The sequence below is a fragment of the Lepisma saccharinum genome, chromosome 20, assembly GCF_977018435.1.
Source record: "Lepisma saccharinum chromosome 20, izLepSacc3.1, whole genome shotgun sequence".
In the NCBI taxonomy this organism is placed as follows: Eukaryota; Metazoa; Arthropoda; class Insecta; order Zygentoma; family Lepismatidae; genus Lepisma; species Lepisma saccharinum.
Window position 1 is genome coordinate 69600499 of NC_139248.1, and position 116754 is coordinate 69717252.

The window sequence follows — 116754 nt, forward strand, 5'->3', positions numbered from 1 at the left end:
AGTCAGATTTATTTAAGAGTCTAAAAAATCAAACCGTAACTAATGGGGAATTCCACAAAAAGTGGTCCTACTCAATGTTAATAAAAAATAAATTAATATGGAAATTATTATTATTTTTAAATGCATTAAGGTTTACATATTTGATAATGCATATAATTTACATATTTCACCAATAAAAATTTCTTACATGCTTCACAGACAAGTGAGCCAAAATTTGCTACATTTTTAAAACGTTACACATGTAATACACTTTTGTTAATGATTTTCATGCATTCAGCCTATGCCATCGTACTCAAGCTTTTTTTCATTTGTTAGCAGACACCACAGAGTGCTTCATAATCCTATGAAATCACTTCATTATGAATATTTTAATCAAATCTCATTTTTAGAACCTTAAAGTTTGTGTGTAAAATGTCACACATGTAATCCTGGAATGCCCCTAATGTGTTTTTCAATTTGCCCTGTCCCACATTTCATTCCCTCAAACCACAATGTAAACACTATTCTTTTCATGAAGAAAGCAAAATTTCTAAAAAAAAAAAATGGATGATTGTCTTGCTCCGAGTTATGGTCTCATTGTGTTTTACATGTGCATGCTAAGATATGAAGTACATGAACATTGATTTATTTATTTTTTCTTTCAGGCCCAGGAATTAATGAGAAAACTTGGGATAAATGACAGCAAAGAGGTAATTGACTTTCTAGTTGTCTGTGTATGTAAGTGACTTTTAAAGTCATAGAGCATCATTACAGATTTGTTCAATCAATTTAACTGTTTAATGATAGATTAGGGCATTGCCTTGACTTGTTGACACACTACTGTTTTTAACAACATACCAAGTATGCATTGTATGCCTTGCTCTTTTGCCACTAATTTGTTTGGAAATTGTTAGCGATGGAGTTCAACCAAAAATGGATCACATTCATGGGCCTAAGAAGTTTCAAAGAACACGTTTTCTCCAGTATAGCTAAACAAAATCTGAATTGTTGAGTAAGTGTGTGAGTAAAATAATTATATACATACGAGGGCTGGAGCATAAGTCATGACAACTGTATTTCTCCCCAAATGGTACCACAATATGATTGTATGTACCAGAGAGCATGGCACCTGTAATATATGAACATGTCACTAGATGGCAGTGTGTTGGATGGTTATCGTGCAGAGGGCAGTGGCAATCCTTTGTTGAGTCGTGGCCTAGTGTAAACACAGTTTCTGTATGAAAATAGCTGTTCTTAGGGGAAGAAATGCCAGAGATTGCCACAGGGAGCTGGTGGAGAACAGTGTCCTACAGTAGTTTGCGTCTCTTTTGTTCCTGTAATGTTAATGCATGCTTTCTGACATCACATGTGGCATGATGTGCATCGTTCATACATTCCACAGTGCCATACACCAGTGACGTATTTTCCCATTCTGCCTGCAGTTACCGGCGGGAAACCAACTTTTTTCAATACATATAAATTTTTTGGAACATTTAAAGCTGTTGCAACTTCCATTTTTGTTTTACTTGCATGCCTGCATTAACTAATATAGCCTATGATAAATATATGCAATAAATAAGAATTGTTTTGGTAAATCAGGTTTAATTGTCAGAATACGCGACTCCCATACACAAGCCCCTTCCATTTGCATACTTCGGACATGCCAGTTCTGCATTCACATGAAAAAAAAAATTTGCCCAAGCCCTTATATAAATAAGTTGCCCTACCCATTAAGCGCCACTCTTCAGCATGATGTGTTTGTTCATTATAGTTGACAGAGTATGAAATGATGATTGCCAGCCACCTGGTGGATCCTAGCGAAATCACTGTAACTTGGTCGGATATTGCTGGTCTGGAAAAGGTTATCCAAGAACTGAGGGAAACTGTCATCTTGCCTATCCAGAGGAAGGACCTCTTTGTTGATTCCCTTTTGACGCAGCCACCTAAAGGTACCGTTCTCTCTCATTGCTCTATTATTTTAAGCTTTCTTCAACTGAGTTTGCATAATTTACAGTAACATATTTCTTTGAATGTAAGGTGCACTTTGGTGGTGGGTTGGATGTTGAAAATATTAATGCACCTTGGATTTGAATATATGTGTATAAATATAGTATGTATGTTATTTGTGTAATATGGTGTAATGTGCCGTTATTGTTCAAATGTAAATCTGTCTGGAAAATCTGTAAATTAAGTCAGGGAATTTACGAAAGTCAACATTTCTGTAGTAGTGAACTAAGGGCAGGTTTTTTAACAATCAAAGGAAAAAAAGGACATGCAAGAAGTTTTAAATTTGTTGTGGACAAACCGCACTTCAGTTTAATAACTGAGTGTTACCACTAGTTACAGTAGAAATTGTATGTTAAATACTTTAGGAAATGGGTCACATTTTGAAGTATTTTCAAGTAGAAATTTACTACAGGAAGTGGCTATTGGCATTTACTACTTTCTTGTTGCAATTTTTGGGTTGTGTGTAGTTACGTTACTAAAATTTACTATAATTATGTATTATGCTATAGCCTACTTATTATGTTATCAAAACTATTGTTTACCATTAGCTCACCCCCTGATCCCCTACCCAACAGTTACTTTCTGTTCAATTTCCCTTCTGGTTATTACTTTTGACATGTGAAGTGAAATTCTAAAAACTTGGGTAACTTGGATTCTAAATGTGGTGTTTAGCTAAAATATGGTGATCTTGTTACATGCATGTTTAACTTGCTCCAATGACTTGATCTGAAAACTTTTGGTTATTGGTCTGGAAAGTCTGTAAATCTTAATATGTCTTATGAACAGTAAATGTGATGGCACGATATTGTTCCAATAAAGTATTGGTATTATGTACATCTGTGTTCCTTGAATTGGAAGTACATTTTTTTCCCTTAAAAACAAGCATTACATTCGATTGCATCTTGGATTCAAAGAAATATTCTGTAATAGTTTCTCTAATTTGGTATGTACAGGCTGTAATAATGATTAGCATAACCAGTTTAATGGTTGAAATAAATGTGTGGGTAGCTCAGCTTTTTTTTCTTCAGTTAAAGTTGACTTACGTTGGTGCACCGAGACGAGGAAAGCAACGTTTCAAAGTTTACACACCTCCTTTAATAAAGTTGACTTCATCTTGCTGAATGAAGAAAATCAGTTTGTGCTCTGTAGGGAGATTTTACATCGAATTGGCAACATGTGACTTGTTACTCAAGGTTGCTACAATTTTTTGATTTGAAATTCCCTGACATTTCCAGGTTTTCCTGTCCAAAAATAATGATGATTTTTTTCCAGACATATTTATTGTTATGATTTTTGCTTTTCAACCTTGTGTTTTCCAATTAATTATACACATTCGTTTGTTGTTGTGATTATTCATTTTCACCACTTTTTTAAAAGAAAATTTCATTCTAAACATACAAAAACACATGACCATTTGAAGAATAAAGTAAAATGTATATAATACATATTTATATATATTTAAAAATATTAATTACTACTATGTATGTAATAGATAGGGTTGTTTACCTGAAAAAGCCTTTCTATATGTAATTCGATTTAAATTTTTAAAATAAATTCATGATCTTTATCCACCCTGGTTATGTAACATGCTCACCTATTTTGCAGGTGTTCTCTTGCATGGCCCTCCAGGATGCGGGAAGACTTTGATAGCCAAAGCGACGGCTAAGGAAGCTGGAACACGCTTCATTAACCTGGATGTTTCGATCCTGACAGACAAATGGTACGGAGAAAGTCAGAAGCTGGCGGGAGCAGTTTTCACCCTAGCGGTGAAGTTACAGCCATGCATTATCTTCATTGACGAAATAGGTAATTTAGAAATTTTTGTTGTAATCAAAGATTTTTTTTTTTTAAATTGAAAATACTGTATGTCAAAGTATAATCATCGAACAGTGTTTTTACAATGCAAAAATCGCTTTATAACTTTCCATCACAGAATCGTTGCATCTGTGCATCAGATATCAAAACCAATGATAGTGGGCTACAATCTTCGGACAAAGAGGATTACATTTTTAAGTCTATACTTTGCAAGACTAGTAAATTTTCTCAAGTTTAATATTTTTCAGATGGGAAAAAATATTAGCTAAACTGTCAGGAAGAAATTATGTATGTCGATGTGGACTACAATTTTAATGTATATATAATATATATATTCCATGTATCCAGTGTCATAGCGCAGTACCCTGCCCCCCCCCCCTCCCCCCCGCAACTGAATTATTGGGGGAGCCTTTAGAAAAAAATTATCGAAAATACTACAACCTACGTATATATCTCATCGATGACGTCAGAGGGAAACGGGCATCCCCCTCCCCCAACACCACCTTTGAAGTGTTTAACGATTAAAAGAAAATTGAACTACCTTGTCATACTATATCTAAAAGTCGAAAATAATCTGTAACGTGTAACAGGTGTGGGATTTGTCTGAGTTCTTATTTGAATATTAAAAGGCTTTGGTATCCTTTGAAAATATTTTGTGGGAAGTTACATTTTAAATACCACACATAACACTAATATTAGTGGTAAAAGTTCATGAATTACCAAGTTTTATTGTTTGTGAGTCAATGAAAAACAGACTGAATCTTCCTACTGCATTCATAACTGCAGACATACTCTAAAAGATTCCGACAAACGTTACATATATCTATAAAGGTGTGAGATGAGGGATTTTGTTTTCCTATTTTAGGTTATTGTGAGCAAGTAAATTAATACAGCATTTCTGAGGGCCCACAGGTTAAGTTGCTAGGGCCCCTTTGATTGAATCCACTCGACCACCTCCCACATAAAAATAAATAAATAAAACAGTCTTGAAGTTATTTGTGGTGTCCACTAACTCATAAATTGCAGTAACTCTGTTGATACGTATTAACTTCACCTATTAGTTGTTTCTATTTAGTGCTCACCTCAGTGAATTTAGAGTTCAAATTTTGTAATTGTTGACCTACATTTTGTCTATTTCGTATTTTTAAAAAAATAACCAACACTTTGTGTTGAATTTCTGAGATTACTGAAATTATATAAAATTTCAGGAGCGCATAGAAAACATTGCAGGAGCGGCCACTGCATGGCATCATAATCTTGCAACAAAGGCAGTGTAGTAATAAATGATTATTAAGTACCACTGATGTGGTACCTTAAAAAAAAACAGCTTCATCCATTGGTCGCACTTTTCTTTACATAAAAATTTGACACCACAGCTGCGACGATTATGCAGTGAAATGCTTGAAAATTGTAGCAATAAAAGTTGTTCAAAATATTGAATAATATACCATATTTAGTAATGTATAATGCACACTTTTTTCCAAAATTTTTGTCACCAAGAACTGTGCACGGAATAATTTGGACATCCAACATGAAACCGTACATGGTTTCCATGATTTTGTGACACCTGCATTGCTTTTTTGTGTTTACGGAACCCTATCATGTTATATATCGTTGTAAAGTTTAAATTCTGTAGTTTCTGAATATGGTAACAGTTTTCCATTCAAGATGGCTACACTAATGTGCAATGCGGATGAAATGAAGGAACATTCTGATTTTTATGGTACTTTGGATGAACGAAAAGATAAGGAAAAAGAAAATAATAATTAAAATGTATTACTGGCCAAATAATATGACATTTTTGGAGTGTGTAATGCCTTAATGGAAGAAATCTTTTGCTGTTAACTGCTAATTAACAAAAGCAGTTCATTCTGGCGGAATTCATGCATGCACCTCCTACAACTAAGAAAGCCATTTCTTGCACCTGAATTATACTGCGCATTATATACAAGATATAATTGTTTGTCACTTTTCCCTATCAAAAACCAGGGTGCGCATTATACACGCGTAAATACGGTAATATTAGTTGATGTGTATTCCACCCCATTTGTAAGCATCAATTTAGTCTAGTTTTGCTCTAAATATTCAAGAATTACATCTGAACATTAAAATACCTGTTATGTAATCTCAAAGTAGTTATTTTTGCAGACCACGCAAACGATCAAAATGTCACCTTCCATTGCTTCAAAATTGGATTATTGTACATATTACAGACTTGACAGAATTTTATTTCACTTCCCAATGTTGTTTCTCAAAGTAACACTGAAATTTTTCGTGTGCTTTTATTTTTCAGATTCATTCCTACGAAATCGCAATTCCCATGACCACGAGGCGACCGCCATGATGAAAGCTCAGTTCATGTCTCTGTGGGATGGCTTGATCACGGACTCCAGCTGCACGGTGATCGTGATGGGGGCCACCAACAGGCCGCAAGATCTGGACCGTGCCATTCTTCGTCGAATGCCTGCAACGTTCCACGTAGGCTTGCCTGTAAGTTTCTACGCCCAGAGACCATACGAACGTAACACGGTGGTGTGGTAACTTGGAATGGCTACAATATCCAGATGATGAAAGATATGTAGAAAATCCGTACAGTGAAATACAAACATGACGAGTAAAAGAACATGTGGATAGCCCATAAAACGGATAAATGATCAAACTGGATAATGCACACATTCAGATATTTTGGATAATGTGGATATCCGATATCTGAATAATCTGGTTTATCACAATATCTGATATCTGGATTTGGCGATCCCTAGTAGCAACATAAAGACTCAAGTATACACTGAAATTGAGAAATATTGTTATGTGGTTTTGTCAAAGCTAATATGGGCTAATATCAGCTGAATGTTATTTTTATTAAAAGTATAATATAAAAATATTCACTATGAAATACTTACGTTTCGTGAGTATCTGTTTTGAGAAAAAACAACGTTTCTGGATCCTTCTGTTCCCTTCTTCAGGTTTTCGTCTATGCCAGAATGATCATTACATATCAGTTCGACGCATACTTCGTAACAGTGAGCATTGCAGTGTAAAGGTTTTTTTTTTAATGTGTTTCATTTGTAAAAGGGTTTTTTTATGGACTTTTTTTTGATTTGGGGTTTTTGAAATTAGGATTAGAGCATGAAGGTTTTACGTGTTTGGGGTCAGTTGATATTATGTCAAATTTTTATCCTTTTTAACCTGTTTTACCAACCACCTCAATCCTTGCCTTAATTGACACTGCTTTGTAATGATCATTCTGGCATAGACGAAAACAGATACTCACGAAACGTATTTCATAGTGTATATTTTTATATTATACTTTTAATATTCATAACATGAGTAAGTTGCACACGCCTCAAATATGAGTGTTATTTTTACTCATTCACCAAACTTTATTCGCACAATGCATGGGATACTTGTTTTGGTGCTTGCACTTGTAATTTCTCTCTGCAGCGTGGAAGTTAAAATTTGTGTTCAGTAGCAATGATATAGTAATTGGTGTGCTGTTGGCATTGCTTAAGTCCAGCGGTATAAGTAGAGGCATGCATATTTCGTTTTTGACGAAAACACAAAATATGAAATAACACATTCTAATGTTAATTTTTAATGTTTCTGTAAGGTGTGAGGTGCATTTTCCTACCCTGTTCTGTCACGAAATGATGCGAAATGAACTGCAAAATGCGAAATAGGCTCTTAAACACGAAATTTACCGTTTATATACCGACGCGACACTTTCTGAAGTCTGAAGTATCCTATGAGTTATGCAATTCACGGAAAAATTATTAATTCTGCTGCAAACTTTTGAGAAGCAAAAATGGACTCCTTTATACAGGAATAAACTTAATTTTCTGGTAATGATTTAATGTGCTATTAGAAGGGATACATTTATTTTGTGTAATAGTGCAATTTTGAAATCAAATTTGAGATTATATTCACATTTTTAAAACCAAAATGTCATTTTATATGCTGCTTTTTCACTGCTATCACAGCGAAATTTCATGTTATTGACTGCTTTTGAACCCGAAATTGACTGTTTTTGTACCGAAATTTTGCTTTTTTATTTACAAAAAATATGTGCCTCTAGGTATAAGTTAAATAGAATCCAAACCACTATGTGCCTCCACTGGGTATCAAACCCAGGATCCCTTGATTGCATGGTAACAATGTTACCAAGATAGACTAATTGGGAATGGAAATGGTATGTGAAACACTGTGGCATGCACCTCTACCAGAACTCCTTGATTACAACGAGACAGCGTTAATAATTAACGTTTAACTTGGATCAAAATACTTTCATTTTGTACTTTATCATGAACATGGAAGGTTGAGTTTTTGTTGTGTGTTCACATTATACAAATTATTCACTGCTTTTTCATGTTTTCCAATCTCAATCACTTGTGTTACTTGGGTGCCTGTTCACCATTGCACCTGAATTTTTCGATTCAGAGTTCTGTTACAGAAATTCCCATTACATTTTTTTTTAATATCAAGTAAAGTATGTTGTTGTTTTTTTCATTTTTGTGCATTTTCTGTGTGACATGTATCATTAAATCTGAATAATAAACATGCCATCTTAAATTTTTGCACAGTTGCTAGCGGAATTTTAAAATTGCAGCGATATGGTAGAGTCTGCCAGATATTAGTATGTATTGCATAGTTATTTATGCTGTTAGTTATGAGCCTTCTTTAGGAATGCAACTCCAGTGCAAGAATTAATTACTTTTGATTCAATCTTCTATTAATTAATACATTTAATGTTTTCAGATCACATTGCATAGCTTGTCTTTGTTGGATTCATAGCTGTCTTAGCCCATATTTAAAAAAAAAAAAAAAAGCTGGCACCTGAGTTATTTTAAATTCTGTCTACCCCTGCCTTAGAGGAGAATGGAAAAACAAAAGAATAGGAATCTTGCCGGGATAGAGAGGCTGAAAAAAATGGGAAATTTTGAAACTGAGGTGTAAGGAAGAGAATAAATAGTTTTAAGATATTTAATCATGGAAATATAGTACAGAGGATGCCATCATATACAAGAAGACGTCCATTCCTGCAGCCATCGAGGGACATTCTGCATAGCTGGACATGACATGTCCACAGAAATCTGGGCAATTTCCTCACGGATCCTTTCGACTTGACCTGCTACAATAAAGAATCACCAAGATTCCTGTGGACATGTTACATCGGGTTATGTAGGATGTCCCTCAACAACTGCAGAAATGGTCATCATCGTCAAGAGATCAACTTACCAATCTCTTCAGCAGCATGTAATGTGTATAATGGCATCCTCTGTACTATTTATTCTCTTCTCTACACCTCTGTTTCAAAATATCCCATCTTTTTGGAGACACCCTTTATTTTCATGGATGTAGTTTTTGGCTGGAAACGTCCAGTTGCAGGTACTAACGTGCAATATTAAGTGTTTGAAATATTCTTTGCAGAGTGGAAGACAGCGAGAACAAATCCTCAAGCTCATCCTGAACTGTGAACCTGTTGCGGAGGATGTTGATATGAAGAAAATAGGGAACCTCACCGATGGATTTTCCGGCTCCGATCTAAGAGAGCTCTGCCGAAATGCTTCCGTTTACAGGGTCAGGGATTACATGAGGATGGGAGAACCCAAGTCGTAAGTTACTTAACTTCACCTGAATTTTCATTATGACCTTCATTTTTATCCCCCCCAACACACACACACTCACCTTTTTCCATGCTTGTATTGTTGAGACTGTCCTACAACTTGCTTCTAAACATAGGTAGCATATGTCTTGAGCTGCCAGGCCCACCATGTCTAATTTTTCACTTTTTCTATGGTGAACATTTTTATTAGGGCTGAGTGCCTGATACCGATGTACCAGTATCGGCTACTACCAGTGGCATTGGTTGGAATTCATCTTCCGATACTTTTATGGCATAGTGGTCTTTCACAGGGCCAGCAAAAATGTCACGTGATACTTTCGCGGAGTCTAATTTATCCTGGAAATTATGCAAAATTCAAGCTGTCTGTTTATTTTGCACCCATTTTGCACGAAAAACTATATTTTGTGGTTACATAATATCTATTTTAATATCCTGATATAATTCTTAAGTATTCTAAAACAAATTTCTTGGTAAAATGATGTATATAATTGGAGAAGAATATTTACATACCAATATTGATCAATGTTTTGAACAAATTTTAATTTTTCAATTTCCAAGTATCGGTATTGGTGGGAATCGTTAAGAGTATTGGCATCGGCTCAGCCTTAATTTTTATTAAATAAATTGAAAATAAATTACGTTCTTCCCAAGGGTGTTTCCAGTGTATTCTGTATTATGTTTGTTCATAAAATCATAAAGATAATGTATGTAAGAGAGAAAAAAATCTCATGATTGCTCTATCAGTCCCCTTCCCCGTCCTCCTAGGAATGTGTATTGTGACATGACACTCATGCAAATAACTGAATAATTGGTTCTTTTTTGTTAAAGATTATATTTTTGTAATTACTACGAGGGGTGTCCCATAAGTAGTGATCCTAACCTAGAAGGGAACAGGATGGGACCACAATAGCAACCTATTTTTCTACGGTCTTCCTGCAGGCCCACACACTTTTGCCAACGCTTCTGCAGTGCTTTTATTCCGGTCTCATAAAAGCTTTTCTCAAGGCTTGCAAAATAGTCACCCACAGCACTGATAATGCACACCGCCCAAAGCTTTTTCCAGTTAGGGAAGAGATGAAACTCTGATGGAGCAAGATCAATTGAATAAGGGGGATGTTCCAACAATTCGAACGCACAATCATGGATGGTTGCCATCGCAACAAGCGATGTGTGAACACGTGCATTGTCCTTATGCAGAATCACCCCTTTAGAGATCTTTCCCCGTCGCTTAGTCTTAAAAACACCCCGTAATTGCCTCACCAGGGAAGCATAATGCTCCCCTGTCATGGTGTTTCCCTTTCGGAGATGATCGACCAACAAAACACCCTTTAGAGTTCCAGAAGACTGTCGTCCCAGCAGAGGGACCGGACTTTGCCTTCTTTGGGGTGGGGGAGCCAGGATATTTCCACTGTTTTGATGCCTGTTTTGGCTCCGGTACATAGTGATGAGCCCAAGTTTCGTCAACAGTCACAAGTCGTTCAACAAATCCATTTGGATCAGCCTGGAACAGCTCAAGATTTCATTCTGAGATCATTGGTCTTGTCAACTTTTGTTCACTTGTCAGAAGTTTTGGAACCCAACGCGAAGAAACCTTTTTCATCCCCAACTGGTCATCCACAATGAGCTCCACTGTTTATTTGGACATTTTCAGTTTCTCTGCAATATATCGAATAGTCACACGTCTGTCTGCAAGAATAATCTTGTGCACTTTCTCTACAATTTCTTGTGTCACCATCTCCACTGGCCTGCCTGGGCAAGGTTTATCTTCCACACTCACTTTCCCCCGCTTAAATTCGGCTACACATCTCTTCACTGTGGCAAAGGATGGAGCATCCTCTCCTAATGTCACCATATCCTCATGGACTTCCTTGGGACTCAACTTCTTTTTCAACAGATAATTGATCACTGCTCGTATCTCTTCTCTCTTAATTTTTCTGTCGTTGCGCACTTAGCACACTTCTAGCTCCTGCAAAGACAAATAGGATGGTTCGAAGTGGACACCGCTTTGCATATACACTTACAAAGAATTGCTATTTCAAATCCCCAAATTATTTTCAGATTGAACTATGGGAACCCTATCAGGACACCCCTCGTATATAACTTAACGTTTATAAACCAAAAAGCATTCATGCAAAATATTTTTTTTAGTGAATGGTAAAACATGTCTTGAGAAATTGATGCAAGTAACAGTAAATAATCGGTTCTTTTTTTTTATAAATGATGATAATCTTTGTAAATCTTATATGACTGGAATTTATATAAAAAACAAAGGAAATAGTGATTCAAGAAACAAATGTTTATTTTTAATTTTAGTGATTAAAAGAATGGTGGGCATCTAACCCACCCCCCCTGCCTTGTGTAAGTTTCTTGTACAGCAAAGACAAGCTACGGTTAAGGAAAATGTTACTGGTCCTCACATATATGCTGTAGATGTTTTCATATATATCTGCCGGAACATTTTAGTAGGGGGCATTCCATGTGAAACTGCTCCTGAACCTTAATTTTTAAAGTTAAATGAAATGCTGTAACTTTATCCTATCTTGTCAGTGAACAATCTAAAATTGTCATTTGCATAAAAATCCAAGTATTATACATAATTAACTTTTAACGTACAAGGTATTTTACATATTGTTTGTTTATTTTAACTTTTTAATTTACTTGTGTTTTGTATTGTGTCCCACCCATGACACCAAAATGCAATTCATTTCCCCCTCAACTGCACTAGAAAATTCAAAGGTTAATTACCTTATCTCTCTCTGTCTAAAATAATTAATTTTTCATCCTTTGACAATTCACAGAAATTAAAATATATTTCTTATTAAGTGAAGGGGCAGTGTTTCATCTGTCCCACCCGTGACACAAAATTGTTTCATTCATTGCACAGAAACTAAGAAAAATGTTGCTCAACTATCGGAAGAATAGTTACTTTCGTATCAAAAATGTAGTCTGCGTGTCCCACCCATGACAATGGATGCTCTTAAGATTCTTCACTGGATTTCCCCATGTTATTAAATTAATGTCACTATCTTCTTCCTTCCAGAATTAGAGCTAGTACGTCAGATACAGAGGAAATTTTTCACGATGCGCTAAGGCCAATATGTATGGACGACCTAATCATGTCTTTAAATAAAATGAAAGAGTCGAAGGTTCACACTGGGGCACAGAGCTTCCAAAAAGTGGACCTGGATTAATAGTTATTGTGGACTCTAGTTCTTCAGTTGCAAAGGAGAGTAGCTGTATGTTGTCCCAGGAACGTTCAAGGACGAAGTTAGCTAGCGAGTGAGTGTTTGTGGGTGTGCGTGTGACGTCTTCTCCCCAAGCGTAGCTGGAGTGTTGAAAATTTGGAATGTGCTGCTTTTTTATATATGTAACATTATTTCTCAGTTATTTTTCATGTCTAGATATTGTGAGCTTTTTTTACTTGAAAGATCTATTGTGATTTGCAAAAGGAGAGGTGTGTGTAGAAAGCTTTAATAAGTGTAAGGTTCACAGGCTCTGATTATATTCGAAGGACAAGATACACAACATGTTATGAAAGAAATGTGTTAGAAAAATACACATAGGTTATTATTTGTTTTGTAATTTATGACTAACAATTGTGGATGAGTGAAATAGAGAAAATATTTACCTAAACTTAAAGTATAGTTCACACAATGTCTTAGGATAGTAAAAGACTCACCTGGACACATCAGTAAATCCGATATTTTGTCAGGGGTATGAACGAACAAAAAAAACATGGGTGTCATAAGGGTAGTCAAAACTGAATTGTAAAACTGGAAGGAGGAAGCCTGGGTTTGATGCCTGGTTTAGAATCCACTTTAAACTATAGGTCCAGTCTGCTGCGTAGAGTCGCTACCACTTTGAACCGATGCTAGCCGTGTCCAAGAGGTGCAAGACCGTACTTGAAGCTAAAATCTTTTGAATTACATTTCCACTGCAGCACGTAATATGGACACATTGTTTTCCTGTGTTACGTACACCTCTTCCTTCACCACGGAAATCCCATAGCATTTTAAAAAGTTCTTGTATTTACATTTCCACACAACAGAAGAACTACACCCAACAACTGACCCTGAGCTTTGACTTCCATGATTTCAAACAAGCGAATAAGAAACACACGTGTGAAGCAGGGACGACAACCGGTAGTCCCTAGTGATGTGCAGAAGACTCCATTGTCGAATCCTGCGTCCGTTTTGTTTAATTGACGCTTTTGAATTGACGTCACTTCCGACAAGACGGTACTTCAAGCCTGCTTTATGGACCTTTAACACCTACACATTCAAAATATTGATTAATATTAGTGGGCGAGTATTCCACTCCAATTATGAGTATAAATTTACTAGTTTTGTTTTAAAATATGAAAAATTATATTGGAATACAAAAACACCTGTTATGTAATCACAAAATACAGTTCTTACTGTACAAAATCAATGAGTCTAGGATAATTAGACTCAGCGAAAGTGTCGCACTGCATTTTTGCAAACCCCACAGACAATCAAAATGATGCAAAAGTATCAGTCGGTGTTGGTAAATAAAATCCAACCGATGTCATTCGCATCAGAATCGGGTGAGTCCTACCTAAAACTCAAACAAACCATGTAATGTTTTTTTCTCTTCTTTTTTAACCTCCGTGAGGAAGCCAAGTGACACAAAATCTGACATGCCAAGGTGGATCTTTTACCTTTACTGTAGTCACCTGTATTAATTCAGTCTTTTAAATATAAATTCCCATAATTATAGTGTAAGCAATAGTTTCCAGGTAAATTTGTTAACATTTGGCTTTTCACGCCATACAGAAATATTAACATTGTTAAGCAAACCAAAATGTTAAGTTTAATACAGATTTTCATGAACAGCTGGCAGTAAATTTTAAAAAACTTGGTAATTTATGATTACATTGACATATCAGATGCATATTAGCATGTTGTTCGGTTGCTTTTTGTTTTGGACGCTTCAGAGGCCAATGTTCACACGTAAGAAACCTGTAGTATATTTTTGGGGTTAGTGTTGTGTTATGCAATGACTGCTGCAAGGCTAAATACAAACAGAAGAGAACAACAGTGTGATTTCCTATTCTGCAACTTTTGTTTGCACTTGTATCGTAATAATCCTAGTTAATCCTAACCGTAGTTCTGCCCCTCTCAATGTTCACTCTAAAACTGACTAATGACTGCTATCCTCCCAGATATTTATTATGATCGATTTTACTAAACAAATGCAGAGTCAGTTACCTGGGGCCTCTTCCTGGGTTTCACCTGTTTACATGTTTACACTGCTGATGACCAGGAAGAGCTTAGTTAATGTTTGACACCGCATTCCTGATTGTCAATTTCCTCTCTGGAAAATGATAGCCAGTCTCTGGGATTTGGAGCTGTTTTTAATCTAGTTATTTTCGATATTTGAGGATTATTACGATATAGTTTTGGCACTTGTACTTAATTAACATACAGCTAAATTTATGGTAAATTATATTCTGTCTTTGGAATCTATGGAGCGAGGAAATGAAGGCAAGTGACTCGAGATGGCTTGACCAATGAACACGTGCTCCACCCACCTCCTTCCTATCCTTTTTTGCAACTTTGCTCCAGAGGTTACTGGGAAGAGTATATACGTGGAACCCCAATTTTACGTTTCTGGATTTTACATTTTCTTGTCTTGCACATTCAATCTTGATCGTCCCAACATGGCAAAACGTTATAAAATTTCCCTCGATTTTACATTTTCTTGCATTTTAAGTTTTTTTCAGCTTGGTCCCCTAAAAAAACATGATATCGAGGTTCCACTGTATATCCTACTGAATAATTAAAACATCCATTTCTTTAATTTCTATTTAATAGAGGCAATTCTTGTCGCAGCACATTGCAAAGATTGCGGCTTCTGTAAAACTAACTACCACTTCAGTATCAGAATTCTAGAAATATGCTGAAAATTAATTTGAAACGCATCAAGGTGTGGGTTAGTAATTAGTGGGCTAAGTTTTTCTTTGTTCCTTTTTTTTTTAAGGATGCCTTGTGACGGAAATAATCTCAAGTTTTCTGCACACATCACATTGTATGTGACTGCAAGAAAAGGTAGTCTTGAAATGAGCTTTATAATATGAAAATTTTGCTTGTTTTTCATTTGTATTACTATTTCACCTCGTGCCTCTGGTAGCACATGAGCTTGTTGGGAAATGCACCGTGCAAAAGTGTGTTTCTGTAGCTGCTTTCACTTGTCCTAAGATATGGACACTAATACATAGAGGCATGCATATTTTGTTTTTGACAAAAATACGAAATGTGAAACACTGTAATGCTAATTTTTCATGTTTCTGAAAGGTGTGAGGTACATTTTCCTACCCTGTTTTGTCACGAAATGATGCGAAATGAACTGCAAAATGTGAAATAGACTCTTAAACACGAAATTTACCGTTTATATACCGACACGACACTTTCAGAAGTCAGAATTATCGTGTGAGTTATGCAATTCATGGAAAATTGATTAAAAATGGATCCCTTTATACAGGAATATACTTGATATTCTGGTAATAATTTAATGTACTATTAGAAGGGATATGTTTATTTTGTGTAATAGTGCAGTTTTTAAATCAAATTTTGGATTACATTCACATTTTTAAAACCAAAATGTCATTTTATATGTCGCTTTTTCACCGCTATAACAGCGAAATTTCATTTTTTTTTACCACTTTTGAACCCAAAATTGACTGTTTTTGTACCGAAATTTTGCTTTTTTATTTACTAAAAATGTGTGCCTCTACTAATACAGTTCAGAAAAATACGATGTGTTAGAGAAAACATAACAAATTACTATGTCAATGAGCTAATTGTTAAGTGTTATGCACTCTTGTCGCCATATACAGGGTGGTTATAAATTATTGAGCACATTTAAAGGATGAATAAAAAAAAAACTAAGTAAAGTACGTGTAGTTTCTTCATGTTGAATAGTTTAATTTACAACACTTGTGATGAGTCAATTTCCCCAGGCTTGTAAAAGCATCTCTCACTCTATCCACATCTTCGGAGACCGGTCGTCATCTGCCAGCATCTTTCTGTGTTCGACACTTCCTGTATCCTTACATGGAGGATTACCATTGTACTCTAAGCGAAAACGTTTTTGAACAGTTATTGCAGATTTGGTTCCATGAAAACAAAGAATGCATGGTAGCCATCTTGGTACAGAGGTTCCCTACCTTGTCACCATGGCACAACATATGTTCAGTTGATGTGAATACGAATGCTCACTGCTGCTCTGCATCATCATTTGTAGCAAAAGAAACGTTGCTTCAATAGTGTTTTGTTGTTTTTTAATTCATATACCAAATGTGCTCAATAATGTATGACCACCCTATATTAAATATTTTCAAAGGTTGAATACTTTTGCTTCTGTGCTTGGGTGTAAGATAATGATTACTTAATTACTCTTTGATGCAAAATCTTTCTAAAATGGATTTGAGAAAAGGAGTCTGTGAGAAACTTTTTCCTGAATACATGAAAAATAATGGAGAATTACAATGAAAATGTAGAACATGCAACCATTATAGGTTGGAGCAAACTGGGTGGCTTCAAGCAATCAGAAATGCATTTTGTTATCTTTGGCTCTCATTTGTATCGAGGCTGCCATAATGATGCTCTTTTAGTTTTGTTTATATGTGTAGTAGAAGATTTAGACGTTTCTCCACATCATACGCACATAATACATGTAAGATATCATTCATGTAAATGGTGTCTTATGTTACCCCAATATTCTTTCTTTTCTTTCATAAAAATGTGCATGCATTGAAAAATGTCTGTGGTGAAAAATGCTGGATTTTCAAGGGGCACCACGTTCATACAATAAAGGGAAAGCGTTACAGTATATTTTGTACATAGAGGTGTAAATAATATTACTTTTTCATGTAAAAAAAAATGTAGCATGTCACAATATGTCTTCAAAGGGAAAAATATATTTGAAATGCGATGTGTAGTTTTATGAACCACATTATTGTAAAATATATCTTCTGCTCTTAGCATCTTTTTTGTAATAGTGGTGCTTTTTATGTGGTATTTCTTTGCCAAGAGGTTCCGTAGAGTATAAATGTAGTGCTAGATATAATGTGAAGCTTGCCCTGTTGAATGGGAGCAAAGCACGATCATGACACATGCAGAAAAAAATACTCATTTGTGGAAGAGTATTGTAAAAGGGCTGATGTACGAGGGATGCGTATCAATGTGTGTTTTGTCTTACCTCCCTGTGAGACACATGTTAACTAAAAAAGCACCATCAACAGACATAATTGCCTTCATGTCATATCATCGCGTGGTTTTTATGCACTTTGTACTCATTCATAGATTCCTTCTTTTACAACTGTCTGATAATAACCCGTTGTGCAATACATAGGGGTGTGCGGGACAGATTTTTTTGGGTTGGGATGGGAAATTTTTTAAATCCCAACATTCGGGATGAGAAAAATTTGCAATTTCCCGACAAAGTCGGGACAGGAAATGTTTGAAATTTCCCGAACCTCTCGAAATCTCGAATTCTACCTTAAGTGATTGTTCTTGCATTTCTGGTACAATAATTAACAATTTCAGATAAGTTCAAGACATTTACAATGCACAAAACGTCGAGAATTAACGACTTTTTGAAATGACCATTCGGTATTTCCCGACTGCTCAGGATCCTGAAAAATCGGAAAGTCATTTCCCGAAGTTGGGATGGGAATTTTTTTTCCCAGTCCTGGGTTTTTGGGATCCCGCACACCCCTAGCAATAGCTCATGAGGGGCAGGGCCTACGTAGAGACTGCTGGCCTCACTCACACCTGATGGGAGTTCATCCAACCAGTTACGGGGTGACGTGCGGTCAGCACGAAGAATCCCATCGTCGTAGGTTTCCGTGACCGGGTTATGCTCCCTAATTTCCTTACAATGGTGGGTGGCCATCAGTCCCACACCCAGGCCGAAATCTCAGGAGAAAAGTTGTTATGCTTGCCCCAGGAGACTCAAAGCATGATGCCTTAGACCAGGGCCACAGTGCCGGATGCAGGAATCAAAATATTAATGAAAAATAAGTGTTCAAAACTAATGAATATTACAGCTACAATAGACATTCGGTGCCCTTATAATCTGAGTAAAAATCCGTGATTAGCAAAATATAGATTTCTTCCTATTTATTTCTGGTGACAGCTAGTGTTATAAGTATGTTGCCTCTCTCTCTCACTCACTCACTCACAGCCTAGTAAGGGGTTTTCAGATAAGTAGTTAAGGAGGCAAGAGACAAACATTTAAAAGATCATGCATGCACAATCTATGTGAGGATTCAACAGGAGAATAGTGGTTTACAATATTAAATAATAGCTTGGAAAGAAGGAATATTGGGCAAATCTGGAATCGAAGAGTTAAGTTGTGTAGTTTGCAAGACATCTTGGATCATGTATAAAGGAACTTATATTAACATGTTATTGTAAAACATTCACCATAATATAGAAGTAGTAGAAGAAAATGTACTAATTCGTGTGGTCGCCATTTCCTCCATAATCAAGATAAAGTGAATGAGGGAATACCAGTCACCCTCTACTTCAACTAATCACATGCTCGGGAATAACATTAACCATTGAGTTCTTAGTCTCTCTAGGACAAGTGGGAGGTTTTTTTTTTGCAGTCAATAAAATATTGACTGTTTTAGAATCATAGTTTAATTGTGCAGTTTTTTATTTCTTTAGTGTATTGAATTGAAACATGAAAATTCTTTGCTATTGACAATCTTTCATCTTTCGTGCATTTTTTTATCCTCCTGCAAGGCAAAAAAAAAGTTATTTACATAAACCACCAGTGATGTATTTTCGGAAGGCTGTTTGTGTTGGTGCTTCCCTTTCATTCCTAGCCACTCCCTGCATTCCAAACTGTGTCATAGTGACAGTTCCACTGGCTGTGGTGAACAAGGTGTGATGATTTAGAATTTAAGTTTAAAAATGTTTGAGCAATTCTGCTGCTTGCATTTGTTGGAAGAAAATAAAGTTATTGCAAAAAGTATTCATGTGAGTTTGTTTATGGTTACTAAAGAAATACATTTCTATTGAATGTAATCTGAATTTCTATTAGGGATGGGACCGATTAATAGGTACTCTATTGGTATCAGCCAATATAGGCATATCAATATATCGGTAAAATTACCAATTATTTTACCAATCCCATATATCTATAAATATTTTATAATTTACTTAAAAATTCTGTCAATTTTTATGGATAATGTCCATGCCATACTTTTTAAAAAAGTAAATGTCTGAATATGAATCATCTTTTGCACTGCAGTCAACTCGAAACACTTAAGGAGGTCAATGAACCATTCAGGTTCTTGAAGGACCATTTGGAATTTTATATCAGATTGGTAGAATATCAGTTATCGGTATTGCAAAATTTTGTATTGGTACTTTATCGGTATCTGCCAAAATTTCATATCTACCCATCCCTAATGTTTATGCAGTTTCTCCATGGTAAAAAATAATAAAAGTAGTTCCGTAGAAAGCACAATGTCATGAAAGTTCATGCTCGGAAATAGTGCAGGCACCATGATGTCCCACTGGCCACGGTGGTTCAGTCTGTAACGCGTCTGACTACCATGCTAAAGGTCTCGGGTTCGATCCCCGGCCGGTTCAAATCCGGGAACTTTTCTAACAGAAGTGGCCCCAGCACCCACCCAGCGTTGAATAACATGGGTACCTGGGGGAAACCCTGGGGGGGGGGGGGTGAAGGCAGTCAGGGGCGTGATGCTGATCACATCACCCCCCACTCACGACCGGATCAAGGAAATGTGGGGCGTTACCCCCACACCCCCTATACGCCTTCATGGCGTGGTGCTAAGCACTTTACCTTTACCATGATGTCCCCTACCCTTTCACAGTCACCTCCAGGAACCCATTGATGAGGGGCTGGTTCAACTGGCAAGTAGAATGTGTATGAAAAAAATCCCATCCAAGATTACACACCCTGGTTGTCTGGCAGGTGCCCACCTACTAAACAAAGTTGACTTTCACTGCTGGGCTAAATATTTTCTCAACAGTTTGTCCCAGATACTACACACAAATATCTGCATGCTTTAAAACGAGGAAGATTTCGGAAACAGCCGAATTTGTGAACCATAGATATATCCAGATAGTATGGATATCAGACTAATACGGTTTTTCTTGATACCTGAGTATTCACATCTCTATTTACTTTTTTCAATTCAGCAAGTTATTTGGTAAGAATGGTGTCTGAAATCAAGGATTGGGATACTAAACTGAAAAAATGTTATATTCTTTTTTTTTTACGGCAGAAAAGTTTGGGCATTTATAGTGAACTTTGTAATGCAGACATCTGTTTTCGGCCAAAAAAAAGTAAACATTTAAAAAATATGTGGAGGATCTGTAAAATGGATAAACAGACGGATTGGATGAAGGATTTGTTGAGTATGTACAGGGAGGTCACAAAGTGGGTGTATCCCCCCTTTATTTTCGATAACTATGATGGTTATGGTTGAATGCTTGATATGAAAACACACCTGATGGTTTAAGTGTCCGGAACATCAGTATGAAGACAGTCTGGCCAAACTATGCAAGTGTGAATAAGACCTTTTTCCAGGCGGTGACGTTCCTCCCAGTACATTCTGAAGGGTCTCCAAGAAGTCCCAGAGGTGGTTAATCAATGACACAGGTATGTGTTCATATCAATTAATCAGACTATTAACATCGTAGTGTCGAAAATAAAAGGGGGTATGCCCACTTTGTGACCACCCTGTACAGTAGAAATACAAACATGATGAATAAAAGGAAATGCAGAGTGCCAGTAAAAATGGATGAATGATAAAACTACCTAGATAATGGTATTCAGGTATTTTGAATAACCCAGATAATCTGGATAAATTTGATATCAAAATATCCAATATCTAGATAAAATCTTATCTGGATTTTGCCATCTCTATTACAAACAATGTTACTAAAATGGCGAATGCAGTTTGCCAAGCAGCATCAAATCTCCAATGACTGTTCTGTTGTGGCTAAGTGCATAGAAATAAGAAAAGATAACAAACAGCACACACAAATGGAAAAGAACTTACTTTGAATCCAGAACTTATGAACATGACATCATAAGTGCTCAGCCACCAAGGCAGCACAGACACTTCTATAAATGTTCACACAAAAATGTTGCAGATTTCCTTGCAATGGGTCGTAAGGATAAAATGAACACCACCTGTACTCATTTTTCTGGAGCAAACATTTCATTTTGCATGAATAGAAACACCGAGAACCTGTTCACACCTACTCCAGTGATGAGCATGTGCTTGAATTTTGATGTAATGTAAACAGCACGTTCTCAGAAGTGGAGAACATGCTTATATACACACATGTACATGAACGTGCGATTACGCCAGATCATAAAAATGATAGTGTGGGGCAGAATTAGGTGAAAACTTGGGATGCTATAAGTTTTTTACAAATGATCTTAAAGACATGCTCTTTGTTTAGTGATGAACAATAACTCAATTCTTTTTGTTTCTGTTAAGGTAAGCACGAAAACACTTGTTGGAAGACGTCAATTCAAGATGGAGACCAAGTACAAAAGGGAGCATCAGGTGTTCACTGTGAAAAAGTATTTGGAGTGTAAATCACTGCAAAGGGAGTTCTGAAAAAGATTTCCTGGACAGTGTTTTCCCACTAGAAAACCAATTTCTGCACTTGTGAAAAGGTTCCATGAAACGGGAGTGTGAATGAAAAGGCCATGGTGTGAACAGCGGAAGGGAAACACGGGTGCCACGAGAACCATGGTGACTGGTGCAAATGTGGAGCGACAGAGACGAGTGTGGTACAGAGCCTTAAAAATCTACTCAATGGTGATTCACGCAGCTAGGCATTTTTGTAAGATCATTAGGAAGAATCCTTCAACAGGAACTACATATGTTCCCGTGAAGAAATTAGTTTTTCCAGTAATTGTCTAACACAAAGACAAAAAGTCACAAGTTTAATTTTTATTCTGACCTGACAAGTATCACGTTAACATTCATGGAAACCTTTTTTCGAACTCCCTTTGCACATAGATTGGTGATTTACTCTCCAAATACTTTTCCACAATAAACACACAATGTCCCCTTTTGTACTTGGTCACCATCTTGAATTGACATCTTCCCAATAAGTGTTTTCGAGCTTACCTGTGCAGAAAACATCTTTATTTTTTTTAGTTATTGTTCACTACTAAGCAAATGGTATGTCTTTAAGGGCATGCGGGACAGTCTCCACCCGGCTTTTTCCTCCAAGTCAGTGTTGCCAGATTTGGCTCTTTCGTGCACTAGTTTGCCTGTGGACTGGGGTGCCCACCTCCGTGCCTCACTATGATACCATCACATGTTCCGGCCCACATAGACAAACTTTTGCCATGATTATACATTTTGCACGTGACGTGATATTGTTGTATTGGCTGCGTCGCCCCATACCCTCTTATATCCCCAGCTACTTTTTTTATAGCTCCGTGTTGAAAAAAAATTGGCAAAATATTGTTATCAGGGAATCCTTTATTTTCGATTTCGTCCGACCATGAGATGGGTGATGCTTCCAGATCTAGATGGTGAAAACTAAGAATAAATTGTAATCGATTTCGAGTTACCGGTAATAGCCGCAACACACCCCTTTGACGACTAACATTACTCTAGGAAGTATTTCGTAAATCTTGCTCCTTGAAAGTCAGTTTGAACTCCATTTAAGGTGAAATTTAGCTCTCTTATGCGCTCCAGGTTGGGCAACACTGCCAGGAGGCAAGGAGAAATGCATTGGGCATATTTTTTGATTTATCATCTTGGGGATATCAAATTTCGGATGGAATAGAAAATGATATTAACGGGAAGAGGGCAGTTTGAAGAAGTGATTGCCCAGCAGAGAAGTCGAAACTCCCATTTGATTAGCCGTAACTTGATGTTGAAGTTCATTGATTCCCCATAAGGAATACATGGGATTCCGAAAATTCTTATTACTCATATTTTACAGGTCGTATGTAGCTTAATAATCAACTTTGAAAAACGCTTCGACCTGCCACATGTGGAGAAATTCATACTCTCTTGTACTCGCACGTTTTTCTTCAGTAGCATTGCCCATTCCGACGATATTCAAATAAATGCACACATGGTGCGTAACTGTATCTCCTTGCCTTAAGATTGTTTATTAAAAAGTTTGAGCATCCCCAAAGTGTTAACTAATTCTGCTCCACCCTGTAGATCTCGGAGAAGTTAACAATTTGAACCCAATATTTTTATACTGATCTTCCTGAAAATACTGTCAAAGAAAACCTGTTATTTGAAGATTTTTGCACTAACATTTACATCATTGCATTAACTTCAGGTAATTTTTCAGCGTTCATCACAGGGAGGACAATAAAAATAAAAATACTTTTCAAGGGAGAAAAATATTGCTTTCTTTATTGCTAAACACTACAGACAACTTTTTTTAATACTGACTTTCTTCCATTACCTTCCTACTGTTACAATGAACTCTAACTTCTCATTCTATTAGAGGAATCTTTAACATGCGGACCTTGCAGTAAGCACGCAAACAAAAAATCACGAAACAACAAAACTAAAGCTATAACATCTAATGAGTTAAGTAACTTGACACTTCTAGTAACTATTAATAGAAATCTGGGCAGAATTGAATAATACACATCAGTTCATTTTACCTTAATGTTCCAAGTTGATTTTCAACTCTTATAACTGCTCAAACTATTGAAACAGAACACAGGCAATTATCTTTTGACACAACAGATCATACCACATATGGTAAACAACTGAACTAAACAAAAATATATATTTAGCAATTCAATGTAGGGTTGTTAAAGGTCCAGGAACTCATAAATTCTAATGGGTTTCATTGGGTTCCGTAACAAAACCGGAAACATTTTTTCTCGCACAATTTAAATTTGGTCCAATTTACATATTGTTTAGTTTCAATATGGAACTTGGACCGGATTCAAATTCATCCGGAAAAAAGGGTTCTTTATGGTCCAGAACCCATTCACGCTTGCCGATTTCCTCTCCTGGATCTTAATTGACTTTATTTACAATTCCTGAACCGTTAACAACCCTGATTTAATGTCATGCACACGTCCATACATTCTACGAGAAAACCAGTCTATACATACAACTTTATGGTATTACATCAACCTTGTGTTTACAACAGGTGCTTGAAAATGGGGGCAATGCAACTATAGCAGTTACCAGTAACATGTTTGCATTATGTAGACATCTTTCTTCACAGTAAATGAACTATTTACCCTGCTAATGCAATGCCCCATCAAACTCTTTTTCAGTATGAATGCAAACTGCTTAACCTGTATCATCTACTATGAGATCCATTTTGTACTTGTTAGAATTCAATGTTTATATACACAGTACATAGAGGAACGCGTACCTCATCACAAACATATATAACTTTTCCATGATATTCGTTTAGCTACATATTTACAAAGTTTCAAAAATATTTAATGACTTCATTCAATGAAGTTTGCTCCACTATTAAAGGCAGGTAAATAAGATTACCTGTGCTTATACCAGGCACTTAAAAAAATAACAATATATCTCGATATTAAAGGGATTTTTCACAATTGCACGACACTGTGTTGTTTATATTTGACAGCCTCTTATGTTTGTTGCATTTTGCATGCAATATCTATAATTTTCCTTCAAAATTCTGACAGAGAACACCCTGCAAAGTAGCTGATGGAGAAGAGAATCTCAAAGTCAAGCTTTTCACTTAAAGGTGGGCCAAAACAAAATTAGTGAACAGGTATTGATTGACGAAAAGTAACATCCAGTAGGTAGGTTTATGAAAGATATTGAATAGAAACAAGGAACAATTGATATTACTGGGTCATTCATACAGATGGTTACTGGACTTGAAAACAAAAAGAAAAAACTATGGTTGCACACACACACACAGTCAGAAGGAGGAGAGTAGAATGTTGCAGGGAGAGAATTTTGCTCAAGTGCTAAATAGTTCCCTCGGACGTAGACAGTGTACGGAATTGAAAGCTGCTTCGCTCGAGTGAATAATGCTCGAACAGGCAAAATGAGTGGTACACCTATACAGTTGAGGGTGGTAGATTCAAACGAGTACGAGCAAGTGAAAGTGCCATGCAGTACTCTTTAACAGAAAGGCTTATCTTCTATGCTGGCCCAATCAGAGACTGGATATTATGGATGATGATGGAGACAAGAGTAAGATGACGAGAGTAAGAAGGTAGATCTACAAGTTACATGGTCAAGTTCTTCCCCGAAGATAAACCAGGTAGGAACATGCAAAAAGAACCTGTTTGATATCGGTAAAACACATTTCACTCCTTCATTTAGTCATTTTTTACATTCGTACTTACCTATTATGCATTGCAAAACATTCTTTAAGGTGCGATTTTGCTTTTCTCACGAATATAATTTCAATTTCTGACATTAACAGTAATTATTGTTCTTTCTTTTTTCGCTTCCGTAACATACAATATGGCGGACACAGCGTGAGTCGCATCGTGGATCATGTGGGTATGCAGTGTTTCCAACCTTCGTAACAAAAAAATACCTGAATAGCCCCACAAACCATTGGCTGATAGCCCCAAAAACCATTTACGGATAGCCCCACGAACCATTTCCGGGAAGGTTCCATTAGGTTAGGCAAGCATAGTTAAAATTTTGTTTGTAACATAATGCAATACAGCTTTTATATATATATTCCTTCACTTCTTGCAAAACAACGGCATGGTTGGAAACACTGACAGGGGGGTTACGTCATCAAACGTACAGAACATCCAGTCCACGTAGAGGAAGAACCATGTCCATAAGTAGTTTCTCCTGTAAAATTGAAGAAATGCGTTTTCCAGATATCAAATAGTTACCAAAAAAAAGCAAGCAAAGAATTTGTTATCGTTCAAGTATTTACAAACAAAAATTTGGATAATAAACAGAGGAGAAGAATTGAATGAGAAAGCATGAACATGCACTCTTAAGTGGATAACCTGCTTACCTTATGTAAAGGTAAACTAGACAACGGATAACATCTAATTAACACTGCATGTTAATGAGCAACTACTGTCACTTATTCTCATAATCGAACCAGCCTTTTAAGCAATAAATTTCCCATGCATATTCTAACTTATATTGAATTACCCCTTGTATGCTGATATTTGAAAAGGTAGTCCAGAATTACAAAACTCGTTTCATTTGCAACAAAATCTGGTGAAAATTTGCAAACACACTGCACTGATTGACCCACCTGTATACAGAAGTCTTGACTCTTGACATTGGCAACAATGAGCACTGGATTGCAACAGAGAAGTTGCCTGTCTTTGGTTACTTTGGTTTAAAAGTCCAATCCAAAGCACCATGGAAAAGATTAAAGAGGTAAAATAAAACTGACTAATGTATTCAGCAAATAACACGACATATACAAATCCCTTCTTAGCTACAAGAATGCATTCTTGATCTAGCATCAGTTTGTACTTAACTATAAGAGTCAGTCAGTGGAAAACAGCCACCTCATACATCTCGATGCGTAGCTGCTCCACGGAACTCCTGCCATTGGACGAGGGGTTCTGTTGCTGTCTAGTATATGACAGGCGTGTGTGAAGTGCAGACGTGCAGGAACTTGCCGTCTGGCATACATGGAGGCCAGTAAGGAAGAGTAGCGAGCAGTCATGCGTTTCCTGGTGGCGGAAGGTGGTAATACGTGAGACATTCACCATCAAATAACAGCAGTGTACGGGGAACATTATTTACCTCTGTCGTGGGTGGAGTGGAGTCTGAGGTTTCAGGAAGGAAGAACATCACTGCAGGATGATCCACTACTGGCCTCCATGATATGTCAGATGGCAAGTCCCTGCACGCATGCACTTCACATGCCACACACTCGCACTGCTTCACCCAAGCCTGCGATGCAATTGCCATCTACCAGGCAACAACAGAAACTCCCTTCCGGTGGCAGGAGTTCCATGGAGCCGCGGCATCTGCAAGTCGAGATATGAGAGGTGGCCTGTTCTCCACTGACCGACCCTTATAATATAACCACCAGAATCTGAGAAAACAGAGTTGGATAAGTTCAAAAACATTTTCACTGAAATATATAAATGATCTATATATATATATTTTACTAAAGTGTTTCTAAATATAACACCCACGATCCAAAACAGTATTAAATTGTTTGTTAGCAACCTATGATATTCCTTTTCTAAAATCAAAGAACAAACACACATACTGAACACTTAATAAACTTCCTAACTACAAAGTACTAGCTCCATTTTCCAAGCAAGACAAAGCATGTAGAAGGAAAACATATTCTGCAATATATGGCACTTTTGTGCTTCTCCTTGCCTTAAAATCATACAATTTCATGTGTATTATTTAGCTTACACGGTATGAGAATATCAATAGAAGATTCAAGGTGATCTTTCAAAAACACTACACTATTACATAGTTTCTGGTCATGTTATTTGTACACTCCTGATCAGATAAAGTGGCACATACTGCAACTGTCCAACCTTATGAAATGTGCCACTTTATGCGAACAGAGTGTACATTTGTGCTTTGTGGAACAAACACACATAAACAACAATTGCAGGAAATGTGTCGGCAAAAGATAATGAAATAAACTAAGGTTTTTTCAATGAATGGATCCCCATCAATTTACTAATATAAATGGTAATATTGAATGTGCGTTTTCTAAAGGTTCTCATTGCAAAATAAGATTTGGGAAATAATTGAGGTACTGGATAAAAACCTTCCAATTTGGTTCAATTTACACACACTATTTTTCATTTTTTTATATGCGTCTCTAAATAAGTATGTTTTTCACAAAGACCATGCATGTAATACTGTCACATACAAATTATAAGGAAGTAAGTATTTATCATTCATAAGGTATATTTCATGTTGGTACTTAAATTGTAAATCATATTGATACAATAAGTAGTTCTATAATTTTTACATTTGATCTCTTGATCTTGTATTATGGACAAAATATGTGAAAGTGTGGGCAAACAAATCTGCTTAAGTATTTTTAACTTCTTTTACTTAGGGAGATTTCACACCGAAGTGACAGGTGACACATGTTGCTTGAGGATTTCACCAATCAAAGGCAGTCTTGTGCTGCCTGCCACGCCGATATGGTGTGCAACGTTGCTGTTGATTGGCTCATCCCCAATCTGCATATGTTGCTTCGATGTGTAATATCCCTTAGGTAAGTTACAACAAACTTTTGCTAGCAACTGTAAGTGCCTGCCATAAGGGTATATCAATTCAAAGCCTGAATAAACAGTCTATATAGTACAGCAAATACATAAAATTATTCCACAGTCATTCATGTTGATGGCATACTTTAAATGGACAGATGCAAGTTTCAACAAGGTCTTAAGGGATCTTTCAGAATGACGTGACAGATGACATGTGACAGACAAGCAACATGTATTACCTTTCATACTGAATTGACACAACAAGTGTTACTCAGATGAGGCCATTTTCTCATTATACCACCTCAGTCAGTTGGTCATGCATACACAGTGAATGCTTTCTTTAAAGTGAAGGTACCTATGTTGGTTGTCATTTGTCACTTTGGTGTGAATGCCGTATGTCAGATGTCACTTCAGTCTAAAAGCTGTCTTACATTCTGTCCCCTCGAGTAAGAATTAGAGAGATTTTGTCATGAATATCAGTTACTAATTAAAATGACAAACACATGAACTAATTTTGACATTCTACATATTTTTTAACATCATATGTAAGAACTGGATAGTTATGCATATAAAATACCTACAATATGCATGCAAATATGCACTAAAGAAGTGCAACATATGCAAATAAATATGCACTTTAGAAAAATACCTTACCTTTTTAAAATGTTTTCTTTCAGTTACCACAAAAACCTACATGGAAACAGATATTTGTCCCCCTTTCATCTCGTATGATATAACATGTAATATATCTAAAAGTTGCAGTTCTGAATTCTACCACACACTCTTATTTACTTTACTTTAAACTGCTGTTTTATAAATGAAAAAAAAAAAATTCCTTGCAGATCATGATTGTACTTGATTACAACATATCATCTCAAATTTTCAACATTGAAACTCCTCTGATAAGTTCACTTTTCATTTTTCCACAGAAATTTTCTTTGCGATGATTTTTGCCACCTGTCTGGTATGTTCGTACATGCCTGGCAAAGCCACCGACGGGTGGCAAATTCGATCGCGAATAAAATTCGGAAAAATGAAAAGTGAACTTATCAGAGTGAATTACCTTTCTCCGCATAACCGCGAAACAGATATTTTTAGATACAATTGAAACTCCTGTATTCAACTCTTATTTTTCTTTCAAAAAGATTAGTTGTTGAGTGTTCCCACGACAACAACAAAAGAAGTTTTATCTCCTTGTTTTGTAAAAGAAAAGGAGAATAAACAGCAGTGACAGAATCAAGTAGGAAGTTATTTTATTAAGAAGCCCAACGGACAGATGTAAAATACAATTCTAGTAGTGGTTGTTGGCTCTAAAATATGCAAGAATTTTTTGCATATGATTCATATGTGAATTTGCATTCATAAAAAAATGTTTAAAATATGCACATTCAATTTGCAAAATGCATAACTATCCAAGCCCTAATCATACATGTCTCTAGAGATACTGATTATCAACTTGCTGGTCAGACAGAAACACAAATATTTTTTTGTTCTACGCTTATCTTTCTCTACCTGACAGATCCTTATTCTTGACACCATGGAAGTATGTACCAGAGGATCAAACCGTTAGGAAACGAACATAGTTGAGAGATTATGCCATGCAAAATTATTTTTTGCACATTATAGTAGAAGCACAACCACACATCCTTTGTTTTATGAAATTTCATGCAGATGTTTTCAATACCAAAAGAAGCAAAAGCATGCAACCACAGGAAGTCTGAAGTTTTGTGATAGCCCTTCATCTAATGTTCTAAAGACAAGAAGAAAAACATTCACATTCTACTACTGCAGATAAGTTATAGTTATATACTTAAACAGAGGAAAAAAAGCAAAGCCATCTCCTGTGCAATGAAGGATGTGGGGGTAGGGAGGTGGTGGTGTCTGCACCATGCTCCAGCTCAATTAATGGACCTAACCTGAGTGTCATTACCTGGGCCAGTCTGATGCACTATGACTGGACCACCATAGCTACTGTAGTGGTATTATCCCATGTGTCCAATATTTTCTCATCAAAACTTAGCCTGGAAGTTAAATGGGGCTTGTAACAAAAGGAAAGTGTAAACATATGACAAATGACATTGTGTATATTGAGCAGAAAAAATTGTGCTATTTGGTCTTACTTTTCTATCTCTTGTATTAATCACAATGATGACAGCAAATTATGAAATGATGGAACAAATACAGTGATACATTTGTGCCTGTGAAGGTTTGAATCTGGAACCTCTAGCATCATAGCATCCTACATTGACCACGCTACCATGGAGGTCAACATGTTAGGAAAAGTTAATCACCATGTTAGTTTTAGAGTTGACCAAGCTTTCTTCCAGCACGGAACTCGCCTCTCTGGCAGTGACGAGCTGTTGCTGCAGTTTTCTGCAAATAAACTTGCAGTCAAACAGCTGATTAAGCCTACAATTGCCCACCTGTTTGTGCCAGAGGCGGCCCTCATAGCCGAAGCAGCCAGCAACAAAACAGGATTTCGTCAAGATAACAGTTTTGCGCTGCGATTGGGCACCGAAAGATAGCTCAGCCAAGGTATAATATTTTATAGTAGCCTCAAGCAAAGAAACACCCTAGACATACTAAATTTGCTACCAGCACTTAAAGTAAAACAATTATTTTTTCAGAAAAGTTAATAACCAGGGAGAACTAAATTAAAATCTTATTTCAAATGTTGTAATTGCACTTCCTCCATCTAATATGTACCTCAGATCCTCCTACTATATACAAGAGCCTCATGGCACAAAATGGAAAAATCTGAATTATATCACTCACAATTTCATTCCAGTAAATCTTGGAAATAGATTTACTTTAAAAATCAATATCACTTTCACTACAAGGAAAGAAAATAGGATCAATTTAATATACACATATTAGCATTAATGATTAACATTTAAAATGTAACAGGAATGATCACTGATACTTTTGTCATAAAGAAAAAGTTACCAACAGAACATGATCATAACAGAAACAAGAAAAAAAAGATTTAAAAGAAAATATGCAACATGTGTAAATAGTAGATTAATCTAATGCAAATTATCACTGAGTATCACAAACCTTATAACCTACTTCATCTTTTGTTACAAATCCGGAACTTGCTCTAAGAACTTATAAATTCATAAATGTAAATGCAAACCACTAAAATTCATCTGTTTCACTGTTTTTCTAATAGAGACCCTTTAACATAACATCCACCATAAAAACGATGCAACAATTTTGAAGAATTAGTTTCAGGTGCAGACATACTCAAAAAGAAAACTTTTTCAAAGATGTTACAACACAAATGACATTTGCATTAAAAGCCAATGACAAAACTATGATAATCAATGGAGACGAATAACAAGCTCAGATTTGGGATGCAAGGTGCAGTGAGCATGGTTGCCTTGCAACTAGGAATAGCCCAAAACATTCCTAAAGGTCAGTGCCCACGTTGTAATGTACCGTCTGTTCCAGGAATCTGTGGAGTAACGCTGGACATAACAGTAGAGAAAGGGAGAAATCGAGTGGGTGGAACGAAGCAGTATGCACTGCTGCGAACAGCTGGCAGCTGCAGTCACATTTCCCCACTCGATGCAGTCCTTTTCCCTCTCTCGCCTTCATTAGTCGAGTCACTACTTGCACAAAGGACTTGATTTTGTTCCCTTCCTCCGAATACTCGTGGGACAGAGTACAGCCCAATAATAGTGACCCACTGAAAATATCCCTGAGAGCTAAATGTAAGTTAAATAACAATTAAAAATATAAATCTTATTCGAAATTTGTAACCTCCCAGCCCCTACAAAATTGATTTAACACGATTTTACATTTGTTTGTTTTTTAAATTTTTAAAAAAAAGTTCCAAAAATATAACTTCTTGCAGTTATGTATTTGTGTAAATATATTAAGTTTCAAAATATTGCATTACTTGTTACTATTGAACTTGTGGGGATGTTTAATCCCGGTTTCCCAGAACTTTTCCAAGCTTGCACTACCAGGATATAACTTTCTGAAACAGAATGGAACATCACAAAAATAAAAACTACTTTCATAGTAACATTTAGTTGATGATTTTCAAACATCCAACACTGGTTTGCAAACTTAAAAAGAAAACTTAAATACATGAAGCACATTCGAATATAACTAGTTCTTCATTTTGGCTCTAATTTATTTACATTACATTAGTGAAGGACTTATTTATGTTGTTTTATGCTTGTGCATGTAAAGTAACACTGGGAAAACATGCAATAAGAGAACATGTGTGATACTTATGCAAACATTTGCATGTACAATTGTATGAAAAAGTTAGGGTTATCATGTTACATGCTTTGAGTAATTTAACCAATTCTCAGTACCATTTATATGAATTATTTTCATTATCCTATATGTAAAATCCATTCTGGAAGTATCATGCACCATTGATGTTATGCCAATATCCTTTTCTGAAAGCCCACATAGCGTCAATAGATAAAAAGAAATGTGCTTGCTGAAGATTTCTTGTCAGTTGTTGCCAACATTAGAGTTAGTTGTCCCAAACCTAAGTCCTTAATGTAAGTTTGGACCTGTCAATCAACACATTTGCACTTCTGTAGATAGGTGCAAAGTGTTGATTCTTGAACTAATCAAGCACAATGCTAGTGCAAGTTTTATTTTGTTCTATGCCATCCGGCGTAATAGCAGTAGCAGTCTTCAAACTAGTGGAGATATTAGTTTGCGGAACCTCTGTGCTTCTGGACCTCCTTGGCTTGACTAGGTGGGGAAAAGATGGTGTTAAATGGACAAAGGGTCATTAATGACTCTACGTAAAGCATTCCTTTTATTTCTACCCTTACGATGCACATCCTCTAGGCAGAGTTAAAACATGGGTGAATATTTAAAAGCAAAAATTAAGTCATTAATTGGCATAAGGTTAAATGGTAACCTTCCCCTCACTCTTTTAGCATCTAAATAAAGGTGGTCCTCCGTTGGCATCTAAGAGTAAATGATCACCCCTCCCACAATGACAACTAATTTACTGTAAATTAACAGAGTAAATACCAATTGCCCTTTTTCAACCACCCTTAGATGTCTAAAATTAACAATAAATCATCACTTGATGACCTCACCTTAACATCTAAATTTAAGTGATCACCTTCATGGAGACATCTAAAACTAACAAAAATCTTCAATCCTTTTTGTCTAAAATTAAGAGATCATCCTTGGAGTCTATGTATAAAATTTCAATGAATCTAGCAGATTACATATAAAATAGAGATCATTCATCTTAGGAAGCAATTAAGTCCTGCAAATGCACAGTTTAGTATCGAAATCATGCTTGAGGCATGCAGGACCAAAGAAAATATGCTGTAGGTTATATTTTGTGGACTTATCATGATTAGCCAAAAGTGGCACAAAAACGACACTAAATAACATAAATACAAATACAATATTTTGTGAACGAAAATACTTCTTGCAAAGGACATTCAGAAAGATATGCTTCCTGTATACAGAGAGATACGTTCATCACATAACACAAGGCACAACTGGTTGAATACATTCTCTAGAACATTCAAAAGGTACCACAGAAAACGAGCTTGGAAAGTGAAAGAGGTGGGTTGAGCTGACAGCTAAAAACAATAGAATAGACAGTGTAGTCTGTTTTTATGGTTTAGTCTACAGCATAATTCATGAACAGTAAACAGATTTATACATACTACAAAAGTACTACAAAAGTGTAAGATATGTAGGTATTTACCTATTTAACTATTTTAATCAAAGACTAGAAGGTATAGAATAAGGAATGAGGAGATCTGACAGACAGTGGGTGTGGTGAAGCTGCAGAACAGGATAGATCAGGCACAGATGAGATGGTCCAGACACATAAAGAGGATGTTTGCAGAAAGATTACCAGTAAGAGCTTACAATGTACAAGGAGTGGGAATAAGGCCTATGGGGAGACCACGATGTCGGTGGAAAGAGCAGATAGTGGAGAGTGTTAGGAGAAGAGGACAAGATTGGAACACCGTGGAAAGAGAGGAGTGGTGGAAGACCAGGAAAAAATGGAGAGGCTTGACTTCTACGCCGACCCAGCCAGAGGCAGGAAGCGGCGAAGGATGATGATGCTGATGAATGAAAATATGGAATTAAATATGAACTTACAATGGTGAAAAATTGCAATTTCTAATAAGCAAGGTTATCACCTAGCTTAAAGAAGAAGAAAAAATGTGAATTAGGCTTACGTAATGCAAAATTCAAATAAAATGTGCTTTACTTTTTGTTTCAGATTTTTAAATTCCACTTTATGCACAGAAATGCTAATTGGGACTGGACCTAAAGTTTCAAGTGGGATCCAAATGACTGTGTGCCTTCACTATTTTTTGTTACCATAACAATGGATTATTACCAAACTTTCTTTTCTGAAATTGCATAAGGTACTGGGAGTATATTTAAACTATGCAATGGATTTCACTGTGAAAGCTTTAGCTTGCATTCTCTATTGTTGACAGAAAATTAGAGAATACAAAACGAACAGAATACGGTTTGTATTTAACACAAGGTAAAATGTAGTAATAGCATGAATATCGAATATATGTCTGAAAATATGGACATTGTACGTAAAAATAACTATGGAAAATAAAAATAGCATTTTTGGAGCTTACATACCATGCTTCGCAAAAATAATACAAAACATTGATTTTAGCATTACATGAAGATGTGTATTAATAAATAGTTTTCAAGTTTGTACGTTTCAGTTACTTTATATTTGTGACCTGTTTACTGACTTCTCCTTGCATGTCTGTTTTTTTATGTGACTATTTACACTTGTATTTGTATTTTACCTAGTTATTCGGCATTACTTTTCTGCCACTTTTGACTAATTGCAGTGATGATAGATGAAATTGATGAAGGGACACTCAAAAAGAATACCCATGCACTAAACCTAGGTGTTTCAGTGGCAAGAGATTGGACTGATTGACACACTGTTTGTGAGACTAACGTACATCACACACAAGGGATGAGGAACATAAGAGACTGAAAAGCTTCACTTGACCATGACACGAATCTGGGACCCTGACATTCCACGACAGTGCTAAATCAATTTACACCTCTCCTGTTGTATTTATGTACGTTGCTTTACAGCTTACATACTCCTGAGGGACAGATTAATAAGTTGTTGTTTTCTTAGTTATTAAAAATAAACTATATATTTCTTTTTGTGTAAGAAGATATAGGGAGATTTCAAACCGAAGCGACAAGCAATAACAACATGTTTATCTTAAGCATTTCACCAATCAAACGTAGGCTTGTGTGCACTGTCATGCCACTATGATATGAAATGTTGCTGTTGACTGGCTTGTTCTCAAATGACATGTGTTGCATGTCGCTTCATTATGAATCACATACGTTACAGGAAATATAACATTTTGATTTACAAATTAGTCTGAATGAGGCTTGGGTAAAAGTGGAGATGGGCCGATATGAAATTTTGGCCGATACCGATAAAGTACCGATAAATAAGTTACCAATACCGATAACCGATATTCTACCGATCCGATATAAAAATCCTTGAAGAACCTGAATAGTTCATCGACGTCCTTAATAAAGGTTTGTTTCCAGGTGACTGCAATGCAAAAGAAGTTGCGTATTCAGACATTTACTTTCTTAAAAAGTAGGGCATGGAGATAATCCATATAAATTATAGCAAAATGGCAGAATTTAGCACGAAATTATAAGATATTTATAAATGTATCCGATTGGTAAAATAATCGGTAATTTTATCTACATGCCTATATCAGCTGATACCGATAGAGTACCAATTAATCTGTCCCATCCCTAGGTAAAAGTGAGTTTTTTACCTGTTGCTTGGCCTTGAGCAGAAGGTGAAAAGGTCTATCTTCTTCCTCTAAGAAACATTTTTTTATGTTAATTCATATCGCAACATTAATATTATGACCATTAGTTTAATGGTTTTCAGATGATTTAGAAAAATGAAGATCATTGAAATTCTACAAGCCATGGGTGGATTAAAGGGGGAGAGGTGGTCCTGTAGATCCCTAAAACCCTAAAATAAATTATCAATGAAGATGTAAATGCCTACCAGTTCGTTTCTCATTGGTCATCACATCAAGTCTCATCACCTCTGGTTACCTGGACTGAAGTATGTTTGCTGTTTACACGTACCCCCCCCCCCCCTACAATGCCAGGGTTCTAACAGAGGATCCAACCAGTGAACACTAGTACAGAGACGAGAACAGTAACAGATACGCTGTAATCTGATCTAGTGAAATCTTATTCAGACTTCTAACAGTGTCTGGAACAAGGTTCACGAAATCAAATTGAAACATTACCAACATCTCACAAGAAACCATCATACAGACAAGCTCCATACCTCTTTGTAAACGTTACACATCCAACCTAAAGATGGGTTCATAAATAGTGTAGAACACTTTACACTTACAGACAAAAGAATAGCACCAAGAAATAAATAAATTTCAATATTGCATAAAACCATTAGACAGAAAAACACTCATGAGTGCCGCATGCAAAATATCTTAATTTATGTAACTTGCTGCTAGGCACAAGTACAGCTAAAAAATATTCAAATAAATTCATTATGCGTTCCTAATCAGTCAATAATTTCATAACAAAACACACATGTAGCATTCCAAGGGCGGAAAAAAATAAGTTGTTGACGGCAATAGCCAAAACTAAAGCAAATAAACAGGGAATGAATGCAGGCACTATATACACACTGAACTGTTATTCCGAATCGGATGCAGAACCCTGAACAGAAACATCACTGACAGCACGTCTATCCATGAGATGACAACACGCATCACACTACACAGGCTCTATTCCTCTAGTCATGCACACGCATCTAGCCAACAGGCCACTCCCACAGAAATGCATGCTGGAGTATTCATTAGTAACCGAACCAAGGTCACGCAGGCACAACGGTTCACAGTCGTACAGACTAATCGGGAGTTAGGTTCACAAGTATGTTGATTCACCTGGAAGGAACAGATACAAAGCCACAAATCAGGTTGGTTATTGAAAGGAACGGAACAGTAAGCTTCCGACAAAGAAAGAATAGAAATTAACAAAAGAAAATCACAAACTAAAAATTTGCTATGCAATAAAATGCCCAAAAGCAAATTCCATTTGCCACTTTAGTAGAAATAATAATAAAAAAATAACACCCACCATGTTTCGTTTTGTTAATTATAATAATATATATACACATATATACACATCAAATACACATTTATCCTATTTAATCTTTAAAATTTATGTTATGTTGGGAGTAGACATTTAGTAATAAGTTTAGAAGAATAAAAGTCAAAGAAGTTAAGAGAGGATACTGGTTGGTTCATAATTGACTAATTATAGGTACATTAAGTGCAAATCAATTCTCAGTTTTTCCTGTTTAGATTCTTAAGTAGCTTCTAAATTGTCCTCATCTTGCTGGTTCGACACCAAAAATTGGATAAAACATTTGTTATACAGGTTGAAAATGCTGATACAGGCATGCCTTGCTAAAGTGACAGGTTAACATTTAAAAGTGTGTAATTTTTTTGCTTTTTCTTTTCAATGCATCTTATGCCCCTATGGTATATTGCTACTACTTTACATTGTAACAGACCACTCTTCAATACCACAGATCTTCCGTCACCACATTTTGCACCAAAAAAAAGGGGGGGGGGGATGAGAATTTTTCTAACTTGTAATTTCCAGGAAATTTTCAAAATCAGGCGTCTCCCACTTGACCCCTAATTTCTGCACCATGCAAAAAACAGTCTTGTCTTATAGTTTTTGGTTTAAGTCAACTTTATGTACACATAGGCTAATCAGGACTGGACCTACAGTTTAAAATGGGTTCTGAACCACTATTCAACTCCACCGAGTATCTAAAATGGGACCCTCCCTGATCACAAGGAGACGATGTTACCACTACACCATCAGGCAGGCCTCCTGTCTTGTAGTATGTACATTTTTGTCATTATCACAGTTATAAGGAAAACGTATAGGCAAGATATGTTTGCTTGCCCTTTAAAAGGACTTGTGCAACAGTGCCACCAGTCAGAATGTTTGCACCAAACAGACATTTGACAACAACAGTTCACTAATGATGGACCACTTAGAGGCAGAACTGCAATAGGATAATATTTCTAGCCTAAAATGTTACAGAGGTTTTGAATTTTGTATAAAAGGTTTTGACTTTGAAGCTTTCTATTAGATGAAAATCACTGAAGTTAATGTAGCATAGTGCCTTATACAGGGTGTTTCACTTGCTTTCGATCCCTGATTTCTGCTTATAAAATCAAACTATTGGTCATAATCTAATAAAATTTGCTACAGACATAGTTTGGTGTATGAGAAGCCTGGTGACGTCATTGGAGATGGTGCCACAGTCTCTCTAATTCTTGCACGAACATGCACGTATGTTGGGGCGATTCTGCTGTTGTGTCAATCATACGGACGTGTGCTTTCAGTCTGAGTTCTTGAGCCTGCTGTTGTGACATACCTGATAGTGGTTCGCGTTTGTTTGGGTTCGTTTGCAAGTTGGTCCATGATTACAGAAACTGGAAACAACGGGAACATTGTTGGATGTGCACGAAGGAGGATGTCCAAAACTGCCAGAAGAGACTGTGCAGAAAGTGAAAAACAGATTGCTGGCCTCACCAAAGAAGTTGTTGTGTAGACTGTCGCACGAAATGGGAGTATAGCTGTATGCATATCATGTTACTGCTGGTTATTTTCGCCTGACCTTACACCACCGGATTTCTTCCTATGGGGCATGCTGAAAGGAAAGGTCTATCACAAGCCACAGACTATAATGGAACTGCAAGACAACATTCAGCGTGAAATTGATGCTGTGAATCCTGATGCATTGGTGGCTACCTTCTGTAACATGTAGAGGCATATGCAGGCATCCATTGATGCTAATGGCAACAACTTTAAACACTTGCTGTGACATCATCATGCTTCTCATACAGCAAGGTATGTCCGTAACAAATTTCATTACATTATGACAAATAGTTTGATTTTTATTAGCGAAAATCAGGGGCCGAGAGCAAGTGAAACACCCTATACATTTCTACTGCATTTTGTCTGTCTATTCGTGAAGTTTTACAGCATAGAGAAATCTAGGTTCCAATTGTAATCCGTTGTAACAAAAGTGAAGAGTTACAAAAAATGGTAGTTGCCAGAGTAAGGCACTGGCTACAAACTACAGAATGCAAATGTTGGAAGCAAGTAGAGGGTAAGACACAAAGCAACTTTGGTTGATTTGCTCGGTTCAGCCGATATGCTTCACTGGAAACAAAAATACCTTAAGTGGAAGTCAAATATTGACAACAATTAATATAAATACAATTAACCGGTCAAGCTAGGCATGCCTGTTCACATATGTGGAGATGTTCACACCAAAATGACAAGCAACACATGCTACTCGAAAAACAACAAATCAAATGCAAGCTTATGCAACATGTCATGTTGCTGCAGTGCGAAACGTTGGTATTTGTTGGTTCGTTCTGGAGTGATGTGTGTTGTGTGTCACTTGTCCTTGTGGCGTAAAATCTACCTAATATATTTAACTAGAAGCTAAGAAGTGAACTACTATCTAAGAAGGATCGATCTGACACCCAATAGCTTTTTCGGTGTTCAAGCATGACTTGAGGGCAAAACACTGAAGGTGTCTAAGCCATTCTGTGTACACATATTGGGAAAAAAGTTAGCAGTAACTGTTTCACAATCACTTCACAAAAATTATCTGGCTGAATGTAAATAATGCACTATTTCTCCAAAGTTTTTCACAATCATCAATATTACAACATTCAATCGGTAATTCATAGAAATGAAACAAAACACACTACAATAAGGTGTGTTGTTTTCATTTCATTTGTATGAATTGGGCACTACTATCTACTCATAAAATTAAATTGTACAAAGGAACCAGTTACATATATCATCAACGATGTATCCTGGGCATCTGCATGAAGAATTCTTCAAAAAATAATAAAAATAATACATAAACAATACAATTAATATACACTGTGCTGCAAAAATGGGACATAAATGAAAAAAAATGGCATACAATGTTAACCATGACAGAGAAATATGGTGTAAAACTACTGGAAATCTAATAACATGAAAAACACTGACCAAGGCAGTTTATTAAGATTTAAAAACACTTACATGCAACGTTTCTACCCTTTATCAGGATCTTTCTCAGACGAAGTTTAGTTTAGTTCTTTGCCTACCCCGTTAGAGGGTAGAAACATTACATGTAAAGTGTTTTTAAATCTTAATCAACTGCCTTGGTCAGCAACTTTAGTGTTTTTAATATGGAAACAAGTCTTAATTATATTACTAGTAACATGCTTCCAATGTAGGGAAGTATGAAAAGAGTTTCTTAATCTTGATGTCTTGTAATTTCCACATCACTTATTCCCTATGCCCATAATTATTAAACAACTGCCTAGTGTCCATGAGAAATACTGAATTCAAAATTAAAGCAAATCTGGCATGAATTCTCTAAGAGATTGTTTTAATTTGTTCAATGGGCTTGGAAATTTTATTATGTTGCGATCCACTTATGTTGTTATGTTCTAAATGTCTAGCCCCAATGGCGTAGTAGTAACGATGTTGCCTTGTAATCAAGGGGTCCTGGGTTCGATACCCAATGGAGGCACAGTGGTTCGGATCCCACTTTAAACTTTCATTCCCAATTAGCTTATCTGTGCATAATGTGGACTTCAAACAAAAATTCAAACTCAAATTCAAACAAAAAATGTTTGTGGCATAAATACATCAACAAAAGGAAAGTGTGTGCATTACATACCCATGACGTAAAAGAACAAAAATACATACAAAACATCAAAAATTATTATGTTCAATAGGAATTAAACATGAATGAATAAAACAACCTCACAAAATGAAAAACCATGGACTTAATTTCTCACAGGTTTCATGGCCAAATATTAAGAATTATTAACCTTCAGCTTACCATGACTCTTTTTTACCTTGAAAAGGCAATGTCAAATTACATTAAAGAAACATTAATAAGAGTATTAATGGAATTTCATAATATACTCCCTTAACTGAGAAATAAATTTTATTTTTATTATTAACAGTAATATGCCTCTCCCTTGGCCTGTTAATAAAATAAGGGTATTATATAACATCAATTATTCAGGCCGAAACTGACTGCATTATTCCTTCTTATTTATAATGAAGTAAACTGAAATATTCAATTCTTTTTTAATACAACTCAAATGTTGTTATTAACTATTACTCCATGTGGCTCATTCTAATGAGCCTTGGGTTCACTCATGGTGAACCTAAACAAAAGGATTAATAAAAAGATTTTTTTTAAATATAATCAATATAGTATTTCTGAATTTAAAACAATAATTGTTATTGGAAATAATAGTACAACTTCTACATAAAAAATTAGGAAGATTACTGCAATTAGGAAGAATCATATTGAGAATGGAATTCGGGTGGATGATTTTATGTCAAATCCACATTCAAATGGGGATCTCTTCTCTAGATCCATAGTTGTTTCATATGAGGCTAAGCCCCGCGACAGGTTAAGTTTGCAGCAACTTTTCGCATATAATTGACCCAAACGTGCACACAGAATGTAGTCCTGCTCAAATACTGCCGATTTTCTCACTGTCTGTGATATGAACAGCTCGGCAGTTGAGGCAAGACTTGCATGGGAGATGCTGAACACCATTCTCGCATGGTTTAATACATAAAATCTGCTGCAAACTTAACTTGTCGCGGGGCTTAGTACTATTATTACTGAATTAATTAGTATAATAATTAGTGATGTATTACTATTTAAATTACTTACTTACTTTTTTATATAATATTTCTGATTGGCTTTTAATTGTGGTTAATATACTAAGTAAGTTATTTATCTGCCTCATCAATAAATTGAAATATATAGAAATAATCATGCTGCTGCCAATTGTTAGAGTTTTGCTTCCTTACACTTCACCATTATGCCATCTTACAGCATTGAATTGCTTGGATTTGAATCTAAAGTCAAAATAACTACAAACATTTAAACAGTTAGTACCATTCTTTAACTCTCCGTAACCCGCATGGCGGCACTGAGTGCCACCTTTTTTTAAAAATTTTGAATTATTTTCCTTACCAGCGCAATAATGGTCGGGAAAGCACTAGGTAACTTATCTTCACTATTCCCCTAAAAACAGAGGCGTTGGTGCCTTTTTTCTGTCGTTCTTTCAGTTGCTTACACACCTATGAAGTGACCTGTCCCCCTTTGGCGGCACTCAATACAGTGCGCGGGAACATTTCATATCTTAAATCACAGAATGCCAGCCATGAATTTGGGGGAAATAAGAATAATAAAACCAAGGTAAGTTGTTCAGAATGCAAATTACTTGTTTGCAGAAACCACTGCACTTCCCGCGAAATGTCGGGAGTTGTCAAAATAACGACATTGAAAAGTGACAACATTCGGTTCCTTATATTTGAGACAGTATGTCTTATCTTACTGTAAGTTTCTTCGAGGTGTGTTTTCTACATTTGTTTGCTTTTTCTGCGAGTCAGTAAGATTTTGACAGAGTTTTGGAACAAACAGTTCCTTTCTACGCCCATATAAGTTGTACGATTTCAATTCGATTTGAAAAATACATTGAAATTTTTTTTTTAAAAATGCATTGAATTTTTTAAAAAAAATACGTTCAACACTTTTGGAAAATACTTTGATAATTTTGTGAATGGTGAGTTAATTTATTAGTATATGGTAAAGATTTAAATATTTTAGGAATAATATTTTGGTGCATTTGCTTCAAGAGTTTAAGCTTGAAATTCTATGACACACACTCAATTTTTTTTTTTTACTTTTCTTTTAATAGGTGATAAAAATGTCTGAAATGGACATGTTTGCGTTCATGTATATTTCGCCTCATTTGCAGTAAGTGCAGTGTAATTCAAACCTCGATTTGCATCAATAATTCATGTAAATAGCGTTGGTTTCGATGAGGCGGCACTGAGTACCGTGTGCGGGACATTTGTGCTGCAATGAGCATGTGGATGACGGATGGTTAATTTCACTGTATCATGCAATTCCAGTATGTAAGAATGCATGTGATACATCATCTCTTAGAATGAACTTGAGTTTACAATACATCTGATGTGAATTCAGGACAATTACAGCTATTATTTTAAAATATTATTACTACTACTACTACAACTACTACTTTCAAAGTTTCTTTTAAAAAAAAACTTCTGTGTTCATTACCATACCTTTGGATAGTATTTTTACATATTTATTTTTATGCTAATGTAATTGCAGCTCGTAGCCTACGGTTGTTACAAACATAAAAACACAGCTTTTGTTGTTACGTTTCAAGAGAACATATGCTCCCTTCATCAGACATTTATTTTTAGAATGGTCAATTTTTTTTAATAAAAAAGAATCAGGTATGCAATGGATCTTGTCAATGTTACATTGTTGCAACACAGCCTTCAAACAAGCAGTACAAAAGCACCTACAAAAAGTGGTTATGCGAACCTTTAAGAAGAACAAGCAGTCTGCTTTTATTATTTTCTTAGGTGAAGATTTTTCTCACATTTTTTATTATAGATCCCAAATATCATCTGGCAATTCAAAATCATAATCTCTTTTACAGAAATTCTTGATGTCTTCCGTTACATTAAATTTTAAGATGGTGAAAATGTAGACTCTATAACAGGTCTGTTGCCATTTTCATTATTTAATTTCCTTCAGTTCTTCAAATAAAAAGGTAAAAAGTTATTTTTATTCAAAAAATCACTTTTCTTTGTCTACTATGTCTAGAGAACAAAACAAGGGGCATTTTGTTTGGCTAACATAATTTGCATATGTAAATAGATAAGATTCATGCAAATCCATTTAAAAGACCTGTGGTAAGGAAGCAAAATTCCAGTTTAGCAACTCTTGACATCATCGGTAAGCTAAAGGTTAACTACAACAACATTTAGAATAAGACACACTTAAATTCTAAAAAAATAAATTCATCTCTCTTTCAAAGCTACTGAAATATTGCTAAAATAAAGAAAGTGTAAAATTTAATAATTGGATTCACTTCACCTAATTTTCTGTTTCTTTTGTACACTTTTCTTCAGAATTCTCTCTCATTGAAATGAATTTATACTTCATTTAGAATACAACAAAATCCTGTTTTTAATAAAAATTTACAACTATTCTGAAAGGATGTTATTTCCAAAATAAACACTACCTAAATAGTCATTTTTAAAAGGGGGTAACTGTTATGAAATTTGTAATTTATCACATAACTTACATTTGAAACTTGATCCATTCATGACTCAAAACATCACATGTATCTTTCTAATTTGAATAAGACCTACTTTTGGTCAACTTTTTGATAAAGTTGGAACTGCTGAAAGAATAATAAAAAAACACTAAATTTTAAAAAATCACAGAAACTAACGGTTATGTACTTGTATTTATCCTTCCTTTTCCAAGGAGAACAGTGCATGAATACCAACATATCAGTGGCTGATCATAAAACACATTTGTACATCTGCTACTTTCTTGTAAATGGTTCCTCTTTTGCTTCTGCTAGTGTGTACCATAACTTCTGAATCACCCTGTGGAAGCACTAACACTAAGTCTTTGATTTTGAATGCTGATCAAATTAATAAAGTTAACTTAACATCATTCAATGTAAATGAAGAAAAATACAATATACGTAATTTTTTTGCACAAAATATCTCCAATCAAGAAGTTCATTGAAGAAACACAAGAAATGGGTTTTTCAGTCTCTCATCCTATCAGCCTTAAAAACCATCCAGTTTTCTGGCATTTCTAGGTCAGTGGGAACCCTGTAATTTAATTTCAATTTATGAGGTGCACTGCCAACATTGGTCATGTCAGAGGTGTGCCCGACATCAGGCTAACTTATTCAATAAATGCTCAGATGAAAGAAAAAAAGAGTTTAAACTTGTCTTGCAAAAACATTAGTACGATAAATTTCAAATCTTTTGTTTCATCTGGGCATTGATTGTCACACACACCTCCTGCTACCCTCTGACATGACCAATGTTGCCAGTGCACCTTGTAAATTCGAAACAACATACTATTTTATTATGAATATAACTCCACAAACAATCTTTATTGCATAAAATGTGCGAAAATTTATAGTTCTTTTATCAGTTTGATAAAAACCCACACAGACCACCGATACACATAAAAAAAATTTGCAAGTGACTCCACAGCTGTCTCTTATTCATGTTTCTTTTTTACTTTGTACAGAAACCCAAAATTGCTGAATTATATTTTCTAAGACAAAACCTGGTTGAAAAAGAGTTCTCTGGTTCAAGAAAGAAAAACAATTCTTACAGACTACAGAAAGGCAAGAAGTATCCTGGCTGTGGCTCAAGTAGCAACAGATTCATTAGTATTGCAGGCCCCCATGAGAACTTTCAAAATAGATACGTCCACTATTTCCATAATGGGTTAAGAGGATAATACCATTTTTACCCAACACCACATAAAGCTAACATGCATATATAGTCGAGCAGCCAAGTCTATATTTTCCGTGCTAAATCTAAAATTTTGGGGTGCCCAACATTTTCTTTTTTAAAATTCTTGTAGGATAGCATGTCCTATACAAAAATCTAACTGATGCCAACCTGCCATCCTTAGGCAATCACAGTTATATTGGATTCAAGTATGTTGAACAGAAAACTGTACATGCTTGATAAAATCATTACTGTACAACATAGAAACTTTGAATTAATGGCAATTCAAAGATGAAGTTCTAGAGATAACAAATGTGATGTCTTTGTTGGGGCTGTTAACCCACTGTACCCTCTCGAGAATTATGATGATTTTAATCAACAGATTTTGATGTTTTACATAATATAAAATTGGTTCCAGCACGTGGAAAACAAACAACACAGATATTTGATTCCAAAGTATGACCTGCCATTTTGGAGTACTTTCGCCACTTATTAGTAGAGTTGAAAGTGGTTGAAAAAAAAAAGCGTTTTTTTTGGGAGAAAAAAAAACTGAAGTTTTATTCCGCAGAATTTTTTGTTTTGATTTTTCGGCTTTTGCGCGAGTTTCTAAATATAAAATGCAATTTACAATATGAAATTCATAGCTAGACATAAACAGTGTTTCAAAAAAAGGTGGCTTTTTTCAATGGGCGGTTCTTTCCGAGTGTTATCTTCATATTTCGGTAGGCTTATTAAATATATCTATGTAGTATAAGCATATTCACATAACTAGAGTAGTTTAGTGTTTTTAATAGAACCTAATAGTAGTATGATATGATTTTCAATGTTTGAATTTCTTTATACAAACTTGTACATGAAGCAAAAAAAAAAATAAAAAAATACTGCTTTACCTTTTAAAAATCTAGTATCAAATCCCTTTACATTAAATTGTGTGTTCAGTAAAATATATATGTATTCCGGCTTTCCAATTTATCATGTATAATTTGGTTAAATGGCGTCTAAACCTGGTCACAGAGCAACTACAAGTAGTGATGTATTTTGGCTGCTTGTTGCAGTGGTTCTCAACCTCTGGGAGACCACAGTCCAGTAAATTTATTTCTTACAAGTCGATGCCCTAAGTTCAAAAATTTCACTCAAATATTTTTCTGACCTTTAAAGTTTATATGGAAATGAATATGAAACCTTAATTAATATTAATATATCAACTATGGTATAATCATAGTTCAATTATGTATAGAGTTGCTGTCAAATATAAAATTATATTTAACTTAGTCATCAACCCCTGGGTGCAGGCTGTTGAAAAACACTGGCACTAAAATCGAAGCAGAAGCAAATAAGATTGGCTGCAAATGGCAAACAAATCTATTTAGTGAATCTGCTTTGGACCTACAGTTTGAAATTAGATCTGAAGCACTCTGCCTCCACTGAGGATTGAACCTCAGACCTCTTTTTATTACAAGGCAACAGCATTACTTTATTCCACTTCAGAGGCCCATTCATCATTACGAAAGGAGCCTTCTATCAAAAAGCTGGATTTTTTCCAACAACAGTACAGCTGGCAGCCGACGAGAAGAGCGCTGGCAGAAGAGGTGTGACGTACTGCCAGGCAACTCCACTCTTTCGCGTGGGGGAGGTGCTCTTCCGCCAGAACTCTTCTCGTCAGCTTGACAATGACCCGCCAAGAAGAAAACAAGACTTCCTTCTCCCCAACCACCCCTAAATTCTGCAAATGAACCTGACCCTCCCTTTCCCTTTGTGCCCCGTCACCCTTCATTCAGCGATATTCTCGTCGGCTGTACTTGCAATTTGTTCTCTGTGATTTACAGGCTAAATTCAATCTTAATCGCTTATGAAGTAGCAAACAGTCTTGTTAAGTATAGAGAACATCCAGACCGAAGCAATACATGACAGTGGGAGGGGTGTAACATTGAAGTGACAAGGGCCCCTTTAGTCTAAACAAGCTTCCACCACGCATGCACAAACAAGACTGAGGTGACATGTAGCATGCCATTGAAGGAACTTTCAGACTGAAATCACAGATGACAAGTGACACAGTCGCCTTCAGTATAAAGCAAAACATTCACCGCGCATGCAAGAATAACAGAACGAAGCGGCACGATGCAAGCCATTGAGAAAACAGTATAGTCCGAGCAACATGCAAGTGACATGTTTAGCTCGTTTTTGCACTTCAGTTCAAAAGGTTGAATGGATTACTGAGGGACTGTTTCCAAGTGACACATGTTACTTGTTGCTTCGGTCTGAAAGTTCCCTGAGAAAACTGTGTAGGCCAAGTGACAAGTGACACTTGCAGCTTATGTTGCTTCGCTGGTTGCATTTACTTTTAAGGGTTGGTTTCCAAGAGCCACATGTCGCTTTCATGAAATAGGATAGCTGTAATTGGTAAAAAGCCAAAATTTCCATTTTTTCCCCTCAAAAAAGACATTTTTTATCGAAAAAAACCGTCCATTCAAAAAAGCCAGCTTTTTGCAACTCTACTCATTAGTAAATTTATATAAGCCATTTGTATGCACACTCAAATAGCGAAAGGAAGATATCAAAAATAGTTATGTCCCAAACTTAACAATCCTAACTAGTGTTGGGCGATATATCATCCAGACGATATATTGGGATATTGAAAAAATATCATCCTGGCGATATCAACTAGACAATATATCATTATTTATTTATTTATTTATTTATTTACTCAGAGTTTCAGATACAGTCTTATTTGGCCATTTTACACTGAAACAACATAAAGTAGAAACAAAAAATAACAAAAGATAAAAACAATAACAAGATGGGATAGATTTACATGTTCTTCGTCAGTAATATACAAAAATTACGTTCAGGAAGAAATATATCTACATTCAGGGGAAGTTTGTTGTAGATTTCTGGGAGCCTGTAAAACAAGGAGCGTTGTAGAAGGGATAGCCTAGTGGTTGGGTTGTGGAAGAGTTGCAGGTTGCGCGTTAGCTTTTGGGGTACCCTAAGTGAGAATTCACTGACTAGGAGATCTGTTCTGATTTTGCCATTTATTATTTTGTATAAAAATTTCATGTCAGCTAGATCACGACGAAAGGATGGAGTGTGAATATTCAGAGCAGCCATGGTGTCTGATTTGGATACATGTCGAAAGGAAGGTATTCTATGGCGAACAATTGCAAGAAAGAAACTGAGAACAGAATCTATTCTGGTGAGATTAGTTTTTGAGGCCATTGCCCAAATTGGGGAACAGTATTCGAGGATGGGCGAGATGAAAGATTTAAAGAATAAAGCAAGAGATGATGGGTTTTGAATTTCGCTAAATCTGTATAGAAGACCGAGAAGGCGCATGGCTTTTTTAGTGGTAGCAATAATATGATAATTAAAAGTGAGTTTTTCATCCATGATAATACCTAGGTCCTTTTGGGTGGAAACGTTTTGGATTGGATTGTTTTCAATAGAATAAGTAGACACTACTTTGGTCTTTTTTAGGGAATAAGTAAGGAAAGAGCATTTCTGAGGGTTTAGTTCTAAATTCCACTGACGACACCACTTAACAAGTTCTGTGAGAGCGTTTTGAAGAATCATCATGTCATGAATCGATGAGATCTCCTTAAAGAGTTTACAATCATCCGCAAACAAAAGTATATTGATAGGGAGGGAGGACAGTTTTTCAGGGAGGTCATCCATGTACAGAAGGAATAGGAGCGGCCCTAAGACACTTCCCTGGGGAACTCCAGACAAAACGGCAAGAAAGTTAGAAGAGGTACCTGAAAGAACAACACGTTGTTCACGCTCATGGAGGTAGTCCTGGAGTAAAGAGAGAAATTTGCCATGGATGTTAAATCTGGATGATAATTTATGAAGGAGAAATTTATGATTAATTTTGTCAAAGGCTTTCGAAATGTCCAAATATATAGTGTCAAGTTGGGAGTTATTATCAATAGCTCTGGCAGCATGCGAAAGTAAGACGGAAAGATTTGATAGGCAAGAGCTGCCTGGAAGAAATCCATGTTGTGCTGTGTTGATATATGGTGACGTAAACTGAAGTAACCTGTTTTTGATGATTTTTTCACAAATAATTGATAGTGGCGAGAGAAGTGAGATTGGTCTATAGGATTTTACACATTTTTTATCTCCAGTTTTGTGAATGGGCACAATGTTGGCCCGTTTGAAGTTTTTAGGAAACACACCCTTAGAGAAACATTTGTTGAGTAAGGCAGACAGAGGAAGAGCCAAGGAGTCGGCAGTTTTACGTAGGAATATTGTGGGGATTTCATCTGGACCTAGGGACCGGTGGAGGGGCAATGAAGCGAGAAGGTATTTTACTTCCTCGGGGGATGTTTTGATTGAAGATAGTGTGTGAGGACAGACAGCATTATTATGTAATTATGATATTTTGGTGATATATATCATGTCGGTGATATATTGTCCCGATATTTTGGCAATATATATCGTTTCGGTGATATATCGTCACAATATTTGGCGATATATATCGTGGAGATGATATATCGTATATATATCACAATACGGAAAAAATTTTGTATCGCATCATCTGTGGCAATATTTTCTTGACGATATTTCACAATATCAAACATCCAATATTGTTCATCCCTAATCCTAACCTAACGACGTAAAATTATAGCTGCTGTTGTGGAATGTCGTGTTGGGTGCTATACTCACTTCCACAAAGCATTCGGGCTGTTCTACTTCATGGTAAGGTAACATACTTTACTTTGCTTCACAAAAAAAGAGAGAGAGAGAGAGAGATAGCTCTCCCCCTATGTCTCTCTCTTTCTCTCCTTCCTTATTTCTTTCTTACATTCTTGTTCAGAATATGTTGTTCTACACGGACCTGTAAAAAAAACATTGGGCACTGCAAAATTTTAGGTATCCCATATTGGCTGCCACATAGTAGATTAATTACTGAAAATTCATTTTACAAAGCAATACTTTTCAATGCATCAGTTATTTTTACTGCTTCAAGTCCAACAAAACCATTGACTTATATTTTAGGATGGGAGAAAGAAGTTTTTAATTTAAAAAAATAGCTGCATTGCATTCATGGAAGATCTTTCAGAAAGAAAATGCAAGACTGAGATGGAAAAGAGAGTTTTTAATGCCTTTTCTTTCAACACAATACAACATATTTTACAAAGAAAATTAATGCAGCATTGTTGCATACTGACCAACATTTGAGATACTGCAGTGCAAACACTAATATCACATACAAACATATAAAAAAAGTAACGTACACAATTTCATATGTCCCCAACCACACAACAGGCCTCCCAAACCATCATGCTTCCAAGAAGCTGACAATACTTACGTTGACTTATCCTGATTCCTCAGTAAAAATTATCCTCAACAAAAAAGGAAACTCAGATCAGCTAATGACTCCCAACAGCAACAAAATAAGTTTTGTACTTTCAACATGGTGAGTGCATCACTAGCACACAGCTTCACATAGACTGACTCATGTTTCAAACATGTTATGAAATTATGAAAACTAGTGCAAGAGCTAATTCTAGCCTACTAGATGTATTGTCAAAAAAAAAGATACTTCTGAATGCATTACCTAAAGGAGTTATTTGTACAAACAAGTACACAAATTCATCTCTCTCTCTTTTTTTTTGACATATTCAAAATTTAGTAACTATACCTACTAATTATTTACAATACAAACAGTTCTGAAGTTTCACTCATAAAAATATAGTTCTTCACATCACACACCTGTACTGAAAACAACTAATGCACAGCATTTTTTTCTAGTTCAGAATATGTGGAACACAAGTTCTTTCGGACACATTCACACACTACTCTTCGTACACAAATCCAACTCACAACTACCTTGCCCTGTGGTCAGAGCAACCACCAGTTTCAGTCTTTCAAAAGCATGCAAACAGTTAATACAGGAAACGTTGGTGCAAGGAGGCTGCATCAAGTGCACAGTCCTACCCACCCCATGTTCCATCATCATGATTGAAAAACTTGCCCTGATCGTTTGAAGTCAGAATCGGAGAGGAGACGGTATCTCCCTACTTTTCGTTCCGCTGAGTCCACTACGGCCACACAAGGTTTGGAAGAGAGAAGAAAAAAGACAATAGGTATAAGAATGGAACAGAATGTAATCATGTATTCAGAATGTGACAGAAGTGTTAACTTTCACAAGCAATAAGTCAATTAATCAAACATCTTGTCTTACCACAGACACTTACACGAGGGATAGTCCGGAAAAAAAGTTTCCCGTGTGTGTATTTCCAGAAAGCGTGAAGATTTTGGGGGTGGTAATATGTTGTGCTTATAAGGACATCATCCTTCTGTTGTCTGACGCACGAGCTTTCCCCTTACAGAGGGTGCCAGCGTACTGCCGTGTTGAAAACAGGAAGAGTTGAGAAAGATGTGCCCGGCAGGCATGGAGAGCAGAGGTGTGTTGCAATCGTGGACAAAGCAAGTGTGAGCTATTGTTCGCTATGAGTGGGCTCGTGGGATTCTGGTACGGAAATTCATAACCGGCTGGTGGAAGTGTACGAGCCTCATGTAATGTCAAAGCAAATGGTCCAGCGATGATGTCGGCAATTTCGAGATACCCGGGAAAGTGTGATGGATGATGCAAAACCCGGGCAGTCCATAATGACTTCCGCTTTTTCCGTTCCAAAGAAGGCACTGAGAGGGAAGCGTTCCACCATAACAGCAGAAGTGGAAGCTGCCGTACAGATCTTCATCCGTAAACAGGACACACAGTTTTACGAACAGGGTTTCTTGAAACTAGTAAAGTGGTACGACAAGTGCCTGAATGTTGCTGAGGACTATGTGGAAAAATAGTGTAATGATGCCTCTTTCTGCTCATGTCATGTTCTTTCTCCTGAATAAAACTCTCTGCAGATGGCAGACTAGGGAAACTTTTTTTTTCAGACTATCCCTTGTATGTTATAAAAATACCACTGGATTTCAAAGGGAGATTGATACAATCCAGCGTGATCATGACTGCATGGAGTTCCAGGAAGTCCAGCATAAACTAGCACTGTTCTACAGGTCAAAGCAAGGAAAATCCAACATGCATCTGGTAACACAACTTCAGACTTAGGTTGATGGGGAAAACATTGACAGCAGGGGGAATCCAGTTTTTTTAAAAAATGTAATAAATGTGTACGTAACGATATGTATTTCCACATTGCACTTTGTTTTGGTTTTCAGATTAATGTCAAAGGACCACTGCCTTCATTATCATAGGTTAATGCATTTACGTGAAGATGACAGCACAGATGTATTCTGTTGGGTTGATTCATCTGATAGGCTCTTGGTTGGCTGTAGTTCTCATTTAAATCAGCTGGTGGCACTCATGGGTGATAATTGGTAGGCTGTCTGCTGTGCCACCGAATCAACCCAACAAATGACATCAACCAGCATCCACCACCTGGGAACAAAGTTGTGACGTGCTTCCATTTCAATCCTACATGCCGTATCCTATGATAATGGAGGCAGTGGTCCTTCAAACTGGTAAACCAAATACAAACTACAATGCAGAAATATGGATATTTACATATGTAATAATCGAACTGCTTTTACAATGCAAACCATGAATGGTAGGTAATGATGCTGGAATTAAAATTTAAAGAAACTGTAATGTAAGGCACTGTGCACCCACCGTAGAATTTTGATGCGAGAGCCTGCTATGAATCCACTCTTGTACAGTATGCAGCATTGCACAGGCTCTTATTGATGCACACAAACAGGTAAATCTGGCTCCATGAGTGTCCGTGTGAACCCACATACAAGTGCAGGTTTGCAGTGATTTTGCAAATATAATAATGACATTTATAAATCAAAAGTTGGTAACAATATATAAAGCATATATTAAAATACAGGGAGAGGAGAAGGTACTCTGTGACCTACAGTTTCCACAAAACAGTCTGTTACAACCAAACGACAGTGGAGGGCGAGAAATTAGAAAGAGCCACTTGGAGAAAAGCATTCGTTATTGGTACAAACAATTTGGCTAGGATTGTCTGTGAAAAGAGAAATCAAGTGACCGACCATCAGAGTAGAACAAGAGTGTGGACTAGGTCTGCAAAGCCCATACAAATCGATAAATTTGGCAAGTCAAGAGATTCAACTGTTTCGAGAATTGTCTAAAAATGTCTACCAATAAAGCCACGCCACTTGCATATGCTGCATTACTTGAGTCTATCCCAATCTCTTCAGATGCAGTCTTATTGAATTTTGCACTCTTAGTGGTGAAGTATGGAACCGGTGGTCTGTGGAACTATTCAAATAAACACTTGTGGATATCAGGCACAGGTAAACACCCATATAATGACAACATGCTCTGTAAGTTTCCCACAATAAAATCACGAAACCAGGGAGTACCTTCTTTAATAACCCTGTACATATACTCATCTCTAAAATTTAAATAAATCTGAACAGCATGTTCCATGGGTTGCTTATTGGTTTTATCTACCTTGAGATTGCTTGCTTGATGTTTCAAAGTTTAGAATATGTTCCTGCCAACCTAAGACATGTAGAAAGCTGGACACAAGTGCAGTTTATGGAAGGCTTCCCACTTCATCTACAATGAGGGTGAACCACTTCTTGTGGAAAATACAGAAATGTGTGTGTGTAGAGAGAGAGTAGGGGTTATGTAATTAATCGCGCAACAAAGATCTGGAGAATACCATCAATTTTTTCCACAGTTAAAAAGGACACAAACTTTTTTAGCTATAGGAGGATTGAGATCACCACTTTTAATTGCATTCTCAACAGGATAGAATCCCTCACAAAAAATTAGAGAAACTGACACCAGTAACCAATCTTTCCTGAGGAATGAATGACTGTTTGTCAGGCCATCTGCAAGAGACCAATTTTAATGCCCTTTTCTCTGTGTTTATTCATAAAACAACATTCTTTTTCTCAGCATACTTCTTCATAAGTTTCACTTTCACTAAGTAGTCGTCATATCCCACACAATCCAGGAAACTTTAAAAAAATCACCAAGTGCAGCCAAGAAAACAAAAGAATACTGACATTCCTGACCATCTTTCACCCTTGCACTCAACACTTCTGCTTCCTCTACCCTCTTCACTTGTCATTACCCTGTTTTTACCTTGATAACGTTAGCAGGAAGGCAGCAAAACATTCACTACTTCCTTGCTGAATTTATTTAGATAAACCTGGTTCTACATAGGTAAAGAAAATAAAAACCTCCTTTCTTTGATTAAATAAATGGTAAATTTAGGTTTGATCTAGATTCTGCTCTTTAGCTTTTGAGATGCCGAAAACAACATCTAATTTGCCATTTGTGCTTAATGTAATCTCTGTGGTGTAAATTATCTCAAAAGAGGTTGCTAACAGAATTAGAAATATTCACAGCATTTATGACTCAGAGACAAAACACACTTTTGTCCTTTATGTCAGCCTATAGAGTTCTGCAAGGAGAGGATTTTGCTTAAGCACCAAATAGTTTGCACAGACGATGCTAGACAGCATACAGAATTGAGAGCTTCTTCACTCGAGCGAACAGGCAAAATGAGCAATACACGAATAACTGTGATTTGTCTGTGATAGGTGGGCCCTCATGGATCATAAAGCAAGAGATGCAGTGAAATTGTGCACGTAGTCATTATATCATCTTACCAATATACAGTGCAGAGGCATATATTCTAGGCTATCTGCGAAGCCCAGGCTCAGAAGGGCAGAAAATCGATCGGAAAATGTGCATGAAATTGTTCATTTTAACCTTTACTCCCCCGATGATACCTTATGGTATCTTGGTGCTCATTACGAAATGGATGTGCTTTTTGGACCTTCATACTCTTATGCTTGGGTGGACACTCTGACACAGGTCTGGAGCAAGCCTGGAAATTCACATTGATGACCAACCTCCCCCCTCTCCTTCTCCGCAACATATCCATGCCACATTTCCGAACAGACTTTCACATTTTGGCTCATTATTCAACTTATAGGGCACCCAGAAACATGAAACATGTTTCATTCTTCTTGAAAATTTCCATTCTTTGAAAATAATACTAAGGTTTGCGTCTTCCCCCAAAAATAGGGGAAGAAGAAGGGGAAAACTCCACATTTTAATGTTTTTTCCATTGAAATTCGGGGGTCGTGCCTCCCCTAAGCCTCCTTCCTCGGCCCAGCATTCTCAATTGTACACTGTTGCATGCGCTCTTTTAGCTGCAAAACAAAAGTTATCCGAAGTAGATTGCTCCCATAGTGTCCGAGTTACAACAATTTTCCTCCAAATAGTGTTCGAATTTAAAATTCCTGCCGACAAGCCCGGGCTTTCGTAAACCTACTCGGGAGTGTAAAGGTTAATAAGAAGATGATGGCGTTTCAGGAGTTGGCACACTTATTTCATAGAAGTTGATACACTAATTTCTTACAAGTTGGCAATCTTGCCCGCTTTCTTTGAACGTGGAAGGAGTCCTGTGAGTTTAGGATGGCAGTCTTCTAGGAAGGAGTCCCGTGAGTTTAGGATGGCAGACTTCTAGCAGGAATTCTGTCAGTGTTGCGAACCCCCTGTTCCCAGCGTGGAACTTCACAGGAACGGGGAATTTTGGAGCGAGGAAAAGGGAAACTGGTTGCTTGTGACAGAGAAATTTCCACTCTGGGCCAAGCACACCACTTGCAGCCAATTAGGACAAAAGGGAGAGGCCACTGACCTCTTCAAACAGCCAGAGTAGATGCGGGGGTGAGGGGAATTTGGGGAGTTTGTTGGCTGTCCGTTTATGGTTTATGCTTATGACCACACCTAAAAATAACTGAACTGACTGCGAACTGACAAAGGACAGTTGGCAGGTACTCTTGTTCTGTAGTTCAAGTGGAATCGCATTGAGTTCATTTCCTTGGTGCGCGGAACGTTTTCCTTTCAAGGTTGGTCACCGAGTAGTGTGGGGAGTGAGTGTGTGGATATATTTTTGTGAATGATATGTGCTGTGTTGAGTAGTGAACTAAATGAATGACATAATTAACGAGCAATTTACTAGACCTATAGTTTAATGTGGGATCCGAACCACTATGTGCCTCTACCGGGTATCAAACCTGAGACTCCTTTGTTTCAAGGTGACAACGTTGCCACTACACCAACGAGGAGGCTCCAAGCTTCAAATCGTGAAGATATGTAGGACTCAAGACACTCCAAAAGAAATATACAAGGTAAGAAGTTTGTTATATATTTTATTCTTGCGTCTAGCCCTACATAAATATTTCATCTTCTTCTTCTTTTCCCTTATGCCCACTTAGGCGTCGGGTTAAATATTTCATGATATTTCAAAATCCCTAAAAATGAACAAGACACCTCTCCACAATCACATTTTTTGTCTATTCGAACATTGTGATACAATGAGATATTCCGGATTCTGTGCCCAGTATATGCCACTGACAGAGTGATATATGAAAATGGAATAGATGATAGTGGGCTGAAACTACCAAGGTGCATATTTAACATGTATGTGCCTACAATTATTGTCCCATTAAAATGATATTCCACTGCATATGTCCCATGAAATACTCTATCTGGCTACAAACTCTTTTCCTAATTTATTCAGAGATGTTTTACTTAAAACATTTGGAAGAATTCATATACATAATTTCAATCATGTGTTTGCACCACCCTTGCCCTGGGGTGTAATGGCTTACTGAATCATTCAGGTAGACCAGGCTACGCAGGAGTGAGTGTGGAAAAAGTGGATTACAGGATGAGCACTTGCTATGTCACAAGGGGCACACAAACTGAGCATTGGTAAAGTATGAAAAGAGAAATAAAAATAACTTCAAACAATTCTCTTTACAGTAACTACATTACCCTATCCTCTTCTGTTTATAAGTACAGGGTGTGGCAACGTAACTTCCTTTTTTGAAATACGCGCCATGCAGCCTGTAGAGGTCGTAGCAGGGTGGGAGTGGTCTCATTCGACAGGCGCGAGTCTAAAGTTTCGTTTGCATCCCAGTCAGTCACCATCATGAGTTGGAACAGTGAGGAGCGTGCATTTGCCGTCGAGGCCTACTTTACGAACGGATGTTCTGTTATCGCAACCCAGCGCACCTTCCCCGATTTGGCTCCTTTCAATTTTTTTTTGTAGGTTTTTTTGAAATCCCGTGTTTATGTTACCCGTCCAAGGACCCTCCAAGACCTGAAGGCCAACATCCATCAAGAAATTGCCAACATTCCCGCTGATATGCTGGTTCGAGTCATGAAGAACGCCAGAAATTGGCTTCTTCAGTGTATGGACAATGGCAGGGGCGTCACCTCCCTGATATGATTTTCAAAACTGTGTGAAACATAACTTTAGATATGTACCTACAGTGTAACAAACCCATTAAACAATTCTAATTCATCACATGGGTTTTATTGCATTCTGAAATAAGGAAGTTATGTTGCCACACCCTGTAGTAAACCTGATGGCTAGGGCTATTTATTGGGAAATGTGTGGTCAGCACAGAAGTCCCTTCGCTGCTGTTTTCTGGCTTTCGAGACCCCGAGCCCGCTACTTCTTATCAAGTAGCTACCCAACTGTCTTCATGATGCTGGATCAACACTGGGGATGGCAACAAAATCCAGATAACAGATATCCAGATTTCAAATTATACAACATCCATTTTGGATTCAACAGATAATCCAAATATCTGGATAATGTGGATACTCAGATAATCTGAAAATCTGTATAATCTAAATATCCAGATACGTAGCATGGATATCTGGATAATCCAAATATCCACATTTATTTATTTACTTACAAGTTTGTTCACATGGTGAATTTAAGGTATTAATGCCTTCTCTTCCACTTAAACCATTAATTACAGTGATCATCATTTTTCATTTTTGGTCATCATTTTTCCTTACAATTAAAAATGAAAAAATATAAATGAAAAATAAGGTAATAAAAATAAAATACACATAAAATAAAAGTAAATACAGTTTGCATACGAGTTTTAAATGACTCGAGTTTTAAATGACTATCAGATCTCTAAGCCAAATCATCTTTTGTGATAATATGCTGTGGATTATCTATTAATTACAGTGGTCATTATTTCTTACTAATACAATGAAAAAGATAACTGAAGAGAAATTAAAAAAGGAATACCGTTTCTATGTGTGGACACAAACACACAAAACAGTATGGATATCTGGATAATCCAAATATCCAGATAATTCGGATATCCAAATCGTACTCACTTGGTGAAGGATTTGTAGAAAATCTGTACAGTGAAATACGAAAATGGTAAATACAAGAATATGTGGATAGCCCATAAAACAGATTAAATGATAAAACTGTACGGATAATGCACACATTCGGATATCTGGACATTTCGGATAATCTGAATATCCAGATACCAATTATCTGGATAAATTGGGAAAATCTGGATATCAGATATCCATATAATTTGGATATCTGGATATTCTAAATCTGGATAGAAAATTATCCAATATCCAGATTTACCATCCCTAGTCAACATGGGACATTGATCGTAGACACAAGAACCTATGCTAATGAAGGCATTGGACCAGAGCTACAGGGTGAGCCGTAAAGGTAGCGGATGTTATCAGAAAAAAAATCCATATCAATCCACTACTAGAAAAAATCCATCAAAACACCACTCAAAAGAAATGTTTATGTTCACAGCAAAAAAACATGCAAGTACTGTGAGGATGAAGTTATCCACCTCATTCAATTGTGCTGACTTGCATATAATATATTTAAGGCATTTTGCATACACTTCATTTGTAACATGAATTCAGACTGACTATAGTGGTAAAACGTCACTGGGGTATGATATGAAGTGCTTGTGGTAGTAATTCTGGAGCACGTCGTGACATATTAGCAAGTTTATCTGTAAGGCCCGGATATTTATGTAGACAAAACATGCAAACTAAGGCCCGGATATTTATGTAGACAAAACATGCAAACTATGTACATAAATATGTAATACAGATACTCACGTTTTCTGCGAAGCAGTTTTAAGTAATTTTCTATTAATTTCAGTAGCCACTGCCACCATCCTCGTTGGAATTTGTTATGTCGTTACGGAAAACATGAGTACCTGTATTATCTATTACCACGTCTCTCGTTCCCATAGTATGAATAAATATGTAGATAAATCGACAAAATATGCAAGTAACAGGTGCGGCAGTGAAACGGGCGATTTGGCAACCCTGGAAATAGCAAGTTACGTAAGGAATCAGATAACGGGAGTGGTGCCAACTGGACAACAAACCTTTGCCATTGACACTGATATCGGTGTTCAGCCGAGATGGCGTCGTGGACCGGTGAACAACGCGATTTTGCCGTAAAGGCGTTTCACAAAAACGCTGCGCGGCCACGTAGCTGTCGTTGTTTATATTAAAATGTTTAATGTGTGCATAATTTCTCATTTGTGCGCTATTCTTTACGTTCCTGGCAGTAAAATAGTAATTATACTAAATTAATTACTCAATGTTATATTGTAAGAAGTATCTTGAAATAATAAAATTGTAATGTGCTAATTACGTTGGGAAATTTATAATCTGATAAACTGATAATGTGGATGACAACAGTTTTGAGTACCGTGTGGTCAAATATTTTCACCGTGAGAGAGGCATTCAAATTTCTACAATGCTGAAGAACATTATCATTGAATGAACAAAATAGTTTGTTGAGGGAAAAAATAAATTGCACATTTAATGCAACAATACATTACTTCATAAAGAAATAAAAGAGTGCTTCTGCTTCAGTACATGCCATGTTAATGCACAGTAAACCACTAAATACATTTGTAGAGATTCTTTTTTTTATTGTCAGTTTCTGATTTTTTGGAGAAATCCAAATTTGAATGTTTGTACCACAATTATAGCTTCTTACTCAATGAAATATCAAAAAGATGGCCAAAATACTGCATTTTATGTAAAAATATGTAATAAACCTCAAAATATGTAACATGAAATTCACATAAATTGTTCCTAACATCGTAATTCACCAATATTTGTAGTTTTTGCTTGGCTACTTACAAAGGAAAAAATATGCAGTAACATAAAATGCCAAGCCCTAGTTATGAGTCCATCCTGGAGTATAAATCAACAGTGCTAGAAGCTCAGACTCCAGTAAAGTATATCTAACATCTTCGTATCTGGGTGTGTTGCATAACTGAATGCTAGGACAAAAGCGGTAGTGGAAAAATGTTGCTTTAGTGCTGTAGTGAGGGAACACATAGATTACTTGCCTCTATCATGATCGAACGTGATCCTACGGATCCTCGTTAACAGGGACTCAATCCTAAAACATGCAGAAGTCAATAATCAATTTTCTGATGTTTCATTTTGCACTCATCAAAGCATGGCAAGGATGTTAGCAAAATAAATAAGAGAGCAAACACAAATAAATATCTATACCGTACATGCTAACCACTACAGCACTGAGGCAGAATGTTATTTTGTGTGCCTGTCAAAATATTTACATATACAATACATACTGAGAGACAATTTAGCCATGAAGAGATTTGCAAGGTTTTGGTACCTTTGTAGGTACCTGAATCATTATATATACACATTCTACTATGTCTACAATAACCTATTTTCATTAGGGATGGGTTGATATGAAATTCTGGCCACTAGACACCGATTAAAGCATACAATTTACTGACACGGATATGCCTATGGGACTGGACCTTTGAATCATCTGTATTTCTAAGAACTGCGAATGTAAATATCAGCTTCATGTATGTTAATTTCAACAATATTGTGTTTACATTTTATTTTCATTTCTGTTCAACTTTTACTTTTGAATTATAGAAATTTATCGAAATATGTTATCATACATTACCTACCCTACCCCAACCTAACCAAAATCTGACATAACTCCGGATCACACTGACATTTGTACAGTTACTATTGAGTGAAAAAAATGTTTTTCTGTTTTTGAGGAAATGACTACCAACATTATCATTACACCACCCTCAGAAAATATTCCACCTGATATAGGGATGTAATATCTCGTGTGAAAGAGCTCTTCAAGACCTTTCCAACATCACAATTGTATATTTTGCACCCATCTAATTTTCGGAAATAGAAAGGATATGAATCTGCAACTTTGCCTAGGTTCTTATTTTCCTTTCAGTAGACAAATTTCAAATGAATCAAAAAATGTAAGGTTGAGGACCTTGTTGATTTCACATGGAATGACCCTCCTATATTCTGACAGAGTTGCTGCAAATTGTCTCGGCTGACACGAAACATTATACAAAAATTGTCCCGAAATATTATAAAGATTGTAGCACACAAAACAAATAAACAGAGAACGATACGAAACACTTCAAAAGTTTGTCCAAGCTTTCGACTCCATGCAAGTGGCTTTTAACAAGAATGTTGCCGGCACATGGCCTTAAGGCTCAGCTAGACCTTTTGGCTGAAACTATTTTTTTCAAATTTTCCTCTCCTTTTGAAAAACTGTTATGGTATTCAAAAATCTGTTATTGAGTTACTGTTTTAAGTCCACTTTATGCACAGGTAGATTAATCAGGACTGGACCTACTTTAAAGTGGGAACCAAACCACTGTGCAATGTGTCTCCACAGGGAATCTAACCCAGGGCCCTTTGATAACAAGGCAACAACATTATCGCTACCTCTCCTATCGAAAAAGCACTATGATATTCCAAAATCTGAAATATTAGATCAGCTTAGAATTCCTTCTAGAGCATTCACGTGAATTTTCATGTGATTTACTTATTCATGTTGATGCAGGTGTGACTCACGTAGTATAAATTATCAGTACAATATAAAAAAAGATTTTATAAAATACTTAAAAGTTGGCGAGTATGTGATTTACGTGAAACTACGTTTCGGGATATAACTAATCCCTTCATCAAGTGGACATACTATGTCAATTAAATTAGGACATTGGTTGCGTCAGACATGGCGTGGATCAACAGGTATGGTAAAAATAGGTAAAAAGGTTAAAAAATGACTTCACGCTGCTGATACTAAAGTAATAAAAATTAAGGTATCACTTGCGCATCGAGCCATGACATGATAGTAGAAAGGGTTTCTTGGAGGTAGACCAAACTGAAGACAATGTGATCAGCACCACACGCCAGCCACCTATACATATCAACGTTGCCTCCATGTACTCATTGGTCAGGTGCTGGGTAAGCTCCAGAGCTGCTTCGAGTAGCTACATCTTTCTGCAATATCTCATTAACACGGCAACAGCCATAAATCAGTGAAACTTCAATTTTATGTTTCTCAGGGGATCAAGGCGGAAATGCAGGAATATAAAAAAGCCTCGGAAACACATTGCTGTGTAAGGAAAATGAAGGCAGAATGTATTATATGGGAAAATGTTAAATCCAGGTTAAACAGTTCTCATTTACATCATAATGATTCATCATTTCAGTGTGATTGTCGGCGATTTAAAGTAGCGATGAGACACTCACTAATTCTGAAGCCAATCACATTATGTATAAGCATCCAGTGAATAGTGCCATTTGACAAGGACTGAAAACAGTTGATTTGTGATAGTCACTACAGTCCCACCGCTCTCACATCCCGTGCGGGAACTGCCTTTATGGCACTGACCCCTCTGTTGCCGCATTTCCCTACGAAAGAACTCACGGTCAAACAACCAATTAGGCCTAGTGCTTAGGCAAGATCAGACAATGTTAAAAATCTCTCTCTCCAAAGCAGCCAGTAGGGAAATAGAATTTTGTCAAAATAACAGTACTGCGCTGTGAATGGTCACCTGTTCCGACGATGCCCAGACATTAGGGGCATGCATATTTCGTTTTTGACAAAAACACAAATCGTGAAGTAACACATAGTAATATTAATTTTTCATGTTTTTGAAAGGTGTGAGGTGCATTTCGCTACAATGTTTTGTCACAAAATGATGCAAAATAAACTCTTAAACAAGAAAAAATTAGGTTTTTATTCACCATTTTAACACCAAAATGTCATCTTATATAACACCTTGATCCCCAAGATGACGTTTTGTCCCAAAATCTTGATCTATTTTTCACCATAAATATGTGGCAATAGTAGTCACATACTTATGGTGTACAAAAGATCACGTTTCAGTACAAAAACTGGGCACACTTCAGAATCAAGGTGGTATATGATATGGCTTAAGGTGAAATCACACAATTTGAGAGGAAATAGCAAATTATTATGTCTTGATAAGAACTACAAAAATAAGAAGTATGTTCTGTATAAACAGTTATAATTTGAATACCAAGAGATAGATACTGAATAGTTGTTCATACAATTTTCAACTTCATACACAAGGATAATTATTTAAGAACTCTTTCATAGTTTTATAGTTCAAAATGTATCAATTGGATATTTTAAATGAATTTTTTGTAGTTTTGGGTACCTTGTAACTTAATGGATCTTTTTAATACTGCTGTACTAAGGCTGAAAAGCTGTTCTCGGCAGTTATAATAAAAAAATGTTAATAATATGCAGTAAAATGACATTCCAGTGTAAAAATGATGGATATAATTTTATATTTCATTTTATAATTATATTACACAGAATAAAAATTTCCATCTAATAGCATATTTATGTAGTTATCAGAATATTAAGTTTATTCCTGGGTAAAGAAGCCCATTTTTGCGTCTCAATTTTTTTTTTTTTTTTTGGGTAGAATTAATCAATTTTCTGTGATTTTGCAAAATTCACATAATTCAGACTTTAGAAAATGCTGTGTTAGTGATTAAACTCTACATTATGTTTTTCAAGAGTTTAACTTGCATTTTGCATCAATTTGTGGTAAAATGTAGTTGGAAAATGTATCTCACCTTTCAGAAACAAATAAATTAACATTACAGCATGTTATTTCACATATCGTGTTTCCATCAAATGTAATATGCATGCTTCTACACACGCCAGGGCTGATACTCTTCAGTGATTCGCACCAATACCAATGCTTGAAAATTGTAAGAATTCAAAGAAATTCTCAGTATTTACAAATTGTAATGTGGAAGTTGCCCACTGGAACTATGCCAGGGGTAGACGCAGGATGCCTGGTCACCATGGCAAATTTTCACACGGCAACTGAACTTTCAAATTCAGTTCTAAAACATACTTTGTCAAAATTTTGACTTCCCTTATGGAAATGGAAATTTAAATCATTAAATCAGGTTAATAAACATGCCACTATGAAATTTTGCACTGTGGCTAAGCGAATTTTGAAATCTGCAGCAATTAGTAGTCAGCCATTACGTTAAAATGTATTTCATAGTTACTCATACAATTACAGGTAGAGCCATGTATACAGAGTTCTTTAAGAAGGTCACTCCAGTGCAAGAATTAATTACCTTTAATCCAATAAACTAGATGTTTTAAGGACACATTTCAAAATGTGTAGGTTTATCTTAGAAAATTCATGGTTTCCTCAGTTCATACTGTATTTGAAAAAAAATGATGGTTCCTGACAAAAAAAGGGCAGGCTTCTAAATTATTTTTAGTTTCGTCTACCTCCATGCCATATTAATCTAACAATGTTTTCCTTTTAAATATTCACATTTTCACATGAGACAATCAATTAAACACAATCTGTCCCCAATTGAATAATTTCAATTTTCATCAAATCTGAGAACCACATTCATCATTTTTAAATGTGCAATTGTGCACAACCTAGAACAAGGATACATAATCTTTGCTTACGCACTAAAGTTCTCTACAACTTCTAATCTCTTTGAGCTACTCCACCAAACCATACACAACCAAAATAACAAAGAACTACAATTTAACTAAAGTAATTTCAGAAATGGGTATGTGACTTACCTGATTCCCATCCCTCCTCTTCTTCATCTGATGACGAAGACGACGACGAAGAGTCTGAAAAATCAGCATCTGATGACTCGCTACGAGTTTCCTGGTTTGGTGTAGGTGCTGGAACATTCCATTGTGGACCTGGTGGATTCTGAGATACTGATTCTGGACCAGGGTGTGGGAGGAGGAACATGCTCACCTATAAAAAATATGAAATCTCAACTTTAATGCTTGTCCATGAACACAAATTAATTAATAAGTTTGGTATCAATGGTAAAATTCATAGCAGAAAGACAGTTGAAATGGCCATTTTAAAATAAAAAAACATGAATCACATTTTTATTCACCTATAGTTAGGGTCACATATTTCTCAACAAAAAATCAACATTTCAGTAAAAAAAAAACTAAGCACATTTCGGGATCATAAGCATTATGTAAAATGGCATTTCATTAAAAGAGTGAATATAACCCTATTTGATTTAAAAACTACACTTTCTACACAAGTCCCGTATCATGGCCAGTGGTTTAAGGTGGCATTCTTTGGGTTCCATCTATGGGATGCATGTAGGTTCAAGTCTCCTGGGGGAAGCGTAACATCTTTTCTCCTGAGATTTCGGCCAATGCATGGGACCGGTGGACATTCACCATCGTGAAGAAATTGGGGAGCTACGAATAGGTAGCGGCAGGTGGGAGTGAGGCCGGCAGTCAGTAGGTAGGCCCTGGCCCTCACGAGCTGTTGCGCAATGGGGGGAAAACTTACTGCACAAAATAAACATTTCAATTCTAATAGCACATTTATGTAATTTTCAGGGTATTAAAGTTTATTCTTGGGTAAAGGAGTCCATTTCTGCTTCTCAAGCTGCTTTTTCAATCACAGGATAATTCAGCCTTCAGAACGTGTCACGTTTGTAAAGAAACTCTAAATTTTGTGTTTAAGAGTTTATGTCACATTTTGCAGTCCATTTCACATCATTTTGTGACAAAATATGGTAGAAAAATGCACCACATACCTTTTAAAACCATGAAAAATTAATATTGAAGTGTGTGACATTTCATGTTTCCATCAAAAATGAAATCTGCATGCCTATACCTACAGTTTTTGATGGCTCACTACCACCATTTGTAAAATTTGTATTTATTTGTATGATTTTTCCTACTTTATGTCAATTGTCTGTCTGGTTAGGCTAATCACAAGAATGAATTGAATGTTCATTAGATGAAACTGCATATAACTCATTATACTGCTGCCTTCGACTAATCTCGACAATAAGGATGAGTGATGATTAAATTAAGTTGATGAATACACACTTCACGAGACACTACTGTAGTAGTAGGATGGTCCTCTATACCAGTGGTTCTCAACCTTCATGAGGCTGTGGCCTGGTAAATTCATTTTTATAAAAGTCGATGCCCCGATCCCAACCATCTTACTTGTAAATAGCTTTCCATTTTGTTTAACTTTGTACATTAATTTATATGTACCCTTGGAATTTAATATTAAAAAATAGTGGTATAATCATAAGAGGGTTCAACTATGTCTCGGCTTGTTGACAAATATAAAAATTGCTTTAAATTAGTTGACAAGGTCGGAATCTCATGGAATCTTTACTCTCCTCTGGCAAATAGTATTCAGTTTATTTGGTAAGTGCTCATTTTCACTGGCAGTTCCATTTCTGACAACGAAAGGATCGAACTAATCGGAATACACAGTGCCTCCCGTAATTTTACGGACAGATGTCGTAGTGCATTTGCATATTGCATGAATTGGAAGAACTATCCTTCTCCAAATACCCTGAGGTTTTATCTCTTGCTGGTAAGTTTTAACATTGGAGAAGGATCCTCTTAAAAGTTAGGAGTAACACAAGCGACACCACCCTAGGACTCCACATCAGAAATGACCAGAAAACCAAAGGGTTCAACCTTGCAGAGACTTGATTAGGGCTGCAGATAGGGTTTCTAATTTCCTGAAAACTATCATGACCCAAGCCGAAACATGGTGTGTGCAATATGAGCCGTTAACAAAGTGGCAGAGTTCGGTGTGGAAGAGAGAAGGATCCTCAAAAGCCAAGAAAGTTTACCTGCAGAAGTCCCGTAGGTATCAAGACAATGCTTATTACATTCTTGGGCTATATGGATATCATTCATAGAGAATTTGTTCGCAATGGACAGATGGTCACATGGGAGTTCTGACACCTTGAGGTTTTGAAATATCTGTGGGCACAAATTCCCCGGGTATGCCTACAATACCAACAACAGGGCAGGTAGTCTCTTTTGATTGATAATGCACCAATCATCATGGGTCTGTGGTTGACCACCAGTTTAAGGCCTCCAAGGGGATTGTTCTGCTTGATCATCTACCCTATTCTCCTGATCTGTCTCCTCCTGATTACTTTCTTATCCCGAAACTGAATTTGCAACTGAAAGGGACCCAGTTTGATGCTGTTGCAGACATTCAAAGAGCTTTGACCAAGTATCTCAACACTATTCCCATCAAAGACATCCAGAATTGTTTTTTTGACAAGCTGTACGAGCATTGCATTCAGTGTATTGAAGCACAATGAATGTATTTTGAATAATATACACCCAAGTGTGTCATTGCGTATGCGGTTCATGTTTTCTCGTCCTAGTCCAGAAAATTATGGGACACACTTTGTATTTCCACTTCAATTTATTTGGTGGTGTCATCAATGTCCAAATTTGGAGGCGGGAAGCATCGTGGCTCCCAGTTAGATCATCTGACCGCTCACCACCACTGTCGCGAAAGCATTTCCTGTTATCGCAGTCGAACTCAAACCTCGAAAGGTTATCTTTTCAGGTATTTGCCAGCTTGGGCTACAAGTTGCTTCACTCTTCTGGCTCTAACTCAAGAAAGACCCAACAATTAAAATAAAATTTGCAAGACTGCACGAGCGACAGTGGCCTCTCAGCGACTTTGATTTCTCACCAGCACTGGCGAGAAAGAATTTCCTTTTATCATTGGTGAGCCCGGACGAAAAGTCATGAAGTTCATAAGAACCTCTTGTGGCCCAGTATAATCGATGCCAGGGCCCGCTGCCAAGCTGCTGCCAGAGGTTGAGAAATGCTGCTCTATACAAATAAGTTTGGACACCCCTGCTCTAACCAATGAATGCCTGGGAGCAACCCAAGAGGAGGGGGAAGATGGCCACAGCATGGTCCCATCACATCACCTCCATGATGGCTGAGATCAAGAATGTGCAGAGCTCTTACTCCTTTTTTCGAAATGAGAGGAATTTTAGAAAACGGCTTACTTGGCATCATCCAAAAGTCTGCTGCAACCCTAAGTTTACTTTATACACAAGTAGGCCAATCAAGCCTGGACCTACAATTTTTTAAGTGAGATCTAACCACCAAGTGACTCAACCAGAGCAATCTTTACATTTGGCCATGCAGTTAGGATAGTTTTCCTTATTTACGAAGTGTGGCTAGAAAAAAAAAACAGATTGATGTTGCTGTCGACAAACGGCAAGCACGTCAAGGATAAGCGGTGCATGGGTGTATAACGTGATATCTTGCCTATCGGCTGTGTGATTCCCCAAGGTGCGCGGCGCTCAGTTCTTCTGTAGTTTGTGGACAAAGTGAACCGTACATCTGTGCTCCGTCGGAAAAGAAATTAAATGTGAAAGAGGAACAGCGTATCAATCTGAAGTTTCTTATCAAACTTGGAAAATCCGCCACAGAAACGTATGGTTTGTTGAAGGAAGTGTACGGAGATGTGTGTTTATCATGCACTCAAGTATTTGAGTGGTGTCAAAGGTTTAGAGAGGGAAGAGAAGTGATTGCAAAAGACAAGCATCCTGGATGGTCTTGCACGTCACAAACGGAATCAAACATTGCAAATGTTGGTGAATTGATTCGAAATGTGTACCCGAAGGTCAAACTGTTACGATGCTGACGACCCTTCTTGAGCAAGTAAGAAGACGACGACCTGATTTGTGGAAAAGCAGGTCGTGGATTCTTCATCAGGACAATGTTTCTGCCCACACGGCATTGTTAGTCAAGGCTTTATTGGCCAATTGTGGGATCCCAGTGTTGTATACATCCACTCTATTCGCCGGATCTCGCTCCGTGCGACTTTTTTTTATTCCCAAAGGTCAAATCAGCACTGAAAGGAACCAGATTTAAGACCGTAGAATGTGTGAAAACAAAAGCGACGGAGGTCATGAACATGGTTTCGGAAAATTATTTCCAGCACTGTCTCCAGCAATGGAAGATTCGTATGGAGCGGTGTATCGACAGTGCAGGGGGAGTACTTTGAAATGGATAATGTTCATATTGTACAAAATAACCAATAAAAGATCTTGTAGCAATAGTCCGGATTTTTTCTAGCCACACCTTGTATGTACAGCTTACAGATAAAGCTTGAAAAACCATACATACCTTAAAATCAGCACTGTATATTTTATTCTGCTTATCTTTGTGGGCACTGTCCAACACCCACTTGTCCAAAGTGAGTACTAACATTTGTACATCCTGTTCCAAGGACATCAGGGAACTTGTTCGACACCTGAAGAAAAGAAAGGTAAAATGTAACTCAAACAAGTAGGGACATGATGTAAAGCAGCAGTTAAAGCCAAATATATGTATCTATCATCTATGATTTCAAGAAAGTTTGCAATAGAACCAGCTTTCTCTTAAAGCATGCAACTTAGTGTAACTAACTAATCATTGAAACTTAGTGTAACTAACTGATCAATGAGTATATCACAAGCAAAAAAATTGCAAAATCTTCAAACATGAAGGGTTGTAAACAATTTCATTATTCATAAAATGAATGCCATGAAAACACGAACAATTGCTAGAGGCATGTATATTTCATTTTTGATGAAAACACGAAATGTGAAATAAAACATTGTAATGTTAGTTTTTCATGTTTTATGAAACATGATATGCTTATTTTGTGTAGTAAGTGCACTTTTTAAATCAAATTTGGGTTATATTCACATTTTTAAAACCAAAATGTCATTTTATGTACTGCTTTTTCACCGCCATAACAGCAAAATTTTATTTTATTTATCGCTTTTAAACTGGAAAGACTGTTTTTGTACAGAAATTTTGCTTTTATTATTTACCAAAAATATGTGCCTCTAACAGTTGCACATAAATTTTTATACATATTTGCCGGCGTATAAGACATTTTTGTGACAAAAGCTTTATTCCTGAATATAAAATACTTTCAACTAGGGATGGGACGATATGAAATTTTGGCTGATACCGATAAAGTACCGATATAAAATTTACCGTTACAGATAACCGATATTCTACCGATCCGATATAAAATTAGAAATGGTCCTGGAAGAACCTGAAAGATTCATTGACCTCCTTAAAAAATGTGTGTTTCAAAGTGACTGCAGTGCAAGAGAAATTGCATATTTAGACATTTACTTTTTATAAAGGTAGGGCATGGAGATTATCCATAAAAATTACAACAAAATGGCAGAATTTTGCACTAAACTATCAGATATTTATCAATATATCGGATCAGTATAATAATCGGTAATTTTACCGATAAACCGATACACCGATATGCCTATATCGGCCGATACTGATAGAGTACCAATTAATCGGTCCCATCCCTATTTTCAACAAATAACTTATATGATCTAACTAGGAAAGAATAAATTTTAATCTTCTTCATCAAAACCCAGAAAGTAATCTCCAGAGCTAAATGAAAAATCATCACATGTGCATCCATGAGTATAAACTCTACATAACTGGAATGCATCAACACACCACACGGAAGCAAGAAAGAAATCTAACTCAGAACAGAGAAAATTTCCAGACACGAAGAGAATCAAAAACGTGATTTTCAGATCTATTTTTAATTTCTAAAAAAAAATGCATGTTATACGCTGGCAATTATGATAAGAGGATTTCGGTATATTGAAAAACAGGAATAACTCATATCTTGTAATGAAAAATGTAAAAATATGATGAAAACTATTGAACATTAATTAAAAAAGTATAAATGAGGAAAATATTTGGAAAGTTGATATTTCATGCCACAAGTTTTGTCAATACTGCACCCTTAACCACTACACTGTACGGCTATGAAGTACTTACCCAGGCTGTCCTAATGTAAAATCTGATAAGTTTGTGGGTCTCTCTGGACAACTCATGGCCCTGTCAGTTCTTTCAGGGGGAGTAATGTCTCCGTTCTCGTTGCCATTCTCTTGGCTTTCAGGTACTGATACAGTATCACGGACGAAAAACGTATTAAACCAGAAGTGAAAGAGCTTCTCCTACAAAGAAGAATAGGTAAAGTCTTACTACAAATTGATTGATAGACAAAAACAAGAAAACAGGAAATCAAACTTTTAATAGTGGACATTATTTGTTACACAGGCACTTAATATTTTATTTAAAAACAACAAAACTGCAAATATAAAGTTAGTAGTTTACCCTAGAAAAAAATACTTAGAGCAGTGCTTGAAAAATCTTCTTCAGAGCTAGGTGCCAGCTCAGAAAATCAGGCACCAGGAAACCACCTACTAGCAATTGTGGATTCTATAAGAAGCTGAGCCAGCCCCTATGGCGGAGTGGTTAGCACACCGTGCTACGATGCTAGGGGTCCCGGTTTCGAATCCTGGACTGGGCTTGGATGTTTCTGAGTGTTTGTTCATCAATTTCATATCATAATTCATTACCATCTTCGCATATTTGCCAAAAGTGGCAGAAAAAGCGAAGTAAAATAAAGCAAATCAATCAATCTATAAGAAGATGAGCATCATCCTATGCAAAACATCGCTAAATCATGTGAGAAAGTGGGAAGTTGGGGGTTTGGGGACGAAGAGTAAGAAAATAAATTGTTACTGATTCTATGGAATGTTCACAACGTTGATAAAAAAAATCACTTGCTTGCTTACGCTGTACTGTAATTTGAACTTAGAATCTTCAATGTTTCGTCCAGTGAAACATAAAAAATGGCAATAGTACAGCAACAATCACAGTCGCCAAGATGAAATTTTTAGTGGCCATGGCTACCTGGCGAGTGGGATTTTTCGAGCCCTGACTTAGAGGTACCTTTATTTCGGTTAAACCTTACTGCATGAGCGATGGGCATGTACGACTACTGTCCAATAAGACGGGAGACAGGCATAGCCCATCGTTCACTATGACGAGCTATAATCGCACCACGTCTCTTGTGCATTTGTGTTGTAACCACATCTTTACATTACAACATTACATTACAACTGCGAGACGTTTCATTTTCTTTGTTGCTGAACATTACAAATTACATAGCACTTTTGTTTATACTTTTGAAGAATGGCATTGAATAATTTACATGCACATTGGGGAATTTTTTGCAAGGAATCTGCTTCGGATTTCACATTTAGTGATAATTTCAATTCGAATAATGTGGTTTTATTTTTGTTATTCTTCACTAATTATTTCTATATTATGAATTGAAAATATGTTTCAGTAACTTTTATTACAATAATTAGACGTAAGCAAGTTACAAACTTTTTCCACGAAACTTACTTGTAAAGGTTCTATTAATTTCAGTGACCTCTGCTGCCTTAAACCCCAGCAGTGAAGCAACAATTTTCCAAGCAGATGGTTGTAGGGACTACCAAAATTTATAAAACCTTTACAAGTTTGCTTACATCTAATAATTATCAACTGCACCTTTTACTCCACAAACATGAATTTTACTTCAATGTTTAATTCCTTTTACCTTCAAAAAATTGTTACAGAAAATATTCATGAATGTGAGAAAATTTATATAAAATGTTTTATATATCTGTGGAAAGAAGTGTTACAGATTTCAGAAAAAAATGTTAGATAACATCACACTTAGCAACATATTTTCTACGATTTTCTGATAAACAGAAAAAAACTGTCTCCTGGGAAAAACTGTATTTTCAGGCTTGTCCAGAAAGGATTAATTGTCCAGTAGCAGTTCATGTGTTGTTTATCCCATTAATTCCGATATTCTAAAAAATGGATAAAAAGAAACCAAAACCACAAACAAGCGTTAATGTGTAAACTATACTGATCGTGGTTCCAACTGGCAGCTGACGCACTTTTTGCTGCATAGCTCTATCTGTCCAACAATTGCCCTCAAGCCCAGTTGTGAAGTAAAAGATGTAGGGGTAACATCGCTTTCCCATTACAGCATTGCCAAGCGTACATCTGTTCTTGTCAGTTGTTTTTACTACCTTGTTTGTACAGTGTTTAGGTGTGTTTTGTGTACTATTTCTTCATGCTTTGTGTACTATTGTACAAATTTTATCCAGTAACAGCACCCTCCGCCCCAACTTACCGCAAGTTTGGCAACATTTTGTGTATTCGACAATGAACACCATTGGGTGCATTGTGACTCAAAAATGCCTGATGTCAGTTGAAGAAAATTGAATGCATAAGTAGATATGAATGTGTTTTACACGAAAGTGAATAAATTGGAATGCCTTTGCTAGGGCATTTTCTTTGTATTTTTTTACCCTTTTTAGAGTAAAGGTCATTTTTTTAAACTTTTTAAACTGTTTAAGTCATTTTTCGAGCCTTTTAAAAGTCATATTATGCATTTTTCTACATTTTGGTGAAGGAAGGGGCATTTTACATGCAAATGTAACCCTTTGAAGGAGCGAGGTTCCAGACTCTCGTCTCATTGCTTTCAGCGCAGTTCTGAATGACTGTGTTTGAAGAAACAAAGAAATTCTGTGCAGTATTGTTGATACAAGCTGTTGTGTGACAATTCAGCTTCAACAATGTGATTTCTCCCTCTATCAGTAAATATATCGTCGACAGACGAATTATTGTTAAAAAGCAAGGAGTACAAAGTTTTGTGCTCTGTATCGGACATTTTGTCAGGGGAAATAATTTGCACTCCATGGAATTGAAAGTGACTTAACAGCAAGTGATATTGTTCATTTCAAGTACGCTCCTCTTGTGTCGGTGGAAGTCGAGATAAATTTTTCCATGTACAAGGCTCTCGTCCGACAACCATTCACTTTTGAAAATTTGCATATGATTTTCGTTGTGTGCGGCAACTCAGTACTTAAAGTGTTAAAGATGACAAAAGTGAACTTTCTTACTTGTACTACCATACGCAATGAACATGTGATAGATACTGTAACGTTAATTTGTAATTTGAATTTCTCTTGGTACCGGGTGTTTCAACAGAAACGCCGTGATTTCAAATGACCCTAAAAAAATATTTAGTATATTCACAGTAATAATTTGTATATGTTATGATTGACAAAAGTCTAAAATTTAATTTTTGGCAACCTATAATCCACATGAACGAAGGAGACACCTCTGTACGCACAAAAGGTTTTGGTATGGTGGTGTATCGAAACGTGGCTTGATTGGACCTTTCTTTTTTGATGGCTATGTCACATCAGAAAATTCACTGGTCAACATGAAATTTGTTACAAGGAATGTGAATGATGTTGTACGGTAAGTCGATGTTGCTGAATTCGAAAATGAAATCAGTTTTTTCCTATCGGGCTCAGTTTTCTTGTTACACACTAACCTGTACCTAATGCAATTCGTTAAAATTTTGCCTATTGGGCTGTGGCTTGACCTACATTTACTCTACAGATATTGCTGAATAGCAGTCGTTATATGACCATTGAATGACCAGAAGGTTCCTAAGGTCAGGGAGCCTCCCCGATGGCACAGTGGTAGCGTCGTCGCCTTAAAATCAAGGGGTCAAGGATTCAATACCCGGTGGAGGCACATAGTGGTTTGGATTCCACTTTAAACTGTAGGCCCAGTCCCGATTAGCCTTACTGTGCATAAAGTGGACTTAAAACACTAAATCAACCATCCAACCTAAGGCCAGGGACTTTCCTCCAGTTGAAACACACCAAAATCGTGATTAAGAGAGATATACTGTTTGACCTGTGTTACACTTCTGACAAGCTGATTAAAAGGATCACGTCACATGTCGTTTGCTGTTCCCATGGTTTGGAGGGAACCATCAGATCACACAACAGACTGTTATTTCTGCCTGACCAAAATAGCTGGAATCACGTCGAAAACAAGGAACATTGTGCAGTACCCACATTTACTATCAGCCATGAGACCTGTATGTCACAATGAAGAATTGCCGGTACCAAAGCCTCCTGAGAATGTGACTGTGAGCGAAGATGATTGTGGTGACCAACATGGGGAAGAAAGTGTAAGAGCTGAAGAAACGGCCGACCCAACATTTAAAGTGTCCGGTTCATCATTGGAGCCACACTTATTGTCACAAGGGGATCTGAACAATCTTATGGGGATTTACATATGTCTAAGCAACAGTCTGTACTTTTAGTTTCGTGACTGAAAGGTTGGAATCTCCTCGCTTGCGATACGAAAGTGGTCTTTTTTTCTTCCTGACCGCCATACTATTTTCTCTGAATATTTCTCCCACGAAGGAGACATGGTGTTTTGTAATGACATCTCATCCGTTATGGATTGTCTTGGCCATGAATACAGTTCACACGATTGGCATCTTTTTATCGTTTCCATCAAAGTTATTATGAAAGCTGTACTTCTCCATAATGGAAATAAATTCCCATCACTACCAATTGCTCATGCTGTTAACATGAAGGAGACGTATGAACTTGAAACAGCTTCTGACAAATATCCAATATGAGAAATCAAATGGAACATATGCGGAGATCTCAAGGTAATAGCAATTCTGCTTGGCATGCAGCCTGGGTACACAAAGCACTGCTGCTTCTTATGCGAGTGGAACAGCAGAGACAGAAAAAGTCACTATTGTGGGAAAAAAATGCCTCTTCGCAGTGAATTAGTGCCTGGGCAGAAAATGTGGCGAACACAACTCTTGTTGACTACAAATATGTGTATCTCCCTTCTCTGCACATAAAATTGGGACTCATTAAAAACTCTGTGAAAGCCATGGACAGAACTTCACGTGGATTCATGTACTTGCAACAGAAATTCCCAAGAATCAGCGATGCCAAAATTAAAGAAGGGATATGTGTAGGGCCTTAAATAAGGGAATTGATGAATGACGAGAATTACATTCAACAATTAACAATGTTGAAAAATGGCATGCTTGTATTTTACAAGTGTATGCAAAAACTTTCTAGGCAACCATAAAGCAGAGAACTATCGCGATATTGTACATGGACTAATTAGATCATACCAACGTATGGGATGCAACATGTCTCTAAAATTACATTTCTTGAATGATCGCCAGGACTTCTTCCCAACTAAGCTTGGTGCCGTTAGTGACATGAACGGTTTTTACCAAAACATTGCTCTAATGGACAAACGGTATCAAGGCAAATGGAGTGCCGCAATGCTGTCCTACTGCTGTAGGACCTTACGAAGAGATATTCCTGAGGCAAAGTTTTGTAGGAAATCGGGAAGAAAACATTTTTATGTATGTTTATATACTTTCATGTTACTCATTTACTTCATTCCTTCGTACTGACACAGATTTATTACCTGTTGCATTTGTAGCACTTTTGTGAAAGCGAGTCCTTTCGACCAATACATATATGTAGAACATAGGCTGAGGTAGGGAAATACAAAAACCATTTTTACAGGAAACCTGAGCCCGATGGAGAAATTCTGAAATTAGATCTGCATTCAGGTACTCAGTAACTTTTAGAAACAGCTTGTTTTGTTCTTGTAACATTCAAAAATATTTTTTTTGTAGACCAGTGATTTGCAAATGCTGCAGGAATGCTTCATTCCTGGTCTTCGACGGAAAAGTTGTCCAATTCGTCAGCAATGGTTCCAGCAAGACTGAGCTAGGTCGCATACAACTGAACCTGTCCTGACAATTGCTACATACATTTATTTCAAAATGGTTTAGAGTGGCCTCCAACTAGCCCTGATTTAAACCCGTGAGACTATTTCTTGTGGGGTTTCCTAAAGCAGGGAGTTTTCAAACGAGGACTAACATTACTAGATGATTTGAAAGCAAACATCGAACACTGTACTGCACAAGTTAATCGTGCAACCCTTGGTCAGATATTTGACAACATGTGCAACCAGGTGCAAGAAGTGATAAATCGTCAAGGTGGACATTTCGAAAATGTTTTGCATTTTCTCTATCAGACTATATAATTATTTTTTTTAGTAGTTATCATAAATATTTATAAATGCCATTTGAAATCACGGCGTTTCTGTTGAAACACCCGGTAGTTTATAAATTTGTTTTACAAATCTTTCAAAATTTTTAGGTCATTTTTCTAACTTTATAGGGAATTTTCTTGTATGTATTAGGTCATAAATGCATTTATTAAAGGTTATTTTTTTGGCAATCTTAAGGTCATCAAAATCCTAGTGATCAGTCTAACGGCACACAATCCTGACCAATGATACTGAATATGAATACCAGCAAGTAACAGGGATTTGTTAGTTCTGCCTTTAAGTCAGGGGTATCAGTGATTAAAACTGCCTGAACTTACCTTTCTTTTCATCTTGCACTTGTTGAAGAACTCCACTTTCACATCATCACATACAGTAATAGTAGGATTCAACTTAATGTACAGTGATGGCATTCCCTTCTTTAATTCGTATGGGTCTGAAGAAAAGCACTTGGTAGTTCCCTGGGAGATCACAAACTGTAGGGCTAACAGAAAGAACAAAACATGTTAAATGCAATACAATCACCATGCAATACTTATCGGTAGAGGCATGCAAATTTTGTTTTTGACGAAAACACGAAATATGAAATAACATGCTGTAATGTTCTTTTTTCATGTTTCTGAAAGGTCTGAGGTTCATTTTCCTACCCTGTTTTGTCACGAAACAATGCGAAATGAACTGCAAAATGCGAAATAGACTCTTAAACACGAAATTTAATGTTTATATACCGACGCGACACTTTCTGAAGTTTGAATTATCCTGTGAGTTATGCAATTCACGGAAAATTGATTAATTCTGCTGTAAATATTTGAGAAGGAAAAATGGACCCCTTTACACATGAATAAATTTAATACTCTGGTAACTACATAAATGTGTTATTAGAAGGGATAAGTGTATTTTGTGTAATAAGTGCAGTTTTTAAATCAAATTTAGGATTATATTCACAATTTTAAAACCAAAATGTCATTTTATATAGCACTTTTGATGTGATTATTCACCGCTATAACACCGAAATTTTATTTCATTTATCGCTTTTGAACCTGAAATAGACTCTGTTTTTGTACCGAAATTTTGCTTTTATATTTACCAAAAATATGTGCCTCTACTTATCGGATTAAAAATTATAGATACTCTAGTTTGGACTCCAATTAAAAATTAACCAGTACACCTACATAAAAACGAATTACATCAAAAATTAACTTATACGATTCTGCGTTAACAAGCATTGACTCGCATCACCCGCTGGCACTTTCCGTGGTTCAACAGACATTGCTGTGTGCCATGTTGCCACGTACCATGTACAACTTTACTCCGCTGAATAAGAATCTGTATAAAATACGTTTCGCAATGTGAATTGATAATGATAATGCATTTTAAAAACAGATGTAAAGAGCTTCAAAACAAGACCACTATTGTTTGGCAAAATTGCTAAAAATGGTTTTCTGATAAATTTTGAAAATCTAAATATGTGTGTTTAAATACTTGCTGCCTGCAACCTACTAACATTTCATAATGATCGGACAACCCATTTTTCATTTACACAATTTCAGAGAGCAATCGTTGCAAAACTAAGGAAAAAACCGCTAGGGATGGAACGATATGAAATTTTGGCCGATACCGATAAAGTACCAATATAAATTTTACCGATACAGATAACCGATATTCTACCAATCCGATATAAAATTAGAAATGGTCCTGGAAGAAGCTGAAAGATTCATTGACCTCCTTAAAAAATGTGTCTTTCAAAATGACTGCAGTGCAAGAGAAATTGCATATTTAGACATTTACTTTTTAAAAAACTAGGGAATGGAGATTATCCATAAATATTACAACAAAATGGCAGACTTTTTCGCTAAACTATCAGATATTTATCGATATATCGGATCAGTAAAATAATCGGTAATTTTACCGATATGCCTATATCGGCCGATACTGATAGAGTACCAATTAATCGGTCCCATCCCTAAAACCTGCCCTTTTTTTGTTCTCACGACCATAAAAAATAGAATGCATACTCAATAAAAATGGTTAGCATAGATTACAGCAGAATTGAATAAGCTAAATTTTGATGTAACTCGTTTTTATGTAGGTCCACTGGTTAATTATTAATTGGTGTCCAAACTATAATACCTATAATTTTTCATCCGACAGTAGATATACAAATTGAATGCACTGGACATCAGTGTATAACAATTCATGTTTTGAGGAAAGAACAATAACAAATTAATGTACTGAACCGTTTGCTTATTCAACAAAATGTTTCTTTTATGAAGTTCTATTAATATATTCACTATCACTGATTGATTGATTTCATGTTTTAAGTCCACTTTATGCACAATAAGGATAATCGGGACTGGACCTACAGTTTTAAAGTGGGATCCGAACCACTATGTGCCTCCACCGGGAATCAAACCAGAGACCCTTTGATTACATGGCAACGATGCTACCTCATTAACTGTCAAGATGCTCATGCTAAGCTCAAAGTTTCGGTAAGTGCCAGACTGTGGTGCCTACCTTGTGGGCACCAGCATGTATGAAGTTCTATGTGCACTTGATTGATTGATTGATTGAATTGGTATTTTAAGTCTACTTTATGCACAGTAAGGCTAATCGGGACTGGACCTACAGTTTAAAGTGGGATCCGAACCACTACGTGCCTCCACCAGGAAATCAAACCTGGGACCCCTTCATTACAAGGTGACAACGCTACAACTGGGCCATCAGCGAGGCCTTATGTGCACTTGAAGCAGCTGGCCTGGCATTAAAGCAAACCACCATTGATTGGACTCTGAATATGTGTTTTATTTCAGGCATTGCATACAGCTGTTACATTGAGTGATTTTATGAATGTTAATATAAAAATATACATTGCTCTGAAACAACTTCTGAAAATTTTGTAGACTAACTTGTACTTCAAAGGTCGGTCAAAAAGTAACATACAACCCACTGTAGCTTGGGAATGGTAAGGACTAGGGAAATTAAATTGTGTAGATAGAAGCTGTGGTCCATTACCACTTAACCAACACCTAATTCCATGTCGAGAAGAATCCAGTAAATCGGGATATACAAGTTGCATCTCGATAATGCACGACCGCATGCTGCAATTATGACAGTTCAGAAGATTGCCCATCTGGGATGAGGTGCCACAACCCTCATACAGTCCTCACCTACCGCCATCGGATTTCTATCTGTTTGGACAACTGAAGGTTCATCTGCGTGGGAAACAGTTTGGAGATGACAACGAGTGCATTGCATGTGTGAAAGAGTATGAAAAACTGGTGTAAAAACCAACCTCAAGAGTTTTACGAATGTGCATTCGTGTCATGGAAACAAAGATGGCTGCAGTGTAGTGAAGCACGTGGCATTTCCAAAGGACCAATGCTTCTACCTACAAAATTTATTTTCTCTAGTCTTTACCATTCCCGAGCAACAGTAGATTGTGCGTTACTTTTTGACCGACCTTTGTATAAACTTGGACTATTAATTATAACAGTGGGCTAAAATATTTTTGTTATGTGTTTGATAAGTAGAATCTATAAAAAGTATATGTTAATGGTTGTTTCACAATGTCAATAATATCCATGAATACAATGTTGCCAGCTTATGATCAGGCCCCAAGTTTGAATCCCAGCCTGGCCATGAGTGTCCCTTCATCACATTATCCTCACCCTCGCAATTAGCCAAAGTGACAGAAAAGTGATGCTAAATAACAAAAATCAATTAGGCAGGGAAATCTTTTCCACCGCCAAGTTAGCACCGTACAATGTACATTCATACAAATTGTATTCCACAGGGGCCATGGTGCCCAACATCTGAGTGTCATTACAATTTCAAATAGCGTACACATACAGGTCAACCTTAAGGACAACATCACAAATGAATTGTTTATTTCAGAAACCTCCTATCGAGTACTTCTGGCAAAAAAGATACTTGTACAGGGTGTAACAAAAGTCCCATTACCCCCCCCCCCCTTTGAATTGTAGACAAACCTGCAAAATGTTATTTTAACAGCATGCATATGATGAGAGGATGGTATACCATTAAATCAGACCAATGACCACCATTTACTCCAGAGGATCTGTGTGCACACCGCCATTTTCATGGCACAGTTTTATTCGCCTCCAGGTGCGATGTGAAATCCTCTGTAACATAAGATGTCAGATCTGGATTTCAGGTGGCCATTTTAAGAGAATACCACAATGATGTGTTCAATGACAAATGGATTGGACGAGGATCGCCAAATTTACCAGCACCTCTAAAATGGCTACCCCAACGTCCAAATCTGACATCTTGTGATAATGCGCTATGGGGACACATCAAACAGAAAGTCGCCCATAATCGTTATCAGACAACTGGGGAACTTCAAGAAGCTGTTGCAGTATGTTTGCTTCCCTCACGCCAGCCATGGTACGGAGGATTTCAAATCGCACCTGGAGGCGAATAATACTGTGCCATGAAAATGGCGGTGTGCACACAGATGCTCTGGAGTAAATGGTGGTCATTGGTCTGATTTAATGGTATACCATCATCTCATCATACGCATGCTGTTAAAATAACATTTTGCAGGTTTGTCTACAATTCAAAAGGGGGGGGGGGGGTAATGGGACTTTTGGTACACCCTGTACAGTTTCATATAGCCCTTGCCAAGATGCATTGTTTGATGCAGAATCGATCATCTAACCGTGTTATTTGTGATTTGATTTGCTTTATTTTACTTAGCTTTTTGTGCCACTTTTGGCTAATTTGCGAAGATGGTGATGGAATTCATGAATGGACACTCACAAATATCCATGCCCAGACCAGGATTCGAACCTGGGACCCCTGGCATCGTAGCGCACACGTAACCATGTGTCTAGGTGCCTACAGCCAGGATGGTCTAGGATAAGCTGCAGAGACCCTCTGTTGCCGCGTTTACCTACAAAGGAACTCGCAGTAAAAGAACCAATTAGGGCTACTGCTTGTGCAAGAAGAAGCAACAACAAAATACCTCCTCCCCCAATCAGGATTTAGTTGAAATAACCATCTTGCGCTGTTAATGAACATCAGTTGGTACAACGGCCGGAGAATAGATTTCTGAACCAAAAGATGAATCTTGGCAAGGGCTATATGAAACTGTATAAGTATCGTTTTCGCCAGAAGTGGTCTTTCTGAAATAAAGTATTCAAATGTGAAATATTCACATTATTTAGTGAGAACACAATTTCGATCACATCATGCATACACACATACGGAACTAAACGTTGAACTATGTATTCAACTTCGGGTTGGAGGTAAACTCCACCAAATACCCTCTCCCAGTTAAAGTGTTACTTTCGGTAGCCACTAGCACCACTCTCTTGGGAAGTTCTTGTAATGTTGGTTGGTGAGCTTAAGCTTCTACTGTTTTTCATGTTGCAGCATGCCACTAGGTGCAGATGTTGCTCCCTTCACCAAAATTAACGGAACTTCATAAAAGCCAGATTCACAGATAAGTGAGTACTACATTTCCATCCAATATCCATAGATGATTGAATAAAAAATATCACATACATAGAGGCATGCATATTTTGTTTTTGACGAAAACACGAACTAACACATTGAAATTTTAATTATTCATGTTTCCGAAAGGTGTGAGGTGCATTTTCCTACCCTGTTTTGTCATGAAATAATGCGAAATGAACTGCAAAATGTGAAATAGACTCAAACATGAAATTTAGAGTTTATTTACCAACATGATACTTCTGAAGTCGGAATTATCCTGTGAGTGATGCAATTCATGGGAAATTAATTAATTCTGCTGTAAATATTTGAGAAGCAAAAATGGACCCATTTACACAGGAAAAATAATAATATTCTGGTAACGACATACATGTGCTATTAGAAGAGATATGTTTATTTTGTGTATTAAGTGCAGTTTCAATCAAATTTGGGATTACATTCACAATTTTAAAACCAAAATGTGATTTTATATACTGCTTTTTCACCGCTATATCAGTGACATTTTATTTTATTTACCGCTTTTGAACCCAAAATTGACTGTTTTTGTAATGAAATTTTGCTTTTTTATTTACCAAAAATATGTGCCTTTACACATACATTATTCAATGTATCAGATAGATGTAGGGAAGAAGCCACTTCATTATGAGTACTTTTCACAACCATAATGACTACTTTATTGGGTTTACGATATACGACACACTGATATACAAGGTGCATCCAGAAAGTAAGTTCTGAAAGTGCCCCAAGATGGCACGAGTGGTCAAAGCGGGATGTGCTATCGCAATGGTGGAGGAGGAACACGTAGCCATAACATGGTGCAAGCCCAGTTGTGTGGTCAGTGGTGAGAGAACTGTAGTACGGGAAACATGGTTGCATGCATACAGTCTCCCGCCGAGTGCAAGGTATGCGCGGTAATCAGATTTCTCCAGGCTAATAAGCTGTCAGCGTGAGAGATCCCCCGGCAGTTATGCGAAGTGTATGGACAGAATGACAATAGTGAAGAAATTGTCCGAAGATGGTGTAGAAAATTCACAGCAGGCCGCACCAATGTCCACGACGAACCCATCGTGCACACAATGTGGGCAACTGCAGTCGCTGGGTGACGATCTCATGCAGCAGGGAACGGAAGATCTGCGGAAACTGACATGAGAGTTCGGACATTGTGAACCGCTGGTTCTGCAGCTTTGCTTGCTGGCTGCACACTTTCCACCAATTCAGGCATCACCATACCTGCCGGGGGATTTCTGATGCCAACAGGGAGAAACCTGATTACCGCGCGTACCTCGTACTTGGAGGGAGACTGTATGCGCGCAGCCATGTTTCCCGTTCTACAGTTCACTCACCACGGACTACACACAACAGGTTATGGCTACGTGTTCCTCCTCCACTCCTGCACAAGAACGTCCCGCTCTGGCCACTTGTGCCATCTTGGGGCACTTTCGGAACTTCTGGATGCGCCTCATGTTAGTTTATTGGAATAATAATTAATTGTCAGTTTTACCAAGTTGGTGGGTTAAGTCAAACATCACAAGAAACTCCTGTTGTCAAATGCCAATCTAAGATCTGAAGAGACTATGGTATTAAATGAGAGGGAAATTATTGTTGGGACACAACCACAAATAGACACCATCCTCAAGTCTGCAGTCTGGATTAAGACAATATTTGGAAATAAAAAAGGGTCATGCAAAACAGCAGATTGGACTGGAATATTACCAGGAAACCAGGTGGTGTAATCAATGTTCACATATATTCATCAGTTTACAAGTTATTAACATGCTAACTTATTAAATGTTTACAAATAATCCATGTAGCTACATTTATCTTAAGGTAAAATTACAGAAAAGAACTTCCAATTTTTAGCAGCAGTTAATTTCCTTAACATTTTGCATATACAGTTGAACCAGAGTTATACGTATGTCAAGGCGAAGAGAATATAATACATATAACTGACAACTACTTGCAAATCAGATTTAGATAACGTCACATCACTATTAAAATACTGTAATTGCATCTATTTTGAGGTACAACATACAGTATAATACAGTTCATTTCTGTCATAAAGTGGTAAATTAACGAATGTACAAGTTTGGTTCCTAAGTACATTACATTTGCCAATGTAATAGTTTTATGTTGATTAGCATCCACTTACCATATAAATTTTACTTTCTGATCAAGTAACTGGTAACTTTTCCTCTCTCTGTTCTCCCTGGCCGACCAATAACAACTGCAGACTTTCACTGAAGGAAGCCCTGTTCTGTTTATATTATGGAACACAGCAAACCTCAGCTACATGCATCTTTGTCTTTGTAATGTGTGTACATATCCGTCTATCCTGCATCGTATTCGTGTTTTTGTAACAAGAATTTATATTTCAGTGACATTGTTGTAGCTTTGTTAGGTACAAATCAACTGTATTTTATGAAAATTAGTATGTGTAACACAGAATTATGTATAAATGCATTAAGGTTTAATTAACACATTTTTAAATTATATTTTGCCGGGACCTACAGTAATTTACGTATAAAGCAGTCTCAACTGTATATCCTTCTTAAGAGAGAAGAATTCTTAATTAATACTGTGATTAATACTTACAGCCTTGGCCCCCATTAAAAACTGGAAGAGGTTCCAGGCGAATTTCCTTAATAACTAGCTTCACGGACTGATAATCTATCTGTTCTTTCAGTAAGGTTGCATAGTAACCCACATATCTTCTCTGGCTAGGAATTGTCACACCCTGTAAATAAAAGGAAATATTAATTGAGAAGTTATAACGTAACTTTTAAAAGCATTGTAAAATACTAGATTATAATGAAATGACAGATTAGTAGTGCTGCTGAAATGCTGTAAAATATTTCTACTACAAATATCATGACGAACACTAGTGTAATACTAAAATTTTATTTCATCTGTAGCATTTTACAATTACAATTGTAAAATGTAGTTAAAAAATTGAATCTGAGGTTAATTCATTTTATTTATTGATTTACTTAAAGTCTCAGATGCAGTACTGAAAGACCATTTTACACTGAAACTACAACGGAAAAACAACAACGAAACAAGACATAGAAAAATATTATTGTACGTAGGCTATTTGAAAATAAAATTCAGTTTCGCTGGTATGAGCGCATGGGTTACTGCAACGTCCCAATGCATGCGCAGAAGTATGCGGTCATGTCACCCCAAGTGGTCGGATACTGCATTCAGTGCCTGGTGTGCAGCAAGCGGAGGACGATGGCTGGTGTAATTACTCCTCCTGCAAAATACGAGGTTCACGGTGTGATCCGCTGTCTTCAGGCTGAAGGATTCAGATGGGCAATTCAGAACAAGAGGCAAGGCATGATGTCCTGAGGGATTGTTTTAGTTCACGATAATGCCCACCCAGCCACAGCCGCAGTCACACAAGCCTTGCTTCAGAAATTTTGATGGGAGGTGTTTGACAACCCTCACTACATCCCGGACCTCGCACCAGCAACTTTCATTTGTTCACAAAGATAAAAGTGTGATTGGGGTCGCAGAGATGTGAGAGCTGATGGATGGAGTTCGGGAGTGGCTAAGTCCTTGGCGGCAACCTTCTTCGACGATGGCATACAATAGATGATGCCACGCCATGACAATTGCCTGAATTCAGGTGGCAATTATGTTGAAAAATAGCACATGCGTGTGCGCAACTTTTGTGCACAATAAATTTTAGTTGCCTTTATATCCGTTTTATTTTGTGCCTCCCAGAGGTTGATTTTTGAATAGCCCTCGTAGTTACATGCACATTCTTAACAAGAAAAGATCAATATTTGGAGGCAGGTAAATATATAAGCTGGGAAGACTGTACAAAAATAGATCGCTGTAGACGGGAGAGCTTTGTGATGGAGTTGTGATAGAGCTTTATGTTGCACGTTGGCAATGTGGGTACTCATAGATGAAATTCATTTTATTTTATAAGCATATTAGATACCTTTGAAGCCTATTTTCGATGTCAAGGTTTATATTATAGTCAGTTAGCACTCAATTGTATTTGGTATTATGCTGTTACACATTTAATGTGATTAGTTCTATGTCGATGAGAAACTTGGCCCAATAAATTAAGAGTAGTATTTCAAAATAAAATCCTTACAAATATATTTCTACCTAAACGTGAGTGGACAAGGTTACATAATTTAGAACTGCATATTTTGTATTCATGTCCAGACAATATTAGTATAATTCAATCAAGAAGACTTAGGCCACGTGGCACGAATGGGAGGAAAACTGAGTTTACAGGATTCTTGTTGGGAAACCTGGTGGTAAGAGACGTGCAGATCAAGATGGAAAGTTATAACGTTGAGATGAACCTAAAGGAAATCGATAAAGACTGAAAAGATTGGATTGATCTTACCCAGGATAGGAACAGATGGAAGGCTTGTGTTGCTGCAGCCATAAACCTTTGGGTTTAAGAAGGATAGAAAGAGTGTTAAGTTAGTTAGTGCCACGTTGAGTGTACATACTTCTAATGCAGGCAAACTAGGACACACCGTACACTCCATGCCTATGTGCATCTTTGCACAACCGCAAGTAGTTGCATGGAGCACCATTCAGGTTCTATACGGATGCAAGGAAATGCAGTTGCATCAGATCTTGGCCGGTTCAGTAATCAGCAAACAACTCTGAGAATCCAGGTCAAATAGAAAAAGTAGAAAAAACAAGTCCCAGTCCAAAGGGAACGTTGGAGATTGCTATCCTGCCTGCCCATACCAGCTGCATTAACACCATTATCGGTAACAGTGAAATTTATATCAGTCCACCATAATATATGTATACATATATCATGAAATTCTGCCACATCATGAATCAACCCTGGGACCCCTTGGCAACAATGTGTCAGCCATAACCATTCAGCTCTGGGAGAGAAGTAGAAAGGTTAGCATGCAATGTTAATTCGATCTTATCCATTGTAAACTATACCTATTCTAACAATACTTTTCGAGAGAGCACCTCTTCTCTCGTCTTCAAGTGAATGAATTGCGTTTTGCTGGTGATGGAACAGAACTGTGCTTTAATAAAAATCCGCTGCTCCAACTAACTACTCCAGGCACCCACCAGAATTCTGTATCAAGTTTTGCCCCGTTTATGCTACTATTTCTAAGGCCCGCTTTAGACTAAAGCATTTCCATTAACCTTTTTGCTAGCATAAATGGTGTGTAAGTGCTTCCAAAAATCTTATAGCAGGTAGTACTTTACATGGAAGCATTTCACGCAAAATTTTGGTGAGCTTTTCCGATTACAATGTATAATATATACAACACAAAAAGCACATCGAGTTACACCATCTATGGTGAGTTCACATTGTTTACAATGGAAACAACTACAATATTCTTCCATACACGTAGAGAAACATAACGATATAAAGCATGTATTTAAGCAGCCCCATTGATTTGTACCTAAAACCATTTAATAGGAAACCTTGTTCCTCTCGGTTGAATAGTTATCGTTTTAAAGTGATACATTGTTTACATGTCACGAGGCCGCCATTACATCTGCACTCTTATCCTAAAGGTCGCTTCCGATTTGAGATTAAAATTAACCGATATGCCATCTGATGGGACTTTCAGGAACTACTCTAAGTAGGATACGTTGTGTTGAAGTCGTTTAAAGCATGGGGAATATGCGAAAGAGTAAAGTCGGTCTACTGTTCAGGTTCTTTTGTGCTCTAAATCGTTTTATGGGTCAGAACAAATGAAAACTTTTCATGTATTTCCATCCCGTGGAATTAACAAAATTAAATTTGTAAATAAATCAGGGGAAATGTAATTGATTGACAGAAGATTGGCATGGGGAATAAAACTGTAATTCGGCAAGGAAATTACGAAGAATCCACGAGTCTATTCACTTTATTTTTCGAGAGATTGCCATGAAAGTAAAGTTTTAAATTGTACTTTATAAAAAAAAACTTTTTTTCTTTTTCGAAAAGTCATCAAGCATCTTACCCAATGTATTATGTATGTGTGAAATTTGGAACAGGTGCAAGTCTATTAAGAGAGAACGATGAAAATAGTTTGAGAATCAATTAATCTCACATGTAACCAGAAAAAGAAAATGGAAATGCTAATGTTGCTGCTTCCTTCAGTACGATGTCCTTTTTCAGTGAGGATAGCCTGGTCATGAAATCGTGAATATTATCGACAAAGAACTGCAACAATATGTTCGCAATTTTTCGTGCCATCTTTTCAAGTATAGGTCAATTTCAATGTCTTTATTTTCAAATAATTTTCGAGAATCCCAGTTACAACATGAGGTGCAGATGATACAGCACTGATTTGAAGAACCAGTGCGTATACATTAGTTTCGTCTGCGTTTTCCAAGTTATTTTTGCCTATCATAATTAAATGCTTCGTTCTCATCACAGCTTCACCTTCGTTAGAGTTCCTGGAATTCACATCTGTGACGGTTGATATATACTTACATAAATATCATCCCGCCACAGTCACTCTCTTCTCTTTATTTACGAGAGTAAGATATGTCATGCGCCAAAACAATTCATGGATCATTACGTGATGTATCAAGTTGCGCAGTTTTTCGACAGAGGCCGTTTGCTGCCTCGAGTCGTCACTCGCGCATGCGTAATAGACTCGTCGTTTGACCAGCGGTCGGAGCTGGGAGAGCGAACAGTCACGATAGAGATCTCTTACACGCGTTGCCCAGGACAGACCAGGATTACTCGCCAGCCGGAGCGGAGAGACGAACAGGTATATACAGTAGTTCGCGAAACTGGAGCCCGACCTTTTCTTCCCCTTTGTCGCGTTTATGGCATGGCATTGTAGCTAACGTTATACGTTTGAGCAGCCCATTTCGTCCTAGTCATCAGGACTTTTTGCCATTACGTAACGGGGAAGGAAGAAGGTCGATATGGGGCTTTTGTCAAATTCATTGTATTAACATGCATACGCGAATTGTGTAGTAACCGATTAATCCTTCTAAATTGTTGAGCCACTTATTTTTGAATTGGTTATTACAAAGAAATCAAGTAGTATTAAATCATATTTTTTTTGTGTGTCTCTCCACTCCGTAACCGGCTGGAACATTGCGAGTACCCCCTTTTATTTGATAACCTGATCAATGACTTGTTTCGGCAACATCTCGAATACTTTTTCCACAATTGTTGAGACGTACTTCATGACAGGGTGTAGGTATTTATATTTGATTGTTTTAATATTTGATGAAGATTTGGGAAGGGATTGAATACATATATATATATATACAAACTAAATTTTGGGGAGAGATCATTGTTATTTATTGTAAGTTGTTTAAATTGGAACTATAAATAAGAAAGGATAAAGTAGGGAATAAGCGAAGGTGAAAGTAGTACTTGGAGGTTCGTTTAATTCCAATTTGTAAACATTTATAGACTCAGGGAATTTTCATTGAACTGTTACATTTTGCATAATTTAAAATATTAAAAATATTGTTCTGATAAAGTCACTGTTACCCTTTTTACAAAAACTAATCTGTCTATGAATAAAAGTTTGTTTAAATGGAATATTAATTTTGATCAATTCAAAAAATAGACTAAGTGATTATTCTTTTGCAAAAAGGACTAGACGTAGCGTAATGTAGTGGATTGGAGAGAATTTATCTGGGTTGTTTAAGGGCGTACGTAATTTTCTTGAGAAGGGGAACTAGACGATTCCCCCACTTCTCAAGAAGTTTACGTTAACCCAGATTGCATGCATTCGGCGATTTAAGTTGTTTTTGTGTCCTGGAGGAAATCAAAAAACGAATCGATCCACGAAGTTCAGGGTCCTACACTGGGCCGGGCGAATTAACAATTTACAGTAGCAGTTTCTACAACGTTGTACGTTTCAATATTGCCTTTTTGAAAATTTTGGGTATCGGGTAGCCACGGTACGTGCAAAATTGAAGCGTAATTAAATAAATAAATAGTATTCGCCACAAAAAGATGGTAGCAGGCATGGAGAACTTTAAACTGCCGAGTGTTTCTAGATTTTTCTAATTTATCAAAAATTTGTATTTTTTTTTTGAATTCTTTGTTATATATTTTTTTTGGCAACGTGATGGCACATATGTTGGAAACTAGTACCTTTAGTCTTGAATTGCCGACTACTTTGATTTCTTCACGTTTCCGTAGCAAATCATTGGAGACCATACCTCAAAGTCCTGACCCACAAACACCACGTTCTGTACTTAATCCTCCGCAACAAAACGCTTCACCTTTGCAAGCGTCTCCACAGTTATTAAGGGATAATGTAAGCCCCTTTTTGGGATTTCTTAGGAAACCGTTTCCTTCGCCAGATTTATCAGAAGTTCAGTTACAGCTACGTTATAACACTGTTGCATATTTGTTAAAGGATTTGTTAGTCACAGATGGGTCAAATTTTCATCTTTTGTATAAATTTCTATTGATGGTACAACGAGTAATTAAATTACAAATTTTGGACACTGAATCCATTCTTCTGGAATGTATACCAAAGACAAGCGGCCCTTTACGTCTTTGTTGGCTTGATTTTCTACATAATAAGCTTCCCTGGCCAATGTTTAAATGTGCTCTTTGGCAGCGTTTTGTGTCACGCCAAGCTCTTAGTGACTTGATTTCTGCTTATGTCACTCGTAATCAGGAGAAGGCGGAGAGTCTGTACTTTTATTTGCTGGAAATTATTGATGCCTCCAGAGTTTTGGAACTAGCATGGGCTGATAATCGTTTGCTTCGTGAAATATTAAACAATTTATCAATGGATACGCGTATCAGATTAATTGGACAGCATACACCTTCTACCTTACAAGAATTCTTAGATATTTCTAGAAATATTTGGACTATCGAATTACAAGACGGGATTCCATTTCACTCCATAAAGAAGCACCTTGTTTCAAAACGTCGACTAAATCGTCATACAGGGCGTTCCCATCAGACCTCCTTAACTTCACCCTTATGCGTTAATGTTCAGGACATTTCAACGAAGCATATTTCTTCTGGCCCTGCGGTGTTAGAGGATGAAACGAAATTGTCATGTGATACTGTTGTACAACCTGCGATTTCAGATGGGGACACTCAACCTCGCAATACACAAATTTCATATAATTCACCGCTTACTTCAGATCCTTTGATACCCTTTTGTCCCGTACTATTTGCAACTGTGGGCGACCGTTCCGTTCGAACACTTCTCGATACAGGAAGTTCTGTTTCGTTGTTGTCTCGCACGTTATTTAATTCTCTTCGTGATGTATTACCGCCCCCTCAACCTAGTCACATAATTTTAAATGATGTCCACAATAAGACTCTGTCTTTAACGGAAAAAGTCCTAATACCTATCAAACTGGAATTTTTGTCTTGGAAATGGAACGTTTGGGTGGTGGATGATTTACCATTTCCCTTGATATTGGGAAGTGATTTTTTAGTCTCACATAGAGTTACAATATCTTTTCCGGATAATTTAATTTCCTTCCCTTACTGGCCGGAGGGTGTTGCATTATGTACGTCGGAGGTTTCTGAACACGGCATTGAGGATGCAAGTGCTAAGGTGGACGGGTGCATCCTGGATTCCCACGTAGTACAACTGAACAAACTTTTTTCAATGTATGACGATGTTGTAACTGAAAGGGTGGGAAAGTGTCGTCTTGGCCCTTTTAATATCCCCCTTAAGACAGATATTCCGGTTCGTTCTCGCCCTTATCAATTGAATCCAATTCAATTACAGGAAATGCGTGACAATGTGGATAGCCTTATTAAGGACGACATCGTGGAGAAATGCCGTTCGGCCTACTCAAGTCCTTGTTTCCTTGTTGATAAACCTGACGGTTCTAAGCGTCTGGTGTGCAATTACAAATCTATAAATACCTTGATTTCTTATGATGCATTTCCTCTCCCCCGGATTGATTTACTCTTACAGCACTTACAGGGTGCCTCTGTTTTTTCGGTCTTAGATCTCAATAAGTCGTTTCATCAGTTGCCCTTAGATGAACGCAGCAGAGACCTTACAGCCTTTTGTACCCCGTGGGGTCTATATAGATATAAAAGGGTCCCATTCGGGATAAATTTGGGAACGCAATTATTGGGTAGAGCCTTAGAGGAAATACTGGGGGAATTTAAGTACAAGTTTTTAGTCAACTATGCAGACGACGTCCTTATCTTCTCCCCGGATAAGGATACACATTTAAAACACTTACAATTGGTGCTGCAAACGTTCCGAGAGGCGGGTCTCACGGTTAATCCTTCCAAAAGTGTTTGGATGTCTCCCCGTATTAAGTACCTCGGATATATTATTCAAGAAGGACAATTACTTTTGGATCCAGACAGGGTTAACAGTATTCAAAATATCCCTGCTCCAAAGTCACATCTTGGAGTAATGAAGGTTCTTGGCATGCTTGGGTATTATTCCAAATTTTTACCTAATTATTCGGCATTAACTACCTTCCTCACTGATAAACGCAAGAAGGATGTTCCCTTCGTTTGGACTGACGAAGATGAGAAAAAGTTTAAAACCTTAAAGTAAGCATTTATTAATCATACCGTTTTAGCTTTGCCAGACTTTACAAAACAATTTGTTTTACAATGTGATGCTTCTGGGTTAGCTTTAGGCGCTTCTTTGAATCAATTGGAACCAGATGGATCTTTGCGTCCTATTGCATTTGCTTCTAGAAAACGAACTCCGTTGGAGCGTAAGCAATCCATTTATGAAGCCGAATGTAGTGCCATAGTGTTTGGATTTAAAAAATTCGAAACGTATCTAACCTGTAAACCTTTTCTCCTCCAAACAGATAATCAGGCTTTATCTTGGTTGCTTCAGCATCCCGAGCAATATGGAAAATTTGGTCGCTGGATTTTGTATTTATCTCGTTTTTCTTATCATACACAGCATATTACTTCTAAACAAAATCCAGTGGCGGATTGTTTATCTCGGATGTATTCTCCTGTTGATTTTCAATTATCTTCTTCACAGATTCAATCTACTCCCATGGTATGTTTAGCACCCAAATTAGCGTTAATTCCTTTTTCAGCCTCGGATATTCGTCACATACAATTACAGGATAAAACATTACAGGAAATTCGACGTCAAATTCAGACAGGACAACAGGTAAAGCATTATTCCTTGTATAAGGATCTCCTTGTTTGGAAACCACCTAGATCTACTACAACCTGTATTGTTTTACCTAAGATTCTACAAAACATAATATGTAGGTATTATCATGATTTTCCCTTAGGCGGTGCACATTTGGGGATTGCAAAGACACTACGCAAAATCATGTCACTCTTTTGGTGGGAAGGTGCACATAAAGATATCAAAGAATATGTTAAGTCATGTGACTTGTGCCAAAGGGCTAAATTGACTGTGGGGAAGCCACCTGGATTTCTTTCTTCGGAAATCATTCGACATCCGTGGAGACGTCTTTATATTGATTTGGTAGGACCCCTGGTACGCTCTGCAAAAGGAAATGTATATATACTTGTGGTCGTGGACGCATTTTCTAAATGGGTCTCACTGTTTCCCCTTCGAGCAGCCACTTCCTCCCAAATAGTTGATAAACTACGTTCCTTGTTCCTTTCTTTTGGAAGCCCATGTGAGTTGGTGTCAGATAACGCATCATATTTTCGTTCAGCTATTTTTAATACATTCCTTTTTGAAAATTCTGTCAAACATATTTACACTAGTGTACATTATCCTAACCCCTCTCTAGCTGAACGCTTTATTCGTAATTTAAAATCAGCTTTAATATGTTACCATTCAAATGATCATCGTAAATGGGATGTTACCTTACAACAAATTGCCTTCGCCTTCAATAATGCGTATCATGAGGCTACCAAATCATCTCCCGCAAAGATTCTATTTGGTAGAGATCTTCAGGGTCCCTTGGGTTTTTTTTGGGAATTACAGGGTGAACAGGACCTAGGTGCCGATCCTACTCAGGATCGTGCTGTTCTTTGGGGGGAGGTTTTTCAGAATGTAGTAAAAGCATGGAATAAACGTCAGAGCCTATATGATCCGCATCGCCAAGCAGTTAAACTAAAGGCTGGGGATCTAGTACTCTATAAGGTCTTTCCAAAAAGTAATGCTTTGAACCATGTGGCTGCAAAACTAATGGAACGTTGGGCGGGACCTGCAAAAATATTGAAGTTGGTAGGCCCAGTTACCGCTCTTCTGGTTGACCCGGAAACTGAATGCCACCTTCGTAAGATGCATGTTATGCATCTTAAACCTTACCATGTTCGAGATACGTCAGATATTAATATTTTAAATGATCTAGATGATACAGTTTCAGAAGATAACATTGATCTCGGGGCTTGCTTAATTAATCTTCTTGACTCCAGTCAGGAAATTTCTCCATTGGAGCGGAATTTTTCACGCGCTCCTGTAAATGATGAAAGGATGGATTATGAGAATCATAGGTTGATGGCGACAACTTCAAATCAGGTCACAGGCAATATACCTACTTCTAGTGTTTCTAGACTTAATAAACAATGCTATAGATGTTTAAAATGGGGCCATGTTAAGGCTAACTGCCGTGTTAAATTACCGGCCAATGTACGGTCCGGAGGCAAATTTAATCAGAGCATTAATAATGATCGTAGACAATCGGAATATAATGTAAACAACTAATAACTTTATGCATTAGACGTATAATGTCACCTTCTGGTAGAAATGTACATCTGTATATGTTAATCATATGGTATTCTTCTTCTTCTTTCCTATAATTCTTGCTTTTTCCTTCTTTTCTCCTCTTATTAGTAAATTTTGGTTTGTATTTATTTTCATGTTATCATTTCGTGGAGAATTGTACCGTGATGACCTACTACACCTATTGAGCATATCGACATCTTCATCGAAGTGCCCTGCTATCAGATTCTGCCTTTTTGCCTGCAGTCATACGTCACAGTTGTCTATCTGGAGATCTTCGCTTATCAACTGCACTAGAAAAAATGGATTTAAACTTTCTTCTACTCAGATCGTCACCTCTGCATCTCTTTGACCCCTGATGGAAAAGGATTCTAGTACGGATACTTGGGATTAGTACCGATTGACTCTGGTGTTCCTCAGGTATGTTTTGCAGATAGTGTTTTACGACGAAGAAGAAATTACGATATGTAATGTGCACTTTGTGACCAAATTTAAGAAAAATATGCCGCATCGTGACCTTAGTGTATTGCCTTAAAAGACCTCTAGTGATGATACTTCCATTGATGGCCATGTATTGAAGTATGTCTTTTGTTATAAAACGAAATTACCTTGTTCAAGAAGATGGAATGGTTTAAGGATTCCTTGGGATTGAATTATATACACGTCTTGCCTTGTAAATGTATGAACTGTATAGGATGTTCCCGATTACAGGATTAAACATCCCCTTTTCTTATATGGATATTTTCGTCGAGTTTTTTTCTCTTCCTTGTGTAACTTGTGCAGGAAGCATAGGGATTCTTAGAAGATGATTGTAATTATATATGAACATTTATTAGGATTTCTGTCACCAGGAACTTGTATTGTGCGAAATCATACAATATATTGGGTAAAATTTATTTCAACACCATGGACTTAATGGGATTTTATAAACTTGAAATATATTTGTAGTGCAGAAACTTGGTTAAACAAAAAGCAGGACACCTTCTTTAAAATTTCTTTCAGTGATATATGAAATTGTGTGGTGCTATATAGGTGTTCCTCATTGAAATATATAAGTGGGATATATATATGTATGTATAGATATGGGCTCATAATGCCTCTTATTATTACTAGTCTTTCATTATCAGAGTACTATAATATATTTATTTATTGTCATTTATATCTTGGGATACATTCTCCCAATATTTATTCAGATTAACCATATGATATTATTTTAATCTTGTCTTATAGACTTTTAGACATATTTATTAAAATGAGTTACTTGCTATATTTGCGGAGTGGATCTCCTCTAATGCATTGTTGAATGGTTGCCACAAGGATGTGTATATTTCTGTATTATTAGTGGCTTGTATTTAATCATGAATTGGACCTCATTTGTCTATATATATAATTAATTCAATAATTATGGGTATCAAAAAATTTTTCTTGGGTATTGTAATTCATTATGGGAGAAATTGGAGAAAATTTGCAAAAAACAAACAAAAAACAAAAAACAAAAAGAGTATATCCAAATATATAAAAAAAAACTTAATTGCTGCAATTTTAAGAATATGTATTTAGTCATTCTAGGGGTGTAATTTTATGGTTTTCTATTGTTAAATTTATGCCTGTGTGACCTGGATTTTTCGGAGCAGAGGGAGGTTGTGACGGTTGATATATACTTACATAAATATCATCCCGCCACAGTCACTCTCTTCTCTTTATTTACGAGAGTAAGATATGTCATGCGCCAAAACAATTCATGGATCATTACGTGATGTATCAAGTTGCGCAGTTTTTCGACAGAGGCCGTTTGCTGCCTCGAGTCGTCACTCGCGCATGCGTAATAGACTCGTCGTTTGACCAGCGGTCGGGAGCTGGGAGAGCGAACAGTCACGATAGAGATCTCTTACACGCGTTGCCCAGGACAGACCAGGATTACTCGCCAGCCGGAGCGGAGAGACGAACAGGTATATACAGTAGTTCGCGAAACTGGAGCCCGACCTTTTCTTCCCCTTTGTCGCGTTTATGGCATGGCATTGTAGCTAACGTTATACGTTTGAGCAGCCCATTTCGTCCTAGTCATCAGGACTTTTTGCCATTACGTAACGGGGAAGGAAGAAGGTCGATATGGGGCTTTTGTCAAATTCATTGTATTAACATGCATACGCGAATTGTGTAGTAACCGATTAATCCTTCTAAATTGTTGAGCCACTTATTTTTGAATTGGTTATTACAAAGAAATCAAGTAGTATTAAATCATATTTTTTTTGTGTGTCTCTCCACTCCGTAACCGGCTGGAACATTGCGAGTACCCCCTTTTATTTGATAACCTGATCAATGACTTGTTTCGGCAACATCTCGAATACTTTTTCCACAATTGTTGAGACGTACTTCATGACAGGGTGTAGGTATTTATATTTGATTGTTTTAATATTTGATGAAGATTTGGGAAGGGATTGAATGCATATATATATATATACAAACTAAATTTTGGGGAGAGATCATTGTTATTTATTGTAAGTTGTTTAAATTGGAACTATAAATAAGAAAGGATAAAGTAGGGAATAAGCGAAGGTGAAAGTAGTACTTGGAGGTTCGTTTAATTCCAATTTGTAAACATTTATAGACTCAGGGAATTTTCATTGAACTGTTACATTTTGCATAATTTAAAATATTAAAAATATTGTTCTGATAAAGTCACTGTTACCCTTTTTACAAAAACTAATCTGTCTATGAATAAAAGTTTGTTTAAATGGAATATTAATTTTGATCAATTCAAAAAATAGACTAAGTGATTATTCTTTTGCAAAAAGGACTAGACGTAGCGTAATGTAGTGGATTGGAGAGAATTTATCTGGGTTGTTTAAGGGCGTACGTAATTTTCTTGAGAAGGGGAACTAGACGATTCCCCCACTTCTCAAGAAGTTTACGTTAACCCAGATTGCATGCATTCGGCGATTTAAGTTGTTTTTGTGTCCTGGAGGAAATCAAAAAACGAATCGATCCACGAAGTTCAGGGTCCTACACTGGGCCGGGCGAATTAACAATTTACAGTAGCAGTTTCTACAACGTTGTACGTTTCAATATTGCCTTTTTGAAAATTTTGGGTATCGGGTAGCCACGGTACGTGCAAAATTGAAGCGTAATTAAATAAATAAATAGTATTCGCCACACATCGCATTCGCAATATTTAAGAATATCGTGTAATTTAAAGGTTTCTCCTCCATAGCAGCCATGACAACACGCTGCTGTTTCGTACTACTGCTGAATGAATCAAAGAGTTATCCTACTTAGAGCGGCCATATTGGAAGCGACACTAGCGCTCAGGTGGTAATTTTAATCGCGAATTAGCTATGCTACGAAAAATGCTACAGAAATAGAGCCAGTTCTATGCTTGCTTGAGAAATGCAACGAAATATATCATGGCATCTGAAATGCCATAAGATGTTTTACTTTACATGGTAGCATTTTGATCATGGCGTAAATGTTAAGAAAAATGCTTTCATCTAAAGCAGGCTTAATTTCTGAGAAGAAGGGATCATATTTGCTTGAATTCTATACTGGGATGGCCTTAGGGTTTTGGACCATCTTGTACAATTTGCATTGGACTCGGTGAAGCCTTGTGAAACTGGTAAACACAACACGAAAACAATTTATCTACAGTACAGCTTCTAATAACGTTTTTTCTTAATGAACTCAGAAATAACCAAAATGTCAATTAACATATTTTACACCAGAGCCCTTCAATTAATAGATGATTATGGGCTGAAACTACCAGGGCAAATTTTTACACATATATTTCTATGATTATCGTCCTATTGAAATGATATTTGATTCTATATACTCGAGTATCATTCTTGAGTGTGGAAGACTCGAACGAGTATGGTCCCATGCAGGACTGTAGTCACTAACATTTTGCGAATAAGTAGGAAAGAAATAGCTCACATAAACTTACACACTTACCTTTTTATCACGAGTTCTCATTTGGCCATAATAATTTAATGCTTCAGCAGCAGTAGGAAACTGTTGGCTATGCAACAAGTAACAACATACCATAACTCCTGTCCGACCCTGTTGAAAAAAAAAATGAATCTTAATTACAATGGAACGGTCCATTTTAAGAGGTAAGAGCTAATATTGATATAACAGTGACAAACTATTATAGCACATTTCTGGAGTCTTATTATGCAAAATGATTGTTTCTTATTTTCTGACTCAAGGTTTGGTTCTCTTACTTAATAAATGAAAACTAATGCTCTGGTTAACTAAAAACATGAACCTAATTTGATAGGTCTACATAGTTGTAATGTAAAACTTATCCGAGTTAAGTTAACACTTTCACGTGTAGTAACAACAAACATTTATGGAACCACAGCTTCAGTTGATATTATTGGCATAGAACTACATTTTTAGATTTAAAATCAAAGCATGATATTTGTATTAATCTAATAACTAGGATTCATATTTTTATGATGTCACGTCATTTTTCCTAAATCCTGACTCATATCTTAACATGTTTCTAGCTGGTTCATTTGGTGTTTTAAGTCCACTGTATGCACAGTAAGGCTAATCAGGACTGGACCTACAGTTTAAAGTGGGATCCGTACCACTTGTGCCTCCACCGAGTATCGAACCTGGGACCCCTTGATTACAAGGCGAGGACGCTACCACTGCGCCATTAGGGAACATGTTTCTAGCTGATTTTAGTGTTAACCTAAATGTATCACTTTTACCATATTTTCAGATGAAACACTGTATAAAAGCATATTTTGGGCATATATAAGAGTTATTAACACTTTACCATATACTGGGTCAAATGCAAAGAAATTTTGTTTACTTTCAATTATTTTGCATATATGTCAGGATCGAAGTTGTTGCACCCAATTATTAATTAATTATATGTTCGTTTGTCATGATTGTGAAAAGTGTGGGATCAGGGTGGCCACTGTATGAACCATGATAAAATTTCAGTATAATTCCAGGTTTTCAAGGCGAACTTTCCAAAATTCAAGGGTACATAAACACATGTTCTTACATATTAGCACCACTCACCACCCACACACATACACATAAATAATTAACAATATAATAGGTCTGAGATTCCAATGTATCCAAAAATTCTAATTCTATTAAATTAAACTGTATATATAAATATTTAATTTAAGGTGTGGATTTTACATTTGCCATTTCACACACATCGAAACACATCTACGTATATAAACACAAGTCACGAAAGATACGAGACATTGATCTAATTTAATTCTACGAGAATTTTCTTTTATTTTCCTCGCAACTTTCAGTTTCCTTCCCCGATAAAAATAAAAGCTAAACTGAAAAACTTTCCTTGGGACATTTGTAAATGTATGAATTCATTTCGATTAATAAAAGTTGCAATTTGGCATGTCTACGGAGTAAAATTCACGTAGAATTCATGCATAATTCCCGTACTTACCTTTCCTGCTTTACAGTGAACAGCAGCAACATTTCTTGGATCTTTCGTCAACCACTCGTGAACGTCATCACAAAAAGGTCTTATCAGCTCCACTTTGGGTGGATTGTGATCATCAAAAGCATATTTTGCAACCCTCTGGTGGAACTTGTTAGGATCGTATGACCTCTCAGAGCACCTATTGGGGAAAAATGTCGGTTAATAGGCATACCTGTCAAAACATTTTTACTTTTCATTCATTACTGTCCCTATGAAATGCAAGGAGGTTATATATAACACATACTATTGTCGGGACGCGCTAGCAAGCGGCGTGGGACCACCCACTCTGGTAACTACGCGCTGTTGCCGGATTGACCTACTTCAGGATTTTCGCGAGCCCACAGAAACATGAGGAAGGCTGAACTACTGCAGCTCCTTATATTACACAAACCCCAGTTCCCCATATATCGAATAGACAAGCTTGCAGAAGAAGCGGGACATACGGTGGTCCGTCTCCCGCCTTATCATTGTATGTACAATGCAATCGAACTTATTTGGGCACAGGTCAATGGGCTGGTAGCACAGAAGAACACTTTGCCACCTTTTACACCGTCTAAAATTTTGCAATTGTCAGAACAGGCTATCGGGGATGTGACAGCAGATAGGTGGCGTTCGGCTATTGAACACGCAAGGAAGATTATTTCCGAAGCATGGGAAAAGGAGGGAGTTGAAGAGCAGCAAATGGAGGATTTTGTAATTTCACTTGGGCAGAAAGACAACAGTGACAGTAGTAGCTCAGATGAAGATGTTCCTTTACCAACCAACCATGAAGATGATCTTGGGATAGCGCCACTGCAATGGTAGTCAGTAAGCAAAAACAACTGATTCTTTAACTACTATTTCTGTTCTTTCATTCATTTTTTATGTTTTTACATACAGGTAGCTCAAAGCATTAATAACACATGTACCAAATGTATCATTAATGTTAAGGAAATCGAGCAATTGCCAAGCGTTTCGTTGTAATTTATTGAACTCTGTATCCAGAGCCTGTATTCTCATATAGCTCCAAATTATCTCACTTCACGCACCCACATGTGCCTCCCCGATGGCACAGTGGTAGGGTAAGTGTTGTCGCCTTGTAATCAATTAGTCCTGGGTTTGATACCCTGTCGAGGCACATAGTGGTTCGGATCCCACTTCCAACTGTAGGTCCATTTCAGATTAGCCGTAGTGTGCATAAAGTGGACTTTAAAACACCAACTCAATCAATCAATTCACACACAATTGATTTGTTCTTGATAAATTCTTCTCCGTAATACAGTAACTCAGTTCTGTAAAATTCTGTTTTGGAGGTGAATTTTTGTAGGTTCCTCAAAATATAATTTAAAAACGTGTTAACGAAACGAAGTTGTACGTAATTTGCCCTAATTTTCAAGAAATACATTTCATTGGACGTTCTGAAGCTTCAACAATCGCGGCGTGACAAAGAAGGCAAAGAGAGGCGGCATGAAATCAAAGGAGAACGATTTGCCACAGTGTTGTTCATAACACAAGACGCATTTTCTTTTGTTGGTAATTGTGATACGATACAACATAAATAAAAAGATGCCGGTAGCTGATGCTTTCAATGTACCTTAATAAAAACACAACAAAGGTTCTTTCGGTGAAGGTTTTCGGTTGCTGTGTAGAACAGGAAGATAAAATGTTTCATGCTTGCCAACAGCTGACTAGCCTGTCCGTGTGTTTGTGCGAACGTGGCAACGTAGAAAATCCCCCAGCCACATGGCAGCCAACGAGGAGACAGAATTTGGTCACGTTCTGCCGTTCTGCGTTCTGATTGCACGCCGCTTCTTATCGCGTCCGTACAGTAAGTGCCAATAATTATGTATGGAGCAGATACTTTGGCAATGACAGAGAGAGACAAAAGAAAGATGCAGGCAGTGGAGATGAAATTCTTAAAGTGTATATTGGGGAAGACTAGAAGGGATAGAATAAGGAATGAGGAGATCCGACAGACAGTGGGTGTGGTGAAGCTTCAGGACAGGATAGATCAGGCAAAGATGAGAGGGTTCAAACACATGAAGAGAATGGATGCAGAAAGCTACCAGTAAGAGCTTACAATGCACAAGGAGTGGGAATAAGGACAAGGGGGAGACCAAGATGTAGGTAGAAAGAGCAGATAGTGGAGTGTGTTAGAAGAAGTGGACAAGATTGTAACACAGTGGAAAGAGAGGAATGGTGGAAGACCAGAAGAAAATGGGAGGCGTTTGACTTCTACGCTGACCCAGGCAGGAAACGGCAAAGGATAATGACGACTGAAGTTTCAAGTGACCACTCACTGTTGAAGATATCTAAATATTAATAGGCAAAGGCATTTGCTCAAAAATCCTCTCCAATAACAACACTGAAATGATTGATTGCAGCCCAGTGACTTTTATTATTCCAATAGCATTGTAATGTTAAGTGGAACCTCAGCATGTTAAGATTTGTGGCAACAAAATGTATTCTGTATTACAAATATCCACACAACATATGGATATTCTCCTCAATGCAATCGAAGGAAATTCCGAATGTTCTTCAGAATTTCGAATATTTCTGAAACAATTATTTTCCTGTAGTTTACGGTTATTACAAGCATAAGAAAACAGTTTTTCGTTGTGACGTTTTAGGAGAACACACGCTCCCTTCATCAGACATTTATTTTCATTTTGACTAAAGATACAGTTATAACAATGGTTAGCAATTATTTAAAACAAAAAGAATCCATTTATATAATGAATGTTGTTAATGTTACATTGTTGTAATATAGCAACTTAACTGTGAAAAGAATCAATCTGTTTTATTTTTATTTCAGATAAAAAAAATTTGATCACATTATTTTTTATTTAAAATTATGAATCCCAAAAAAGTCTCTTAATGTTTTCTGTTACATTAAATTTTAAAGATGGTGGCTTACTCCATTTGCGAAAAAGAAAACTCCATACTGGATCTATGTTACCATTTTCCTTATTTAATTTATTCCAGTGTTTTTCTGCAATGAACGAAGCTTCCCAGACATTCAACTCTATGTTTCCCGTCAATCTTTTTAAAACCCTTCTCTTTTTAATCAAATGCTTCTCTTAGATGATGTGAGCTAACAAACCTGTTCTTGGGTTTAGATTTATAATGTCCAAATCATGTTTGTGCCATCTTATTGCCATTTCTTATGATTGTAATAACCGTAAACTACAGGAAAATAATTCTACAATGCAAGCAATGCGTACATACAAGAAAAACTGAAAGACTGGCATATGCAGGACCTTAAGGCAGTGAAGAAGTGAATAGTAATAATAATGAAACTCTGACAAGTAAGAAGTGTTGGATTGTTTCAAGGTTACCCTATATAGAACAAAAAATAAAATCTGGATACAATTCCAGGTTTTCTAAAACTAATAATTTATATGTTTCCTAGAATATCTGAAGGTTGCTCACAATCCTTGCATCCAAATGACAAAAAAATATTCCATAATTTCGTTCCTTGCTATTTATGAGTCCACTTTATGCACAGCTAGGCTAATTTGCAGGAAGTGGGAGTTCACGAAGTTTTGTAATCTTCACAAATCACACACAATTTCATTCTTTGCCACCAGGTAAGCTTCAAATCACATTTAAATTAAATTTTCGTATTTGTACACATTGCTTGTATTGTGGAAGTATTCCTCATGTAGTTGACCGTTCTTACAAGCATGCAAGAGTATATGTCTGGTGAAGGAAGCATGTGTTCTCTTGAAATTTTACATCAAAAATTGTGTTTTTGTGCTTGTAAGAACCATCAACCACGAAAAACATTATGCTGGGTCTATTCTTTTTTTGTACATTCTGAATTTGTGCGTTTACTCACTAAATATATTCACAGTATAAAAAACTTACGTGAGTGAGTATAATAGTCGTAACAATCCTTTTTTATATACTTTTTATACTGTGAATACTCTATTGTTTTACTGAAATTAACCTGTCTGCTCTCAGCATATTTTACAAATCTTTAGTTCCACATAAAATTGAATACTGTTCTCCGATCTGGTATATGGCATGCTCCTCAAATTCAGGCAAACTAAATTATTTTCTAAATGCCTTCTTGGCCATTGTTCGTCACCAAATTCCATCAACAAAACACTTGCAAAATTCTGAAAATGTTAAATATCCATATTCCTCACAATAGACACAAACAATTGTACTTACAAATTGTAGATCTTATAGTGATCCTTGTGTTTGGATTCTAGGAACTTCACGACGTCATCTATGTGATTCCTGTACATACTCTCCAGCTTGACGGCCGGAAAGCCCATAGCTATCAGGTTATCTCTGATATCTGAATGTCAGGTTAAAGAATGCAGGTAATCAACTCAAGACGGACAACATTAAGTAACAATGTGATGCAATTACACAGAGAACATTGACACAATAATGCCAGGAAATGCTTCATTATCATTTTTAAAGAATATGTGCCCCTACATCTCCTAAATGTGACTTTATGGCTCGCTGAACTATACTTTAGGTGGCCCTTGACCAACTGCACCCTCAAGAATTACACTGAATTATTGTTTAATCAATAGATTTTGATGTTTTATGGAACAAAATTTTGTTTCTGGAAACCTCAAACAACAGATATATACTTGATTCCAAAGTTGGCCTCCGTAAGAAAAACAAACATTCTATCTCGAAACACTTTCACCTTTGGCACCGAGCGAATTTTCTGTCTTCAGCAAGGTAGTGGTGTCATTTCCTGCCATGTTGGACTTTACATATTTTCTTTGGTTTCATACGTTCATACGTTTTAAACTTCCATTCACCAAATCATATGCTTTTTTGTACATTTTCATTTATACATCAAGTAAAGTTTTGAAATTAAAATATCATTTGCGCAATTTGATGAATGTTGACTTACCTAGTTTTTCACTCCTGGCCCTTCAAAATTATACCAACACCAAACTTAGCACTCCTAACAAAGATTGCTATTGACGTTGAACCTACTCTAACAATGAAAAATGGGTCTACTTTCACCAGGTAGTAAGAATAGCAGAAAGTGCTGTAGACCAGAAATCACATAATCAGGTGTTGGAACCTGACCTGCCTAACCTAACATTGAAAGCGTTTGGGAATGTAATACCCCTTCATACGTATGTCACGTGACATGTAAGTGTAGCAGTTCATATCAGAACATCTTGCAGTATTTTTCAACTCCATGGTGTGCAAAAAAAAAGTACTTGTTTATTGCACAAAAAAAAATCTCCAAACTGTCGTGAGCTAGACACACGTCAACAATTAATGAACATGTGCATGGCCAATTTAAAACCTGGTGAAAGTAGTTGAAAAGCTAGCTTTACCAGCTCCGTAAAAATAAATGTGCTCATCCAGGGAGGCTAGCACATGTCAAGTGAAGTCCACATGTCTTGTGAATCAATAGCAAACTTTTGAATGTAAAGTGTTCACATAGGAAAACTATTGCGAGCTGTACTATTCAATGCTTCATATCTACAGGAGCTTGCTGCAACAAAATGACCTTCTTCAGAACCAAAAGACTAGTCAACATAATTACAACCATGTATATGTATTTTGAATAATACTGTACATGCTGACTTTCACAATACTACGATAAGGTAAAATACATCCACGAATCATAGTAAGAGACTTCAGCTAAAAAGACCTTTCAAGGGAAAGACCAATGATTAAAAACAATCTAACCCAATCACAAAACTGATGTACACAAACAATAAAAAAGGATACATGTGAGGTCCAAGTTAAATCCATCTTGAGTATATCGTTTTCGACTTTTACTAACAAGATTTTTGATTGGATTCGTAACTTTCATGTTTGACATTGTATTTGCCATTCTCTTGTATCCTGTATACTGGCAGTTGTCCTTTGTGCATAAGTCCAGTTCAGGTTCTCCTTGCTCCTCCACACAAACATGGAGGGGGGTTGCTGAAACTGACAATTGCTCAGATTTTTCACTACTCAGTCTCGACTTCCTACAAGAGACACATAAACCCATACAACTGCAACACCTCCACAGTATCTAGGAACCGAGGTTAAGATTGATGCCGCTGGAGCCATCAGTACACATACTATATTTCATCGCCATCCACATGTAACTTCTTTTTAGTTTAGAATACACTACAAGTACTTGAGATTCGTGTGAACACATCCGGGGCAAGTACTGGTAAGCTATATGTCAGAATTATCATTAAAATCACTTGCGATACAAAGGAACTGACCCGTAGATTCACAATTCACACTTTTCCATAAAATTTTCTAAAAAAAACTCTCACTAGGTTAGGATCGCTTTAAACAATGTGAAATCATCTTCGTTTCTTACGCCGACGTTTCTATACTATAGTTGCTCTTGAGTTAATTGCTACTTTTCACTCTATCGCTTTGTCTTCTAACAGCGGCCATTTCCGGAAATATACACTCTCCGACAACAGCGCCGTTCCCATTTGTCGTGAAGGATGACTAGCTTAGTTGCTTGTCTTGGTTCTTTTGACTTTTCCGTCGCATTTTGATGACTGGGTGATGACTACTGATCATTTTGATGTTGTACTGATCAATTTGATGTTCATGACAATGGATAATAAAAACTTTTCTGAGGACAGTGTGTGAGATCTTGATATAAAAACAATATTTCGTTAAAATTTCATTTATTATCACCGCAGACGTTACAAAATTATCATTACATGCAAGCTTTCGAAGTTTCTGAAGCGTCGTCGACATTGGTGAAGGTGGGCTCAACTTGGCGGGGCAGGAAATTTTTAAAATGCTGACGTTCGGGACAGGAAAAATCCGTCATTTCCCGACAAAGTCGGTAAATAGATGATTTAGCACTTTTGGCTAATTGCGACGATGAGGATGAGTGAAGATATAGTGAAATTAATGAAGGATCAAGGATCGGGAATCGAAACCGGGCCCTTTCCGTGGCAGCGTGCTGTGATAACCACTTCGCCACAGAGGTCGGCAAGAAAATACAAAAAAAAATACCTTCCTGGAGATGAGGCCTGCTCGAAAGGTTTATAAATAGAAATCATTATTCGCCGCAGATCGTCGACTTGCTAGAACACAGCAGTAACGGCTCGGACAACCTACCCTTGCAATACTTTGTAAAAAAATATTTATATTGTATCGAAGGGAGGGGTTTGCTGTTGATACGAGGGAGAGAGATTTGTAGTTGATGTTCTTCCTCCCAGATTCCTTGGATTACAGCGAAATTTCTCCATGTCAGGAACAGGGAAAGACATCGCTCAATTCAACTTCATGTCATGTTTCCTGTTTAATGTGTCACAGTTCATGTGACACTCCTACTAATTTTCTATTCAAGATTGTCAATAACTCACGAAATTATTGCACAAAGAGGTGAGTGAAACAGGAACCTCACATCAAATCATTCATTAAAAGAATGGACTTGTTGTATTAGGGGTAATACAGGGACGGCATTTACTACCGAGTGCTTTCTTCAGGCATAATATGGTATATTTGAATTTGAATTTGAATTTAAAATTTTGGGAGCGTCAGCACTTAGGCTAATTTGCTCCCGTCACATTATACGGGGTCCAGCCCCTTACCATTACAAATTACAACTCAAACGTTGCATAACTAAAAACTTTAAAACCTTAAAATGTTCTGACTTGTTAAAAGCTGAGGCTGTAAACGCGCACTCAGCACACACAAGGACATAAAACAGGACAACACACACAAAATTATACTGGCAATAGCGCCAGTCGCCAGAGCCTCGTTAGTCTCTTGTCCAGGGTGCACTACGTGGAAGTGAGGTTGACTTTTGGGTGCACTACGTGGAAGCAGCACCCCTTACACCCCATAATATGGTATAGATTAGTAATATATCTTCATAATTTTCTCTGAATGTTAGTGACAATAGTGGAGTATTGGCTAACAAATTTGCAGCAAAAAAATCAGGCCTGTCGTAGGTACAATGTTTGAAAAAAAAAAAACTGTTCACTGAAAACCCGAGTAGAGGTGCTTTCGAGAAACGTGGAAACGTGTCGTTAGAATAACTAGACAATGATTGATTGATTTGGTTTATTTCTCGTCGCATTTATGAGGGCCTCCTCGATGATACAGTGCTAGTGTCGTCGCCTTGTAAACAAAGGGTCCCGGGTTCGATACCCGGGGGAGGCATATAGAGGAAAAGGTCTAAATATGGGCCCCATTTTTTATGTTGTCATTTTCGGAGGGAAAAAATTAATATATCAAGCACCTGCCTTTAAAATGCATATCTATGAAATATATACTTAAATGTAATAGCATGCTAAAGTATAGAAGATCTCTATTTTACTTCGCTTTTTGTGCCACTTTTGTCTAATTTGCTAAGATCAGGATGAGTGATGATAAAAAAAGCAATTTCCAAAAAATGGTAAAATGATGTATTTCAAAATTCTGGTCTAAATATGGGCTACTAGTGGCAATATCACAAAAAGCAATTAAAATTTAAAAAACAGCCATTTATCGCTAAAACATTATAAAATTCATATTTATGAATAATCTGTTGTTTTGAAAATCACGCGGGATGGGAAAAATCGAAATTAAGATTGGTTTGATTTGCTGTTTTAAGTCCACTTTATGCACAGTAAGGCTAATTGGGACTGGACCTACAGTTTAAAGTGGGATCCGAACCACTTGTGCCTCCACCGGGTATCGAACCCGGGACCCCTTGATTACAAGGCAATGACGCTACCACTGCGCCATGGGGAGGCCCTCGAAATTAAGAAAAACATCCAAATATTTGTTGAAAATCTGATCTCAACATTAGACCTCATGTCATAGCCCATATTTAGACCATCACGCTATTTTTCTTCTTCAATTTATTTTCACTCTCTGTGGTACATATTTCACAAACAAATCATGGCATTATAAAATCCCACATTTGTTTTATGTACCGCTAATATCATAACCTATACACAGCAGATGAGAATTCAGAAAACGCTGAGTTAAAACATACCTGCAAAACGTTTTCGGAGGTCGCAATTCTATAACAGCGTCCAAGGTCGAAACTAACCACCACTTTCTCTTGCGAATTGGCGCCGTAACCTTTGTCCTTGACAGACAACCACTTTCCATAGCCTCTGCCAGACTGCAGCACCCGGGAGCGCTTATAACTCCAAAACCCATATTTAAACCTTCGCCCATATTTAGACCTTCTCCTCTAGTGGTTCGGATCCCACTTTAAACTGTAGGTCCAGTCCCGATTAGCCTTACTGTGCATAAAGTGAACTTAAAACACCAAATCAATCAATCAATCGTCGCATTTCTGCGACATTTGACTAATCGCAATATGAGGATGAGTGATGACATGATGAAATTGACAAAGAACACACTTGCCCAGGCCGGGATTCGAACCCGAAACATGTGTCGTCATATCGCGGTGTCCTAAGCTCCTAACCACTCCGCCACGGAGGCCGGCACGGTGAATAATGTCCAATTAACATTGCATGTTATTCACATATTTTGTTTATTGAGTGATTGATTTGCTTTAATGTACTTCGCTTCTTGTTCCACTAATGCCTAATTTGCGAAGATGGGAATGAGTGATGATATTGATGAATGGACACTCGCACACATTCATGCCCAGGCTAGGATTCGAACCTGAGACTCCTAGCGTCGACATATTTTGTTTATAGTAATTACGAATTGTAAATTGTGAACCTGTGTTGCGTGGTTGCATACACTTCGAGAGATCGGACTATCGGAACGGAAAGTTGTAGAGAAAAATTTAACATGAAAGTTTTTTATCGTTAATGACTTCTGTATGTTGTGACACATTGTACCTATACGCTGTTTATAGTTTTATATTACGAGACGAAAACGAGGAACTGTCAAATCTCATCTCGTCTCGGATACCGTCCTTACTCTCATAGATGTAACTTGTTGGGGTCAAAGGGGTCATTTGCGCTCCAAATAATTTCAGGTTTAGCAAGAAATTAGTGCGGTTGCAAACACTGCTTTGAAGGGCGGAGAACTCAATGTGAGGGTTGTCACCATTCTCTATGGTTAACACTGCCTCCGCGGTCAACTCGAATACTTTCTCCTCAGAGCTCAAGTTGTGGCGCGAGACCTATAAGAGCCAACTGGCAAATCCCGTTATATCCAAACTGCCTTTGACTTCCGAGCCAACGCTTCCAAGCTGAAACACTAGCAGCCTAGCGATATTCCCAGGAAGTCTTTATCAGCAACATTTTTCTCTAATCAATTGTTACTGCAGGAAGTGGTTTTGAGCCTCTTGCCTTCATGTCTGGGCTGATTTAGTACTTCTTCAAAAGTTTATTGCAAATCAACTTACGAATATATATATAATTTTTTTTAAAAAAAATAATGGTGTTATAATAAAATTTAATGCAATAATGTTTATATTATAATTATATAGGACACCTGTACTTCAGACTAAGGAACAAAAAACTGATAAATTTTGATTTTAGGTAGCGCGAGTATTGTATGGCCCAGGCCCCGCACCCAGCTAGAGCTGGCCCTGCGTACGGAAAAGAAATAAAACATTTATTTATTTGTTTTATTTTACTTCGCTTTTTGTGCTACTTTTGGCTAATTTGCGAAGATCAGGATGAGTGATGACATGACTAAATTGATGAATGGACACTCACAAACATCCATGCCCAGGCCGGGATTCAAACCCAGGACCCCTGGCATCGTAGCGCGACGTGCTAACCACTCCGCCACGAGGGGCGGCACGAATAAAACAAAATACGGGAAGACACAAAGGTGGTGAGAGAGGGAGGGAGAAGGTAGAGGTAGTAGCGGAGGCATACTTAGTATATAGTGATAAGTCATGTATTTTGCTATCTCTGGTCATAGCCCCCCAAAGTTGGTTTAACGGTCTCAGCCCCTCAAAGTTGATGGTCTAGAACATTTCAAATGGTATTTAAAGTTAAGTTCCTGTGGCACAATTCAGAGTAAACTTTACAAGAGAAGCAAAATAATACATTAGATCCTCTTAAGCAAAATTATTTGGGGGCTGTGCCCCCACATCGTTAATATTGGGGGGCTCGAGCTCCCCCAAGCCCCATGGAGTCGGCGCCTATGGGTGGTAGTAGTAGACAGAAACAGGCGGAGAGATTGATTTGCTCTATTTTAGTTCGCTTTTTGTTCCACTTTTGTCTAATTTGCTAAGATCAGGATGAGTGATGATATGATGAAATTGATGAATGGGCACTAATGGTGCTAACCACTCCGTCACGAGGGCCGGCAACAGGCGGAGAGAAATAAGGAATAAGAAAGAAAGAGAGGAACAGAAGAAGGAAGAGAGAGCGGGAGAAAACAAAAGAAAAAAGGGGAGACGACAAAATAAAAAAGCAAGGAGAGGAAGAGATGTAGAAAAGTGAAGATATATAGGAAAAGAGGGAAAGAGAATCATAATAGCCATGATCAAAGGTAGAGTCCTCCTGAAAATTATTCGTCCACCCTTGAGCCCACACTAGTAAAATTATCCAGCATCCAGGGTCGTCACTCAAAAGATAAATTTGTAGAACCTAAATGGGTAGAAAGTATTGCTTTTTTTTTTTCAAAAAAAGAAAGGAGGGATATCGAAGACATATTTGGGTAGATGTAATTAGGGGAATGAATCAATGGTTTAAACTTTAAAGGATGGGTTATTATTAATATTACCACGTAGATTATTTACATGGGCGTCCATAGGAGGAGTCAAGAAGTGTCACTTGACCCCACTGAAATAAGGGAGAATGAATTTACTTTTTCAGTCTCGCATTATTTGTAACTCCTTTTTCTTCTTCTTTTTCTTGTATCATTTTTCTACTTTTCGATTTTCTTGTATATTAAGGTCTCTTTGTTTGCGTTCACTTCCTCTCTCCTTGATCATTTCTATTTCGTTTGCTGTCTCATTTGCTTCTTGGTTTTCTCTCTCTTTCTTTCTTGTTTATACCTCCTCTCCTCTTGTTTATACTTCCTCTCTATCTTACGATGCCTTGCTTCTATATGTCTCCCTTGCTCTCTCTCTCTCTCTCTCTCTATCTATCTCTCCATTTTCTTTCGCTTTACTCTACCTTCTTTAATTTTCTCTGTCTATTTCGCTTTTGTTTTACTCCCTCTTCTTAATTCTCTCTCTCTCCCTTATTTCTCTATCGTTTCCTCTCTCTCTCTCGCTCTAATTTCTGTCTCTATTTTCTTTACTCTTTTTCTCTCTTGTTCTTTGTATCCCCACATATTTATCTCACTCATTTTGTCGTCTTACCATATGGTCTTACCTCCTTTCTCTCTCTCTCTCTCTCTGTCCATGGCTTCTATATTTATATTTTTCTCTCTCTCCCACTTCAATTTTTGCCTTCTTTCATATGTCTGCAGGCACGTATCCAGTGGGGGGGCTTAGGGGGCTCGAGCCCCCCCCCCGAAAGTTTTAGGTTTACACTAGATAAAATGAGGTTTTTGGTTTCTTGTGGTGTGAAATAAAATAATGTGACAATAATTTAAGGAAATAAATAATTATCGAGGCAAGACGGAGAATGTTCCGTAACCCTGTTATTGATAAAAGCACGTATCCAAGATGGGACACAGGGGGCTCGACCCTCTCCCCACGAAATGTTTCAGTTTACGTAAGATAAAATTAGGTTTTTGGCTTCTTAAATAATGTGAAAATAATGTAAGGAGAGAGATAATTATCGAGGCAAGACAGAGCATGTTTTATACCCCTGTTATTATTAATAGCACGTAGCCAAGGTGGGGATGAGGTGGCTCGAGCCCCCCCCCCCTCAGGAAATTTTTAAATTTACACTAGATAAAATTATTTTTTTGGCGTCTTGAATAATGTGAAGATAATAAATTTATAAATCTGAGAGAAATAATTATCGAGACAAGGCGGAGAGTGTTCTATAACCCTGTTATTGTTAATAGCACGTATCCAAGCTGGGGTTGAGGTGGCTCGAGCCCGCCCCCCCCAGAATTTTTTTTATTTTACACTAGATAAAATTAGGTTTTTGGCTTTTTGAATAATGTGACGATGATTTAAGGAGATAGACAAGTATTGAGGCAAGACGGAGAATGTTCTATAACCCTGTTGTTGATAATATTGCACGTACACTTTTCTTGCGCTTTCGGTGTTCTCGCAGCGCACTTGAGCACTATGTAGATACTTGTCAGCATTTGGAAGCTGCACAACAAAGGTAGCGCCACACTTAGGGCGATTCGTTGTAATTTCTAATCTCTGGAAGGCGGGAGGGGGTACGTTCTTGAATGAGAGAAGGAGTCAACTACTGGCGATATTAACGAATCGTTTCATCTGCGGAACGTTCTACAATATAATGAGGATATAAATATGCGGATTCAATTTTTCGATTGATCTGTACAAAGAATCGGTTAATGAGATTTCAGAGGTAAGTGTGACAATTCATACAGTCGATTGGTGATCAGATCAGTCAGCGTCCTCTGATTGCTTTATAAGATATAGTGATTCGAAAATGAAGACATTGACGACAGCAGAACTTCCGGGGCCTCAGAGTAGTGCTAGCTCGGTTCGAGGGCCGAAGAGATCAATGCCCCTCTCTCTCTCTCTCTCTCTTCTCTCAAGTGAATATTTCATCAGTACCGGATATTAAAACAGAAATAAACTGCATAGATCAACTGAAAATCAAAGTTTTGAGTGATGATTTAGTTTTGCCAGAACTAAATTTCGTATATGCAGTCTGAGAATTTCATGATATAAAAAAATACATTTGTTTAAGCCTACTGGGTTCGAAACACATTCAAACACTTAACTATCATAAAGAGACAGCTGAAAATTTTATGAATGTCGAGAAGAAAAAGCAGGAAGATGTTGCATATGTAGACATTTTAGGTGGAAATTGCAGGCTCTACCAGGATCCAAATCAGGGCTCTACCAACTGAGCCACCTAGTCATCCTTGACTTCAACCGATTTTTCGTTAAAATGTCTACATAGTACATGTCCTGTGTATATCAAATCGTAAGGTGATGCCTGTATAGTGAACAGTACAGAAAATATAGGAGAGAGAAGAAAACTGAGGAGCATTATCACCGGTTGAGGATATTTTTTTCTGTGGTCAACAAGAGCTACTACTTCGAGGTGACAATGACAGTGGCCTAATAAGGGAGATTTCACACCGTGTCGCCTGAAGATTAGTTTGTTTTTTTTTAAAAAAAAAATGTGTCCGAGATAGAGAGAGGCGTGCCCAGGATATTCGGAAGGGAGAGGGAGAGGGGTTACGCATACTATTTTTGGTGGTCAGTCCTGATTTTGCCATTTTTTCCCTGTCTTTGACGTTCCTCTTTTTTTTAAATGAATACTGGGTCAAATGGAGTTATTACTTCACCAAACCTCCCTTCGGCACGTCACTGGAGATAAATGAGTAAGCATTTGATCATAGTGGGAGACGAAACATTAGGTGTTTTTGGAACGGAAGGGTTTTCACTGTGCATTAATTGTTTCGTGATCCACCTGTATTCGAGAAGACTTCCTTTGTTTTGTGCCGATACATGACAAGACAGCGGAAACTGTGACAGGCATTTTTGAACACTTGTGAGTGCTAAGGCCTGAATCTGAACAATTTGGTGGGTTTCGGCTTTTATAAGAGCTGAAAAAATGGGAGGACAAGACACGTTAGTGGTGTTCAGGCTCGAATCAGAGAGTAATATTCGAGAGCTGTCTGCGTCCAGTTCGCAACCCACAATTTGAATCTCGCGTCTATGCTCGCGTTGTCGAGTGGATTGTCCATCCCGTGCATGTGTAACAGCTTCGTAAAAACACTCAAAGATACCATAGATGTTTTTATGCCTGATGAGAAGAAATGGACAAACACACATACTGAGATGGTTCCAGCACACAATATTAATGCATGGAAACAGAGGAGTCGAGTGGTAAAAAATGTTTCGATTTCACGTTCTGATTAAAATGACAGCCTTACAATGGCAACGATTTGAGAGATAGTTGTTCCCCATTTTTTATTTTTTTGCCTCAACATTATGGCCTCTTAATGTTAAGCCTTGGCTACCAAGAGAAAGTAAACTTTCCTTGCAACGCCCTCCGCACCCCCCCACCCCCGGTTTTGGAACCCAATTGCCACCTCTGGTCTTAAACACACAATTGTGAGGTTCTTACTATACCCCTTAAAAAAATAGTGTTGAGCCCCCCCCGAAAGGAATTCCTGGATACGTGCCTGTATGTCTGGCTTGTTTCTATCCCCTTCTCCCATCTTTTATCGCGTCTGCGTCTTTAATATCGCTTCTCCCTTAAAATGCATATTTCTTATAATGACATATAAAGATGTATAACACGACTTTTTGGGTTTTCCTTGGTAAGAGTCTAGTTTACGTCCTTTTCCTAAGGAATACGTGTCATATATCGT

General features: G+C 37.1%; 2 protein-coding genes across 4 annotated transcripts in view; one reads left to right on the forward strand and one right to left on the reverse strand.

The window, feature by feature from the left end:
* Nucleotides 1-13063, forward strand: part of nmd (no mitochondrial derivative) — a 15134-nt gene extending 2071 nt beyond the window's left edge. Inside the window, exons 2-7 of the mRNA XM_083141588.1 lie at nucleotides 645-689; nucleotides 1751-1928; nucleotides 3592-3792; nucleotides 6095-6291; nucleotides 9229-9413; nucleotides 12465-13063. Of these exons, the coding sequence (XP_082997714.1) occupies nucleotides 645-689; nucleotides 1751-1928; nucleotides 3592-3792; nucleotides 6095-6291; nucleotides 9229-9413; nucleotides 12465-12615 (957 nt within the window). The 3' untranslated portion in view covers nucleotides 12616-13063. The remainder of the gene's footprint in view (nucleotides 1-644; nucleotides 690-1750; nucleotides 1929-3591; nucleotides 3793-6094; nucleotides 6292-9228; nucleotides 9414-12464) is intronic.
* A 24053-nt stretch (nucleotides 13064-37116) lies between these two features.
* Nucleotides 37117-107852, reverse strand: Pten (phosphatase and tensin-like protein). 3 transcript variants are annotated; one of them, XR_014443820.1, is made up of 11 exons: nucleotides 107149-107852; nucleotides 105604-105733; nucleotides 101410-101584; nucleotides 99921-100028; nucleotides 85972-86113; nucleotides 78222-78385; nucleotides 71905-72083; nucleotides 70222-70348; nucleotides 65836-66022; nucleotides 44908-45006; nucleotides 37117-37593 (listed from the first exon to the last, which is right to left on the reverse strand). XR_014443820.1 is itself a non-coding variant. In XM_083141590.1 (10 exons), exons 1-10 carry the CDS (start codon nucleotides 107414-107416, stop codon nucleotides 37574-37576), a joined length of 1500 nt encoding a protein of 499 aa, XP_082997716.1. In that variant the 5' UTR covers nucleotides 107417-107852; the 3' UTR covers nucleotides 37117-37573. The 3 variants fall into 3 exon arrangements, 2 of the variants coding, with proteins under 2 accessions (XP_082997716.1, XP_082997715.1); XM_083141590.1 differs by lacking the exon at nucleotides 44908-45006; XM_083141589.1 differs by lacking the exons at nucleotides 37117-37593; nucleotides 44908-45006 and adding an exon at nucleotides 51169-52134.
* Nucleotides 107853-116754: the final 8902 nt, after the last annotated feature.

What these genes read in the sequence shown, in the direction of transcription:
- Pten (XM_083141589.1), bottom strand. Translation starts at nt 107,416, where the DNA reads ATGGGTTTATGTGTCTCTTGTAGGAAGTCGAGACTGAGTAGTGAAAAA. An exon ending in CACTATAAGATCTACAATTT is followed by an intron (nt 101,585 to 105,603) that starts GTAAGTACAATT and finishes TTTCCCCAATAG; the next exon opens with GTGCTCTGAGAGGTCATACG. An exon ending in TGAGAACTCGTGATAAAAAG is followed by an intron (nt 86,114 to 99,920) that starts GTAAGTGTGTAA and finishes TTTTATTTACAG; the next exon opens with GGTGTGACAATTCCTAGCCA.